The sequence below is a fragment of the Pelobates fuscus genome, chromosome 5, assembly GCF_036172605.1.
Source record: "Pelobates fuscus isolate aPelFus1 chromosome 5, aPelFus1.pri, whole genome shotgun sequence".
Lineage (NCBI taxonomy): Eukaryota > Metazoa > Chordata > Amphibia > Anura > Pelobatidae > Pelobates > Pelobates fuscus.
In genome coordinates, this window is record NC_086321.1 from 38,703,804 (window position 1) to 38,847,982 (window position 144,179).

General features: G+C 42.3%; 2 protein-coding genes across 2 annotated transcripts; both read left to right on the forward strand.

Moving 5' to 3' along the window:
* The first annotated feature begins 9,613 nt into the window (after nucleotides 1-9,613).
* ACOT12 (acyl-CoA thioesterase 12) lies at nucleotides 9,614-50,288 on the forward strand. The gene is made up of 16 exons (XM_063453714.1): nucleotides 9,614-9,906; nucleotides 9,992-10,292; nucleotides 16,737-16,806; nucleotides 24,630-24,690; nucleotides 25,575-25,676; nucleotides 26,345-26,480; nucleotides 27,121-27,277; nucleotides 34,167-34,286; nucleotides 34,418-34,568; nucleotides 36,185-36,240; nucleotides 38,487-38,550; nucleotides 40,784-40,867; nucleotides 41,846-41,979; nucleotides 42,831-42,959; nucleotides 46,688-46,814; nucleotides 48,628-50,288. The coding sequence occupies exons 1-16, from the start codon at nucleotides 9,892-9,894 to the stop codon at nucleotides 48,769-48,771; spliced, it is 1,851 nt and encodes a 616-aa protein (XP_063309784.1). The 5' UTR covers nucleotides 9,614-9,891; the 3' UTR covers nucleotides 48,772-50,288.
* Nucleotides 50,289-61,780: 11,492 nt separating this feature from the next.
* Nucleotides 61,781-69,585, forward strand: ZCCHC9 (zinc finger CCHC-type containing 9). The gene is made up of 5 exons (XM_063456764.1): nucleotides 61,781-62,186; nucleotides 64,495-64,645; nucleotides 66,039-66,131; nucleotides 68,477-68,545; nucleotides 69,423-69,585. Exons 1-5 carry the CDS (start codon nucleotides 61,851-61,853, stop codon nucleotides 69,536-69,538), a joined length of 765 nt encoding a protein of 254 aa, XP_063312834.1. The 5' UTR covers nucleotides 61,781-61,850; the 3' UTR covers nucleotides 69,539-69,585.
* Nucleotides 69,586-144,179: the final 74,594 nt, after the last annotated feature.

Below are 144,179 nucleotides of genomic sequence, written 5' to 3' on the forward strand. Positions count from 1 at the left end.
TTAAGCTATTGTAAAAACAGATATGAGTGGTGAGTGGTGGCACTGGGCAAGTGGGCACAGTATCCAATGTGAACCTCACACAGAAGCTGGCAGGCAGGCAACTGCTCTTCTATTACAGTGAAAAAAAAATATTTATTTTAAATCTAAAACTTAAGCTATTGTAAAAACAGATATGAGTGGTGGCACTGACTGTGCAAATGGGCAAGGCATCCAGCCTGACGCAGAAGCTGGCAGGCAGGCAGGCAACTGCTCTTCTATTACAGTGAAAAAATAATATTTCTTTTAAATCTAAAGCTTAACCTATTGTAAAAACAGATATGAGTGGTGGCACTGACTGTGCAAAGGGGCAAGGCATCCAGCCTGACACAGAAGCTGGCAGGCAGGCAACTGCTCTTCTATTACAGTGAAAAAAAATTATTTCTTTTAAATCTAAAGCTTAACCTATTGTAAAAACAGATATGAGTGGTGGCACTGGGCAAGTGGGCACAGTATCCAATGTGAACCTCACACAGAAGCTGGCAGGCAGGCACCTGCAATTACATTACACAGGAAAAAAAAAAAAAAGCAGCCTGATGTTCTAGCCCTAAAAAGGGCTTTTTGGGGTGCTGTCCTTACAACAGAGATCAGATGAGTCCTTCAGGATTGTAGTGGACACTGAATACCCTAGCCTAGCTATCAATTTCCCTATCTAATCAGCAGCAGCTAAACTTTCCCTCCTCTCACTAAGCATGCAGCTTCAGAATGAATCGAAAATGGATGCTGGGAGGGAGGTTGGAGGGTGTGGAAGGGAGGGAGTGCTGCTGATTGGCTGGAATGTGTCTGCTGACCGAGAGGCACAGGGTCAAAGTTTGCCCAATGATGACGAATAGGGGGCGGATCGAACTGCGCATGTGTCCGCCCGCCGCGGCGAACGCGAACACGCTAAGTTCGCCGGGAACTGTTCGCCGGCAGACAGTTCGGTACATCACTAGTTGTAACCAGACAAGTTGGACACACAGGAACAGAGGGGTTGAGGGCCCTGCTCAATGAGCTTACATGCTAGAGGGAGTGGGGTAAAATTACACAAAAGGTAAGGATAGTATTAGACTAGTGACAGTTGCAGAAGAGGAATCAGTTATTAAGAGTTTAATTGATACGCTTTTACGAAGAAGTGGGTTTTGAATGATTTTTTTGAAGGAGTGGAGACTGGGTGAGCATCTAACGGAGGAGGGAAGCGAGTTCCACAGGAACGGTGCAGCCCTCGAGAAGTCTTGAAGGCGAGCATCAGAGGTGGGAGTACAGACAGAAGATAGTCGTAAGTCTTCAGCAGATCGTAAGGGCCTAGACGGGACATACTTGTGTATAAGGGAGGATAGATAGGTGGGAGCAGCGTTATGTAGAGATTTGAAAGCAAGAACCAGAATTTAAAATTGAGCTCTATATTTTATAGGAAGCCAATGTAGGGACTGACAGAAGGGTGAGGCATGGGAGGTGCGGGCGGACAGGAAGATGAGCCTCGCCGTCGCATTCATTATGGACTGTAACGGTCGCATCTGGCGTTAAGTAGGGGCGGATGCGCGCAATGTTTTTGAGATGGAAATGACAGGATTTGGCGATAGAGTGAACATGAGGCTTGAAGGAGAGGTCGGAGTCAAAGAGAACACCTAGGCAATGAGGCTGCGTGGTGGAGCTGATGGTAGCACCATTGACTTGGAGGGAGACAGACACAGGAATAACAACACTTGAGGGAGGAAAGACCAGAATTTCAGTTTTGGTCAAGTTTAGTTTAAGGAAGTGGGCAGCCATCCAGTTAGAAACAGCAGAGAGGCAGTCAGAGACACTAGTCAAGAGGGACGGGGAGAGATCAGGAGAGGACAGGTAGATTTGCGTGTCATCTGCATAGAAATGATATTGGAAGCTAAGGAGCTAATGAGTTTACCAAGGGAGGCAGTATAGATGGAGAACAGTAGGGGACCAAGGACTGAACCTTGAGGGACACCAACAGAGAGGAGTTGGGGAGAAGAAGCAGAGCCAGAGAAAGAAACACTGAAAGCTGGGAGAGGTAGGAGGAGCACCAGGAGAGAGCAATATCTTGTAGACCAATATTGCTATGGATGAGAAGAAGCTGTTGATGATCAACAGTGTCAAAAGCCGCAGACAGGTCAAGGAGAATTAGGATAGAGTAGTGACCATGAGATTTTGCAGCGAGTAGATCATTGGATACTTTGGTCAGTGCCGTTTCCACAGAGTGCTTAGCGCGGAAACCAAACTGAAGCGGGTTTAGCAGAGAGTTTGATTCGAGGAAGTCTGTCAATCTCGCATACACAATTCTTTCAAGGATCTTGGATGCAAAAGGCAGTAGCGAGATAGGACGATAGTTGGATGGGGAGTTAGGGTCAAGATTGGGCTTTTTTAGAATTGGGGTTACAGTTGCATGTTTGAAGGGCGATGGAAATATACCAGAGGAGAGAGAGAGATTGAGAATTTTAGTGAGAGGTGGAGAAAGAGAAGAAGACAGAGTACGGATGAGATGCGAGGGAATTGGATCTAGGGAGCAGGTGGTGGGGCGGGAGGACTGGAGCAGAGCAGAAACCTCTTCCAGTGTAGCGGGTGCGAATGAACAGAACAGCAGAGGGAGTGAAGTTAGGGGAAGTATTGCAAAGGGGAGGAGAAAGATGAGAGATTTCTTCTCTGATTGTAGAGATCTTGTCAGTGAAGTGAGTTGCAAAGTCTGAGGCTGTCAAGTTAGTAGGTGGAGGTACAGCAGGGCGAAGAAGAGAGTTAAATGTGTGAAATAGTCGTTTGGGTTCGCGGGAGAGTGTGGTTATGAGGGTATTGAAGTAATTAACTTTTGCAGACGAAAGAGCCAAGCTGTATGAGCTCAGCATAAATTTATAGTGGAGAAAGTCAGATGCACAGTGAGAGCGAAAGAGGAGGATCAGTATTAGGAGGAGGAAAAACAAGGAGCTCCGTTTTAGAGAGATTGAGTTTCAGAAAGCGGGACGACATCCAGTCATATATGGAAGAAAGGCAATGTCACGATTCGGGGAACCCAACACGCTAACACACACACAGACACACACACAGAAAGTGTGCAGTACCGGACCTTAGAGTGGCCGGGCTAAGCACACACAGAATAGTCAGGAGATAAGCCGAGTAAGGGGAACCAGAAAACAGAATAACGAGAAACAAGCCGAGGTCAAAGGGTAGGAGAAAGTCACAAAGTCAGTATAACAAGCCAGAGAGTACGTAACCAGAAAGCACACGTTCAGTATCAATACATAAAGCAAAGACCACAACAGGGCACTGAGAGGCAGGAAAGGTAAGTATAAATATCCTAGCCTTAATGCTGATTGGATAACTTCCAATCAGAATTAACAAACACACGTGGGGGGTATCTATACCCCCCACTGTGATTTTTGTACTGTCGCTTTAACGTCGGGTCATGTGAGTGACCCCGGCGTACTGATATGGGTGCCGGCTCCCAGCGTGCAGCGTTAGACATGCTGCCGCTGGGGGGAGGAGAAGGAGAGGACGCGAGCGGCGTGTCAAGAGGAGAGGACGCCGCTCGCCGAACGGTAAGAGGAGGGGGGACCGCGGGCAGCGACGGACCGAGGGTGAGTGCTGCGAGCGGATTGCAGCCTCCCCTCACCGCTGCCCACGGAGCCCTGACAGGCAAGCAGTGACACGTTGCAGGATGGCAGGGGAGAGGTCCGGGGAGGAGAGATATAACTGGGTGTCATCAGCGTACAGGTGGTAGCGGAATCCAAAAGAGGTAATAAGTTTGCCAAGAGAGGCAGTATAGAGAGAAAATAGAAGGGGACCAAGGACAGAGCCTTGGGGGACTCCAACCGAGACAGGACGAGGGGAGGAGGTATCATTAGAAAAAGAGACACATATACCTGGCAAAGGTACATACGGGGTTATTGCTGTACTCAGACGACATAGCTGAGCAACATATGTAGTATTATACCGTCGTAGCACACATAAGGTTTGCAAAATATACTGTGCAAACTCACTTTGTGTGTCAAAAAGGCAGAAAAATTATTATTACCACTACACTTGGTACAAGCTAGTGGAAAAATGATCCCACGCTAAGGTTCAAAATATGCAGTTTGAAATACCCTGGGATGTCTTCTTTGAGAAATGGTATGGCTTTATGGGGTATTTGGATTATATAGCCTGTAAAATACTCTAAAATGGGACATGGGCACAGCGTAAAAATGTAAAGTTTGAAAAAAAATGGAATGGCTGTGTCCCAAATGTGCCCCTCCGATGTCCACATATGCCTGGCAAAGGTACATACGGGGGTATTGCTGTACTCAACCGACATAGCTCAGCAACATATGAAGTATTGTACAGTCGTAGCACACATACGATTTGCAAAATATACTGTGCAAACTTACTTTGTGTGTCAAAAAGGAAGAAAAAAAATGCTTATTACCACAACACTTGGTACAAGTTAGCGGAAACATTATCCCACGCTAAGGTTCAAAATATGCCTTTTAAAATACCCTGGGATGTCTTCTTTAAGAAATGGTATAGTTGTAGTATGTAGCCTGGTCAAGTGCTCCAAAATGGGACACGGACGCATCAAAACCCTCCATAAAAATTCACACTTAAAAACCTGAACTTGTCACGTCTCTTTTACAGATCTGTAACTTCACAAAATAGTGTCTAGGTCATACATTGGGCATATTGTTTTACTCAGAAGGTATAACTGAGTATAATTTGGGGATTTTTATGACAGTGGTATATATTAAGTGTAAGAAATACTCAGCAAAAATGCAACATATATGTAAAAATGCAATTCCCCCCTCACCACAAACATTGACATAAATTGGTGAAAAAATGGTGACAAGTTAAGGCACAATATACACCATATAAGATACCCTAAGGGGTCTGCTTTATCAAATGAAAGCCCTTTGTGGGGTTATTTGAACATTCACACTGCTATAATACCATAAAATGAGACATAGGCCCGTCAAATCCATCTACTAAAAATTATAACTATAGAAACTGAAATAGCCTTGTCTCTTATATGGCACTGTAGCTTTACAGAAAAGTGCCAGAGGCATACAATGGGGGTATCGTTATACTCAGCAGATGTAGCTGAACACAATATGGGGAATATTGTGGAATAGCACACACCAGCTTTACGAAATACACATTACAAAAACCTTTTTATATGTGTATATGCCAAAATAAAGAAAAAAACACAATTTTACTCCAATATTTAGCAGAGATTGGCGATGAAATGGCTAAGTAAAAAGTGTCAAACTAACCATAGGTAAATAGCCTGTGATGTCTACTTTATATAAATATATACTTTTGTGTGGCAATTTTGTTTTCTGTGATGGCTACTAAACCTACAAGACAAACATACCAAATTCTAAAATTGTTGCAAATTGAAATTTTATTTTAGTCCTTGTATTTTGAGACCTTTAGTTTTCAAAACAAGCTAAAATCCTATACATATGACGTACTCTATAAATCAAGACACATAAATGAATTTATTTAGAATTAGTTTTTGCAACTGGCATTAGTATTTAATAATGCGGTTCAAATAGGAAGTTTCCCTGAAGAGATGACTAGAGCGAACATGCTCCCCATCTTGAAACCGGGAAAAGATCCAACTTCCGTTGCTAGTTATCGCCCCAAATCATTAATCAATTCAGATGTAAAGATCTTTTCATCCATCTTGGCAGACCGTCTTAAGAGCAGTATTAGAACGTTAATTCATAACGATCAAATTGGTTTTATACCAGATAGATGGGTAGGCTCTAATTCAAGAAGAATTATAGATATAATTGATAACGCTAACAAGAAACATATCCCCCTTATGACTTTAGCAGTCGATGCGGAAAAAGCGTTTGATAGGTTGAACTGGAAGTTTTTAGAATTAACTCTAGAAGCATATGGAATAAGTGGATGGATCTTAAGAGGAATTATGTCCCTATATAAAAATCCTTCTACTAGAATAGTAGGTCCAAATGTTTGTTCAGATTGGGTATCAATAAATAATGGGGTGAGACAAGGCTGCCCTTTATCGCCATTATTATATATCCTTTCAATAGAACCCTTGGCTGAAAATATCAGGAAAAATATAGACATAAAAGGGTATAGAACAAGAGATAAAGAATTCAAAATCAATCTTTATGCAGACGATATTCTCTTATCAATTATTGACCCAATCAGTTCTTTGAAATATCTGATGGAAGAAGTTAGAACGTACAGTCAATTAGCCAATTATAAGTTAAACAACGAAAAAACAGTGGTGATGGGTATTGAATTAGATAAGAACTTAAGAGAAGAAATTAGCAATAAATACGCATTCACATGGGCACCCCAGAAGTTTGACTGTTTAGGCGTAACCATCACTAAGAATATAGAGAGAATGATGGAGGAAAATTTTCTAAAGTTACTAAAAAGTACAAACCTACTACTTAAAGATTGGAGAAATATGCAGATTACTTGGTGGGGCCGTATAAATGTTATTAACTCATATTATTCCTAAATGGAATTATTTATTTCAAATGATTCCTCTTAGGATCCCAGATGCCTGGCTGACGTTACTACAAAACAATTTAGAAAACTTTATCAATAAGGGGAAGAAAAACAGAATTAATAGAAATATTCTCTCTCTGAAGACTAAGGATGGAGGACTAAATTTCCCCAATATAAGAGTCATGTATTGGGCAAATGTAATTACCCATATGTATAGGTCCCAGACGGTGATGGCTAAAGAAGAAAGCTGGTTTATTATAGAAATGGAAGATCTAGGATTAATAAACTCAGAGGGTTTATTATGGAATACGAAACCTGTAGAAAAAATGGGGATCGATATTAAAAACAATAGGATTTGGGCTCAAATGCTGCCCGCCTGGGAGGAAATTAAAAATAAATTAAATCTTAAGTACGTAATTATGGACACGGCAAACTTGAGGATAATAGAAGCCAATATGATAGACTTGTCCTTAGATAACTGGAGGATACAAGGAATAAATAAGGTGTCACAGATATTGTCTTCAGATAACGTAATGCCTTTTGGCACTATTGTAGAAAGGTACCAACTCCCTCAACGAGAGCGGTTTAATTACCTGAGGCTTAAACATTTCCTGCAGAAACATCTTATTGGGGAGCCTAGAAAATCAGCTTTACTGATAAAGCTCATATTTTCAAATCAGATTATACCTAAAGTCTTAGCTAAAGCTATAGAGGTAATTAGGAATATTAAGGAGGTATCTAACTTCCCTCAGAAGAATAAATGGGAAAAAGATTTAAAGTGCTCTTTGGATCATCATGAATGGTGTAAGGCTATAAACAATACTCGCAGACAGGTCCAATGTTTAAACCTATTAGAGACCCACTATAAAGTTGCTTATAGATGGTATTTAGTCCCTAGTAAGCTATCTCAGATGTACAAAGGAGTCACGTCTAAATGCTGGAGATGCGATAAAGAGGACGGAACCTTTCTACATATTTGGTGGAGTTGCTCAAATATTCAGATCTCAATTAGGAGAATGCCAAGTTTTATTAAAGATACAACTGGAATAGAACTAGTTAAGAAACCAGAGGTAGTTCTGTTGCATATGCATTGGCCAAATATGACAAATACAACCAGAGGATTTATAATTCACTGTTTTATTGCATTTAAAATTGTTCTGGCACGGAATTGGAAATCTAATCAAGCATTGCTTTGGGAAACGATTAAAAATCAAATAAATCTTCAGGTGAAGATGGAAAGAGATTTGAGTATCCCGTATCTGAACTCCCCAAAAAGAAGGGACCTATGGCAAAGTTGGGTTAACAAACTAGAAATTACTATATAAATTAAACTGGTATATAATAGACCTGTAACCACTGAAATAGCAAGAGCCCTGAGCTTAGACAGATCTCTCTCCTGAGCTATCCTCGCAGATAAGGGTGTAATATGTAATATGTTTGTCTATTGTGTAATGTGAATGGAATGAATAAGTTAAGATGCAATTAGACTTGTGACGTTATGTAGGGATATGTATATTTGTTAAAAATGGAATAAAAGAATTTATACAAATAAAAAAAAAAAAAGAATTAGTTTTTGTAAGCTGGACATATTATGCACACGCTATTATTGCCAAAACTGAAAAAAAAATAATTTTGGGGGGTGTTTTTTTCACTTTTTTGGCATTTTTATATAAATAATGAGAATGTATCTATGTATGTGTGACATCAAATTAAAGCCCTGTTTGCCCTCTAAAAAAAAGATGTATAATCTGTGTTGGTGCAATAAATGACAGAGATGCAAATTGCGTTTGAATACAAACAGCAGAAAAATGCAGAAATGGCCTTTGTCCTTAAGCGTAAGACAAGCTTCTGAAGCTGTGTCCTTAAGGGGTTAAAGGAGCACTTCAACGTTAGGAAAACTCTTACTGTACTTACCCAATTCCAGCAGAGTTGTTCATTGGTGTTGGGTCAGCACTCTGCCTCCTCCGACGTCACCTGATGGTGACTGCAAGCGCGTTAGGCCCTCCCAATAAAAAAAAAAAAAAAAAAAGCATTGCTTTAGTGCTTTCCTATACTGATTTAACTGATGCTGGATGACTTCATGAGTCCTCTACTGCAGGGATGCCCAAAAGGTATATACCCATTTGTTGTAGAACTACAATTCCCATGAGGCTTTGCATGCCTTTAGAATGACAAAGCATCATGGAAGCTGTATTTAAAAAAAAAAAAAAGGGAGGAGATTTCCCCGGCGCTGGAGAGCAGTAAGTGTTTAACCCCTTAACCCCTCTTAAGCCGGCAGGAGGGGGACCCTGAGGGTGGGGTGGACTCAAAGACCATATAGTGCCAGGAAAACAAGTTTGTTTTCCTGGCACTATAGTGGTCCTTTAAGTTTATATAATACTCATGGCAATAAAATGTAGACCTACAGAGAAAATTATAAGTTTGTAGGAGCGCATTAAATAATGATGTTAACAGTGTGGGTCTGGACCCTAGCAATATACAGTCAGATATTCCTCCAGCAGATGGCACTGTTGTACAATATAGACCCCAAGCAAAGTCTGCATTGTGTTTGTATTCCCTGAATGTATTGTATCAGGGTACACTTCTTCACTGTAGGAAATGTAACATTTATACTTCAGATACTGTGTTTTGGTTGTGACTTTGGCCACCAGGTATTCTAGTGATGGATTAAGACCTGCTTAGCATGATTAGCCCCACTACCATTTATTTATTATTTATTATATTATATTTTATTATATTTAGCCCCAAACACCCCTGATTTCCCTGTTAGTAAATAGCCCTGTAATTACAAAGTCTCTGTGGACAATGGTCCTGAGCAATTTCTGAATTAGCCATCCAAGGTTAGGGGTCCTTCAGGGGGATTACAAACCGTTTCAGATTATTTAAATTGTAAATATAATTATATATTAAATATTTCTCATCTGAAAATTGCTAGCATCCTACCTTTCAAATAAATGTACTGCTTGTGTGTGCACTTGCTCTCTGTAATTGCAGAGTTAAAGATACAAATGAATTGTTCTGTGCATTATAATAAATCCGGTAAAAGGAGGTCAGAGATGCCATTATTTACATTGTTACACTGAGCAGCTCCTCCCAAAAAACACAATATACCAGAACCATTGCTTGACACACCAGCACCAATCCTGCCCTGTGTATTGAGATCACATGGAGTTCTGTAACTGCATCTCTGGGATTAATAGGAACAATGTATATTAAGCAATGTTTCCCATAGCAGTCAGCTGGGTGAGTGATGGCTATGGGGGATAAGGTGTGTCCAGCCACTCACTACCTGGGAGCACAGCCAGACACTCAGTCACCGCCTGCTGGAACTACACGTGACCTTCACTCAGCTGAGAGCAGGCTGCACTTGGGATCAGCTGAGTGCTGGGAGGTTGATCACACCTGATGCTGACCCAGGCTGTGAGTACTCATTGCTGTGATCTGCACTAACACAGTGTAGTCTCTGCCTAACTCACTGAGTGTCCCCTCTGCTTTGTGTCCCCAGCACCCACCCATTGCTGCTCCCAGGTCCCATTCCTCCCTCCCCGACTGTCTCATGCTGCCCACAGGGGAGACATCAGAAGTGCTCCCAGAGAGTGCAGGGAGAAGAGAGAGCTCAGTAATGTCCTCTGGCTATGAGAGTTCAGGGAGAACTCCCTGGAGAGAGAGCTCAGCCATGTCCTCTGGCTATGAGAGTGGTGAGGTGCAGATGTGCCACACGGTGTATCCCTGGCACTCTAACCACCTGGGGGAGCTGAGTGCTGGACAGCTCCTGACATGGATTGATATCACTGCCTGCCTTGCTGGTAAGAACCCTGATCTGTTACTTGTAGCAAGTTCATATGATTTTAGAGTTCTATAATGGGGGAATGTACTTATTCAAGCTCTGCATTAACATCCACTAAACTGTTAATACAAAAATATCACTAAATGCTAATTAGGCTTGAAACGTCTATTGTTTGTTTTGGTTCCCCCATAGTCTGCAGCATTGATATGCTGCAGGAGGCAAACCAATCAATGCAGGTATTTAGGGATTCCCCCATGATTGATCTATTTCTCTCTTGTAGCATATTGGTGCTGCATTCTACAAAGCAGGACTCTTCCTGTACACTATATATGCCCAAGAAATCATTTAAGCATAATACTGTTTCATGTCCTATAGACTGTAAGCTGGTTTGAGCAGGGTCCTCTTCAACCTATCGTTCCTGTAAGTTTTCTTGTAATTGTCCTATTTATAGTTACATCCCCCTCTCATAATATTGTAAAGCGCTATGGAATTTGTTGGCGCTATATAAATGGCAATAATAATAATTAAAGGGACACTCTAGGCACCCAGACCACTTCTGCCCACTACCCTTAACCCTGCAAGTGTAATTATTGCAGTTTTTTTATAAACTGCAATAATTACCTTGCAGGGTTAACTCCACCTCTAGTGGCTGTCTATTAGACAGCCACTAGAGGTCACTTCCTGGGTTCTAGCACAGGAAACCTGTGCTAGAGCGTCGCTGGACGTCCTCACGCTGTGTGAGGACCTCCAGCGTCGCTCAAAACCCCATACGAAAGCATTGAAATGATTTTTCAATGCTTTCCTATGGGAAGACGTAATGCGCATGTGCGGCAATGCCGCGCATGCGAATCAGGTCTCCTCGGCTGGTGAGCGAGATCAGTCTCGCCCACTGGCCGACGCAATGAAGAGGAGGAGTGTTGCGGAGGCGGAGACAGCTATGAGGGACATCGCCGCTGCCTCAGGTAAGTCACTGAAGGGGTTTTCACCCCTTCAGTAACCGGGGATTGGGGGGTGGGAGGGAGAGGGACCCTCCAGTGCCAGGAAAACGGATCGTTTTCCTGGCACTGGAGTTTCCCTTTAATGTAAAATTAAATTAGTGTTTTTTTTTGTTTCTCTCTTGAAAACCCATGGAATTAACCTCTCAGTTGCTGCATTCTTGGGACTTTGTGCCTGAATACTTTGTATACAACATAACCTCCTCAGATTCTAAGCTATCTGCTGATGCCTCCTGTCCCTTTAAGGCGTGTGAACCTGACGTAAATAGCTAAATGTAATTGTTCCATGGTTATTAAACTAAAATGTCCTGCAGTCAGAGCTCTCACTCACTTCTACAAACTGTAGGGTGTGACATGAAAAGTTCTTAGTTTTATTTATATGTTGCAAGAGTTATCCATTAGCTAATCAAACCATTTACTGGGAAAGATTTATTTCCTACAGCATATGAATAATGCATATTACAGGGCAGTTCTAGTTAATGAACAGACCGTAAAAGGTCCATTGTTCTGACTGTTCTCCAACTTAATCAGCCATTAACGTTATACTTCAAGTAACCGCTACCATGCTACATTCAGCCATAGCAATCGCTTAGCAAATGGAATCTAATCAACTGTGACATATATATATATATATATATATATATATAAAAACACTGCAGCACGCTCTCAATGGAATAGATTATCGGTGCCTGGTGAGTCCCAGGTAAGTTGTCAAACCATTATGAACGGTTTGACTGCTTACATTAGGGGGGTGTCATGACACTCCTGGTACCATATCCACTACAGGGCTTTGGAGCAAATATTGCACTTGGAATCTTTTATTTTTAAAAATTCTTTATGTATTTCATTAAATCATACCATAACAATCAACAGGAGAAATTGTGGCCCAAGTTTATAACCGTGAAAAAAAATGAGATGATGCCACTGGTTTCTGTAGTGATTGCTCTTCCCTGTTTTGAATTTTAGCTTTGCATTGATATTAAAACACAACACCCAATTAATTAGTTTCTGTGTATATTTACCGGATGAAGGTAATTTTAAAAAATGTATAACTTTATGCAAAATGTAATATTCATGAACATTTATTAATTAAAATAGTTAAATGCTAAATGTGTTGCTTCTTAAGTAACTGGTTACACCTTCCCAATCAGGTTCTCTGTTCCACTTGAATCAGTCTGTGAGTAATTCATCCTATCTTCACCGTCACAAGAAACTCCTGTACTGATTGAGAAACCACGAGAGTTTAATTCAATAAGAAAATTAATTAACCCCTTAAGAACCAATGACAACATAATTCCATCATAAACCATGGAAGATCCCTCTCAACTAATGATTACATGGCTAAACAGAGCAGCAAATGCCAAATAAGCAGGACATCCCATAATAAGAGCTTTGGAGACCAGGTTGTGACCTTTTTAAGGAGTTATGAATGTTGCGTTTAAGCTGTTGGTGTTATGGTGCATATCTGTGTGGTGAATGGCCATCTAAGTTATGGCAAATTAGTTGCATGTTTTAGATAGTTAAGTGCCTCCATGCAGAGTGTAGAGATGCTGAACATGGGTGCTACATATAGTGCAGCACTAAAATAGGAAGAACCTCTTGTGGCTGTCTGAGTGACTGCCACTAGAGGTGTTACTAGGCAGTAATGTAAACACTGCCTTTTCTCTGAGACACCAGAACAACTTCATTAAGCTGTAGTGGTTCTGGTGACCATGCCTGGACTGGCCATCGGGCACAACGGGCAAATGTCCGGTGGGCTGCGATGGCCATGGTCCGAGACCGGCAGGGGAGATCACAGGATCTCCCCTGCTGTATTCCATGACTGGCCAGTAAGAAGATCAAAGTAGGACCACCAGGGATTGCAGCAAGGTCCCCCCTACCTGGAAAAAGGTAAGAAGGGAGCGGGGATACACTGCTTGTTTTTTTTTTTTTTAACTTCAACAAATCTACAAATATAATATATTTACATTAATCTGCCTCCCCCCCCCCTCACACACACACACACACACACACACACACAATTCCTCCAAACATATTTATCCACACTACACTCCTCACACAGCACCCCTCAACACACTGCACCACTCACACACACAACTTTCTAATAAATAAATAAAAATAAAACAAAAATAAAAACATTATTATTATTATTATTATTATTTTATATATATATGTATATATATATATTCCAGACACACACTAGATCCCTTACCCAACTCTGGATCAACACACTAGAGCCCTATATACACTTTATATCATATAAAATAGAATGGGGAAAAAAAAAAAAAAATATATATATATATATATATATATATATATATATATATACATAATTACTTTGGGTCCTTCGAGCACACTAGATTCCTTGTAAGCAAACGCATGCTACATTCCCTGAACATACACTCTCTACAACCGCAACACACACTACATCACAACATCACATATGCATGCACACACTCTCACTCTCTACAGCCCCTAGTCACACACACATCACATAACATCACAAACACAACAAAACCAACCTATTTACACAATACCACACCACAATCAGCTCACTTTACACACACGCATTCCCACAAGCAGGCTCCAAACACATGCACAATACCCTTTCCAGGCCATTTTGTCTCCTGGTATCTGTATCCAATTTATAGAGACACCAGAGACAAGTTGCAAGCAAACAAAGCGCAAGCATGTTATTAAATTTGCTTGCGCTGTGCAGAACAAATACAGGGCATTTTTCGCATGGTCTGCCCTGGAAGAGCATTGAACCAACATGCTCACTTGGAGAGGGGCGTGCTTGTAATTGGTGATTTTAAAACAAACCCTATCTGGCCTCACCCCCTTCTCATTGGGTCGATGTGATTAAAAAAAAATGCCCGGGCCAAATTTATTCATGACAGAGTATCCCTTTAACTCAGATGTCCCACCAGACACCTTGACCACAGGTTTTGCATTTTGTTACCTCTTTATATATTAAGGATTAATGGTGAGCAGTAATGTATAATCAGCATCGATGACTTTAGTCTTTCCAAGATGTTAATCCTAACCAGGTTGTACACTGAGCTGAGCTTCGGATTATTTTGAATTTAATGTGCATTCCATATTTTAGTCTAAAATAGTAAAATTGGAAACTTTTTAAAATCAACTATATTTTCAGTTTGGCTATTATTATTATTATTATTATTATTATTATTATTATTATTATTATTATTATTATTATTATTATTATTATTATTATTATTATTATTATTATTATTATTATTATTATTATAATAATTATATATATATATATATATATATATATATATATATATATATATATATAGTGCCATCAAATTCCGCAGCGCTTTACAATGGGTGGACGAACAGACATGTAGTTGTAACCAGACAAGTTGGACACACAGGAACAGAGGGGTTGAGGGCCCTACTCAATGAGCTTACATGCTAGAGGGAGTGGGGTAAAGTGACACAAAAGGTAAGGATAGTATTAGACTAATGACAGTTGCAGAAGAGGAATCAGTAGGGAGCTATTAACAGTTTAATTGATACGCTTTTATTGAAGAACGATTTTTTTGAAGGAGTGGAGACTGGGTGAGCATCTAACGCAGGAGGGAAGAGTTCCACAGGAACGGTGCAGCCCTAGAGAAATCTTGAAGGCAAGCATCAGAGGTGGGAGTACGGACAGAAGATAGACGTAAGTCTTCAGCAGATCGTAAGGGCTTAGACGGGACATACTTGTGTATAAGGGAGGATAGATAGGTGGGAGCAGCATTGTGTAGAGATTTGAAAGCAAGAACCAGAACTCTATATTTTATTGGAAGCCAATGTAGTGACTGACAGTAGGGTGAGGCGTGGGAGGTGCGGGCGGACAGGAAGATGAGCCTCGCTGCCCCATTCATTCTGGACTGTAACGGTGCAAGTTGGGAGCACGTAAGACCACTGAGAAGCGGATTACAGTAGGCGAGAAAGGACAGTGGAATGGACCAGCACCATAGTCTCATCTGGCGTTATGTAGGGGTGGATGCGCGCAATGTTTTTGAGATAGACTGAACATGAGGCTTGAAGGAGAGGTCTGAGTCAAAGAGAACACCTAGGCAGTGAGCCTGCGTGGTGGAGCTGATGGTAGCCTTGGAGGGAGAAAGACACAGGAGTAGCAAGTAGGGAGGAGAGACCAGAATTTTGGTCAAGTTTAGTTTAAGGAACTGGGCAGCCATCCAGTTAAAAACAGCAGAGAGCCAGTCAGAGGTAGTCAAGAGGGACGGGAGAGATCCGGAGAGGACAGGTAGATTTGCGTGTCATCTGCATAGAAATGATATTGGAAGCCAAAGGAGCTATTGAGTTTTCCAAGGGAGGCAGTATAGATGGAGAATAACCCTGCATGTAGAGGTCCCCCAGCCCCCAAAATTGATCATATTGTTACTGACAAACAATAAACCAGCCAGAAAATGACACATGTGGGTGTGTATCGCTGTATCCTTATGCAGATGTATAGTATTGTTTAACACTTTTATTTATTCATTTATTTTTTGGACTTTCAGAATGTTGAAATGCCAAACTTTCAGGAGATGTCACGATACTGAAAGCATAGTGCCGCCACCAGAAGTTTTGGGGCCCCTAACTCAGCTCAGGGTCTGGGGCCCGCCTCTAATCCCACCCACAGGGTCCGCCTCCAAATCCCGCCCACAGGAATACACACACACACACACACACACTGATACAAAAGGACACAGATACACACATACTGAAACAGACATAGACGCATATAGGCATACATACTGACACATACACACATATACAGACACACAGGCATACATAGTGACAGACAGACACATACTAACTTACATACAGATACCGACCTACATACATACACACTGACGTGTATGTGTGTATGTGTGTATATATATATATATATTTATTACACATACTGGCATGCATACATGCAGACATGCATTGATACATTCATACAGACACACACACACCGCTCATTTTTCAGCCACTCTCCTGTTTCTTACCTTTTCTTTGCAGGAGGGTGGCTGGGGCTGATGGGATTTGTGTGTCCCTCCTCACGGCCTGGCTGGCGCTCCTCCCGCGCAGAGTGAGCTGGAAGGAAGTGACCACTTCCTCCCAGCAGCACTTGCGCTGTTTTTTTTTTGTTTTTTTTTTAAAGGGGCCTGGTCACGCTATTACACACCACCCGATAGGCCCCATCAGCATGCGTGGCAGTTCCGCCACTACACGTGGGGCCTGGTTGGCCTGGGCCCGTGACAACCATCATGGTTGTCATCCCCTGATGGCGGCCCTGCGCATGCAATAATGTATTCATTTGTCATCTGAATCACTGGACTAAAACAGCTGCTTAAAAACTATTTTATATTGATCCGCACCTGAGCGAAAACAATGCTGTCTTAGAGTACTGATTGAAAACATCAGTCTTTGATCTAATACATATTTTTTTCTTTACCCCCTAGCTGAGAGACATGCTGGCGTGGCCTGTGTCACAGCGTCTGTGGATGACATACAGATTGAAGAGACCGCCAGGTATTGCACATTTTATTATTTTGGCTTTTTACCTGCAAAGCCCAGCGACCTCTTAAATCGTCTTCAATAGCAATTGATGCCGTAGATAACACGTTGCATATACCCACTCGCTGTGAGGGTCAAAGCTCACTGGAACCATTATTGCCAGCCAAGAAAGCTCTTTAATCTTGTAGATTTTATCACTTCTATTTAATGTTTAAATGTAATAAACCTGATTCTTTCATTAAAGTGTATGACGTGGATAACACCGGTAACAATACATGTTTTGGTAATGTTGTATGCACTTTTAGCTCCTGTATAATATTGTTGGTTTTAAAATACATTGACTTCTTAGAGGACCAATGGCTGTTTGTCGTGTTTACAATCTGTTCTTAAAGGAACATTCCAACCACGATAACCACTACAGCATGCTGCTTATGAGCTTCCGTTAGCCCTCCTGAGTTAAGCCCTGAAATACATGGCTAGCTCATCGGCTGGGTACATCACTGCCAAGCTCATTTCAGACCGACAGATTCTGGCACTCTGTCGAAAGTAGTAGCGGTAAGGAGCAGCCTCAGTGGAACCCTGGTAAGAAGTCAAACCTTTCTAAAACAGTTTGACCATTTACACTGTGGTGGGGGGGACCAGGGCACCCCTTGCACTATAATCACTACAGTGTGTTTGGATTCTTTTCCAAAATAAAAAATGACCTGCATCCCTTTAGAATGTAAGCTGCTTGCGCAGGGCCCTCAACCCCTCTGTTCATGTGAGTCCGACTTGTCTGTTAGTCCACCCAATGTACAGCGCTGCGGAATTTGTAAATGTGAATAATAAATATTAATAATAATGTGTTTTTTTTTGTTTGTGTTTTTCATGAACTGGAGCGCTAAGTGCTTAAAACTTGGTAACTTTGCATTTTAACATCCATCTAAGGAACCATCTTTTCTAAAAAGGGTACTTTTTTTTTTTTTTATTTTTTTATTCAGTTAGCCAGTTTGGCAAAATAACAGTAGTGTTAAATGTTATAATCGAATCTAAACTGCTGTTGATTTACGCTTAGTGATCCAAAAAGTTCAATTTAGTTAGAACTGTAACAGATATAAAATTAAAACGGACCACTAACATCAGATCAATTAATTTAGTTTCTGGAACGCTGCAGATTTTGTTTTCTTTACACGCCGCCTTCTCTCCAATACTTATTACAGCAATAACCAATTATGTGAGGAACGCTGCCCCTTTTACTCTTAAAGTTATTCATTAAACTTCTATTTACAGTATAGTTACATAGCTGAAAAGAGACTTGCGTCCATCAAGTTCAGCCTTCCTCACATATGTTTTTTGCTGTTGATCCAAAAGAAGGCAAAAAAAACCCCAGTTTGAAGCACTTCCAATTTTGCAACAAGCTAGGAAAAAAATTCCTTATTGACCCCAGAATGGCAGTCAGATTTATCCTTGGATCAAGCAGTTATTACCCTACATTGAAAGAATATATCCTTGAATATTCTGTTTTTGCAAGTATGTATCTAGTAGCTGTTTGAACATCTGTATGGACTCTGATAAAACCACCTCTTCAGGCAGAGAAATACACATCCTTATTGTTCTTGCAGTAAAAAAAACCTTTCCTTTGCGTCAGACAAAATCTTCTTTCTTCCAGTCTAAATGCATGGCCTCGTGTCCTATGTAAAGTCCAGTTTGTGTAAAGTCCACATAATGGTTTGTATTGGCCCGAATATATTTGTATAATGTTATCATATCCCCTCTCAGGTGACGTTTTTCTAAACTAAATAGGTTTAAATTTGTTAACCTTTCTTCATAGCTGATATGTTCCATTCCTTTTATTAATTTTGTAGCCCGCCTCTGCACTTTGTCTAGTGCCATATTATCCTTCTTTAGAACAGGTGCCCAAAATTGCACAGCATATTCAATATGTGATCTTACCAGTGATTTATAAAGAGGCAAAATGATATTCTCATCCCGAGGTTGAATGCCCTTTTTCATGCATGACAATACCTTACTGGCCTTAGCCACTGTTGATTGACATTGCACATTGTTGCATAGTTTGTTGTCTATAACAATTCCCAAGTCCTTTTCGTGTGTTGTTATCCCTAATTCGCTTCCACTAAGGGTATACGTTGCTTGTGTATTCTTTACGCCGAAGTGCATAACTTTGCATTTTTCAGCATTAAATTTCATCTGACATTTGAGTGCCCAGTCCACCAGTCTAATTAAATCCGAATGGAAAAGCTCAAATAGTCAAGATGTCAATATATGTGAATTAGAAATTATTTCTAAATTTACTACTTCTGCCTAAATTTTGCTATTCCCTACAATTCGTCTTTTAGTTCTCTCAAGAGGACTGCACTTACCTTAACATGCAAACTTTATAAGGTGCTGCTGGGGACAATTAATACAACTTAGAAGTAAGTTCACTAAACTAAACACCTACTCTAGGGCACACAAAATGTAATAAAAAAAAAAAAAAGCTAAAATTTAAACTCCTAACTTGGCTAGAAATAAATGGGGCTTTAGTTAGAGTATATGATCAGACATTGTCAACCACCTCAACAATGTACCTCATTTTTTTGCAGTTCCTATCCTAACACATCCTGTAGTTTTTGCTCCCTTTCCGTCATAGGTGCCTCATTCCCCATTTATTATTATTGCCATTTATATAGCGCCAACAGATTCCTTAGCACTTTACAATCTGATGAGAGGGGGGGGATTTAACTTTAAATAGGACAATTACAAGAAAACTTGCAGGAACGATAGGTTGAAGAGGACCCTGCTCAAATGAGCTTACAGTCTATAGGAGGTGGGGTATAAAACACATTAGGACAGGAGATGGCAATCGAATAAGGTAGGAGTGAAGCTGAGCTGGAGGAGAGAGTCGAGTGCTGCCCTTTAGGAGAGAGCAAGAGACAGGTATGTGAGGTAGAGTTTACTCTGGGAGGCCATAAGCTTTCCTAAAGAAATGGGTTTTAAGGCACTTCTTAAACAATTGGAGACTTGGGGAGAGTCTGATTTTATAGGTATGGGTTAGCACTTTGAATTGACTCTTATAGGATAAAGGAAGCCAATGTAAGGACTGACCTGTATTTAACCTTGACCTGCAGAGAGTCCCACGAAGAAGCATTTCCCAAGTAAATGGATTAATCTCATCAGAGCAGACATTAGGTTGCTAGGATAGAACCTGCCAAGAATGGTGTGCATTGACATTGTGGCAGGCTTATGCAATATATGATCATACTGTAACTAAACCCCCATTATGTCTAAGTCAGGTGTGTATTTTATTTTGTGAGCTTTGTAGTTGTTTTTTAGTGAGTGCTGGATCTTGTATGGTCTTGTAGATCTCCCTAATATTTTTTTTTTATTTTATAGCATCCACATTAGCCCATTGATGTCACAATGACATCAATAAGTATTTGTGATGTTTGTATCAACCAAACACTGTTTCAGGTTCACTTTCCATCGTGGTGATCAGGTGAAATTAAAGCCATTACTTTCCCATACTCCAGCTATTATTTATTTTTAACTGACGGAATATGGAGCAGCGGTGTGAAGAATTTAAATAGATCAAATGAAGTCACCACCCCTCCTGCGATTGGTTCGTTCTCTCCAGGATTAGAGGGCTTTGGCAAGGCTGAATGGAAAGACATTTGTTCTGGCCTCCGATGCTGTGCACAGATTTCAGATCAAGTGGCTCTTTGTGCAATGATTGTTCCGAGTTAGAAGTAAAATACATTTCCACAACTGAAAGTACAGAGAACGGAACAAATTCATACTTGGCACAAGGGAAACTGAAAATGTTTTTTTAAAGTTTTTTTTTTTGTTTGTTTGTTTGTTTGTTTTTTATGATGCTTTTGTGACATTTCATCATTTTTCACATTCTGTTTATCTGCAAGAACTGCATTGACCTGACACATCCACGGAATATTGTATACTTTGTTATATTTGTGTTTTGGATTCACATTCCGATCGAGTTTGTCTTCCTCACAAGATAAAATATTTTCACTGTATTATAAACCAAATGGCTTTATTCCGCACTGTAAAGTGGCTCTGTCACCTTCTGAGGTTTTTACAAAATATGACCTCCCCACTTGGTGTGCAGGGGAAGGAAGGTTTTACGTGTCTGTCCCTTGCGGCTGCCACCATGCCCACCCCAGCGATTGTCTTCAGCTCCTGTTGCTTTATCTGCCAGGTGCCTCTGTCAGTGGTATATTCTTGTGCATACGCAAGAATGCAGGAGCCTTCATAGACCATGCCTTTTCCCTCACCCACCCTCTCACTAGTGGCAGCTGGGGTAATTGATAATAATCTGCAATCAGTAGCTGTGCTTTTTTGCTTGTACTTTCTTATCTTTTGACTATGTTGAATTTTCTGTGAAGTTCCAACACTGTCAATGTGAGTATTTCATAAACATTGTATCTTTATAAAATATTCCTTTTTTTTTTTTTTTTTTTTACATTTTGGTTTGGGGGAATGGGGGTGTGACCGTTGCTGTTAAGGTATATCAAACAATATTTTTAAAACAAGCTGTTAGAAACAGAATAAATAATCGTGTAATACGTCAAAACCAATTTCCAATGACACTCATACTGGTAACACTCACAATAATATGGAGTTAATGTCAACTCATGGGTGCCTCCCCTGATGGTGCCGGGGGGCTGGTACTTCCTCTCCCTATATGAATGTCTCTCTGCCGGAACCCACAGTCAGGAATTCAAGGAAGGGTAAGTAATTGCTTTATTTGGCAATTAGTATAAGTACCAAATAATATCAAATAGTAAATAATAATGGTCCTACGTATTTTGTCCAGTATTTGGACTTTCTCAGAGACCCAATCGTATCAGTGGTAACATATATTATAAAAACAAATGAATAAGCAATCAAACAAATTCCCAAATTGGGGGAAAAAAGCTACCTAAATCCTCCACCCTCCCATCCCAAAGTCCTGGTTTATATAGGGCTAAACCCTCAGTCTTATTGGTGTTCCTGTAGGCATTGTTATCCTCCTCAGCTGTTCCAACTCTTGTGAATCAATTTCCCTGGTATTTGTTTTCTCGATGGTGGCGCTACGTCATTTCAGTAGAGCCACTTCTGGTTTCGGCTCCTTGATGATGTACGAGTTCCACGCGGCGGCTATTTGCATTCCACTGATAGTTCACAATGTCGGCTGCATAGTGTGCTTTCCAAGATCGTTCCACATGCTATATTCCATGACTGGAGTCTTTCAGACTACAAGGCAATAGGCGATAGTAACCAAAGAAAAAAGCATTATAATCACAAACATTTAAATTGGTAAAACCTTTATTGGATATATTAATTAAAAAAAAAATTAAGTGGGAAAATATGCCTTATCTTTTTGAATGATTATTGGTTTCACAGAAATTGTTAATGTCAAACAATTATCCAATAAAGTGAAATTATATGTCAAGTTTACAATAAAATGTTTTTTGGGTTTTTTTTTTTTTATCCACACCTATAAAGCACTGAACGATTCTAGTCCCTCCTATATCTCTTCACAGATCCATAGGCATGCCCCTTCTCTCTGCCTTGCCCGTTACCTTCTCTTGTCCGCACCCGTACGGCCAACTCACGCTTGCAGGACTTCTTGCCGGTGGCTCCCTTCCTATGGAATAGCCTGCCTACCACCATCAGACTCTCCCCTAGTCTTCAATCGTTTCAGAAGTGCATTAAAACCCATCTCTTTAGGAAAGCTTATGGCCTCCCAGAGTAACCTCTACCTCACTCCCACCTTATTTGATTGCTATTTCCTGTCCTAATGTGTTTTATACCCCACCTCCTCTAGACTGTAAGCTCTTTGAGCAGGGTCCTCTTCATCATATTCCTGTAAGTTTTTATAATTGTCTCATTTATTGTAATATCTCATCCTCTAATAATATTGTAAAGCACTATGGAATTGGAATTTGTTGGTGCTATATAATTGCCAATAATAATAGTGTCGTCTTCACGAGGAGGTTTTCTCACAGTGTTGCAATGTTTCATTGAGATAATTTATTCAGACCTTGCTGCCCCCTGGTGGTAGTGCTGGAAATATACAGCCTCTTACTTGACTTGATCACTCTCTTTTAATGTGCAGATATCCTTTTTTTTATATATATATATATATATATATATATATATATATATATATATATATAGAACGATTGATTTAGGTTACTGTGTGCACATTCATTGTTACTTTAAAGTTTTGGAATAACAAGCCGTGATATTAGCAGGTGTTCTAATCTGTTATTTAAAACCTTTTTATTGATAAAGAACTACAAAATGTAATGGCCATAGGGAGGGACTGACAAGGTTAAACACCTGTGGGGTGATTGATGGGTGGTGTGAATGCAGTGCATAATGTAAGTGTTAAGGGTGATGACCCTATTCTAAAAGGGAACAGATAATAATATATATGCCATGGTTATTGGAACTGTTTGTGTCTTGACATGTATCTTATTCAGGAACGCAAGGTGCACGGTTATGGCCACATGAGATTAAATATCCTCTATCTATTCTCCAGAAGTAAGTAGAACATAAACACATAATAAATAATCTTTGTTAATATTCTAACCTTTTAATAGTGCAACTGCCCCTTCAGACGCTATAAGGGCCCTTCATATTCTGGAAGTTAGTCATTATCCGTAGCGCTGTACAATGGGTGGACTAGCAGACACGTAATTGTAACCAGACAAATGGACGCAGAGGAACTGAGTGGTTGAGGGCCCTGCTCAATGAGCTTACCATGCTCAATCAAAACATGGGTGCAGGTATCTGGGTCACCTCCAAAGACCATACGAATTACTATCCAAAATTACCAAATGATCCCGCACTCCAGACAAAAATAATTCTGAAAATGCAAAAAAGTATAATGGTATTTATTAATAAAACACTGCCACTATTGGTTAAGGCTCATGATCAACCCATTAATCATAAGAAACAAAAATAGCTGAATATCCTGTCCACCAAAGTGAAAGTGCATAGAAGATTATAACGTGCTCAGTGCCAAAAATACATGGAATACCTATAAACCTATATATCCAATAAATATAAAGTGCATAAACAAGTGCATGTACAAAAAATATACTGCCTGTCCATTTTCCTGTTGGCCAAAATGAATATATTCAATCTCCTGAGGGCATTAGGCAAATAATGGAGTTTCTACCCAGCTCTGTTGTTATCCTGCAATCCGCCAACCTTCAGTATATACTCCAAAAGAAAATGGAAAAAGGAAAATAAAATAGAAAGAAATCAAAAGATGGGAAAAAAAGGAGAAAAGTTTGAATGATGTGTGTGTGTGTGGGTATTGGTCTCGTCTCACCCGTATTGTAAGTGGCCTCCTGATGAATTGTAAGTGTAACACTATATTGGACAATACTTGATAGTGAGGCTTCCCTTCGTTGGTGCTGTGTGCAGATCTCTCCAGACGCAGATCTTTTGTCATGCAGGGAAAAGAGGCAGGCGGCTCCAGGGCTGTGCGTTTGGGCAGTCCCTTATGATTGATCATAAGTTGATGATTGGTCTTGACCAATAGTGCCAATGCTATATTAATAAATACCATTTATACTTTTTGCATTTTCGACATTATTTTTGTCTGGAATGCGGTATCATTTGTTAAATTTATTCAAACGCTGGTCAATATATTTTCTGACTTTACATCCTTCACATTGGATGTACTATATCCATTAGAATCATTCTGGTCATAGATGTTTTGCTTCTATAACCAGACTGGTAGTGGTTATAGTACTACATGGAGAAGAAAATGTTATTTTGTCTGTCTTTTTATTTAACTATGCTTTACTTTCAGAGTATTCATTGTACTTAATGTTTGTTTTCAGGGTTGGACAACAAATCTGCCTAAAAGCAAAAGTCAACAGAGCTTTCAATACAAGCATGGAGGTAAGGTTCGCTGGTCCCTCGCTGCATTAACAAATGTTACACTGCTTTAATAATGTACCCGGAGGAGTACCCTGCAAAGAAAATCCAGGCGTTTACACGACAGCACTGCCTCTGTATATTCTTCAATGAATGCCGTATTGAGCCATAAATACCAGACAGGAGGACTGGGGATGTGAAATTGAAAAATATGTAACTTTCATTGTTAACAGAATTCTGCCAAATGAATGATCTAAACCGATAAGGCAAATTCTGGTTAATGGGCTCCCAATTGTACTTGGGCTCATACTTTACAAAATCCCAATATGAATGTTCCCGTTATATAATTCACCGTATTCTCCTTTTGCAGTTCATATCTAGGTTATTGATATGTGTATGCCTGCTGATTGTTTTTTGGATTTCTGTGAGAACAGCTAGAGCTTGTAGGAAGAGAACAATGCCATGTCCCTGTAATGTTTCCACAAAGGTAAATCCCAATTTAAGGAGCTTGTTGGTTTGTGTGCTAATCCGTTTTCTCATATAATGAGAAATGTGGGACTGTGTGAGCTTTCGAGACAGTTGAAATATTTTTTACTTTTTGCCTAACTTAATGATACCGCTTTGAAGGATCAAAGTCTCAAATTAACCATGTCCTGTAGAACTTGCAACCCTGACATTTGGATACATGGTGAGAATGACCCTTCCTTGATCAACGCTGTTTCTATGTAGCTGCAACTGGGTGGCATACATTGTCCTACCTTGTGAAACAAATGATTATTTAAGAACCAATTGTTTATTTAACTGGCCTGAGGACTTAAATAAACAAAAAGGAACAACATGCAAACAAAGCACTGGGGAATTATTGAAAACCCTGCTTAAACAATTTCTATTTTGTATTCTATTTTTAGGTTGGAATTAAAGTTTCAGTAGAGGACCCTTTAATGAATATCACAAGACACGTTTGCACAGCTTTTTCTACCTATGTGGCAAAACCTGCTGGTGGGAAGAAGGTATGATTCTACGTTACCGAATCTTGACTCTCTATGTGTATAGATAATGCATGATAACACTGCAGTGTTTGTAGGCCATTGTTGAGCATATTTCAGTTGCAAGTTGTGAGCTACCATTTTTATTGAACCATCAGAGATGTTTTAATCGCTTCCATATATTTTCTGCTCCCTTTTTGGTTGAACCCTCATTCTGTGATTCACGACTGATGGCATTCTTACCGTTAAAACTAGAACACTATTGACCTCTTTGTAATAATGTTCCTTGGACTGTAGTCGTTTTTTTTTGTTTTTTTTTCTGTTACAAAGTCTGTTTGTTGTGACTGAGTGCCATTTCTTGAATCCAAAGTATGTTAAAGATCACACAACCTATTTGACTATCTGCTGGCCATCTTTATTTTATCGTTTTGTGTTCAAAGTTGCATAGGGTTACTGAGGGGTAAGAACTGTAATGATTAACAGTGGCTTTCTGAATACAAGGTTATTCTTATTTCAAAATCTACAAATCTCCCCGGTTATTTAATTACTAATGCTGCAATGTTGGAAATACTGTTGTACTGGACTTGTTCTAAATGCAATGCAATATGTAGATGCTCCCCCTTCTCTTTTAGTGGAGAAGGGGGAAAAGTACCAGAATATAGCCCCATTACAGTATTTTAATATTCATACAGGTTATTCTAAGACCAGTTCGACTTCAGTCTGCTCAGGACCATCTAGAATACAGTCTAGCTGCGGAACGGAGGCGAATTAGACTGTATCATGAGGACGCCTATAACAATCTAATGGAAGATGGATGTGCATTTTATGGTTGGCATCCCAGACGTCTTTTCCGGGGATTTAGGGACCAATACATACCACAGGTCATACAACAAACATTTGAGTGGTGGGATGATGGGTGGCACAAATAAAGGTCCATAATTGCTAAACTGGAGAGGATAATATTCCTTGGATGTGAAGTATCCAAAAATGTTACTTTTTTGCTCTAGTGGTAGTCATCGACATGGTATGTGAACAAAAAATTAAATGTGAGAATTGAACTTTTTGACTCAGTATGTAGAGGGAAAAGATTGCGAATATATTTATTTCTGATCATTTTGTTACAATTCTACCGTTTTTATTAATAGCTTAGTCGACTGAGCAAACCAGTCATATGGACTACAAACACAGAAGTAATTGTCTTTGGTGTGTGTGTGTGGGGAGGGGAGGGGAGGGGGGGATGGCTAATTTAGCTGTTTAACCCTTTTAGGACCAAACTTCTCGAATAAAAGGGAATCCTGACATGTCACGCATGTCGTGTGTCCTTAAGGGGTTAAAGGAAATGTAGTATAGTTGTAAAGTGGAATGTATGTAGGATTGACCACGTAGTTGTCTTTACATCTTTATATGAACTGTATGCGGCATTTATGCCCTTCACTTAACACTCCCTTTTTTTTTGTATGTGCCTTAGACCTAGATTGGGAGAACGACAGTAATAAAATCTCAACAGACCGCACCTGTGTGGAAAGCATTGAACTGGTTTTACCTCCTCATGCAAACCATCAGGGGAACACATTTGGAGGGCAGATCATGGCGTGGATGGAATCTGTAGCTCACATTTCTGCAAGGTTACATAATCTATCTTTTTACATGTGACATTGGGACGGGAGTATCTTATCTGTTTCTATAGGGTTTTCTAACTAGCGATTTACTTAAATTCTTTGGGGGAAAAAACAAAAAGAAACAACAAAATGAACAAAAGTCAATTTACACTTCGAGGTTACTGGAAAATTAAAACTATTTCCAAATAAAGTTGGTTTAGTGAACAAACCCATTGTTTCCAAATATTGCATGTATCGTTCGAGTTTAGCAAAAAAGTGTTCCCTCAGGGAACCAAAGTATTGGAGTGACACTTCTGTATAGAGCTAAAGCATAATAACGTAAAACAAAGTGAGTCCCAATGAAAAAATAGTGCAAAGGAAAGGGTAAAGAGCTTACAATGAATTACTAAATTAGACTATACCAACGCATACCAATGCTGGGATACTGAGAATTACCTTTATTATAATGCTTGGAGTACAAATACATGGTATGTCTACTAAATGCAAAAAAATGCCAAAATTACAAGAAGGGGAGGGATGTCAGAAATGGAGGGGAAAAAAAGATTGGTAAAAAGGGATACCAAAAAGATCCTCAGAAACACCTATGAAGGCTTAAAGTTATAGCTCTTCACAGGATATTTACGAATGATCTCCACTAGGGGGGACTAATAAGATCTGTGCTAATGAATACCCAAAAACGGGCTTGATCCTGCAATTCAAATCGCAGTTAATAACACAGAAAAATATAGAAGGCAACCAAAAAAGGTTCCAAATCTACCCCTGATGAACAGTGTGTGATTATATCCGGAAAAAGCCTGTATCGTGGTACAGTGATGTAGAGGTTAACGCAAATATACCAGCAGGCTGGAAGTGTAAATTGAAACGGATTCTAAGTTGCAATAAAGTATCAGACTCCTGTTTGTATAAATATACCATTCATTCAATCTGAAGTAATCTGACTGATACTAAGTAGATATTTTTTTCCTAGTTGAAACCAGTATCACCCCACATTTATCGTAAACCTGTGAAGCTTGTACAAATAGTAATTGTCATGAATAGTAAGCTTGAGCGTACCCAGGTATATATTCTGAAACCAAAAAGGCTGATATTCTAAGGTATGCTCACAATGGAGGTATCTGACTCACGTAAAGCCTTATCGTCAGATATATATCAGACTCATCTAGGTAGGAGCTGTCGGAGGTAAAAAAAAAGCCACTATGTCAGTATACCAGTAAGCAGACTCCTAACCGGACTCCCTTAGGTTCCCTTGAGAGAAGCGATCGTGCACCTCACCAAGTAGGTGTGCAGTGTGCCGTGAATTCCCTCAAGCTCCCTCGGTAATTACAAAGTATGTAAGAATATAGAGTTATGATACCAATCTAATAAAGAACCTGAGGGAGTCAGACCGAAGTTCATGTAAGGACGGAAAGCTTGCTATCTAAAGTCACCCAAACGCAAACTCCCCTTTCTAGTAAATAATAAAAACTAAAAACCCATCACCAAAAAGCCCAAATTAACAAAAAGAAAGAGTGTTAAAAGAATGCCAGACGCGCGTTTCGGCGCTATAGTATTGCGCCTTTGTCTGGGGCTAAAAAAATCATCTCGCTGACTTCCATTTTTAAAGGTTCCCGCCAGAACCTTAGACACGCCCCCTGTAGGTAAAATACCCAATCTCAATGAGTGGGGCGTGTTTGAGGTAATTACCTCTTTAGATCACATTAATGAACGTGTATATCTGGTATAACCATATGTTAGATGCCACTGGTAACCATCCCTTGAACTTTTCCCAAAAGGGGTCACTTCATGGGTATATCGAAATAATCTAAAAAGGGTCAGATATATTCATAAGGGACTTTTGGTCCAACATGAAGTATTATTACCAGTATAATAATTTTATTACTCCTGTGGTTAAGCATACACTTACTATCTCTCAACAAGAGATGTTTTTTCAGAAGATGTTTATTCTTCTAATATAAGATTAATATAAATTGCTTTAGAAGGTGCTATTGTAGTGATCCAAATGTGAAAAGTCCCTCAAAGTTCAAGAGGGGAGAATTAGGGAAGGGAGATGACTTAATATATGATAATAAATAAAGATAGGAACTAAATTAATAAGTAAAGTAATTGTTCTATACATATAAGAGTATATAATGATATACTAGACTAATTGGATAAATAAATGTACTAAATGGATTACAAATTGCAGGTATTACTATAAGAATGGGGTACATGTAAAGCCTTCATTTAGACTCAAAGGTGCCAATGTCTTGATTTTATAGATCTAGAAGGACTCTCCTTGTTTAAGGAGTCGATCCAGATTGCCCCCACGTTGGTCCAGTTTTATGTGTTCAATCCCCGCAAAACGTAGGTCATGAGAGCGACCTGCATGGTTTTCCCATAAGTGTCTTGATATTGTTGTCATTTCTGTCCCTAACTGCACGGACGTGTTCAAGAATACATAGTTTGAATAGTTTAAAGGTTTACCCACGTATTTCTTGCCGCATGAGCAGGTATAAGGATACACCACTCCCGTGGTTTTACAATTAAAGAAATCTCTTGCAGGCATAATGATATTCTTTGCAGTATCCTCAATCACTTTGGAGTTTCGTGAGATAAATCTGCAAGCCATTTGCCACATTGATAGGTTCCCGTCAGTGTATTTTTAACCATGTATGTGAGGGTTTTATACCAGGGAGATGACTGGGTACCAAAAGGTCACATACATTTTTACCCCTCCTAGCTGTTAGTGCTGCATAATGGTTAATACATGATGGAGATGTGTGTCCTGTGTAAGTGTAGGCCAGAATCAATTAAGAATAGATTTGGCCGGTTCCCACCCTTGGTCAAACTCCGCAATACATCTGACCTGTTTACTTTCTAGGTCTGGACATTTTTAAGCATAGTCTCCCTATCCATGTCCAGAGCTCTTTTATATGCTGATTTTAACCCCTTAAGGACCAAACTTCTGGAATAAAAGGGAAACATGACATGTCACACATGTCATGTGTCCTTAAGGGGTTAAGCAGCGATTCGGGTAACCTCGTTCTTTAAAATGCAGTCGCAATTCTTTTGCCTTTATCTTAAAATCCTCCAGAGTGGAACAGTTCCTCCGTACTCTGAGGTACTGTCCTAGTGGTATCCCCTTCCTAAGGGGTTTAGGATGATGACTATCCCATTGCAACAAGCTGTTAGTCGCCGAAGGTTTTCTAAAGAGTGTAGTTTGGAGGGAGTTACTCTTATCCACTGTTATAGTGAGATCAAGAAAATTCAGAGAGGGTTTTCCCACCTCTTTGGTGAATTTAAGATTCATTTTGTTGTTGTTGAGCAGGTCCACAAATGTATCAAATGTATTTAAGGGGCCTGTCCATATCCAAACTACACAGATATGCCCCCTCTGGTAACTGTGTAGTGGATAGATGGCTTAGGGTCTCTTTCGTATCCTTCAAATAAGAATGTAACGTCACAACAAATTTTCTCAGAATCTCATCTATATATTGGCTCCCATTTTGCATCATGTTGTCTACCCCCGAAACAATAGGTATTCCTGTGAGTTGTGCATATTGTTTATGTATTTTGGGTAGCCAATAGAAGGTTGCGATTTTAGGTGAACTATTGAAGATAAAGTTATACTCTTCTTTAGACAGTATCCCATTGTCAAAAGCTTAATCTAATTGTACTTTATATTCTGTCAAGTACTGGATTGTCTGATTCTTTTTCAAAATCTATACGTTGATTCATCTTTCAGAATCTTTTCAACCATTAGAGTGTAATCATCTCTATTTATCAATACCTCATTGGCACCCTTATCAGCAGGTTTAATTATGAGAGATTAATTCTTCTTGAGATCATTCAAGGCAAACCATTCCTGTTTAGATCGATTCCCATTAGGGGTTAATTCCAGTGTATCTTCCTGGATTTGTTCGATGGCATTTGTTGTCATTTTCACGAAAATATCGATACTCTGATATTCTTTAAAATTCAGGGTAAAGTTACTTTGTCTTCAGAGAGGTATATGGTGGAGTTACTATAGATCCCTCATTGTCTTCCAAGAGGGATACTAAATTAGACACACATTTCCAATCTTTAAGTGTCAATTCCAAATTTTTTGCTTTTTTTTTTCTCTTTTTGAATAGAGCTAGAGTAGAGCTAGCTATGATATTTGAATAGAGCTAGCCATCTTGCAAATAAATGGATATCTTTTTGTCCAATTAAACTTATTAAACAATGGTATTGGGACAAAAGATAAACCCCTTTCCAAGATTTTTTTTTTTTTCTTGATTGCTAGTCAGCTTAGCATTTGACAGATTGACTATTTTGGATCTGTGTTCTATCTGCCTCTCTTGCCCCGTGATCTCCACTGTCTTGTCTGATAAGGGTGGTTTACCTTTGGTGGGCTTACCCCTAAAAAATTAACTCCCTTTTTCAATATGCCTTTCTGATTCGGTTGTGTTTGTACGGGATTTGGCTGTGCGTGGGATGCTTCAGTGTCTGTATCCGATTATTCATAATCTGAAGTCATGTAATGATCTGAATCGTATTGGACTACTCTTTTGAATTTTCTGTAGACACTACCTGATCTATAATCTCTAGTATCTCTCACACATTTTATGATGTTTTCTTATCTTGATAGTGTTTTTGAATTGGTCAAGATTTGGAACTTTTCATTCACTGTTCCTCACTTTGAAATTTCTTAATTTTAGTGACCTCCTGATCGACTTGCTCATTAACTTTTTGGAGTCTCTTAGACTCATATTTACTTATAATCTCCATAAAAGTTTTTGAGCATTTGTTTGCCCTTCCTCCCACTCTTTAGTGACTTCTTCCTCATCTATGTTGTTAGTTGCTGTTATTTGAATTCTTAAACCCTGTGGTATTGTTTCTTTTTGTAAGTAATTTTGTAAAGAGCCTCAGATGAAGGCGCAGTACTATAGCACCGAGACGCGCGTCAGGCGTTCTTTTTAACGCTTATTTCCTTTTATTTTTGTTAATTTGGGCTTTTTTGGTGACGGGTTTCTAGTGTTTATTATTTACTAGAAAGGGGAGTTTGTCTTTGGGTGACTTTAGATAGCAAGCTTTCCGTCCTTACACGGACTTTGGTCTGACTCCCACAGGTACTTTATTAGATTGGTATCATTATAACTCTATATTCTTACATACTTTGTAATTACCGAGGGAGTTTGAGGAAATTCACGGCACACTGCACACCTACTTGGTGAGGTGCACGATTGCTCCTCTCAAGGGAACCTAAGGGAGTCCGGTTAGGAGTCTGCTTACTGGTATACTGACATAGCGGCTTTTTTTACCTCCGACAGCTCCTACCTAGATGAGTCTGATATGTATCTGACGATAAGGCTTTACGTGAGTCAGATACCTCCATTGTGAGCATACCTTAGAATATCAGCCTTTTTGGTTTCAGAATATATACCTGGGTACGCTCATACTTACTATTCATGACAATTACTATTTGTACAAGCTTCACAGGTTTACGATAAATGTGGGGTGATACTGGTTTCCACTAGGAAAAAAATATCTACTTAATATCAGTCAGATTACTTCAGATTGAATGAATGGTATATTTATACAAACAGGAGTCTGATACTTTATTGCGACTTTAGAATCCGTTTCAATTTACACTTCCAGCCTGCTCGTATATTTGCGTTGACCTCTACATCACTGTACCACGATACAGGCTTTTTTCCGGATATAATCACACACTGTTCATCAGGGGTAGATTTGGAACTTTTTTTTTTCATTGGAGGACCTTTCCTTACCTATAATCTGATTGTTCGAGTTTAACCTGTACACTTTGCCCTGGATGTTGTATTGGGACACACGCAATATACAGTAACAATTTCTGGCCAAGTTTTAAAGGTTGTGCTGTTTTGTTTTTTCTTTCAATCCCCTTTGACCTAATTTACTTCCAGCGTTTGACTGACATTTACCTGACCTGCCTGGACGCACTTCAATTTCACCTTTAGCATATATTCACATAGACTGTTATTGAAATGTTCTTGTCCCACTTTTACAGAAATAGTTCATTATTATTCTTATTGTCATTTTGTTGCTCCAATGTTTGTTTGTTTTTTTTCTTTCTGCAAATGTTTTGATGTGCAGTGTGTAATTAACAGATACAAAAATGTTGACTGCCAAAGGAAGTGATGTGTGCCCTGCTCAAGTTTGCGATCTCGATCTTTCATGTCCAAACAATCTGGGTCACACAGTCTGGAGAATATAAAGTTGGCAATTATGGGGATTGCAAATACACAAAATAAGTCCTGTGCTCAAACTCCCACTACTCTTGGGCGGCAGCAGCAACGACCATAGTACACATCAGCCCCAATATGTACAGTAAACACCAAAGAAAAAAAAACTACCTGTGCGCTTCCAAAATCCCTATGCATATGTCAATAAATTAAGGTCATTTAGTATCACTCCAGTGACCATTAGATGGATGCCCACCTGCCACGTCAAGGCAAACCTTGTAGGTGGGTCCTACACTAACCATTCACCTTGCTTCCTTGAGCTTATTATGGTGATTGCCTCTATTGCCACTTTTTTGTTGGGTAGAGTTGCCAGATTGTTCAAATGCATATTGATTGTTTAATGAGAATGAACAGCCCATGAAAAGTTCTGCCCCATGGTATGTCTCATTCCTATGCTGAAGGAGGGAAATCTCTGAATTAATCATTGCAGTTGCTTCTCCTTCGTTCGATTTTCCTTCATGCAGCTTCCCTCTTGTAAGGTAGCCTATTCCATGTACCATCCAATTGCATTAAGAAGAGCAATGCATTTTTTTTTTTTTTTTTTTTTAAGTGTGAAAGGGGAGACTGCAGCCATGAACTCAACCCGCTTTGCTTTTTTGTTTTGTTTATTATTCTAGAACAAGCTGTGATATTCTTTCTCATTTTCATTATAGCCGGCTATGTCATGCGCACGCCATTCTGAAATCTGTGGATATGTTCAAGTTCAGAGGGCCCTCCACTGTGGGTGACCGGCTGGTATTTCGCGCCATCGTAAATAATACTTTTCAGAAAAGGTATCTCACAACCATTGATTTATTTTATTTATTTGTAATTTTGCATAGTTGGTTATACAAAAGCTGTTTGTTTCTTGCTTAGTCAACTTTTTTATAACTTCCTTTTTGCAATGGTTTTCTGTGTGTTCCAGTGTTGAGGTTGGTGTCCGTGTTGAAGCCTATAACTGTGAGGAGTGGACAGCAGGCCGAGCTAGGCACATTAATAGTGCCTTCTTGATCTACCAAGCACTGGACAACAAAGGAGAGCAAATATTGTTTCCCCGGGTCAAAGCCAATAGTAAGGTTAGTCCATTGCCCTTGCAACCAAAAACCTGCTGCAGGTGTGGATGAATTGTTAGCCATTATGTGTGACCATGGCAGGGAATTGTAAGATGGTTAATATTAACTTGGTTTTTGTTTTGAAATGGCACAATCAAATATTGACATTGGATATAGGTGTGAAGTCCAGGAATTTATTTATTTTTGTATTTATTTTTTCTTCTTCAAGGATGGGGATCTATTTAGCAATGCCCACTGACAAATTCTGAAGTAAACTTAGCATTTACTCGTCTATAGATGTTTCCCCATTCCATATACTATTATGAATGATTCTGAGTAAAGGGTTTGGTTTGAACCTAAAAATAGAAATAAATGTCATAGAAACATATTGGTCTTTGATGAAAATCTGTATTGTAAGTCGATTTCTCCTGGCATCTATGGACTTAAACTATAGTACAATGTTTCCATATGGGTGAAGGTATTTAAACGTTGGTAAGTCCGATCACCCCTCCAGCATTCTTTTTTTAGGTCCGATAGATGGATGATGTATACAACAATTCCCAGAAAGAACAGTCAGTCCTTTCTTTGTCCTCTATGCAATAACATGGCAAGGCAGGTTAGACCAGACATGACTTTGTAAAAAGAATATCTTGCCACAATTATGGTTTTGCAATCTGTGGACTGCAAGTTTTCAGACCAGATGTCAAAAGGCACTGATGGGATTTTTATTCCATTAAATGGAGGAGGGTCAGTAGGACATGACATTGAAGGCTGATGCAGGGGACCTTATCACCTTTAGATTTCAACGCAGCCTTTCCTGTGGATACAAGGCATGGCAGCTTTGCCTTGGCTATGAAGAGAAATACGAGGACTTCAAGGAAAGCGTTTGTATGTTAGTAAGCAAACTGCGACTGGAATAGATCATTAATGCTGGGAGATTGTAGGTTTAGTTTCTACAATGGAGAAGAGCAGTGACCACTTATTATTTAAACACAACATGTGAAACGAAGACTTATCATTTTTATTAACTATAGGACAAACCGGTGACTTAAAAAACAAAAACAAAAAAAATTGTGATTTTTACTAAAGTGATAATTCAAAGTAAATTGCAAGTTAAAGGCCAGAATAGCCAAACTGAACATACAGCTTTGAGAATTTTTCCAGTTCAGCTATTTTAACCCTAAATTTAAGTGTTTTGTGTTTGTTTTTTTATTTAAAAAGAACATATTGACATACAAAATGAAAAAGTTATGTGAACTTTGCATAGAAGTAAGAAAGTTTTTAAAAGAAAAGGTTGGATAACTGACAAGTAGACCATCGTGTGTGTGATATCAGCCAGTTTTCGCAACCTCCAGGGATTTGACCTAAATTGTAGTTTGTTCCACTTTTATGTTTTGTATAAAATATATCTGTGAATCTGTAGTGCAACAGGATGTTTTCATCTGATTTGCTGCGCTATGCAAGTAAAGATTCCTTCTAGTCAAGTTTATAGAAATGTAACCAAACTGGTAGAGAAATGGGTAGACTTGGTATCATGGTTGGTTATCAAAATATTACATTTTAAAACATAACTTTTATTCTCCCCCCCCCCCCAAGATTCTATTTTAAAATAAATCTAATCTTTGCTTATCTTTTGGCAGGACCACATCAGGCGTTTCTGTGGTGCTATTGCTCGGAGGAAGATTCGTGTAGCACGGTAATTTATTTTTCATTTATAAAATAATGGTTTATGTATTTCAAAATGCTTTACTTGGATCAGATGACTAAACTCATAAGGAAAACTGTCAGTTACACGACTCATGAAATGGCTGTAATCCATCACTCAGCCAAAACATGAGAAAAAAATATTATCTATCTCTCTCTTTGAATATTACTTGAGATACATGTAGATCCTTCAATAAAACTCCTGTCTGTAGTATTGTGGATTTTATTTTGCGTTTTTAACATTCAGTTTGTTAAGGTGGTAGTAAAGAAAATTACAGAAACCTTATCCTCTGTGTATGGACCAGATTATGGTCTGCTTTTACCAGTGTGTTTTGTTTTATTCTATTGAGATGACAGATTTGCAGAGGAACATACCATACACCAGGGGTAGGCACCCTCACTGTACATTGGTCAGCCACAATGGTCAGTAATGGTAAGAGAAGTGCCTTTAGAATCAAATGTATTTTATCTGTGATTTTTAGGTATTAAAAAAAATATATTTTTTCGAATTTTTTATTTTTTTGAGGCATAGTTATTTATTTCTAAACATATATACATTTGTTTGAGCTATAACGAAAGACTGATGCCTATTACAATTATAAAGAAGGAGCAGTACACTGAACTAAACTTCATTACAGTGCTGCTGAAATAGGAAAATTGTACACACAGAGTAATCGATGTACACCGTTATATAAACTATAATTCATTCAAGGCTATATGAAGACACCTGCGAGAGATATATATATATATCATACATACAGACACTATATGATATGCTGCTACAACTTTTTTTTTTTTTTTTAATTCCCTTTATTGAGGAGTTTCATAATTTGATATCCATGGTAGGATGAATTTGTACATCATGTAGATGTGTAATATTCACCTTATATGAACAGATGCAGAATGGCTGAATGGAGGCTCGAGGGAGGGTCACCGTTTTTTTTGTAAATTGATGATGATAAAAAAAAATTGGAAAAAACTCAAAACACCATAATAGCTACAGTGAGGTGAAGTGTTTCTGGTACAGAGACCTAATTCATACCAGCAATTAATTCAATCATAAGAGAGGCTATGTTTTTAATATAATGTTCTATTAAGACCCCATTGTACGATGTGAGTTGAAACTCGGGGCATCAATGCCCACCATTTAAATTATGGCAAGGTTTGGTTCCTCTCTGTCTTTTAAAACTAAGCAAAATTTATTTAATATAAAGAAAGCAACTTTATATTTTATGACAGCAATCTCTGATTGAGTGGCTATAAAGATGATGGGTTTTCTACGTAAGTGAACACCTTGAAACAAAGTGGTTATTAGAATTTGATGATAAAAATAATCAAGGAACAGTTACGCCATCTATTGGTCAAATTCTCTCATTCATTCTATCTAAATTGGATTAGCCGTATTAGTCCAGTAGACAAGATGCCAAAATACCAGAGTATTGCAGTATGCAATGATACCTTTTTTTTATTGGACTAACATAATATTTCAAAGACAAGTTTTCAAGAGTTTTTACCTCTCTTCCTCAGGTCTGAAGCAATACTGTTCTATCTGATAGAGTTAAACACTTAAACCAAATGATGTTAGAGAAGGGGAGGGAAGGTGGTGAATGGGGTGTCATGAATAGCAGATGATTTTCCTGAAAGTGAAATGTCCAGGTTGGTTGAGAATAGCCAGAAATAAGCTAGTTAAACAGCAGAGCATGGCATGCAAGTATATAGCTGCATATATGTATGTTTTTAAATTGATCCAGTAAAGGTGGAACGAGAATATTGAAAAAGAACTATGTAAGACATTAAGATGTGTGTTTATATAAAGTTTTGGTAGTGTGTGAGAAAGCCAGAGTCTACATTAAGTCCTTCATTTCTGGTGTTGAAATGTGTGATCATTTACCATCTGCTGTTGAACATCCATTATCCTTCAACATTCTTTGTTGTTTTATTATGTATCAGTAACTGTAAGAATTCGTTTTTTGGTTAATCTAGACATATACTAACCTGGCGAGCCTTTTACCAAATAAGAAATATACATAAAATACTTATTTCAATCAACCGGGAAAAACCACAGGAAGAACGATTTTATTGCACCCTCCCAGGGTCAATTTGTACACAAATGGTTTGACAATATACCTGGACTCCACGTGCTGTGGTGGCTATGGTGCTGGAAGTGCTCATTTTAAGAAAGATGTAATTCATAGTATATACATTTCAATGATTGTTTTTTGTCTTTTCTTATTTTAGGAAGTACATCCTCTCAAGCAAGCCCGAGAAACCAATTTCCCATCCATGGGATAAAGGCAATCAGGTAAACGCATGCACCTTACCCCGGTGTTCACAGCCGGTCGTTGCTGTCTAAGGCTAGACCGCTTTGGAAGGATAGTGTAGAAGTGATTATCCGCACAAGTGCAGAGGAACTGCTCCAAAACTGTTTGGCAGAAAATGGCATTTTTTATTATTATTATTATTTATTCCTAAAATGGACACATTGCAGATCAGTTGTGTATACTCTCACCTTAAAGGGACACTCCAGGCCAGGGCCGCAACTAGAAATTTTGGGGCCCCTAACTGAGCTCAGGGTCGGGGCCTGAAAAACCGCCCACAGAGACCATCTCCAAATCCTGCCCACAGCAGTACACACACACAGACACAAACACATTCACTGATACAAAAGGACACTGATACATACTAACAGACACACATACTGATACACATATAGGCATACATACTGACACACACATACTGAGACATACACACATATACAGACACACAGGCGTACATAGTGACACACATACTAACATACATACAGACATTCATAATGACAGACAGACATACAGACATTCATACATTCAGACAGACCAACATAGACACATTCATAATGACATGCAGACATACATACACTGACATTCATACACACATAATGACATACAGACACTGACATTCATACACACATAATGACAGACATACACACATTCATACACACATAATGACAGACATACACACATTCATACAGACACTGACATCCATACATACACACATTCATACAGACACTGACATCCATACATACACACATTCATACAGACACTGACATCCATACATACACACATTCATACAGACACTGACATCCATACATACACACATTCATACTGGCATACATACATTCAGACAGACAGGCAGACATACATGCACTGACATTCATACACACATAATGACATGCATACAGACATACATTCATACTGGCATACAGACACTGACATACATACATACATACATACATACATACATACATACATTCATACAGACAGACATACATACACTGACATTCATACACACATAATGACATGCATACAGATAGACATACATACATACAGACATACATTCATACTGGCATACATATATTCATACAGACACTGACATCCATACATGCAGACATACAGACAGACAGACAGAGACACACACACACACACACAGCTCATTTTCCAGCCACCCTCCTGTTTCTTACCTTGTCTTTGCAGGAGGGTGGCTGGCTGGGGCTCCCTCTTAATTGCCGGGCGCGCGCTACTCCCCCGCGGAGTGAGCTGGGAGGAAGTGACCACTTCCTCCCAGCAGCACTTGCGCTGCAGCGGCATTTTTTTTTTTTTTAAAGGGGCCCGGTCGCGCTATACCATGGCCACAGCGCTGACCGGGCCCCTAAAGATATGGGGCCCTTCGGGTTGCCCTAAGTGCATGGGCCACCCGATGGGCCCCATCAGCGTGCGGGCCCCGGTGCAAGTGCACCGGCGGCAGTTCCGCCGCTACACGTGAGGCCCGGGCGGCGGGGGCCCCCAGGGCCGCAGGGCCCGTGACAACCGTTATGGTTTTCACCCCCTGATGGTGGCCCTGATCCAGGAACCCAGACAACTTCTGCCCATTGGAGTGTTCTGGGTGCCAACTCCCACTACTCTTAACCCTGCAAGTGTAATTATTGCAGTTTTTTTTATACTGCAATAATTGCCTTGCATGGTTAACTCCACCTCAAGTGGCTGTCTACTAGACAGCCACTAGAGGGCACTTCCGGGGTCATAGCACAGAAAACCTGTGCTAGAGCGTCGCTGGACTTCCTCACGCTGTGTGAGGACCTCCAGCGTCGCTCAAATCCCCATAGGAAAGCATTGAAAAGCATTTTCAAAGCTTTCCTATGGGGAGACATAATGCGCATGCGCGGCACTGCCGCGCATGCGCACTAGGTCTCCTCGGCCGGTGGGCGGGATCAGTAGGAGGAGCGGCGCAGAGGAGGAGGAGGCAGCAGCGAGGGACAGCGTCGCTGCCTCAGGTAAGTCACTGAAGGGGTTTTCACCCCTTCAGCAACTGGGGATTGGGGGGTGGGAGGGAGAGGGAACCTTCAGTGCCAGGAAAACCTATTGTTTTCCTGGCACTGGAGTTTCCCTTTAATAGTAAAATGTGTTTAAAACCTTTTGTGTAGTATTTTAAATAAATAAAATCTTGTTTATTTATTTTTTTTTTTTTTAAACACTCTCCCCCTCTCAATTTAATGTTTATAGACCTACCTAAGCTATAATAATATCGCTGCACTGACTGTCCTTGCTGCAAAGAGTGGATGGGAGCTGAGCAGCACAATACAGAACGTAAGTGAGTTACTTACTAAATTTCAGTCTATAAAATTATGATTTTAATAGTGCAGTCAGAAATACAGCTCGGATGAGGAAAGGCGGAGGTTGTGAAAAGATTAAAATGTGCACATTGCGGTTTATTTACTAAACACTGAATTGTACTAAACTCACTCGCAGAATTCAAACTAAAATAACTAAAATAGTAACTTAAAGGAACACTATAGTCACCTAAATTACTTTAGCTAAATAAAGCAGTTTTAGTGTATAGATCATTCCCTTGCAAATTCACTGCTCAATTCACTGTCATTTAGGAGTTAAATAACTTTGTTTCTGTTTATGCAGCCCTAGCCACACCTCCCCTGGCTATGATTGACAGAGCCTGCATGAAAACTAAAACTGGTTTCACTTTCAAACAGATGTAATTTACCTTAAATAATTGTATCTCAATCTCTAAATTGAACTTTAATCACATACAGGAGGCTCTTGCAGGGTCTAGCAAGCTATTAACATAGTAGGGGATAAGAAAATCTTAATTAAACAGAACTTGCAATAAAGAAAGCCTAAATAGGGCCCTCTTTACAGGAAGTGTTTATGGAAGGCTGTGCAAGTCACATGCAGGGAGGTGTGACTAGGGTTCATAAACAAAGGGATTTAACTCCTAAATGGCACAGGATTGAGCAGTGAGGCTGCAGGGGCATGTTCTATACACTAAAAATGCTTCATTAAGCTAAAGTTGTTCAGGTGACTATAGGGTCCCTTTAATTTTGCAGTTTGGTTTTGACTTGAGTACAATTACTACACATCTATTGTGCAACAAGCCCCAAATCTGCCGAATGCCTCAATTTAATTCTGATGGCAGAAAACCATCAATCTTTTTATCGAATTTCTACTCGCTGAAATTCTAGCTGGGTCCAGGAGAATATTTATCTGTGGTTTATGGAAATAACTGTTCTGGTAAGAATCACTATAACTATTACCTGCTTTGCTTTTCAGATCAAAATATTTACTCATGATGAAAATGATGTATTATCTATTAAAGTGGAAATGCATGTGAAAGTACACCCAAGACAAGCATATCTTCTCCTGTCTGACCTTGGATTAAGGCCAAACTGGGACATACACTACTTGTAAGAATGTCTATTGCATAATTTTAATGTTTAATTATACTTTTGTATGGTTTCATATTTAAAAAAACTTTTTTTTATTTTATTTTTAAGAACAGTTTCACAGTACATTTGCCTATGAATGTTCATGTTGGTTTTTGAATGAATTTAAAATTGGCAAAGCACACCTGCAGCTGATTACTACCTCGTCAGTTGCCCCACTCAGGTTATCTACATTAAAAGTCCATAAGTACACTACTTAACTAGGATAGAGTGCCAGACAAGGTTCTTCCATACCCCATCCAATGTCATGCTGCATCACTCACTTTCTCTACATGGTCCAATCAAATGCTTATAGCCAGAAAGGGGAAGGAGGGAGTAGGGGGTGGACCGGAAGTATTTTTTTTTTTTTTTTAAATGTATTAATTTATTTATTTATTTTTTGTACGGGGGAAAAAACAGACCTACTATTATGATTGGGAATGCAGGCTAGCAGGGAGGCCTCAAATAAGAGAGGGGACATTCAAGCTTCCCCTTGCAGGCGCGCTCCTAGCTGGCCTGCAGCGATTGAAGCTCATGACTTCTGTTGCCAGCATGCAGTATGTGCCAACAACAGACATAATTTTTGGACAGGACTAATATTAGGCAGGTTCCGTGTGCTAGGAGTGTAACTAGCCCCCAGCACACAAGTAAAGATATCTCTGTATGTGCAGCGGATAAGCAGGGATGCTGCACATACAGATGACTCCCACCATAATCCCTTTTAAAAGCCGAAGTGGTCATGGTCATTGGAGTAACCCTTTAACTTCAGATTTGATCCTATAGTGTGACCCTGCTTTTAGAAATTTCTGATTTTACTTGCTTGTTCTGAACAGGAGCTGTGAAGTTATAGAGACAGCTGGTGAAGATGACAAAATATTTTACATTACCTGTCCACCAGTAAAGCAGAGCAAGTCCAGTGATTTTATAACTCTGATGTCTCGTAGAATTCCGTACAAGACTGGGTAAGTTATTTTTGTTATAAATAATTTCCTAAAAACAAATTCATAATGGAATCATTCATCTTCTACTTATACGATAACTGAAATATAAATTGGCATGTAATATGTGAAACTGCAAGGTTTTTAATTTGGGGTCTTTAATATTCTTGTAGATTTATCCATCAGCAAATTTCAATTTGGTTTTAGTCGCAGTCTTCTGGCTAAAAAGCCATTTTAGTTTTTAGTCGTGTTTTAGTCTAGCTTTAGTAAACTAAATCTACAGTAGATTTTAATCAACACAACTAAAATCTAATGGGTTTAGTTAAACATTCTGTCTGTCTATATTTTGCCCCTTCCCCAGCCCCTCTGTGTCTTTATGACCCCCCAGCCACTCTGGTCTCTCTCCCAAGCCCCAGTATCTCTTTTTCCCCTTCCTCAGCCCCTCTGTGTTTTGTTTTTTTTGCCAGCCCCTATATGTCGCTTTGTGTCACCCCCCCATGCATCTCATCTCCACCATGTATCTCATTCCCACAGCCCCCTATTTGTCTAAATTCCTCTCTCAGTCCTTCCTTGTGTCTCATTCCTTCCCCCAGCCCCTCCATGCTCTCATTCCTTCCCCCAGCCCCTCCATGCTCTCATTCCTTCCCCCAGCCCCTCCATGCTCTCATTCCTTCCCCCAGCCCCTCCATGCTCTCATTCCTTCCCCCAGCCCCTCCATGCTCTCATTCCTTCCCTCAGCCCCTCCATGCTCTCATTCCTTCCCCCAGCCCCTCCATGCTCTCATTCCTTCCCCCAGCCCCTCCATGCTCTCATTCCTTCCCCCAGCCCCTCCATGCTCTCATTCCTTCCCCCAGCCCCTCCATGCTCTCATTCCTTCCCCCAGCCCCTCCATGCTCTCATTCCTTCCCCCAGCCCCTCCATGCTCTCATTCCTTCCCCCAGCCCCTCCATGCTCTCATTCCTTCCCCCAGCCCCTCCATGCTCTCATTCCTTCCCCCAGCCCCTCCATGCTCTCATTCCTTCCCCCTCCCCCCCAGCCCCTCCATGCTCTCATTCCTCCTCCCTCCCCCCAGCCCCTCCATGCTCTCATTTCTCCTCCCTCCCCCCCAGCCCCTCCATGCTCTCATTTCTCCTCCCTCCCCCCCAGCCCCTCCATGCTCTCATTTCTCCTCCCTCCCCCCCAGCCCCTCCATGCTCTCATTTCTCCTCCCTCCCCCCAGCCCCTCCATGCTCTCATTTCTCCTCCCTCCCCCCAGCCCCTCCATGCTCTCATTTCTCCTCCCTCCCCCCAGCCCCTCCATGCTCTCATTTCTCCTCCCTCCCCCCCAGCCCCTCCATGCTCTCATTTCTCCTCCCTCCCCCCCAGCCCCTCCATGCTCTCATTTCTCCTCCCTCCCCCCCAGCCCCTCCATGCTCTCATTTCTCCTCCCTCCCCCCCCAGCCCCTCCATGCTCTCATTTCTCCTCCCTCCCCCCCAGCCCCTCCATGCTCTCATTTCTCCTCCCTCCCCCCCAGCCCCTCCATGCTCTCATTTCTCCTCCCTCCCCCTCAGCCCCTCCATGCTCTCATTTCTCCTCCCTCAGCCTCTCCATGCTCTCATTTCTCCTCCCTCCCCCTCAGCCCCTCCATGCTCTCATTTCTCCTCCCTCCCCCTCAGCCCCTCCATGCTCTCATTTCTCCTCCCTCCCCCTCAGCCCCTCCATGCTCTCATTTCTCCTCCCTCCCCCTCAGCCCATCCATGCTCTCATTTCTCCTCCCTCCCCCTCAGCCCCTCCATGCTCTCATTCCTCCACTCAGCCTTCCATGCGCTCATTTCTCCTCCTAGCCTTCCATGCGCTCATTTCTCCTCCTCTCCCCCCCCCCCCCCCTCAGCCCCTCCATGCACTTATTTCTCCTCTCCTCTGAGTCCACAGTCCAAGTCCTTGGGGGTCCAATGTAACTGGACATGTAGGTGGGCATGATACTCTGTGACAGCATTCCGTCACACATTTATTCTTATAAGACACGCATGGCCGATTTGCAATTCAAACTAAATTAATGAATAACAAATTGCTTGCAGGACAAAATGTGTACATCCAATTAATAAAAATAAAGCAGCGATGACGGTCTCAACCCATGACCAACTGATGTGGGCTAATATATAAACTGAACGGGGGATGGGAACCTATTGTCCATCCCCTGCCCCACCAATTTGCGGCAGGTGGGGCTGTTAAAATATGAACCCAGAGGGAACCAATGCACCCAACTCTAGCCCCCATCCATGATGTGGGCGTGGGTTCTCCTATAATAACACAAGGGGTAGATGGACATACAACCTCTGTGGCTAGGGGGTCGCACACATTTTTGTTTAAAATTATTATTGAAATAAAACTTTGTCTGCAGGTGTTTAATGCCATTGACTTATTCGTTCTGTTCAGAACTATGATTGTCGTCAAGAAGCTTGTTCTGTTGACTTGTGAATTAAAAACTAAAATTTTAATGAATTTTTTTATGTATTTTTGAGTTTTCAAGGGGAGTACAAACATTTGGTGTGGGTGTGTGTACCATAACAGGGGAAAGGTAAAAAAAAGGTAACAATTTGTCATATGAAGTGGAGTAAATATACAGAGGAGATGTATATCGAACAGTCTATAGTGTAACTTTATACCATGGCGTGGTCTGCATACAGTTGAATTGCCTGTGAACCACTTTTGTACGGGGTTGGGGTTGGGTGAATGCGAGCTGCCCCAAATACCGGGCAGTGCGGGTTGGTTTGTCTGCATTCGGTTAGTGCGTATCGAATATATCCATTAATGGTGACTGCTTTGAGAGCTTGGCGTCCCCTTGTAGGAGTTTGCATGACTGTTTCCATTCGCCTGGTGTCACGAACGCACCCTACTCCAAGAGTGTGCGTGACATAGTTGTGATGGTGAAAAGGCTATTTGTCTTCACTAGACCGGAAATAATGACAAAATCCCTCTTTTTAACGCCACCCACACTTAAACATAATAATATAACTATTACTATCCCACCAAGTATTACTTAGTACAATATTTAAGGAATTATAAAAAATACTAACTAGCTAACTAACTAGACGTGATTCTTAACCAGACAAAGGCAGTACTTAATAAATTAATGTTTATTATGAACAAAGAATAGTCACAGTGCATATAACAATATATGATAAACAAGTTATTTACACCAACAACAGATAAAAACAAAAAGGATAAAATACAGAAGTCCTAATTACTCACTGTAGCAGAATAGCGGTATAATCACGGTATATCCGCTGGTAGTCAGGAAAGAAAACAAGAAAACACAGGCAGCGTAATAATAATCCCCCTTCCCCCAAGGAAGATCACACCCAGTCTGGGAGCCAACTGTCAGCTGACCTCTGTGGGGGGTCCCAGCTTCAAATGATGTAACCCCTGTTGACCTCCGCAATAACATCTCTGCAACCTGTGCCATTTACTACACAAATTACATTAAAAAGATAATATTCCAAGGGTGCAAAAATAAATTATACACCCTTGCCGTGACACCTGGTATAGTAGTTTTGTTACTTGGTGTGCAGTGTTTGGGTGGAGTAACTGGTCTTGCATGTCACTTTGTGCGTAGTTCTTTGTTCTGGGTTTGTTCGCTAGCGCAAGGCCGGTGGTAAGGTGGGCAGCATATAAATTGAATATTTTTGAAGCTAAATATTTCAGAAATAAAACCAATGTTTTAATCTGATGCTCTGGAAATAATTCACGTTTTTATATTTTTCTTTCCCAGAGATCCCTATGTTATAGCCATGAGGAGTGTGACCTTGGCATCGTATCCCCCATCTGCCGAGTATTTGAGGGGCGAGGTCCAGTGCGCAGGTTTTCTAATCTACAGCCTGGGAAAGGATTCCTGCCAGGTGAGTGTCTAAAATGGGTTAAACTAGGAAATCCGAGTGACAGCAAATCAAAGCACTAATTAACCAATACAGCAAATGTCACACATCACCCACATGTATTATCTTATTGTCCGCACTAATAATGAATTCACCAAAGATACAATGATCCAATACAATCTCTGTCCACTTTAACGGTAACCGCGTTCTAACAGAGAACCTGACTATTTGTAAATACTTGTAAGATATTTTAAACATGTTACATGCTTAGAAGTATTCATGTTTATTAATACCCACAGTTATAGGGACACTCCAGGCACCCAGACAATTTCTGCCCATTGGAGTGGTCTGGGTGCCAACTCCCACTACCCTTAACCCTCCAAGTGTAATTATTGCAGGTTTTTATAAACTGCAATAATTACCCTGCAGGATTAACTCCACCTCTAGTGGCTGTCTACTAGACAGCCACTAGAGTGCACTTTTCTGCTCTATAGCACAGAAAATCTGTGCTAGAGCGTCGCTGGATGTCCTTGCGCTGTGTGAGGACCTCCAGCGTCGCTCAATTCCCCATAGGAAAGCATTGAAATGCATTTTCAATGCTTTCCTATGGGGAGCTCTAATGCGCATGTGCGGCATTGCCACGCATGCGCATTAGGTCTCCCCGGCCGGTGGGCGGGATCAGTCTCGCCCACCGGCCGACGTAATGACTGGGAGGAGCGGCGGCGAGAAGAAACCACCGCCGAGGGACATCGGCGGGGTCTCAGGTAAGTGACCAGAAGGGGTTTTCACCCCTTCAGCAACCGGAGATTGGGAGGTGGGAGGGAGAGGGGACCTGCAGTTTCCCTTTAAGAATCTTCATGTGAAAATAAGACTAGTTAAAAAAAACATTTGATGTCCATTATATAGATATAATGATAGAAATTTGTCCTCCCCAACAAAAAGTCCACTGCATTACTTGACTTATTTTCTGGAAACACTGACATATGAGACTGGTCCTGGTATGGCATTAAACAGACATAGAAACATTGTTTCATCTTCTATTCTCTGTATGTTCTCGGGGCTTAAAAAAGAGGCATTAGTAACCATAATATTGGGAATTATTACAAGGGAAGTGAGGGTTCTGCTTTAAATCTCCATCGCAAAATTCAGGCTAAAATACCCAAGCTGTGATTATAGCCAGGTTGGAGAATACTTTTCCAAATCTGTTGTATTAAGCTTCAGTTTTGACATGTCTTTTTCGAGAGTTTTGCAAAAAAAAACTTAAACCTACCAAAATACACTAGAGAACATATGAATAAACTTAGAAGATTAGTACAGTGTCTACAAATGAGGGAAAAAAGCTACTCTCTAGATTTGTAGAGGATGAAAATAACAGATTTCTAAGCAAATGACAACACAACTGAAACCTGCCATTTCTCTTCTTTATATCAACATATTTTAGTACAAGAATATGACTGAGTGACATTACTAGCTGTCCAAGTCTGGACATGTTCTCTCCAATCCAGTCAAGCAAACCTATAGTGGCCCATTAAAGCCGTGGTAACTCCCTTACAACCTAGAAACCCAGGTTTGAATCCCAGAATCCCAGTCAGACCATCTCAACTGTATTTGCCTTTCGGCAAGATACCCAACATCATGTACTGTTGAAGCAGGGAAACCATCTCCTTTCTATAATTGGAAGGCATTGTGGAATATGTTTTTGCTATATAACTAATAATGAATCAAGTGCATTTATACATGTGCTCACTGTCTTTTTTTTGTTCACACTTTGACAAAAGAATAGCAATGTATACCGTACACCTTTCCACAACCATAACATTACTTTTTCTTTCAACAGGTGTGTTACTTAAACCAGCTGACCTCTGGGATAATACCTTATGTGGAAGAGAATCTCACTGGATGGTCCAATTCCATTGAAGACACTGCCTGTGCATGTATCCGATTCCTAGAAACGGCCAAGGTTTACACAACGTTACTCTAGATAAATAATGCACCTTCCCAGAATACATTCTGCACTTTACGGTTTGAAACCTGAGCAAATGGAGCTGAGGGGTTACGTTCATCCAAAGGTGGAATACAGTGGTTAATATTTATAGCTCAGTGACACAGATAACCTAAACTGTCTGTACATAGATACATTGTCTTTTGTAATCATTAAATCCATTAACTTGCTCACGAGGAAGACACTAGTGGCATTTTAAGTTTTACTGCCATGCTAACCTGTAGAAAGTTGTTGGACATTTTTGTTTTGTATGGATGACGTGTATGTTGCTGTTGTAAATAGTAATGCTCTATGGTCTCTGTTTAAGTGAACCTGTCTGTTCTTCTGCATTACTCTCTAGAGAACTTAAAATATATTTTGTGTGGCAGCCAAACTTAGTACCAAATACATGCATCTTCTATCTTGGTTCACTGAAGGTGTTTGATCTCCAGTCCTCAATTGTCCGGAATCAGATTACATGTGGTTCTGACTTAAACATCGCAGGATTAATCAAAACGGTTTAAAAGAAACACAACATTAAATACTGGATTGTTTTCAGTCATTGTGGTCTGTGGTTTAACAAAACTGACCTAAACTGTGTTTTGACTTGTACTGTAGATCCAGACTGTGCCCATCACATTTACAGAATCCCATAACTTTAATCTCACTGCCCACCCCTTATTTTATTTTCTTCTGAGATTTTCTGGAAGTTTAACTTGTGCAGTATAGAGATTATCCCCTCCCTTTCTACTGTACCTTAGTTCAGTCAGTGCCATAGATACGCAATTTCTTCTTTTTTTCTTTTTTTCTCAAAGTTGAGGAAAACTGTAGTTCACTAAAATAATCTCTTATTTGAGAATAAAGGTCTGAAATGGATTTTAAGAATTCATTCATAATCTGTTGCTCTAGTAACCCTTCGTAACTGAGCTCAAAAGCACTTGCCTTTTTGTATTAACGTAATGTTATTTATAGCATGAGATACAAATACAAATCTTTTTGACAGAAAGAGCACAATTCTCTGACAATATTAAATTGTACTGCTTAATTAAGGAAGCCAAAGAATCGTCCACGTCTAATATAACTCTTGTGAGTAAAAAGACAAATATCCCTTTATTAACTGCCAGTGATTCCAGTACTGTCCCACTCCCAACCATTCTTAGCAATTGACCAGGTAATTGTACATTTGTTGCAGATTCTGAAAATGGTGACATTCTCCCCAAATCACCATTGTGCTTCTAATCTAAGCATTGTTTGTTTCAATGCATTTTCTGTCTGTTAGAGGATCGCGCATTACATCACTAATTCCACTGAAATGCCACTGGTTAAAGAGAAAATTTCACCAACTTGACACATTTTGAAGCAGGCAAAACAGGATTGTTAGATTGTCTTAATATGAACAATTCAATAAAAGAAATGAGACCTTTCGGAAATAATATTGAAGTATTTCTACATGTCTTTCTTAATGTTTTTGAATGTATCCTGTAGTGCAAATATTGTCGGCTTTCTGTTCAGATATAATGTAAAAAAAAAAAAAAACTTTCATTAAAAAAAAAACACGTACTGTACAATGTTGTCATGTTATATATAGGTTTACTTCAATATATTGTCAAGTATTCCTGTCCTTTCTGAATTGAACACCAATTGGAGACAGATGTGGTTTAAAAGTAAATCCTCTATATCAGGCTGTACAAAGTATATTCTGGACATGCAATATTATCAATCAGACGGTGCCATTTATTATAGTATTTTGCCCATCGCCATGTGAAGCAAAAATAAAAGCTTATAGAATACAAATCTTCTCGTCACGAATTGGCCCAGGGTTGCTAAACACTGATTGAACATTTATCTAGAAAGCATATTTGAAATGTATTGACTATGGCACTAGATGCACTACGTGATTCCGATTTCACTTTATATTCAGTATCAATATTCAATAAAGTCAGAATTCAAATAAAATTTCCCAAAATAGCCGAACTATGAATAACTGAATAACCCTGTTAAAAATCGTAACCCTTTAGCAACTTCACTACCAAGTAATTGTTCTTTAAAAATAGCATAACATGTATTTGAAACCACACCTTCAGTGGCCATTACTCACACAGCCACTAGAGATACTTCCTGACACAACTGAGATTAGGCATAGAAAATTAACTTTCCCCATATAGATGCATTGAGTCAGTACATCTCTTTGAGGAGATGCTGACTGGCACAGTGAGGTGTTTTGTTGTGCATCCGTGGTGGCCTCAAAATGCTTTTCTATGGATTGGCTGAGATCATAAAGTTACAGGTTTGTATTCCTGACACTATTGTGTTCCTATACGTTCTTTAGGGGGTCTGCAGTGTCCCTTTAATCTGGATGTCCCTTTAAATTTATTTAGCTTTGATAAGCTTATCCCATATAAAACGTACATTTAAAGCACCAACATATCTTTTATGCATTTAATAGCTTTTGCTAAAAAATCTTTTTTTTTTTTTTTTTTTATGACCAGTTTTATATTGTTTTTGCAACAAGAAAAATCATTATTTTCCATCTTAATACTGCCTTCAATGGGGTATTGTTGATTTTAAGCCAACGGCTTTTTGCAAGTTGAATGTTGGCAAAGGAATTTATTATCTCAAACTCATACTCTGAATGGAATGGAGACTGTGTGCAGAGAGAGCTTTGACTTCTGTTGATCAGCCCTTCCTGTCAACACTTGGAAACATGCAGTGCCAGATTACACACGCTTAAAGGATCACTATAGTGCCAGGAAAACATACTCCTTTTCCTGGCACTATAGTGCCCTGAGGGTGCCCCCACCCTCAGGGTCCCCCTCCCGCTGGGTTTCTCTGAAACTGCTATGTTTATTAAAAAAAGGGTTAAACCTAGCTGGACCTGGCACCCAGACCACTTCATTAAGCTGAAGTGGTCTGGGTGCCTATAATGGTCCTTTAATAGCTCAGACTCCATAAACCAGAATTTATTTATTTATAAAATATTTTACCAGGAAAGATACATTGAGATTTCTCTGGATTTCATTTATGTCCTGGGTCCACAAATCATTGCATTGTTACAATAAAATACAAAAACATTATTAATACACAATATATACAAAATTTAGCATAGAACAGGTAGGAAATATATAATCAGCCATGACAGGTGCTTTCTGTTTTGAGATATGTAGAGAGGGATCTCTTATAGGACTTTAGGCTTAGGGAAGATTTTAAATTGTGCGGGAGGTCGTTCCACAATTGCGGTGCTCTGTAGGAAAAGGAGGATCGAGACGCTTTCTTTTTGTATTGAGGTAGACTAACTAAAGTGCTGGTACTGGATCGGAGGTTATAGAAGGAACAGCCGGAGAGAGCATTCTGCTCAGGTAGTGGGGGAGCTTCCCAGAAAAGCTCTTAAACACAAGGCTGGAAAGATAAAGGGTGCGTCTGGATTCCAGCGACAGCCAGTTTAGTTCTTTTAGCATGTCACAATGGTGAGTCCTGTAATTACATTGTAGCACAAATCGGCAGAACGAGTAATACAATGTATTGAGTTTATTAATGTGGGATTGCGATGCAGATGCATATACTGCATCCCCATAATGATTGAATAAGATGTAAGGTATGGAGATATGCCCAAAATTAAAGGAAAAACATAGGGTCAGGAACACAAACATTCCTGACCTTTATGGTATTAAAACCACCATTTAGGTTTCTTGCCTTCTCTTAGCCCCCTTAAAAGGTAAGAAAACGTACCTCATTTCCACTCTGCCTGCGCTGGGTCTGCCCCGATCTGCTTCCTTGGCTGACATTGGAATTGATGATTTTCACCAATCTAATGCTTTCCCTTAGGAAATGCATTGGATTGTCTGAGGTCAAGGATGCAGGGTGGGGGCGGCCTCTCCTCATAGGGATGCATTTAATCAATGCATTTCTACAAGGAAAGTTCAGTGTCTCTGTGCAGAGGGTGGTGACTAAGAATGCCAGTCACACTGTGAAGCATTGCTCCAGGAAGCACCTCTAGTAGCCATCTGTGGAGTGCTGTTGGAGGTGTCCCTAGGGAGCAATGTAAACCCTGCCTTTTCTCAGAGGTTGGAACAGTGTGTAGGGACTAATTACATAGTGTCACATTGGTGTAGTGATGTAATATATTCCTAGCATCAGGTGTTCATACACTTTGAGCTATCGCATGTAAGTTGTGAGCATGCTAACAAAGAACCCTTGCATGTACAGATCACTGTATAAGTGTGCTGAAATGCTGTAACCGAAACCTAAACGCAAAGATTAAAGGGACACTGTAGGCACCCAGACCACTTCAGCACATTTAAGTTGTCTTGGTGCAATGTTCCATGTCCCTTAACCCTGCTATAGTAATTATTGCAGTTATTGAGAAACTGCTATAGGTTACTATCCAGTCTAACAGACGGCCACTAGAGGGCTTCCTGGTTTGAAGCGGACCTTAGGTCTGTTATCTGACGCTGGAGATCCTCACGATCTGCATGAGGATCTCCAGCGTCAGATTTTTTCCCCATAGGAAAGCATTATTCAATGCCATGGTGGGGGCCATGGGGAGCAGTGTGGGCGGAGCCTGACCCAGTGCCGAGGGACATGGGCGCTGGATTCAGGTGAGTGACTGAAGGTTTTTTTTTTCTTTCCTGGCACTATAGAATCCCTTTAAACCCATATCTCCATATTGTACCTATTTTTAGGATGCACAGTCCCTATTTTGGGAACAAATCCAGGTTTTATTTTTTTCTCTTTCTCTATCTTAAAGAGACACTCCAGGCACCCAGACCACTTCTGCCCATTGGAGTGGTCTGGGTGCCAACTCCCACTGCCCTTAACCCTGCAACTGTAAATATTGCAGTTTTCATAATCATCGGGGGGGATTTTAACTGCATCATAGATGATAAAATAGATAGGAATAGAACCAAGTCCGTTCACACAGACGGCAAGCAAAGAACAGGTCTATCAATGATGCAGACTATTTTGGCAAAAAACTGTTTATACGATGCCTGGAGAACGTCTAATCCAGAAGCGAGAGATTACACGTTTTTTTCAAATGTTCATCAGACATACACTAGAATTGATTACTTTTTGGTAAAATCTGAAATTTTGGAGCGAGTTAAGAAGGTGACAATTGGACCTATAACATGGTCCGACCATGCACCTGTAAGTTTAGTCATAAAAAAATAATCCTGAATATAAATGTAGAGACGAATGGAGACTAAATGAAAATTTACTAAAATCAGAAACTAATGTAGAAGAACTGCGCACTCAGACTAGAGAATTTTTTGAAATTAACGATACAGGGGATGTCTCCAATGCCATGCTATGGTGTACTTTTAAATCATATATGAGAGGATGCCTCATAAAAATGGGCGCTATTATAAAAAAAAAAGAAAGGAAAAGAGCTCAACGAGCTTTATATTGATCTGGCAAAACAAGAACGCTTACATAAACTTACCATAGATTATAAAATTTTGGAGGCTATTAAAGAGATCAGGGGAAAAATATTAGTAAGAACTCAAGAAAAGATTAACAAAGCTATGTTAACTCTAAAACAGAGATGGTATTATGGAAACAATAAAACAGGGAAAAGTCTTTCAAATAAATAAAAAAATAAAAATAAACTTCAATCTATAAACTATATAACAGTTGGAAGTAAAAAAATGTTTTCTCCAACTCAAATAGCCAAAGCATTTGAAGACTATTCTAAAAGCCTATACAATATAAAATTTAATGAGTTATCTGAGGGCGAAACAAAACAGTTTCTGGATAAATTGAGCTTACCAACAATATCTTTGGAGAAATTGAGCCAACTAAATGCCCCCTTTTCTATTCAGGAGATTAGTAATACCATCAAAGCACTAACAGCAGGTAAAGCACCAGGCCCAGATGGCTTCTCTTCAATCTTTTATAAAAAATTAAGTGATATAATTTCTCCATATATATTAAGAACATTTGAAGATTTTGCTAATCATAAAGCCATTCCAACGGAATTACTTCAGGCCTCTATAATACCAATCCCTAAGATAGACAAGGACCCTACGTACACTTCGAATTATAGACCAATTTCTCTTATCAATTTGGATATCAAAGTTTACTCTAGAATTTTGGCCGATAGACTAAAACAAATCATACCTAACATTGTACATTTAGATCAGAGCGGGTTTGTAGAGGGTAGGGGCACATCTGATAACATTAGGAAATTACTGAATGTCCTATATCATGCAGACCAAAGTTTGTCTCCTTTTGCTGTGGTTACCCTCGATGCCGAGAAGGCCTTCGACCGGGTTAACTGGAAGTACATGGAAGAAGTACTGAGGGCCTTCGGCATCGAGGGTTTCTTTAAGGAGTGCACAATGGCGCTATATAAGGATCCTCAAGCCAAAGTATCAGGATACATGTTTCAATCAAACTGGTTCCCTATTAGAAATGGGACGCGACAGGGATGCCCATTGGCACCCCTGTTATATATCCTTTCCATAGAACCGTTGGCAGCCGCGATTAGACAGAACGAAGACATCAGCGGGCTAAAAGTGAATAAGATGGAGAACAAAATTGCATTATATGCAGATGATGTTTTATTGACCCTTGCAGATCCTATTAGATCTATCCCAGCCGTATTTCGGCTTATTAACGTGTTTGGTAAACACTCAGGTTATAAAATAAATATAAAGAAAACACAAATCCTGATAAAAGGCCTAAGTGGACCAGGCGTAGACAAACTCAAAAAATATTTTAAATGCGACTGGGAAGTAAGGAACATAAAATATTTAGGGGTAAAACTAGCTCTAGATTATAGAGAAACTGGAGAACTTAATTATACTGATATTGCCATCCACTTTAGGAACATCTTAAAAAATTGGAAGGGATTGGAACTTTCTTGGTTGGGTAGGATTGAAGCAGTAAACTTCTATCTCCTTCCCAAGTTGACATTTTTATTTAGTAATCTCCCGTTGAGGGTGTCATGCCAGACGATACGCGGTCTTCAAAGGCAATTATCAAATTATATTTGGCAAGATAGGAGACCTAGAGTCTCATTGGAAATATTACAGAGAGACTGGAAAGAAGCGGGGATTTGTTTCCCAGACATACAGAAACTATATATGAACAATATGGTAGCACACCTAATTAAGTGCGACAATTTTACAATGGCTAGACCAAATTGGTTAGATATTGAAAAATCAGATCTCGGTGATATTGAACCTCTATCGCTCTGGTGGTGCGACAGTGAATTTCTTTTTTGTTAATCTTTCTTTTATTGAGGCATGAATTATGGGGGGTACAGAATGAAGAAAAAGGGGTTTACGTTCTTATACAGGTTGGGAACATAGTGAAACAACATCTCCTTCGCATAACAGCCTCGGTTTTTTATATTTTTTAAATTAAGCGTTACAGAAGATTAGCAACAAGTTTAATGTAATAATAGTCATACTGGTGTTCCTGTTCAATATGCCTTAACAAGTTAAATGTAATAATACTCATGCTTGTGTTCAAGTTTAATATGCCTGAACAAGTTTAACGTAATAGTAATCGTGCTTGTGATCATGTTTAATAAGCCTTAACAAGTTAAACGTGTTAATAGTCATGCTCGTGTTCATGGTTAATACGCCTCTTAGCTAGGATAGTTATGAGTTAGTATCGATCAGAGAGGCTAGGCAGTCACTGCTAGCAGTAAACCAGCTGGAGTGTACACCCGTTTGTTGTAGTTAATATCAATGCCTATTCTGGTAGACTATAAGAGGGTATACAAGGTTTATGCACTTTGGTTTGCAGTTTTGGCTATATGCAATTAGCTGACATTACGTACCCTGAACCATTAGGCAGGAGCTATATGTGCTAGGTAGCGGGAGACAGGTTAAAATGAAAATAATAATGTTACAGTCCAGTTTGAGACATGTATGCTTATGAAAGCTTTCAGTCAGTCCGGCAACAGCAGTAAGTAGGGAGATATGGTTGGTAGCGAGCTGCAGCTGTTCATCCCTTTCGTTTTCCGGCAGACCAGTGTGTGGGTTGAAGATTGTCCTTGCCGCATTACGGGTGATGGTGTGAGAGGCTTCCCGGCTCTAGGCTGCTGTGCATCGTCTTGCCCCAAGGTCGGTCGTTGCTGGGGTCTGGTGCTGTTGCACTCGGTTCCTCTGGCAGTCTCTGTGGGCGGGTGGTGCTGTGCCATGCTCCCTGTAGTGGCGTCTCAGCTTTCGAGGGCCGCTTGTCTTCGGCCTGAGGCCTGTGTGGGTGCTCGCGCCCTCCGCCATTGGACCCATCTACAGGTCCGTGGGCCCAGGGTTCCACCAGGTTCCAGGCTTCTCCCTGGGTGTATGGCCGGCTGTGGGGGGAATTCCCCAATGTGAGCGCCCGGCTCAGATGAAGAGTGAGCGGGCCTCCCGATTGCTATGTCCACATGGGTGGCAGTTGGTTCGTATCTTTAGTATAGGAGTGAGTGGCTGCTCGTATGCCAGTGGCAAGGTTGCCTGTTCCGTGCACCTGGACGTCGCCATTTTGTGTGCGGGTCCCGGGCTACATGTCGGCGGTTGCATGGAGAGCTGTACGGTCAGGTTCAGGGTAGTGTAGTTTAGTTTGGACCGGGATCACCCCCCCGGTCCAGTGGGGGGGGAAACAGGGCCGGGTCCGCAGATTATCGTTTTGTGTCAGGCTCCGTCGGGCGGGATAGCGTTGCGGCGGCCGTCCGCTTCACTCACCGCCAGCATGGGATCCGCCTGTTACAGCAGGCCTCATCCTCCGAGGGACTAAAACCCCGAGGGCAAGCCTCTCCTCAGCTCGGGCAGCCCGATTCCGTTGAGGGTCACAGTTAGTCTCGGATATTTCTCCCCAAAATTCTCGTTTTATAGGCTATTTGTGGATCATCTTGCAGGAGCCGAGCTGTCCTGCGACCGCTCAGCTCGGCGGCCCGGCCCCGCCCCCGACAGTGAATTTCTAAAAAATATAAGATCTAGCAATCCGATGAATAATACAATCATTTATATCGTTAAGCACTTGAAAAAGAAATACGGAACAAAACACATATCACTAAATGCCCCATTAACAAGCCTAAAACTTTATATAAAGTATATAAATATCCAAGAATTGGAAAATTGTGGAGTAGTAAGAATAGCGGAACTTTTAAATAATAATAAAATGTTGCCATTTCCAATATTACAATCCAAATATAACCTCCCTTCGAAGGAAATTTTTAACTATTTAAGAATAAAATCCTTCACTATGGGAAAAGATTTTTCGGAAATTTCTCTAATTGACCAGTTTGTAGAATTTCATTATAAAAAAAAAATTGCTTCCAGATATAATCAATTCGTAAGAAGTCAAAGGCAAATAGACAAAGCGCCAGCAATGAATAAATGGGAGCAAGAACTTCATTTTTCATCCTCGGTTGAGGACTGGTTGTTGGGTTTACAAGCAGTAAAAAGATATATACATGGGGTGAATATACAGGAAGTGTACTTCAAACTAGTATACCGTTGGTACCTGGTGCCTACTCGCCTTCATAGATTTCAACCCACACTCCTACCAGATTGTTGGAGATGTGGTAGGGAGTTAGGTTCATTCTCCCACATCTGGTGGGACTGTGAGGAGCTGAAACCTATGAAATGAATCCTAGCGGAATTGGTAGACTTTATGTTCGAGGTTCGGACTGTGATCACGCCTCAAATGTTTTTGTTTCATTTAGATTTACCAAAAAGCAACATAAGACTAAAAATTCTTATGATTCATATCTGTATGGCAATAAAAATAGTTATGGCCAGAAATTGGAGAAATATGGGCGCGTTAAATTGGCAGGATATATGTACACAGATTGATTACCAACACAGCATGGAAGCTGGGATAGCCCTAAACAAGATATCTAGAGAAAAATATAACGAAGTCTGGGTCCCTTGGGTTAGATTTATTAATCATAAAACTCAAACCCCCCCCACCCCCCCATATAGATAGCTACCCGCAGACAGTAGAGAAAATGGGATGTATGGATAAGATGTAATGCACGGTATGTTTGTACGGCTGTAGATACAGCAGAATACTGGTAGATGTTTATTAGAAGCACGGCCCTACTGTTCTTTATAATTATTATCCTATTGTAAAGTAACTTTTTGTACTGTGTTTAAAATTTATAGTTGAAAGCTGTATCTGTACTTGAATGAATTTTTTTAAAAATGAAAATAAAGATTTATATATATAAAAAACAAAACAAAACACAAGGCTGGAAAGATAAAGGGTGCGTCTGGATTCCAGCGACAGCCAGTTTAGTTCTTTTAGCATGTCACAATGGTGAGTCCTGTAATTACATTGTAGCACAAATCGGCAGAACGAGTAATACAATGTATTGAGTTTATTAATGTGGGATTGCGATGCAGATGCATATACTGCATCCCCATAATGATTGAATAAGATGTAAGGTATGGAGATATGCCCAAAATTAAAGGAAAAACATAGGGTCAGGAACACAAACATTCCTGACCTTTATGGTATTAAAACCACCATTTAGGTTTCTTGCCTTCTCTTAGCCCCCTTAAAAGGTAAGAAAACGTACCTCATTTCCACTCTGTCTGCGCTGGGTCTGCCCCGATCTGCTTCCTTGGCTGACATTGGAATTGATGATTTTCACCAATCTAATGCTTTCCCTTAGGAAATGCATTGGATTGTCTGAGGTCAAGGATGCAGGGTGGGGGCGGCCTCTCCTCATAGGGATGCATTTAATCAATGCATTTCTACAAGGAAAGTTCAGTGTCTCTGTGCAGAGGGTGGTGACTAAGAATGCCAGTCACACTGTGAAGCATTGCTCCAGGAAGCACCTCTAGTAGCCATCTGTGGAGTGGCTGTTGGAGGTGTCCCTAGGGAGCAATGTAAACCCTGCCTTTTCTCAGAGGTTGGAACAGTGTGTAGGGACTAATTACATAGTGTCACATTGGTGTAGTGATGTAATATATTCCTAGCATCAGGTGTTCATACACTTTGAGCTATCGCATGTAAGTTGTGAGCATGCTAACAAAGAACCCTTGCATGTACAGATCACTGTATAAGTGTGCTGAAATGCTGTAACCGAAACCTAAACGCAAAGATTAAAGGGACACTGTAGGCACCCAGACCACTTCAGCACATTTAAGTTGTCTTGGTGCAATGTTCCATGTCCCTTAACCCTGCTATAGTAATTATTGCAGTTATTGAGAAACTGCTATAGGTTACTATCCAGTCTAACAGACGGCCACTAGAGGGCTTCCTGGTTTGAAGCGGACCTTAGGTCTGTTATCTGACGCTGGAGATCCTCACGATCTGCATGAGGATCTCCAGCGTCAGATTTTTTCCCCATAGGAAAGCATTATTCAATGCCATGGTGGGGGCCATGGGGAGCAGTGTGGGCGGAGCCTGACCCAGTGCCGAGGGACATGGGCGCTGGATTCAGGTGAGTGACTGAAGGTTTTTTTTTTCTTTCCTGGCACTATAGAATCCCTTTAAACCCATATCTCCATATTGTACCTATTTAGGATGCACAGTCCCTATTTTGGGAACAAATCCAGGTTTTATTTTTTTCTCTTTCTCTATCTTAAAGAGACACTCCAGGCACCCAGACCACTTCTGCCCATTGGAGTGGTCTGGGTGCCAACTCCCACTGCCCTTAACCCTGCAACTGTAAATATTGCAGTTTTCATAAACTGCAATATTTACCTTGCAGGGTTAACTCCTCCTCTAGTGGCTGTCTACTCGATTTTCTGTGCTATAGCATCGCTGGACGTCCTCACGCAATTTTCAATGCTTTCCTATGGGGAGGTCTAATGCGCGCATTAGGTCCGCACATGCGCATTAGGTCTCCCCCGTCACCCGCCGCGCATGTACAATAGGTCTCCCCCACCGGATGACGTCGGCGGGGGAGGAGTGTGGACGGACCCTGAACTAGCGCCAAGGGACATCGACGCTGGATACAGGTAAGTCACTAAAGGGGTTTTAACCCCTTCAGCAACTTGGGGTGGGAGGGAGAGGGGACCTGCAGTGCCAGGAAAACGGTTTGTTTTCCTGGCACTCGAAAGTCCCTTTAATAAAGAGTTCCATATTGATAGTGTGTCAGAGTGTATAACTGAGTGCCACTGCAATAATAATAATAATAATGTGTCTCTAAACTACAAGAAATGTGTTTAGAAATCAGTCTGTAGTAAATACACCGTTTATGTTCTAAATTACATTTTAGTTGTAGAAATTGTTAGTAAGTCCCCTAACATTTTTTTGATCCGTCCACCTGGCTACATCCCTAAAATTAAAGTGTCCCTCTTTGTCCATTTGAAGTGTTGCATGGTATGAAAACCCGAGTCAGTGGGACAGAGGTGACCAATTCAGATTGTCAGATGCTGAACGCTTGGGAGTCATAGCAGCATGATTGGCTGAGTTACTTCATGGCCTGGGCAGAGTTCACTGCAATAGAAACAAAGATTGTATATTAGCAGCAAATTCAGGAACTTGCTATATCTTTGAAATGTTTTAAAATCTGTTTTACATTTATTTTAGGATATCTAAATAATGCAGAAATCTCCCAAATATGGGCAATTGAATAAAACCTTGACCCATCTCTTTCCTTGTGCAAGCCAACTCTGTGTCTGCGTGGAGTGTGTGTTTTGGTCATAAAGGAACAGTGGCATCAAAACTCCTATGCAGCAACAACAAAAAAACAAAACACATTTTGTTGATTTTTTTTTTTTTAATTATTATTATTCATTCCAATAAAAAAAAAAAAAAAAAAAGCAGCATGTTAATGTGGAACTTTGCCAAAACTTGCGCTTGTGGTCAGGGAATTAATCTTCCACCGGGCCGGTCAGTGACGTCACTTCCGTATTTCGTTCGGCGCACGAACGACCTTCCATCCACTTAGAATAATTTCCGAATGCCTGTACAATTTTTCACATAATCCGTTTACTTTGCCACTGGTGGCTTCTTAAAGAGCGGAACCCGCCAACCCGTGGAATCCACATAATGACCGCAATGATATTCCCTGACCCACACTTGCCAATAACAAACATGGCCGCTGGAAGCTCGCCTGCCTTCCACTTCCGGAAATCTGCGACGTCGCTTTAGACTGCACGTTCCGTACAGCAGGCAGAGCACGCAACATGACCCGCTGGGCCAGGCATGGTAAGAACAGCATCGCGGACCCGAATCGGAAAGTCTGCCCAGCTTCATCCTGGCAGGAGCTGCAGGGGGGAGCTGATAGGAAGAACAACAACAATGGGGGCTCTGGGCCGGCTAAAAGGGGGGCTCCCGAGCCATGGAATGGGCCCCAGGGAAAGAGGAGGAAAATCAAACCCAGTAAGGATTCCTACCTGAACCAGGATGTGAATGGATTCAGGGAGTACCAGGAGGCCCAGGACAGCAGCTCCTTCCACAGGAAGGATGAGAGGAGGGAGAACAGGAGGCTGAAAAGACAAACTAACAAGAAGGACAGGATGGTGAGGGGAAACCAACAATGGGGTGATATATAAAACTTGTATAAATAATATATTTTGTAAAAAGTGTCTTATGAGAACATTGTGTATCACGTTCTAGCGAAAGCGTTTGAGTTGTATTCTTTAGCCCATGGGTCCTCAAACTCCGGCCCCCCAGATGTTGTTAAACTACAACTCCCATGATTCTCTGGCTATCTATGTAATTCAAAGAATCATGGGAGTTGTAGTTCAGCAACATCTGGGGGCCGGAGTTTAAAGGACCCATGCTCTAGCGTAATGTCGCTGCTTTGGCTATCAGTAAGAGAAAAGAGAGCGAAAAAAATATATGTAAAAATAGTTTATGTACGTAAAGATTGCAGAGATCAGAAAAGCTCCTAATGTAAAGCAGTCAGTGGTCTTGTGCAGTCATTCCAGAAGAATTAAGCTTTTAAGGGAATCATGACATGTCCCACATGTCATGTGTCCTTAAGGGGTTAATGGGCCACTAGGAGGTTGCTATGGTCCATGCTAAGCAATGGTAGCAGTTCATTCATGTAGCGATCTGTGTGTCAAAAGCAAAGTAAAATGTGCTCAGTAGTATAAACCATCCAGTAGAGGTCTCCCGTATACACAAACCCCCACGTTCCTAACTCGGATACAAGTTAAAAAAACAAAAACTTGGTTTAAAAGTTTCTAGTAAAAAGAAATTGAATGAGGAGGAAAAGGTATCCTAAATAGGATGAATAGTCTGCTCTCTGGTATTCCTAGTCTGAAAGAGTATCTGTCGTATCCGTACGTATTTCACTGCCTGTCAACCTTACCAAATAGAATATAACAAATTAAATCATGGAGGAAAACCAGTAAATTAATTGTCTGTCAAGCGCACACGGTATTGTCATATCACTCAACGTGCGCTTCACCCTTAGCACTGGAATCATTAAAAATGCAAACCATCATTGAAAATGCCGGGTTTAAATTACCCCTCCTAAAGTGCCAACTGGTTGACCCCATTTGATCATGTGGCCAGTCTTAAATTTCGTTTTTGTTTCATTTTCACACCGAATGATAATCCATTAGGATATATTTTAAGCGTGCAAGTTTCAAAATGCGTAAATGCATCGGAAAATCATATAGTATATGGTGGATGGAGTTATTGATTGTAACCGCTTGTATTGGTCAAAGGAGGCAGCGCTATACACTAGTTCCCCCAATCACGTTTAGGTGGTAGATGAGGACTCATTACTTCATGCAAATAATCAGTGACATGCCTTCTTGGTTGGCATGAAAACATAAACAAAAGGGGCACGTGTTCCCTGTAATTGAAGAATGATTGAGTACCTTAGCGAGAGGACGCCAAGTTCCTGAACGGGATAAATATGGTAAGTATATATGAATAACAAATACCGGGTTGTCAGATGGTGACAGACCCTGATTATTCAAACCTATATGTTGCACTGGTGAATATGGACAATTGAGACACAGAAGATCTCCGAGGTATAAGGTGATCGGCATGTATTAAAATTCACCTGGAAACCGCCAGTGTATTAGAGCTAGTGTAGGCTAAACAGGGAACTGCCTAGAAGAGTCATTCACCAAAATAAATGTCTGGGATAGATTAGAATAGTACCTGTCAGTAGCTGAAACGCCTCTATGTTGTAAACATCCATCCTTTTATCGAGGAACAATGTTAAAATAGTGCTAGCAGTAAAACAATGTGGATCCTGTCTAAATTTTTACAATGACTGCTGTTTCTAAGCACAGCCTTGTAAGGATACCACAGAGCCCCTGACACGTGGGTTTCGCCACTAGGTTCATCAGATCGTTCCTCGATAAAAGGATGGACATTTACTACAGAGTCATTTCATCTACTGACATGCCCTCGAAGGCACAGACAGGGAACCAGCAATAGCTTTACTAGTGGAGTTACATTTATCACTGCAGGACCTATAACTCTGCAATTTATGAGTTAGTTTATTTTTTCTGCTTTATTTTGTAACACTATTTATGTGATAGTTCCCCACTGACTCTCTTCTAGCACATTCAGCAGCTCTGTCTCCTGGGAGGAGAATGCGTTGTGACCATGATGTGCACTCAATGTGTGTCCACCAAACACAAAACGTGGGTGAGATTGATCTAGCCAGACACTAGTTTCAGGCAAGACCTGGTGGCATGCCCAAGACCGCAAAATGTGACTGATTTTAAGATCTTAATTAGTTATTTACAGAAGTTCAAAAAAGTAACCATTTGCATTGTTTCATTTTATTATATTGGGTCTGGTTAAATATCCATCACTTTTACACTAAATAAATGCATGTACTGTTCTTTCCTTTAGATCTGTTTTCATTGTCGGAAGCCTGGGCATGGCATGGCAGATTGTGCAGCAGTGTTGAGATGTCAAGAAGCTGGAACAGGAATCTGTTTTCGCTGCGGGTCTACAGAGCATGAAGTCACTAAATGCAGAGCTAAAGTGGATCCAGGCCTTGGTACATGTGAGATATATGATATGCTTTGGGAATAATCGTATGAAAGTATGTGTTGTAGAAGTTGCAAATTCATAATGGCTCATGTAGGTTAAGGGATACTGAATTCTTACCATAAATATTCTTAGACTCCCATAACCCTCTGGAGTTCTGTGCTTGGATAACAATTACAGGATTGTGGCATGGTTCACCATCTGCTGTGGGTAGTTCCCCATGTCCTTAAAAGGACAATAGTGTGAACTGAGAGCAAATCTCTTGTTTGATGTTTGAGCCATCTATCTAAAGTATGAAGAACTGTGCCCATTGATGTTTGTGGGGTAGAGTTGATTGTGCAGTTAAATCTTGCATAACTACGATTGACAGATGGTGTTTTATAATCTGCAAGTGCTCCTGATACAATAAGTGTGGAATGAGTGCAGACCTTTTACATAGTAGGACATTAGTTAATTTGGTTCTCTGATATTAAATTAATATAAATTCTTAATATACAATTTGATGATTACAGGTTGACATTTTTTAAGAGAAAAGCTTTCAGGAAATGTTAGTTGTCTTTTCTTAGTTTTGCAAAGAGTTGATGTAAATGCAAGCATAGGGGAATGTTTTCAAGTTATTATTTTATAAAAATCACCCAGGAAACCAATGTGATCATGAGCACCTATTCTATAATCATTTACTTGCTATAGTCTAATTATATCAGCTGACAGGAGCATGGGCTGTGAATAAGCAATTGTAATTTACATTCATTCTCCCGACTCATTCCTTATTATTGGAACACTATAGGGTCAGGACTACAAACATATATTCCTGACCCTAAAGTGTTAAAAACACACGTTGGGTCCCTGGATCCCCCTTAACCCTTTAAATCATAAAAAAGAAAAAAGTTTTTAAAAACGTACCTTTTCTCCAGCGCCGCGTGCTCCTTCCGCCTCTCTGGTTGACATCGTCAGAACTGATGATCTTAGCCAATCACAGTACTTTCCCATATGAATGATCTCAGCCAAAGAGGCATGTCTGGGAGGGGTTTCAAATGCCGCTCTAGCCAATCCATGCATCTCTGCATATATGTTAAATATAGAAAAACGCTCTCGTAATATTAAAAAGTCACCGTTCCCCTTTAAAATATCTTCATAAGTCATCCACTTTTTACTCAAGATGGTAGGGTGTTCATTAGCTGAATTTAATATAAGTAATAAATATGCAGTCTAGCCATCGTGATTTAAAAAATATATTGTACAGATTGTGTTATGTCCTTTTGCTAATTTGATTAATATTCTTATGCAACTAAGTCACCTGGCTTATAGCTTTGTGTCTGTTCCATGTCATTTATATCTCTGAAACATCCAGAACATCAATCATTTTATATGTAATTGTGCAAATATGGTTTTGTCTCTTTTAGGAGAGTTTCCATATGCCAAGTGTTTCATATGTGGAGAGATGGGGCATTTATCACGTTCATGTCCAGACAATCCTAAAGGACTCTATGGTGCAGGTAAAGAATTTGTAATATATATATATATTTTTTCTCTGTTATTTCCTTTTCAAGGTGATGCTGAAATAAGTGTTATGAAAAATTGTTAACCATACCAATTTTGGTCATCAGTACATGGTGATCTGAACAAATCACCCTAAAATAAATTTTCTTCCCCCAGCACTGTGCAAAGCTTGATTGGTCTAAAAATACTTTCTGAACCTTGTCTGTTTAGTTGCATAATTTATGAACAAACTTAAATTGTGTTGCTGAGACCTTTCAGGTAAATCTGCTTAAACCGCCCTAGTCACACCCCCTTTTATGTGACCTGCACAGCAAGTACTTCCTGAAAAAGAACCTAGATATTTTGTTTCTGTATCGCACAGTCTATTTAATCTAGAATTCTTCTCTTCGCACCTGTTAATAGTCTCCTCAGGTGAATCCTGTGTATGATCAATTTACAGAACAGGAGATAACAACTTCTAAAGAAAGTTATCTGAAAAAAAATAAATGTTTTTTTTAATGCAGGGTGGTGTGACTAGGGCCTCATGGACTGAAACAAATATGATTTAACTCCTAAATGGCAGATAATTGCACGGGCATGATCTATGCACCCAAACTGCTTCATTAAGCTAAAGGTTTTTTTGGTGACTATAGTATCCTTTAAAAAAAATTATCATTTTTTAAAATATATATTTATGTCTACACACACAGCATAGACAACATGCACCAAGCAAACTAACTCCATACAACGTGTTTTGTATACTATCATGCCTTAAGAAACACCTAAAGGGTGCCTGTCGTGGTGCCTAAAGCATAAAATGTAATCTATACATTGTGCTAGCAAATTAATTGTTTGGGAGAGTAACCTATTTAAAAACGTTGATGCCCAAGAACTCACTGACCAGGGAGAGCAGTAGAGACCTCCCATAGATAGTCCTTCTGCTCTCCACACATAGCAACATTAGTGCATGCACTATGGTCACTCTGCTTGCACTGGCTAGGAAGTATAAGAATGGTGTCACTCCGGTCAGACGCTGACATCACAGATGAGGTTTGCTCTTCTTGGGGACATATCCCGAAGCAGGGCAAATCAAATAAGACTGCGGGAGTAGTAAAGGCAAACTGGAGGTAGGTGTTAGAGAAGAGTAACACTGACGTTGCTGAAGACATGGTGGCATGGGTCAGAGGTAAGGTGAATTTATATCTCTAAACGTTACATTAAATGCATCCTTTTTTGGCGATATGTGACTTTTTTAGTGATTTATGTCAGGGCTTGACAAATCTGTTTGGAATCTAGGAGCCAGCTAAAAAAAATTAGGAGCCAGTTTTTTTAAAACTAGCGAAGTTAATTTTACGAGAAATATACCATTCTTAAAGGGACACTAAAGTCACAGGAACCACTACAGCTTAATGTAGTTGTTCTGGTGCCTGTAGCCTGTCTATGCAGACTTTTCAATGTAAACACTGCCTTTTCAGGGAAAAGGCAGTGTTTACATTGCTGCCAAGTAACACCTCTGGCGTGGGAAAGAAGGTGAGTAAAAACACCTCTCTCGTAATCGGAGGGGTGCAGGTACCTAAACAGACACAAGAAGGCACACTCTGTGACAGTGACGCACACGCACACACACTGACGGAGAGAGACACGCTCATCCTGTGTGTGAGGGAGCAGTGATGTTTAAGCGGCTCCTCTCTGCTCCCATGCCGGGGCCGGAATGACGTCATATTCCGTCTCCCCCGAATCACTATACAGTGCCAGGGAGCAGAGAGGAGCCAATGGAAGATCACTGCTCCCTTGTGTTCTACCTCAGCCGACCACAGCGATGTTCCGCAGGCTGGCCACCTGCACGCTGCTTCAGTCGGCCACCTCCACGCTCCTCAGGTTGACCAGCCGGCTCCATTGTTCGCTTATCCTTCCTAGCTAAAGGGCTTCAAATCCCAGTCGCCAGGGTAACATTTCTAATCGCCATGGCGACCTGGCGCCTGGGATTTGTCGAGCCCTGATTTATGTTAAGGTGAACCTATCACTTTAATAAGTCTTGTTAATTTGATTAGTGAACACTATTTCTATGTATAATATTGATTAAACAATGATACATCCAACAGCTGAGTGCAGCATTAACACTTTGTGTATTATGCAGATTGTCAAGTCATTAAGAAATCTTCCATGTTTAGATTGTAGTTGATGTGGAAAACCTGTCTGATTATCTGTTCACAGATTTAGAGATGTCTGATATTTAAAAAAAGTATGTATTTGTGCACTCTGATTAATATTTTCTGGCACCTTGTTACAAAAAGAAATGTAGATGTTTCCCTTTGTGATGCATGCGCACTAGTTTTATTAAGTGGATATGTCTTTCCCGCAGGTGGCAGCTGTAGGATTTGTGGTTCAGTGGAACATTTTCAGAGAGACTGCCCGGAGCATCATAACTCAGGTGAGGATTAGTTACAAAATAATTTTTAAAGGGCCAGTACAGGTTACCCTCTACAAATTCATTGCAAGCAGAAATCGCAGACGAGTACCTCCCAGACCAAGAAAGCAGCCTTACTATAGCTGTCTGTCTGCTGAGTGTTTTCCTCCATGTGACGTTCTCAGTTGGGTCCTGTAGCAGTTTAGATTTGTGTATTTGTGCTGTACAAATAATGGTGCTGTCGTCACCTAGACAAACAGAACCCTATCCCGATGTGCAAACCTCCTCTTCTCTGCTCACGGAAGCTTCTCTAGTGACTGCTGCAAAACACTAAAGCCTGGTTTTGGGCGAACCAGGGCTTCTATGAGTTACAACTATCGAATAGTGGATCATTTAAAATGTTCAATTTGTTGTGCTGTAACAGATTATTTTCTGTCAACTTGAATCAGTCTAGCAATCCTCATGTTAACTGTAAACCTTGGCCAGCTAATATCTCTCGGTGCTGCCCTTGCAGTAAGCCCCCCTATTAACTCCTAACCAACATTACACGATTACTAAACATTAGCCCCACACCACCTTGACACTAATACTTAACACTTACCTTTATATAATTTAATGTAAAAGATGTATAACATCATACCGTGCATTGTGGGTAAATAATGCCATTTCTTAATCATTTGACTCGTGGTTTATTATGTTCCAAGAAACCATCAATGGCATTATTTTCCTTTGATACATGGTTCATATGTCATATCTATCTATCTACCGATCGATCTCTCTGAATTGTTAGCATTCCAGTTTTCTAACTCTTATCTGCCAAGCAGTTCATCAGTAGTACATTTTTGAGGTGAGAGCTTTGTGGGGTTTTTTTGTTTTTCCAATAAATTTTGTTCTCTTGCAGCACAAATGACAGTTGGCAGATGGTCATATGGAATGAGCGCAGATCATGAAGAAATCCCAGTGGTTCCAAAAATCCAGAATGTCACCAAGAAGACACCTAAGATTGTCACTTTCTGACATCATATTGCAAAATATAACTGACAGTGACTTTTCTGCTGTTTTTTTTTTTTTTGCACTTGTTAAGATAAAAAAAATAATTTCTCTGACAGAGTTAAAACAACAAAAGAAATTTGAAGTTGAATTTCATCTGAAGCTTATAATTGTACAGTTACTTCTGTTATATTGTGGATATCTGCTGGATTATTGAAGAAAGTAATTTTATATATATTACATTATCAGAAATGCACCACTCTTCTGATTTTTTTAAGGGCTGTTGCAATATAAAAATTGTTTTCCAACTACTGAAATCATTTAACTTGTTTTATTGAATTACTTGTTAAATGTATTCATGGTCTTTGGAGTACAAGATTATATGCACTTCTCTTGTAATACATGTTTGTAAATGTGTGATACATTTCCTATATTAAGGCGTCTGGAGGAAGCAGGGAAGGATATGAAGGTTTAACAATTTTAAAATGATAAATATAAGCCTTTCAAACCTTGTCAGTTTCTGTTACTAGAGTACAGGTGCAATTGAAAACAGTAATGTAATTTATGCCAAATATGTGTGATTTAAAGTGCACTTAAAGGGAAACTCCAGTGCCAGAAAAACGATCCGTTTTTCTGGCACTGGAGGGTCCCTCTCCCTCCCACCCACCAATCCCCGGTTACTGAAGGGGTGAAAACCCCTTCAGTCACTTACCAGGGGCAGCGACAGGTCCCACGTCGCTGCTTCCTCCTCCCCCGCCGCTCCTCCTTCTGGTTACGTCGGCCGGTGGGCGAGACTGATCTCGCCCGCCGGCCGAGGAGACCTAATGCGCATGCGCGGCAATGCCGCGCATGCGCATTAGCGCACCCCATAGGAAAGCATTGAAAATGAATTTCAATGCTTCCCTATGGGGAATAGAGCGACGCTGGAGGTCCTCACACAGCGTGAGGACGTCCAGCGACGCTCTAGCACAGAAAACCTGTGCTATGAAGCAGGAAGTGTCCTCTAGTGGCTGTCTAATAGACAGCCACTAGGGGAGGACTTAACCCTGCAAGGTAAATATTGCAGTTTTAAAAAAACTGCAATAATTACACTTGCAGGGTTAAGGGTAGTGGGAGTTGGCACCCAGACCACTCCAATGAGCTGAAGTGGTCTGGGTGCCTGGAGTGTCCCTTTAACAGAGCAGGAGGTAAGAACATCTAAAGTAAACACATTGAGCTCTTCAATTAATACACAAAGAGACTTAACTCCTAAATACATTGAGATATATTTGAGAAGTGATACTGTGTGGGCAGAATCTATAGACCAGACCTGCCTTATTAAGCTAAAGAGATTTTGGTAGAGTATCCCTTTAATTAAAAAAAATAAATAAAAAAAATACTTGCCAAGTTTTATACCAGGCCTGTCCAACCTGCAGCCCCCCAGATGTTGCTGAACTACAACTCTCATGATTCTTTCAATGAAACAGCCAGGGAGTCATGGGAGTTTTAGTTCAGCAACATCTGGCGGGCCGCAGGTTGGACAGGCCTGTTTTATGAAAGAAATGTGGTAGATGTTTCAGTAAAACATTAAGAATGAGGTTTTAGGACAGGACAAGTCTGTGCTGGTAGACTATAAAGGAGGGGATGAAACTGGGCACCATCTTGGCTAGTCTCCTCTGTGTCCCTAATCCATTCTTCCCCGGCACTCCCTAAACACTGCTTGCATGTCCAGGTGGTGGAGCCCGGAGGACATCAAAGCAAAGAAGAGGAGAGGAAAGAGCAAGAGTCTGAGCCACCGGGAGCTGCCTCCAGGATGCCATAACAGTTGTAGCTAGGAAATTAAACCAATTGCTAACTTGGATCCATACCCTTGAGAATTTGACCTCATGGTCGAGCTAAATTATTTAGAAACTAGTAGTTGAGTGATTTTTAGGATATCTTGTAACTCTGCTGTGATGTCCTGTGTTTTCTTTATTTGATGTATGTAATATCTGCTAAAGAGACAGTCAACACTTGTTTATGGTTTACTTCAATGCTAAAATTCGCTCTTTGTGTATATGTCATGCCTTTTCCTTTTTTCTTATTCAAAAAAGAGGTAATAGACAAAAGTCCCACCAACTTCACTGAAATTAAAGGGAATCTCCAGTGCCAGGAAAACGATCCGTTTTCCTGGCACTGGAGGGTCCCTCTCCCTCCCTCCCTCCCACCTATCAATCCCCAGTTACTGAAGGGGTGAAAACTCCTTCAGTCACTTACCTGAGGCAGCGGCGATGTTCCTCGCCGCTGTCTCCCCCTCTGTATTGCGTCGGCCGGTGGGCGAGACTGATCCCGCCCACCAGCCGAGGAGACCTAATGCGCATGCACGGCAATGCCGCGCATGTGCATTAGCGCTCCCCATAGGAAAGCATTGAAAAATAATTTCAATGCTTTCTTATGGGGATTTGAGCGACACAGCGTGAGGACATCCAGTGACGCTCTAGCACAGGTTTCCTGTGCTATAGAGCAGGAAGTGACCTCTAGTGGCTGTCTAGCAGACAGCCACTAGAGGTGGAGTTAACCCTGCAAGGTAATTATTGCAGGTTTATAAAAAACTGCAATAATTACACTTGCAGGGTTAGGAGTAGTGGGAGTTGGCACCCAGACCACTCCAATGGGCAGAAGTGGTCTGGGTGCCTGGAGTGTCCCTTTAAGTGAATGATTAACTATTATGCAGCTAACCATAGGATTTGCACATGTCAAATGCCTTTTTGTTTTACTATATATTTTTAAAGAATCTTCTGTAGTATATTCATATTTTCATACCTTCCAATATGCCCGGATGTGGTGTCATGCATGTGGGGACACGAAGGAAATGTCTGCAATCAGCCCAGTGAGAGCACTTTAAACAATGCTTTTTATAATGACCGGGCATTAAACCCATGCCCAGAGCACTTCAGTGGTACGCTGCTTATTTGCTGTTTTAAGTCAGGTCATCAAGACAGGCTGTCAGTCTGACATGCATTCACTGACAGACACTCTGGACAGCCCCACTCATGTGCAACAGTGAATTTCTCTGAGCGTGGGCTTAATTCACTGTTTATGCGAGCTATCTTGAAGTCCTGTAAAATCAAGCCAACAAATTAAAGGGAGACACCAGGCACCCAGACCACTTCTGCCCATTGCAGTGGTCTGGATACCAACCCCCACTACTCTTAACCCTGCCAGGTAATTATTGCAGTTTTTATAAACTGCAATAATTACCTGGCAGGGTTAAGTCCTCCTCTGGTGGCTGTCTATTAGACAGCCACTAGAGGGACCTCCGTGTTCTTAGAACACGAAAAAAAAATTTGAACGATGATGGACGTTCTCACGCTGTTCATGAGGACCTCCAGCGTCGCCAAAATTCCCATAGGAAAGCATTGAATAATGATTTCCTATGGGGAGGTCTAATGCCTTTTCCTGGCACTGGAGAGTCCCTTTAACCCCTTAAGGAAACATGACATGTGTCACATGTCATGCTACCCTTTTATTCCAGAAGTTTGGTCCTTAAGTGGTTAAGGGATCCTGACCAATAGGAATCCTGTGGAATGGGAAATGTGCAGCGGAACTAGCCGACTGCTTGCCATTGATGTAGTGATAAGACTGACCCAAGGAAAATAAGTGGGATAGAAAATTAAGAACTATGGGAACAGAAGCAGTTAAGGGATCGAGGTCTCTCTCCAAACACCAGCTATTCCATTTCCACCCCAATGGGTGCAAGGTAGCATCTTCTAGTGCCAGGAGTCCAGGAGTTTCATAACAGGTCCTTAGATCTCTGTGATTGACCATCAAACTGTTATAGGAAACAAACAATTCCATATATCATAAGTCTCTGAGAAGTGTCAAAACTGTGTATGATGCGAAGCAAGACAACTTAACCAAAGTTTGGGTGATGTGTGTGTGGGTGGCGTTGTGGTGTCACCAATGAGTTGTCGTAGCAGTGAACTGTGTGTATATATAGGTGATAGTAGGGTCAGAGGTGTGGCCTCCGCTTCCAGCCTCCCTGTCCGCCCCCTAGACACCGGTATTTCCGGCCCATTTGGTTCTGTGTTTGCCCTCATCCCCGCCTCTATCTCCTGTCCTCTGGGCGTAAGTGTTGTGCCGGGGTTGAGGAGTGTCTTTCCCTAGCTTAATTTTAAAATTGTTGAAGTAAGTCCTGGAGTTGTTGCTCGTCTTACCTGACCATTAGTATTGGTAATGATGGACAGCAGCACAAGAACAAGCACTTAGTACAGCTTCATCGTTAGATCTCTTCTAAAAAAAAAATGGGATTGGTTATACCTTCTATCTCTTCTCAGAAATCGTGAGGAACAATTTGACACATAGTGTATTCAGCTCCTATTATATTCCCTTATTTTATAATAGTGGAGCCTATACTGCAAAGAGATTTCTGTGTAATTGGCACAAACATTAATTGGATGGCCTCCAGTTCTGAATGTTTTCCAAACCCAGAGGATGGAGGAAGAAGACTTACTGTAAAGAGACAATCTAAATTATAGGTAAATAATTACTTTAGGAACTGTGAGTTAATCCCTTAAGGACAGAGGCAATTGTCCAAGTGCTAAACCAAAACAAAACCTATAATTTGAGCTATATGTCTATATGTTTGAGCTATTAAGTGCACCCACACATATTATAAATAATTTTGTTCAGGAGAAATAGGGCTTTAATTTCACATCAAATATTTATATAGGGCATGCCATTTAAAATGAATAAAATATAAAAAAAGTGAGAGAAAGTAAAAAAAATATATATTTTCCAAGTTCTGCGTTGCATTTTAACTGTGAATGTCCTGATACTGTTAGCTTTTGCTACAATGAAATACACATATTTTTAAAAATACTCTTTATTTTGATTTTCTCATCACATAAAAAAGAAGTACGAAATACTGTAAAGACACAAAACATTCAACAAGACAAAATACATAACACTTTCTCATATATAATACATTCTTCCTGAGAGGAAATAATGACTGATATGGGAGAGAGAAGTACTTATCTGTTCCTTATATACCTTATATAAAAAATTCTAAAGTGCATATTTTACTCAGCCTTTACAGAAGTGCCAACATTTTACCAAGACATTTTTCTCTTAACATTTTGTTCCTGACCGAGGAATTACTGTATTTATCGGCGTATAACACGCACCTCATTTTAAGAAGGAAATTTCCCCCCTCCCATAGTATTCTCCCCCCCCTCCCATAGTGTTCCCCCACCCTCATCCCATAGTGTTCCCCCCCTTTCCATAGTATTCTCCCCCCCATAGTATTTTCCACCCCCTCCCATAGTGTCCCCCCCTCATCCCATAGTGTTCTCCCCCCCCTCCCATAGTGTCCCCCCCTCCCCTTGTCCCATAATTACTTACCTGTCTTGAAGCGTGGGCCGGCTTCACAGCGCGCACCGCGGTACAGGAACTTCAATTTCAGGTTCCGGTTTCCGGCGGGACTGAAAGGAAGTGTGCACACTATGTGCGCACTTCCTTTCAGTCCCGCTGGAAACCGGAACCTGAAATTGAAGTTCCAGTACCGCGGTGCGCGCTGAACACCGGCCCACGCTTCAAGACAGGTAAGTAAACCTTCACATTTGCTCCATAAGATGCACAGACATTTCCCCTCACTTTTGAGGGGGGAAAAAGTGCGTCTTATGGAGCGTAAAATATGTATATCGGCGTATAACACGCACACATCATTTGCCCCCTATTTTCAGGGAGAAAAAGTGCGTGTTATACGCCAATAAATACGGTATTTGTCCAGGTTATGCCAAGTTCCATCTTTAATTGGAACCTTAGTTGTCTTACCCATTGAGTACAATTAATTTCTGTAGGTTGTTTCCAATTTCTTGCTATCAGAAGAGCCAAAAAACCATGTGTTGCCATGTAATATTCAGATGCTTCCATATCCTGCCCAAATGTTATATTGCTGTCAACGGAGTTTTATCAATTTTAATCTTATCTATATTATATAAAGTTTTGTGGACCTGTTCCCATAGTATTTCCATTTTTGGGCAACTCCACCATATATGTAGATAGCTTCCCACCGCTTTCCAGCATCTCCAACACATATTTGAAGCATTAGGGTCAATTTTATTGTCTAGTTGGCACTAAGTACCACCTATTACATATGTTATGATATGTTATGGACATTTTCTATTTTATTCTAACTAATGTCTCACCCCAAACGCAAACATCAATATTGATATTACACTCCGTTTCCCATTTTTTGAACGATTTTGTTAAAGTGGTTTGAGACATTGTTCGAATCGACATATACAATTTTGATAAAAGCTTTGAAGTTTTCCTCGGCTCAAAAACGTGCTTCATATAAATGCCGGTTTTACTACTGCCCTCTTCAAAATTTCTAGAGACAAGTGATTTAACTCTTAGATAATTAAATATTTGGAAGGTTATATTCTAACACTAAAGATGCAAAGGTTTTAATACTTCCCTCCTTCATTATGCTGTTTACATCTTTAATTTTTCACTGATCTAATTTTAAGTTATTCATAAGAGATTCTAATAGCTCTAGTTCCATGAAGCCGTATATTTTTCTGATATTTTTCATCTTTTTTTCTTTTCTTTTTCCTAATTTAAACTACTTCTGGAAAAATATTTAATAACATTTTATTGTTCACTTCTTTCAGTACCAGATGTCCTTTTTCCTGCCAAACGAGTTTAGCTAAATCACTCTAATTCAATAATTGGGTTTCCAATGTAAACCATCCTGTTTCTCTCACTTTCTTTTCAGTAAAAATTTGCATGTGATGAATTATACAATCCTCATAATGTTTTTTGATGTAGGGGAAATTCATGCCACCTTGATTCTGGCTTTTTGTCAACTGATCCAGACTAATACAGGATCTCTACCCTCTCCAAACAAAGTTTCTAAAGCTTCTTTGAATAATCCCTAACCAGCTATCTGGTATATTTAGTGGAATCATTTTTAAAAAATAAGTCCACTTGGGAAGTATGTAAGCGTTAATAATATTAATTCTTCCCAACCAGCTCAGTAACAAAGTATTCCACTTTTTAGAATTAGATTTGTTGTCAATCTCAAAACATTGCCTTCTACAGTTCTATTTGTTTTGTCCAAAAGCATAACACCTAAGTATTTAAAACTCCCCTTGGCCTCTCTAAAACCATATATATCCAAAATTTGTTTTTTTTTTTTACATCACCATCACAATTTTTAAACATAACCACAGATTTATCTATGTTTATCTTATAATTAGATATCTCACTGTACTGGAATATCTCCTTCATTAAATGAACAATAGAAGCAATTTGATCGGTCAGGATCACTATGGTGCCATCAGCATACACAGGGCCACCATCAGGGAGTGACAACCATGATGGTTGTCCCGGGCCCACCGGTCCTGGGGAGCCCGGCCGTCCGGCCCCATGTGGAGCAGTGAAACTGCCGCAGGTGCATCTGCACCGTGCCCATCAGGTTGCCCAAGCATTTAGGGCCACCCGATGAGCCCTATATCTTCAGGGGCCTGGTCAGCGCTGTAATAGCGCATCCAGGCTCCTTTAAAAAAAATGCGGCTGCACCTGCAAATGCTGCTGGGAGGAAGTGACGGCCAGTCACTTCCTCCCAGCTTACCACGCGCAGGGGGAGAGACAGTTGAGCCGAGCAGAGGAGAGCAGAGGCATCCATCATCCCCAGCCACCCTCCTGCAACTTAAAGGTAAGGAATAGGAGGGTGGCTGAAAAATTAGGTGTATGTCTGTATGTTTGTATGTATATCAGAATGTATGTATGTTTGTCAGTATGTATGTGTTTATATATCTATGTATGTATGTATGTGTGTATGTATATATATATGTCAGTATGTATGTATGTATGCCTGTGTGTGTGTATGTGTCATGGTTCTCACCAGTTAGACAGACAGACAGACGTGGTCGCTCCTGGAGTTCCCAACAGGGGACTTGAACCGGGGAACTTCTCAGTCCTACTTTCTGCCTCTGAGCCACAGCAGCTTTATACAGTGACTACTGATTCCGGTCCTGTTCATCCTGGCACGTCCAGCCCCGGAACCGGCTTATCCTGAACCGTTTGTCATCATGCCTGACCGTTTTGATGGTAGCCGCACGTCCTTTCAGTCCTTCAAGATGGATTGCGAGGTGTTGTTTTCTTTAAAGCCTCGAACATATGCCACAGAATTCATCCAGGTCAGAGCGGCTATCAACCTGTTGTCTGGTCACATCAAAGTTTGGGCTCACCAAATGTTGCAGACGAAGAGTCCTGTCCTTGTCAGTTGGGAATCCTTTTGTACTGCTATGGACTCACAATGCAAGACCACTATGCCCAAGCCAGCTCCACATACTAAAAAATCGCGGAGTCTTCGTAACCAAGGAACCGAGTACCATCACTACACCCCAGTGATGCCCCCTTATGATCCAGTTCCCAGGAAAACTCCAGAGGTATCCTGTGTTCCACTTGACCCTGAGGAACCTATGCAATTAGGACTTGTCCACTGCAAAGTGACACCTGAGGAAAGTGACTGAAGGAGAAGCTATGGCCTATGTTACTACTGTGGAGAAAAAGGGCATTTTATCACGCTTTGTCCTATTCGTCCTCCTAGACCTCCTGCTCTCCGACTGGGTACTACTTTCCTTCGTCCTGTGTACACCGCATACCAGCCTAAAAAGCTACATGGGAGCCGTTATTCTTGCCCATGCTTGGCTTCCATGGGAAAAACTACACCCCCTGCTCCAGAGCCGCCTGCATCTACTGCCGAAGTTACTTCCTGTGGTACCACCACTACTTCCTGCCCACCTGAAAAGGATTTACCTGTGGATTGTGCCATTGCTTCTAATGGCACTACGGTCCGTAAAGAAGACCTTGAAATGTTCGAAAAAGCATTGTTAGCTATGAACACTGCTCCTGCCGAAGTTGTGGAAGTGCTTGCCACCTGTACCCGGAATCTAAAAAACCTGGACAGTTCTTCAGCCGTACCAGATGCTGGTACTGGGAAATCCCAAGCAATTAAGGGATTTCACACTGAGGACTTTGACTATGGGGACTCACTGGATTCTGATAGTGACCCTGGAGAGGTGTATTATTACAATGGAGAACCTACTTACGCCCGGAGGTCGTTTTTAAAGGGGGGGTACTGTCACGGTTCTCACCAGTTAGACAGACAGTCAGACGTGGTCGCTCCTGGAGTTCCCAACAGGGGACTTGAACCGGGGAACTTCTCAGTCCTAGTCCTGCTTTCTGCCTCTGAGCCACAGCAACTTTATACAGTGACTACTGATTCCGGTCCTGTTCATCCTGGCATGGCTACTACACCGGGGGCTGCACCTTGACTTGGCTGTGTCTCACTGACTCTGATCGGTCATCAGCAGGGTATTTAAACCCAGCCTCGCCCTGTGCTCAGGGTCAAGTCTTTGATCCTGTTTTGTACCAGTGTTCCTGTTTCATCTGCTTCGTGTTATTGACCCCGGCTTCTGACTCGTTTATTCTGACCTCTGGCATCCTTTGACCTCGGCTATTCCCTGACGATCCTGCTGGTTCAGTCCTTGCCTGTCCTGCGTATTGGTACTGCATCCTGCACAGCCCCCGTGCACAGACCCAAAGGCCGGGTGAATTCTTACCTGACCACCTTGGCCTGTGGCTATCTGCAAGGGTGAGCAACATATCTGCGCTACAGACTCCCAACTCAGGTAAGATCCTGACAAAAGACTTGACCCTGAGCACAGGGTGAGGCTGGGTTTAAATACCCTGCTGATGACCGATCATAGTCAGGTGAGACACAGCCAAGTCAAGGTGCAGCCCCCGGTGTAGTAGCCATGCCAGGATGAACAGGACCGGAATCAGTAGTCACTGTATATGGCGAACATATGCGATGTTCGGTCCGCCCCTATTCATCATCATTGAGTAAACTTTGACCCTGTACCTCACAGTCGGCAGACACATTCCAGCCAATCAGCAGCAGACCCTCCTACCTCCTAGACAGCATACAATTTAGATTAATTCTGAAGCTGCATACATTTATTTTTAAAAAAAAAGTTTTATTATTATTATTTGTATTTTTTTGTGTGTTTTGTTTTTATTATACATTATCCTCCATAGCCAGTAACCTGTGTTTATTATACATTATCCCCCATAGCCAGTAACCTGTGTTTATTATACATTATCCCTCCCATAGCTAGTAACCTGTGTTTATTATACATTATCCCTCCCATAGCTAGTAACCTGTGTTTAATTTACATTATCTGGTGTAAAAGTAGTGTACATTTAAAAAAAAAAAATACAGGGGGCTTGTTGTCACCTTTCGGGGACCCTTGGTGTTGTACGTGGCTGGGTGGAGGAAGAGACCTTCAATGACATCAGTGAGGACAAGGAACAGGACATTGCTATCTTGGTATCCAACCTTGTGCAAATGGGGAGTTTGCGGTTGTGCAAATGGACTGTTTGCGGTTGTTTGCGGTGCGTTAAACGGGGAGTTTGGTCTGTCACTGTGAAGCAGGCGTAACCCTTACACTACCTGATCGATACAACATCATACCTGATGTTTTAAAGCACGTTATTCCAAATAATTTAGGAATGTTAGGTGATTTATGCCCTTTATGGATTAAAACCAGACTATGCATCAACTATGTAATTTTCCATGGGAGTTTTGCCATGATCCCCCTCCGGCATGCCACAGTCCAGGTGTTAGTCCCCTTGAAACAACGTTTCCATCACTATTGTGGCCAGAAAGAGCCCCTGTGGGTTTTAAAATTCGCCTGCCTATTGAAGTCTATGGCGGTTCGCCAGGTTCGCCCGTTCGCGAACATCTACGGAAGTTCGCGTTCGCCATTCGCGAACGGAAAATGTCATGTTCGCAACATCACTAATGCCTGTATGTATGCATATATCTATCAGTATGTATGTGTGTATGTGTGTATGTATATATCTATCTGTATGTGTGTGGATATCAATATGTATGTGTGTCTGTATGTATATCAGTATGTATGTAAAAAGGGCAATTAAAGTGGCTAAACTAGAAAATTTGAAATTTATAGCCAAAGAATGCAAAACCAACCCCAAATTATTTTTCAAGTACATCAATTCTAAAAAAACAAAAAATGAAAGTGTAGGTACACTGGAAACAGAGTTGGGTTTTGAAAAGGCACCCCAAGGCATAAAAGAACTTTCTTTTATGACAGTTTCCCTTAGGTAGGACCACCCACAGGGTGTTACAAAACAACCAATCATACACGTACATTACAGAAGACACTCCCAGCATTTACACACAAAATCCTCCCCTCTAACTGTGATACAATTATGTTACACAATGGTTTAACATAATTATCACAGACCGTAAAAATACAGTTTTTACACATACCCTGTAACTTTAAAACCATACATCCAATCTCCATAAAAATTACATATTTGAACTCAGCATACTTTAAACATAAACACTTTCAAAAATCATACCAATCCCTCCAGTGGATAAAAAGATAGATGGAAGTCCTTTATGACCGACCGCAAGCACATTTTCCTGCCCAAAACAGTTCCATAGATTTGGGCTGTGCGGTCGGTCAATTTCCTGCAGAAAAACGGCTAAGTCCCCTTCGAAGGCACGAACAAGTCCGTTCGTGCAAATAGCACATTGCAACAGGATGTTCGAATTGTCGAACGTACTTCGACTTTAACCGAAGTGTTGAAGTGGAGGCGCCGGTAAGGGTCGGTGTTCGTGTATTTGCGCAGCCGATTTTAGCCGAATGTAAAGGTGGTGGTGTTGGGTTTCTCCTCTCCCCTCACTGCTCTTTTAAACCTCTTCCCATCCCCCCTTCCCTCTCTTTCCCATCATTTGAAATTCGCTCAATCACTCAATTCGCCTTTTCAAACCCTTCTCTGCTAACATTGCTGTTATTTACCGTCCCCCTGGTTCCCCTCTTCTCTTCCTTGACCACTTTGCTTCCTGGCTACCCTATTTCCTCTCTTCTAACATTCCATCCCTAATTCTCGGGGACTTCAATATTCCTATAAACCCACCTTTGACCTCTGCAGCCACTAAACTACTTTCAATTACTTCCTCCCTCGGGCTATCGCAGTGGGCAGATTCTCCCACCCATGTAGCTGGCAATACCCTTGACCTAATCTTCACTTATGCATGTACAGTAACTAATATCTGCAACACTCCATATCCACTCTCTGATCACCACCTCTTATCATTTGCTCTTGCGTACCCCCTCACCCAACAACCTCAGCCTAACCCCCCTCAACTCAGGAGGGACCTTAATTCTCTTGATCTCCAACAGTTGTCAGCTGACATTGATTCACAACTGCTGTCCATCCCTTCCCTCTCCTGTCCTTCACTGGCCATCTCCATATATAACTCTACTCTTACATCTGCCTTGAACACTGCAGCGCCACTCCAAACCAGCACCTCGAGGAGGACCCACCCCCAACCGTGGCATACTAAATCAACGCGCTACCTGCAAAGATGCTCCCGTTGTGCTGAACGCTCCTGGAGGAAGTCTCGTACCCAATCAGACTTTCTCCATTATAGATTCATATTGTGTTCATACAGTGCAGCCCTTGCCCTTGCCAAACAGTCCTATTTTTCCTCTCTCATTAGTTCATGTTCCCGCAACCCCAGGCGTCTCTTTGACACCTTTAATTCTCTTCTTCGCCCTGCTGTGGCCACCCCCAAAACTAACCTTACTTCTGATAACTTTGCATGTTACTTCACTGACAAGATTGAACAGCTAAGGAAAGAATTCTCCCCTCCTTGCCTTTCTGTTTCTCAATCACACATAAATCATGCCTTTCCTACCCTTCAGACATTCTCCCCAGCTACTGACCAAGAGGTGGCTGCTCTTCTTTGCTCCTCTCGCCCCACCACTTGCCCGCTCGATCCTGTCCCATCTCACCTTATCAGATCTCTCTCCACTTGTCTCGTGCCTTCTCTAACACACATCTTCAACTGCTCGCTCTCTTCTGGCATCGTCCCTGCTGACCTTAAACATGCCACTGTAGTACCTATACTAAAAAAAACATCACTCGACCCATCCACCCTTTCTAACTACCGTCCCATATCCCTGCTCCCTTTTTCCTCAAAGCTTCTGGAAAGACTTGTCTTTACCCGTTTGTCTCATTTCCTCAATTCCAACTCTCTCCTTGACCCCCTTCAATCTGGCTTCCGCCCTCCACTCTACAGAGACTGCCCTTATCAAAGTCACTAACGACCTAATCGCAGCTAAATCCAAAGGCCACTACTCCATACTAATTCTTCTTGACCTCTCAGCGGCCTTTGACACCGTTGATCATGCTCTCCTTCTTCAAACTCTTCAATCGCTCGGTCTCTGTGGCTTTGTCCTCTCGTGGCTTTCCTCTTATCTCTCCCAACGCTCATTCAGTGTCTCCTTTTCTAATGATACCTCCTCCCCTCGCCCTGTCTCGGTTGGAGTCCCCCAAGGCTCCGTCCTTGGTCCCCTTCTATTTTCTCTTTATACTGCCTCTCTTGGCAAACTTATTACCTCTTTTGGATTCCACTACCACCTGTACGCTGATGACACCCAGCTATATCTCTCCTCCCCGGACCTCTCCCCTGCTGTCCTGCAACGTGTCACTGCTTGCCTTTCTTCCATCTCTGACTGGATGTCCTCCCGCTTTCTGAAACTCAATCTCTCAAAAACTGAGCTCCTTGTCTTTCCTCCTCCTAATACTGATCCTCCTCTTTCGCTCTCCCTTCAAGTTTGTGGTACCAACATCAGTCCATCCTTGCAAGCGCGATGTCTTGGCGTCATACTTGACTCTGGTCTCACCTTTGAGCCTCACATCCAGCATGTTGCCAAATCCTGTAGATTCCATCTTAAAAACATAGCCCGCATCCGCCCCTTTCTTGCACCAGATACTACCAAGGAGCTTGTCCATGCTCTAGTAATTTCCCGCATGGATTACTGTAACCCTCTCCTGATTGGTCTTCCCAAAAGCCGTACTGCACCCCTACAGTCCGTAATGAATGCTGCTGCTAGACTGATTTTCCTCTCTAGTCGTTTCTCTCACACCTCACCCCTCTGCCAGTCCTTACATTGGCTTCCTGTATGCTATAGGAGTCAATTCAAGGTACTAACTCACACCTATAAAGCACTGAACAACTCTAGCCCCTCTTATATCTCCTCATAGATCCATAGGTATGTCCCTTCTCGGTCTCTCCGCTCTGCCCGTGACCACCTCCTGTCCGTTGTCCGCACTCGTACGGCCAACTCGCGCTTGCAGGACTTTTCGCGGGCGGCTCCCTTCCTATGGAATAGCCTGCCTACCGCCATCAGACTCTCCCCTAGTCTTGCATCTTTTAAGAAGTGCCTTAAAACCCATCTCTTTAGGAAAGCTTATGGCCTCCAAGACTAACCAATACCTCACATACCTGTCTCTTGCCCTCTCCTAAAGGGCAGTCCACCTTATTTGATTGCAAATTCCTGTCCTAATGTGTTTTACACCCCACCTCCTATAGAATGTAAGTTCGATCGAGCAGGGTCCTGTTCAACCTATTGTTTCCTGTAAGTTTATTTGTAATTGTCCTATTTATAGTTAAATCCCCCCTCTCATAATATTGTAAAGCGCTACGGAATCTGTTGGCGCTATATAAATTGCAATAATAATAATAATAATAATAGTTCCACGGATTCTTTAGCATACACCGCTGACCACGTTCGACTAAATTAAAATGGCCACCACCACATGTTCCTTTGTCGAATGGCGCCCACTTCGACGACTTCGGCAACTTTGGCACTTCGACTGCATCCGAAGTGCCATATAAAAAGTGTCAATCCTTCCCCACAGTATTTAAAGGGCCAGAATGAGTGACATACACTCTGGTATGGCCGAATACTGTTTTTAAAGGGCCCAATCTCCCAGGGCCATAGTCCAGAGGCAACAGGCGGGCAACCAGGCTCCTCCAATGCAATGTGGCGAGATTGGTCTCCTCACAGGTTTGTTATCTAATGAAGAACGGGAAAAAGCAGAAATTTTAAATAACTATTTTTCTTTAGAGTATATATTAATGAGGATCTTATGGCAAGTGATATGCAAATGATTGCTGCAAAAACCTTGCAGATAACTTGTGATTGGATAACTCGAGACAAGGTGCTACAGCTATTAAAGAAAATTTATGTAAATAGAGCTCAGGGGCCTGACGGTATTCACCCATGAGTACTTAAGGAACTAAGTGGGGAAATAAGTGAACCTCTGTATTTAATTTTTCAAGATTCTTTTTTTTCAGGTGTTGTACCGGAGGATTGGAGGAAGGCAGATGTTGTTCCTATATTTAAAAAGGGTTCAAAATCCTTGCCTGGAAATTATAGACCTGTGAGCTTAACTTCTGTAACTGGGAAATTATTTGAAGGGCTATTAAGGGATAATATTCAGGAATTCATTAGGAAGAACTTTGTTATTAGCAATAATCTGCATGGTTCTATGAAACATAGGTCATGTCAAACTAACCTAATTGCATTCTACCAAGAAGTAAGTAGAAGTATAGATCAGGGTGTTGCAGTGGTTACTAGCTGTTTAGTTTTGAAAAACGGTGCCTGAGAGGGGTTATGATAACATTATACAAATATATTCGGGGCCAGTACAAACCTTTATCTGGAAATCTATTCATTAACAGGGCTATACATAGGAGACGAGGTCACACATTTATCCTGGAAGAAAGGAGATTTAATATAAGGCAAAGAAAAAGTTTTACAGTAAGAGCAATACCAATACCACCTGAAGAGGTGGTTTTGTCAGAGTCATTACAGATGTTTAAACTGCAATTGGATAAATGCTTGCAAAAACATAACATACATGGATATAATTCTTAATTAGTGGGGTAATAGCTGCTTGATCCAAGGCGACATCTGACCGCTATTTTGGGGCCAAGAAGGAATTTTTTCCTAGTTTGTTTCAAAATTGGAAGCGCTTCAGACTAGGTTTTATGCCTTCTTTTGGAATAACAGAATGCTTTCTTATGGGGGAAAAAATTATGCTGGAAGTCCTCATGCAGAGGTCTGTATCAATTCAGGAAGTCCCTCTAGTGGCTGTCTTACTAGTAGACAGCCACTAGAGGTGGAGTTAACCCTCAGAGGTAATTTTTCTCAGAAACTGCAATAATTACCACTGTAGGGTTAAGGGACATGGCACATTGCACCCAGACCACTTCAATTGATGAATACTACACTAATGTTCTTCCTTTCTATCTTTTACTTGTACCCACTGACATCATTTCATGTTTTGCATACAAATATGGGTCAATCCAACTATAGGGAAATAGAAAATAACATAATGCAACTCCGTTTGGTATTTTTATAGTAGTGGTATGTGCCAAATGAATCACTCACACTTTAACTGTAAAAACAGGGCGGATCAAAATTCCTTGTAGCTCTCAGGTAATTTTCTGATTCTAATATGTGGTCTTTCAAATCTCATTTATATGGAAAAATGAAACAAAAATACATCCAGAATGAAAAATAGAAAGATGTGCACAAAGTATAAAAAGCATTTATTACTTACACATAGGTAAGGATCAATCAGCATAAGATTAAAAATTAAACTGTCCACAATGTGTCCAACGCGTTTCTTCCCACTTAAGGGACTTCCTCAGGGATCTTGCAACAGTGTGGCAGGTACAACAATGGATAAAAAACATTCCCCCTCCCTCCCTCTTAAATACACCCCACAATCAATTCATAGTGTCCACTCCTGTGTTTCTCCGATGAAATTCAGCTGATCACGGTTAAATTACGATCACTTCCTGGTTCCGGGTATGTGACGTCATCACGTTCTGGACGTTCGACTTGCGTTCCATTTGCGTTCCACAGGGTTTCTTTCAATGATGCTCTATTTCTCATGTTTCACATCCGGTCCACCATAACGGGACCATTTAAAATTGATGTGTTGTGCATAATATAAGCATGGGGGGAATAAAAACACGTTAAAAATATGTTTAAGCACACTTTCTCTTTCTATCAATTATATATCTCTGTATATTCATATAATTTTATAAGTGCATCCTTCATACAAAATATATGTATATGTATAAATATATAATAGAGTCTCTACAAGCAACCACACATAGACTGTGGGGAACAATTTCCTTATTATTTAAAAGAATGTTTTATACATTATATTTCAAATATGACATAAGAAACGTATAAGACAGAACTGGAGCGTAGAGCGGTCACCTAATTATATGCTATTTAACATACTTAAATTCCTATGTAAATACATTCGCTATGGCTTTAAGGAAAATCTGCAGGGTTTAGCCAAACAGGTAAAACAAAGTACTTTAGAGATTTGGATGAACGTAACAGCCATTAGCAAATATGCAGTCTGTTTAGGGATAAATTGTAACATTGGAAGTTTAAATGAAAAACTAGGGGGACCAGACAGATTTTTAACCCAAAATTCATTAATCATGAATGCAAAGCTGTGACCGGCTAAACAAACGAATGGAACTACCATTGCATTGTACAGGTGAATTTTAAGCGTGGTAATATACATGAAAGTTTGCACAAAAAGCAGGTTTTACATGAAAGGCAGCCGTGTATGAATGAATGGTTATCATGACATTTTAAACGAACGGACTTAACAGTTATACGAATTGGAACTGTGTGAGGAAAGATACGAAAGATTTCACGAAATGCTATTTAACAGGAAAGGCAGTAACAAACGAACGAAGGATATGCATGGCATTTTAGTCGAATGGACTAACAGATACTGTACGAATTAGAAATGTGAGGAAAGAAACTAAAGTTTACATGAATGCCAGATTACATGAAGTGCCATGGTGTTTTAACAAAGGTTTTTAGAATGAAAGTTACAGCTGAACGGAAAGTTTAAATGAACATATGGTGTAACGAGACGTACAGGGGTGCGTTCGAATGTAATGAGTATAACTTACAGTTAGCCGTTCGTGAGCTGGCTTTCTTTGTTATACTCACAAACTTAGAAAGGAAAGAAAGTTTGCAACAGACTGCCGGCGGGCGGGATAATGACGTAAGGGTCCTGTGAACCGGAAGTAAATAGGAGAACTTCCGAGATCGTTGACGACAGGTAAGCAGGGGCTCACTGGGTTTAAATAGGGGTCATAGTCCCTCCCACAATTACAGGCCAAGCCTTCCATATATATATCATATATATATATATATATATATATATATATATATATATATAAAAAAAAAAAAAACAACGAATCTTGCACTCCACCTGTCCAGTAGTTCAATGCCCGGTGCTTGTCAGCCAAAATATACAGCAACTTCCAAAGATAGCACTCCAACGTTTCAGCCTGATCCCCTCAGGCTTTCGTCAGGACATCTGTCCTGACGAAAGCCTGAGGGGATCAGGCTGAAACGTTGACACTTTGTCGTTTTAGTAAGGAAAATAAAAGTTAACTTTTATCAAGACCCTGGAGTGCTATCTTTGGAAGTTGCTATATATATATATTCATATGTGTATTTTTATATTAATATATATGTACACTTATAATTAAATTACACAATTATATAATATATATATATATATAATAACAATATATATTGTGTATATATATATATATATATATATATATCCAGGAACAGAGTAGAGCACTCCAGAGGACTTGTTTCAAGCAATTTATTCCGTGAAGAAAAATACAAATAATAAGAAATTAAATTAAAAACGTAAAAATTATGATTTTTTTTAAATTATATATATATATCAAATTGTATTCTAACTGTATGTTGATATTAATATATATTTATATCAATATACACTTAGAATGAAATTATATATACATCTATGTATATATAAGTAAATCAAAATATTACCAAATATAAATATATATCATATACAAAATTATATAAATAATTTCATAAATATACATGTAGACTTCAAATATATAAACATGCATATATATTTAAATTCTACGTGCGTATTTATGTAATATTTTTACATAATCAAGTAATTTTATTGATTGCAATTTGAGGGACCTGTCTGAAAACCCAGGCAGAAAGTCCAGGGAATTTAATTTGCTAGGACTGTATTTAACCCTGTAACTTTCTATGACACCCTAAAACCTGTACATGGGAAGTACTGTTTTACCCAGAAGACTTTTGCTGAACACAAATATTAGTGTTTCAAAACAGTAAAACATATCACAGTGATGATATTGTCAGTGAAAGAGATATTTTTTGCATTTTTCACACACAAACTGCACTTTCACTGAAGATATCATTTTTGTAATACATTTTACTGTTTTGAAACACTAATATTTGTGTTCAGCAAAGTCTCCTGAGTATAACTGTACCCCTATGTACAGGTTTTATAGTGATTTTGAAAGTTACAGGGTCAAATGTAAGGGTAAAATATTTTTACATTGAAAAACTGCCAGGTTGGTTACTTGAGAATTACCCCATGATGGCATACCATTTTCAAAAGAAGACAACCCAAGGTATTGCAAATGGGGTATGTTCAGTCTTTTTTAGTAGCCACTTTGCAATTTTTTTTTAGGGCCTCCACCCGCCTCTCAGGGGTGGGGGGAGGACAGTAGGTCCCCCCCATTGTTGTTTAGGGACCCCACCTGCCGCTCAGGGGTTGGGGCCGGGGGGGGGGGGGAGGACGGTAGGTCCCCCCTCCACATTCTTATTTAGGGCCCCCACCTTTCGCACAGGGGTGGGGGCAATAGGTTTATTTTTTTTTATTTTTTTTTACACTGAGCAGCCACAGGCTTCTCACTGATTACTAGACATGCCCCTACTCGCGGTAAAGCGAGTAGGGGCTGAATTTACTAATACTAAGTAATCTTTACTTAGTATTAGTAAATTTGGCTGAAAGACCAGTTTAGGTCTTTAAGCCTTTTGATAGATAGTTCCCTGATACCGTGGGAATTAGGGAGCTATCTACTAAGCGGCTGAAAGATGCAGCCGCGGCAATGAATAGGATCAGATTATTTTTATGTTATTATAAATGATTTCCCTATCCACATTTGTTTGCAGGGCACTTATCCTACTCTTACCCCCATTTTACTTCCTTTTGCAACCGTCTAGCCCTTTCCAGGACTTTTTTAGAGCTATTTTTGTGCCCAAAAGTTCGGGTCCCCATTGACTAAAATGGGGTTTGGGTCCGGGGTCAAGTTCGATCCAGAATCCGGACTTTTTTCCGAAGTTTTGAACCCACCGAACCCGAACATCCAGGTGTCTGCTCAACTCTAGTGTAGATAAATCAGTGGCTACTATGAACGAAGTCTTAAATAATCTGTGATTGCTAATAATAGGCCAGACAAAATTTGAGTTTAACAAAGGATTAACTTTAATGAACAAGTGAATTCCCTGCTGTCCTTTTCTGCATCACTTCTTAGAGAATTTAATTTTCACACTAAAAAAAACAAAGCAGACAAAGAAAGCATAATGTTTACAAAACACGAAAAAGTGATATGGGAAAAAAAAAGTGCAAATAATAAGAGATAAAGACATCAATTACAATCCCGTGCTAGTTTTCATTTGATAGTTTCTGGAATTAGTATTTTGTTGCTTTTTTTTTTTTTTTTTTTATAAATTCTTTATTTTTGTTGTGCTCAAGTAACAATCAGTCTTGCGCTGCCACAACAGCAGGAGCAAGAGCATAAACACATGTAGTATAACAGTGGCATTAGATAGTACTGCACATTTTAAATATATATGCAAAAGGTAACATTGGTAAGCATCTACACAAGCATAAATGTTATATTCGGGTTATCAGACGGTGTGCAATTCGTTGCATATGTACTGAGGGTATATCTGTTTGATAAGAGATTAAAGCAATATAATCGCGTGGGTGTATGTCAGGAGAATAAAGCTTTTTCTCAAAATGGTAGATTATGTTAATAAACTTGCTTTAAGTAAATGTTGAGTAACAGCAGGCCTATATATATATATATGTTAGACGATATAATATGCTGATAGGTTTAAGCACTGTGTTAACAAATTATATTCTGCTTAGTCAAACAGTTGCACATTTTATAATTATGAGATAAAACAGGTTAACAGTAGTCAAATCAGCTATAAAAAGAGGTACACATGTTGGAGCAAAGTGTCGGTAATAGCAGTAGAGTGACTGGTGTGTACTTATGTAGTGACATGTTTTGCTTTACAGTAGTAACTAGTTAATATGTGGTGCATAAACGGGTCATACTGCGTGTGCAAAGGTTAGATTACGGTGGGTAGTAGAAAACATCGCTAAAGGTTGCGTATTTTGTGGGGTATGAAGTACCCATTACATTCCAAGTAGCAGTATTTGAAGAGGAACAATAAAAGAAACCATAAAAGGAAAGGAAACACGCAAATTACTTATATTCAGCCAGGTTAGAGTAATGGCCTGTCTGCCCATGGGTGTTCAGGAGAGTGGCTGGTCTTCGGTGCCTTTTGTTTCAATCAGCCAATGCCGGCTCTGTATGCTGGGCTTGTGGGCCGGGGTTCTGTCCTGTGGATATTATGGAGACTAGGTAGCATATGAATATGATTGTTTATATAACAATTAAATGTGGGATGACCCGCTAGGCAGTACTTGCGATTAAGCTAATATATGGTTGGCATCACGCTGGATCTTCGAGGTAGTCGTACATTTTATTTTAAAACATGAGGGCATAGGAGTGTGCTGCGCGTAATATGGTTGCTTAGGCATTTGTGAGCCTCATTAGTGCAAAGTGATTTAAACATAAATTGTAGACTCTGCCAGAAGAAAAATAAGCTAAAATTAGGCTAATATATTAGGCCAATATATGGTTGGCAACACGCTGGGTCTTCAAGGTAGTCGTACATTTTGTTTTAAAACATGAAGGCGCGGGAGTGTGCTGCGCTTAAAATGGTTGCTTAGGCATTTGTGAGACACACAAGTATAAAGTGAGTTAAACATAAATTGTAGACTCTGCTATAAGAAAAATAAAAGCAAACAAAAAGAAAAACCAATAAGCTGCTCGGGAACATAGGCCGGACATAATTCGGACATATATATAGCGCACAACATTCCCAGTAGTAACCTGACTAAGCAATATAACTGTTTACAAAAAGGAACGAAAAGTAAAAACAAGATAAGAAGTCAGTAGGCAATAGTAGGGTCTATGGTAGGCGGTCTGCTTATCCATGTGGTAGCAGTCATTGCGTCCCGGTTGGGGAAATATCTTCCAGTCATCGTTCATGTGGTAACTGTAACATAGGGGTCGGGTGTTAGTACCTGTGGCACAAAGGGGGTTATTCGAGACGGATCCCAGGAGTGGTGTGGGGGCGATGCGTTCTTCTGGTTCAACGGTGGAAGAGATTCTCGTGGTAAGCCCAAGGCCTGCAGCAGCTGTGTTGCTTCGCTTATGTCTCGGATCTGGTGGGAGTTCGTCCCCTGGTGAACAGCCAGTGTGTGGTTGGGCCGCCAGCGATATCGGAGGTCGTGTTGTCGTAGGAGTGTGGTGAGCGGTCTAAGGGATCGCCGCCACGCCAGGGTGTCGCTAGAGAGGTCCGCAAAAAAGTGCAGTGACATGTCCTCAAATTGGAGCGGCGTTTTCCCCCGCAGGGCAGTGAGGGTTGCCGTCTTGTCTTGTCTGGTACGGAAGGTTACAATCACATCCCTGGTGGCTGTGTTTGGCGCTTTGGGCGGGATGGGGACCCTAAAGAGGTGCTCAGGGCTAATCTTGTCGGCTTGGGTAGGCGGCAATATACTCGTGAGTAGGCGTTTGATGAGCTGTGGTAATGCCGCATCAGGTATCGCCTCAGATATCCCCCTCAGCTTAAGGTTGTTGCGCCTCCTGGCGTCCTCCTGTTCCGCCATGCGGTGTGCCGTGTTCCTTTGTTGTAGCTGCAGGTCACTCACGGTCTTTTGGAGCTCCCAAATATCTCGGGAGTTATTTGTGGAGGTGTTTTCGAGGGTGTCTATGCGAGTTGTCAGACCCCTCAGGTCTCCTCTCAGCGCCATGATGTCTTTCTGCAGGCTAGTCTGTAGGTCTGCAAGTAGTTGTTTCAGGATTAGCTGTCACGTTTAAACATTTGTTATGAAGGAACACAACTGCAGATTTCATATAGTTTGGGTATTTATTATAAAAAGTAAAAGGTATTGACTTTAAGTCCAATTTACAGGTACTGTAGCTTTAATTAGTAAACGATAACTGAAGTTTCACAATTACAGGCACTGTAGCTTTAAGTAGTAAACGATAACTGAAGTCCACAATTACAGGCACTGTAGCTTTAAGTAGTAAACGATAACTGAAGTCCACAATTATAGGCACTGTAGCTTTAAGTAGTAAACGATAACTGAAGTCCACAATTATAGGCAGTGTAGTTTTAAGTAGTAAACGATAACTGAAGTCCACAATTACAGGCACTGTAGCTTTAAGTAGTAAACGGTAGTAATTAGCAGACACTGAATCAGAAAGAGTCTCTTAGTAGTATTAATGAATTAGGTGATAAGAAGTTACAATAGCTGTTCCATAGACTTTAACTGAAGCAAGACAGATGCAGCTAACTGAGATAAAGTATGAGTTGAAGTTAGCTGTAACGGGTTTGTTTTATCGAAAGACTTTGGAGACAGGAAATAACAGCTTTGAGATGCAACGCTTATCACAGAGGTTTTACTTAGCTTCCGGCACATAGAACACTGGTTCCCGAGATCTCCTCAGAGGCGGTTATCCTGGAAGGAGAGAGTTCAGCTTTAGTCGTGGATGAGGAGAGGTGAAGGGAACTTGAAGTCTTCCAGTCCGGTCCGGTAACAGAGGGCTTTCACAACGATGTTGCAGCCTGTTCGTGAGTACGGAACGTAGTTCAATAATCCAGCGCCGATCAGCTGGTGCGGTCAGATTAAATAGGGAGACCGTGTCATAAAGGGGTGTGGCTAAGCTCCGTGGAACCAGGAAGTAAGAGGATACCATAGTTAAGGCATGACAGTACCCCCTCCTTAATGATCAACCTCAGGGTGCTATTGACTTGGTTTAGAAGGGTAACACTTGTGAAATTTGGAAATCAATTTGTCAGCATGAACGACAGAGGAGTTTTCCCATGTATCTTCATCAATTCCATATCCTTTCCATCTGATGAGGTATTGTAAAGAGCCACGATGGATCCTTGAATCCAGTATACTTTGAATTTCGTATTCTTCTTCGCCCTGGACCAATATGGGATCAGGAGAAGTAGTGACATTTCTTTGGAAAGGGTCAGGATGATGAGGCTTCAGTAAGGACACATGAAAAACAGGATGTAGCTTTAAAGTAGGTGGAAGTTTCAATTTAACAACATCACGGTTGATAACCGATAGTATTGGAAAAGGACCAAGAAAAAGGGAACTTAACTTCTTTGATGGACGGTTTGTAGAGATGTTCTTTGAGGAAAGCCAGACAAGATCACCGATTTCATAAGAGGGTGAAGGTTGTCTTTTTGTATCAAAAAACTTCTTTTGATTGGAGGAGGCCGATTCTAGATTTTCATGTAATTTCTTGAATAAAGAGGACTTATGAGAGTTTTGATTCGAATCGGAGAGATTAGATGAAGAAACTGTCTGAGCAGGAAATGAGGAAGGATGAAATCCATAATTGGATAGAGATGGAGTCATTTTGCTGCTGGTATGATGATGAGAAGGAGGTAATTCCACCATGAAGTCCGTAGAAATGGATTGCCAAGGTCGTTCAGGAATCGGTAAATTCAATAATTGACCGAATGGTTGTTGATGGACATGTTTGGATCTTTGGCATACAGAACAGGATTTGACATAAGATTCAATAGTTTGGTCTTGACGAGGCCACCAATAGTATCTCTTAGACAATTCAAGGGTCTTTTTTATACCTGGATGACCTGCCAGAGGAGAATCATGAATAAACTCGGGTACTTTAATTCTGAAAGAGGGAGGTACGTAAATCCGGTCTTTAAAATAGTAGAGACCGTTTTTCTTGGATAATTTAATTGATTTAGGGAGTTCAAGAGCATCTTCACTGAGATCTTTAATGTCGTCAATAAGAGAAGATAAGAGTCCAATGACTGTAGACGGAGGAGGTTCAATTTTAGTGTCTTTATGGATCCTGGAAAGGGCATCAGCCTTTTTGTTTCTAGACCCAGGTCTGAAGACTATTTGGAAGTTGAACCGGGAAAAGAAGAGATTCCATCTTACTTGTCGAGCAGACAGTGTTTTATTGGAGTGAAGATATTCGAGATTTTTATGGTCAGTATATACGATTAAAGAGTTCTGAGCACCTTCAAGAAGGTGTCTCCAGGTTTCTAAAGCCACTTTAATACTTAATAAGTCTTTTTCCCCTGTAGGATAATTCTTTTCTGCAGGAGCTAATGATCGTGAGAAGAAGGCGACAGGATGAAGAGGTTCTTGAGGAGTTTTGTGTTGAGAAAGGACAGCTCCAATTGCAAATTCCGAAGCATCCGTTTCAAGGACATAAAGATATGAAGGATTTGGAAGTTGAAGAACAGGAGCTGTTGTGAACTTTCTATTTAATTCATTGAAGGCAGTTTGAGCCTTCTCGTTCCAATTGAAGGGATGTTTTTTACTGTTAAGTTGATTGAGTGGGTGAACTATCTCAGAGTAGTTTTTAATAAATTTTCTGTAGAAGTTGGCGAACCCTAGAAATCGCTGTAATTCTTTTACTGTAGAGGGAACAGGCCAGTTGATGATACAATCGACTTTTGAATTATCCATAGGGGCACCAGTTATGAGGTCTATAGGACAATCGTAGGAACGATGAGGTGGGAGCGTTTCAGCTTCTTTTTTACTGAATACGTCTGAAAAGTCTGAATAACAAGAAGGTATAGTTGGTTCTTTGGAGATCTGAAGAATAGGAATTTGCTGTAAACATGTTTCTTTACAATAATGTGAGTTAAAGGTGATAGAGAAAGGAGACCATGAAATTTGAGGGTTGTGGTTCCTTAACCAATTGATCCCTATTATAACGGGATAGAGAGGTGATGGAATAACATCAAATACTAGAAATTCAGTATGAATATGATTGGTGGTTACCTTTAGAGGGATGGTTTCATGAAGTATCGGTCCCGAGGATATAAGGGAGCCGTCAATCACTTTAATAGGAACAGAAATGTTTTTTCGAACACAAGGAATTTTATTCTTTGTTACAAAGGTTGAATCGATGAATACTCCATGTGCACCAGAATCGATGATAGCTTCAGTCACAATTCTCACCTTGTCCCACTGTAGTATAAGAGATATAGGAGTGAACGGAGTGGTTGGTGTAGAAGGGAGTGCACTGAAGATCGCAGAGGTATAGGCTTGCCTACCGGCCTTTGTCCGTTTTAATAAGGGACAATCAGAAACCAAATGATCTTGAGAGGCACAATACATGCATAGGTTTAATTGACGTCTTCGGTTCTTTTCTTCAGGAGTGAGAGGACTTCTTATTACCCCTATTTCCATAGGTTCACTTGGTAAGGAAGTCTTTTCTGGAGCTTTTGAGGGAGTAAAAGGTTTGTGGTCTTTAGAATGTAAAAGGGCTTTTTCGGCCTTTCTTTCTCTTAATCTTCTGTCAATGCTGATTGATAGGCGAATTAGAGCGTTCAAATTAGTAGGGAGTTCTGTTCTAGATAGTTCATCCTTCACAGCTTCAGATAAACCAAATCGAAACTGGTTGTGCAATGTGATGTCATTCCATTGCGTTTCTATAGCCCATCTTTTGAATTCAGCAATGTAATCTTCAACGGGTCTCTTTCTTTGCTGTAGTGTTCTGATTGTTAAATCAGCTGTAGCTTGTTTGTTAGGATCTTCATAGAGAAGAGACATGGCTTCAAAAAAGTCATCCAGTGAGCCTAAGATGGGGTCATCATTATCCAAGAAGGTATGGGCCCAGTTCATAGGTTCACCTCTTAGAAAGGAAATAACTAAGAAAACCTTAGATCTTTCTGTTGGATAAGATCCAGGTTTTAAAGCAAACAATAATTTGCAGGAATAAAAAAACTCCTTATATTTGGAACGATCACCATAGAATTTTTCAGGGTTACATACAGCAGGATCGCTAGCTGAGTGCAGAATGGTTTGAGGTGTATGAGTTTTTAAGTCTCTGACATGAGTGAGAATTCTTTCATTAGTAACTTGTAATTCTTGCACACCTTGGGCTAGTGTATCAACTCTTTGATTCAGCGTAGTTATCGTGGAATCGAAATCTGCTGGATCCATTACAATGGCTGGATTATTCTGTCTCGTTTAAACATTTGTTATGAAGGAACACAACTGCAGATTTCATATAGTTTGGGTATTTATTATAAAAAGTAAAAGGTATTGACTTTAAGTCCAATTTACAGGTACTGTAGCTTTAATTAGTAAACGATAACTGAAGTTTCACAATTACAGGCACTGTAGCTTTAAGTAGTAAACGATAACTGAAGTCCACAATTACAGGCACTGTAGCTTTAAGTAGTAAACGATAACTGAAGTCCACAATTATAGGCACTGTAGCTTTAAGTAGTAAACGATAACTGAAGTCCACAATTATAGGCAGTGTAGTTTTAAGTAGTAAACGATAACTGAAGTCCACAATTACAGGCACTGTAGCTTTAAGTAGTAAACGGTAGTAATTAGCAGACACTGAATCAGAAAGAGTCTCTTAGTAGTATTAATGAATTAGGTGATAAGAAGTTACAATAGCTGTTCCATAGACTTTAACTGAAGCAAGACAGATGCAGCTAACTGAGATAAAGTATGAGTTGAAGTTAGCTGTAACGGGTTTGTTTTATCGAAAGACTTTGGAGACAGGAAATAACAGCTTTGAGATGCAACGCTTATCACAGAGGTTTTACTTAGCTTCCGGCACATAGAACACTGGTTCCCGAGATCTCCTCAGAGGCGGTTATCCTGGAAGGAGAGAGTTCAGCTTTAGTCGTGGATGAGGAGAGGTGAAGGGAACTTGAAGTCTTCCAGTCCGGTCCGGTAACAGAGGGCTTTCACAACGATGTTGCAGCCGGTTCGTGAGTACGGAACGTAGTTCAATAATCCAGCGTCGATCAGCTGGTGCGGTCAGATTAAATAGGGAGACCGTGTCATAAAGGGGTGTGGCTAAGCTCAGTGGAACCAGGAAGTAAGAGGATACCATAGTTAAGGCATGACATTAGCGTAGTTACCGGGGTGGAGTCCGGTGTGGGTTTATCGGGCTGTGAGGGTATTCTCGGTGCTGGAGCAGATGAGTAGTCTTCTCCCGACATGTCATCGGAGAAGTCCGAGCAGCCTCTGTGGAGAGCCGCCATGTTGGACCCGCTGGCGCCATGCGCTTGCCTCCACATGTCTCCTATTGTAAGTCTGGTGGTGGGTTTTTCTGCGGTAATTTTCTTCGTTTTTCGTCCCATATCGTTGGGGACACGTAGGGGGTCTTAGTTTTGTTTTGGGGGGTATGCCGTTTTGGGTGTTTTCTTCGTTTTTCCCTTGTGGGTCTCGGAGCTCCAGTTTGGTGCGACTGCTTCCCTCTGCCGCTTTTTGACATAATCTAAATCCATGAATATCTTTATGTTTTGCACTGGGGATGCCACTGAATTTAGAAATCTTTTCAACTGAGATTGTGGGGTTATCGACAAACAAAATAATGATTTTGCGAGCTTTGTGATTACATTACAATAGTAATGATAAGACTTTATATGTGTGGCATTAAACACGTATTCTTACATTGAAATCTGTAAGTTTAATTCTGGAACCCTTGTTTTAAACCCGCCTCATATTCACCCATCTCACTCTTTCGCTGTATGTCTCTGTGTGTGTCTGTATGTCTCTGTGTGTGTCTGTATGGTTGGAAAAAAGAAAGAGACAAACAAAGAGGCTGGGGTAAGTAAGAGATACACAAGGGGTTAAGAGACACACAATGGGGTATAAGACACACTAAAGGGAGGATAAAATACACTAAAGGGGGTTATGAGATACACAGGTGAAGATGCATTTTTTCTTTTAAGGGGGGGAGGGGGTGCAGTAAAATGCATCCTGGGGACAGGGCTGGGAAAGGATACTGGAGTATGGTAACACCAAATATTGCATTGGATTTTAGCTGCCCAAAATTGCAAACAAGGATGAGAAATGAAATTCATGTTACTTTTTGAATAAAGCATGCAAGTGAAAAGGGAAGTGAAGTTCTTTGTGATGGGATTACAAACCATATATCAATCTACAAGTTGATGTTCCCTGAGATGCAATAAGAGCTGTTTACAGATAGGGCTAAGATTCTTCATCTGGAAGGAAGTTACATAGTTACATAGCTGAAAAGAGACTTGCGTCCATCAAGTTCAGCCTTCCTCACATTTGTTGTTGCTGTTGATCCAAAAGAAGGCAAAAAACCTAGTCTAAAGCGCTTCCAATTTGGCCACAAACTAGGAAAATAATTATTTTTGACCCCAAAATAGCAGTTAGATGTCTCCTTGGATCAAGCAGCTACTACCCCACTAATTAGAAATTATATCCCTGTATGTTATGTTTTTGTAAGTATTTATCCAATTGCAGTTTAAACATCTGTAGTGACTCTGACAAAACCACCTCTTCAGGCAGAGAATTCCATATACTTATTGCTCTTACTGTAAAACAACCTTTTCTTTGCCTTAGATGAAATCTCCTTTCTTCCAGCCTAAAGGTGTGACCTTGTGTCCTATGTATAGCCCTGTTTATGAATAGATTTCCAGGTAAAGGTTTGTACTGGCCCCAAATATATTTGTATAAAGTTATCATATCCCCTCTCAGGTGCCGTTTTTCCAAACTAAACAGATTTCATTTTTTTAACATTTCTTCATAACTAAAATGCTCAATTCCTTTTATCAATTTTGTAGCTCGTCTCTGGACTTTTTCTTGTGCCATGATATCTTTCTTTAGAACAGTCGCCCAAAATTGCACAGCATATTCAAGGTGTGGTCTTGCCAGCGATTTATAAAGAGGCAAAATTATATTTTCATCCCGAGATTTTATGCCCCTATTTATACATGACAAAACCTTACTGGCCTTAGCAACTGCAGATTGACATTGCATATTGCTGCCTAATTTGTTGTCTATAACAATTCCCAAATCCTTCTCGAGTGTGGTTATCCCTAATTCACTACCATTTAGTGTGTAAGTTGCTTGTGCATTCTTAACCCCGAAGTGCATAACTTTTTTTTTTTTTTTAATTCTTTATTTTAGTCACTCAGCAGATTATATAAGGCAATCGTTACAATACAAAATGCGGGCTAGTGCCCGTAACGTTCTTATGCAAGTACACAAGCAGTGATATTAGGTTTGATGCAGTGATCTGCCGAGTGGGTTTTTTTTTTTTTTATACGAGATAACATGGTAAATGACATAATAAGCAAACAATAATACAAAGGAGACCTCTTGGCACATATATATAAACAATCGAGAAGCTTAAGGTGACTTCAGTTCAAACAAGTGAGGTGCATATTGCTAGTACTACGTTTGTTTAAGTACACATATGAGATTAGTATGCCGCTAAGGTCTATGCTGTAAAAACATTTAAGGAGTGCAGTCGCTTATAGTGCTTAGCCTAATAATTTAAATAGTTTATACAAGCTGATAACATGCCGCAATATGAACCGCTAAAATGCTATTCTAAGGACTCACTGCTGCATATTGATCAATAGTTGTACGAGAGGTTGTAGGTCACCGTTTGACACATATCATATGTTAGTTGAACAGTTATTAATCAGGATTAAATAGCAGGAGCCTGGCTTGGCATCTGGGCAATACGGTAGAGCTACCAGGTGTCAGACTTGTGTGCTAGCCGCAAGGCGAGTGTCCGGGCTTTAGGGTGTTGCTAGCTGTAGCCCCATCCCATGAGGTGGGTGAGGCAGCGGCTATAGTCCAGCACTGTGCGGCTGTAGGGATTCCTCCTTCAGCCTATTCCCACCGGTATGGTGTTGTCCCCCAGAGCGGCGCTGTGTGGGTCTTCCTGCCAAGGTGAGAGTTGGCCACTCGGTGGTAGGTTGGGGCCTTTGGGTCTACCGTGTAGGCCTGCGGGACGTTCATCACGTTCTCCCGTGTGTTCTCTTGGCTCGTCGCTGCTGTCTGGGAGCTTGGGTCTGAGCTGCGTTGGGCTCGAGTGTGCGGGTCAGGTGGGTTGCTTGTTTGTGGTAGTGGCTTGGCGTGAGGGACAGTGTGTGTACCCGGGTCGCATGGGTCTCTGGGCCCTAGCCCGGCTCCGGCCCTGTTCTGCGGCATTACCTTCTGCGTGCAGGCATGGCGTGCCGCTGCGACTCTGGCGTGTCGCTTGGAGTCTTGCTGGTTCTGTGTTTTATGCTCTGGTGGAGTGCTGAGGCTTGGGGCCTGCCTGGCTGTCTTGCTCTTCTGTGGACAAGAACGGGTATGTGGATCCGGGTTTGTTGCTCGAATCGCCGGCTTTCGGTGGCCGCGTGGCCGGGCGGCCGTCTGAAAAGCCCGGGATGGGAGGTTGTAGTAGCGTCGGCGTGTTACAGGTCGAAGCCATGCGGCTACCAGGTAGGCTGCTTGCCGATAGGGTACTCCCTTGCTCCGCAGTGTCATGCAGAGGCCCAGGCACAGCCGGTCCAGGGCTTCCAGTGGGTGGGAGGGCATATAACCGCCCGCGTTCTTTATCTTCCTCCCTTGCTGGGAGGCCATCTTTAGGTATGCTTCACGTGTCCCGTGTGCTTGCGGGTTGTGTAGTCTGAGTAGCTCGTTTGTGGTCATGCTGTTCCTGTCAGATAGGAGACCGGGATATCCCCCACCGGTCTGGGGGGGGGGATAGGAAGTCTGCAGCAGTTTCTGGGGGATCTGGTGCCGTAGAGAGCGACCGTTTCTCCACTCTTCCAACTCCAGCAGGCCTCAGTCAGTGTTTACCTTGTGTACCTCCGACAGGCTCCGGCCAGGTATCACCTGATACCGGAGTGCACCCCCGACGTGGATGGTGCTCCCTAGGAGGTTTTTGGGCTTTGTAGCCACCGTTTGTGCCGTATTTATTGCTCGCCTAGCCGGAGCTCCGTTCCCCTGCATCCGTGCAGCTTGGCGGTCAGACTCCGCCCCCCGAAGTGCATAACTTTCCATTTCTCTACGTTAAATTTCATCTGCCATTTTAGTGCCCAGGCCCCTAATCTATCCATATCCCTCTGCAGCAAAGCAATATCCTGCTCACATTTTATTACTTTAAAAAGTTTTGTGTCATCTGCAAACACTGATACATGGATTTCAATGCCTGTTTCAAGATCATTTATAAATATGTTAAATAGAAGTGGTCCCAAAACAGAACCCTGAGGGACACCACTTACCACTTTAATCCAGCCTGAAAATTTACCATTAATTACAACTCGTTGTACTCTATCCTTAAGCCAATGTTCTACCCAAGAACAAGAATATTCATCTAGACCAATTTCTTTTAGTTTGAAGACTAACCTATTGTGAGGAACCATATCAAATGCCTTGGCAAAATCCTAGTAGATCACATCCACTGCAACACCCTGATCTATACTTCTACTTACTTCTTCGTAGAATGCAATTAGGTTAGTTTGACATGACCTAAGTTTCCTAAAACCATGCTGATTATTGCTAATAACAAAGTTCTTCCCAATGAATTCCTAAATATTATCCCTTAATAGCCGTTCAAATATTTTCCCAGTTACAGAAGTTAAGCTCACAGGTCTATAATTTCCAGGCAAGGATTTTGAACTCTTCTTAAACATAGGAACAACATCTGCCTTCCTCCAATCCTCCGGTACAACACCTGAAACAAAAGAATCTTGAAAAATTAAATACAGAGGTTCACTTGTTTCCCCACTTAGCTCCTTAAGTACTCGTGGGTGAATACCGTCAGGCCCCGGAGCTTTATTTACATAAATTTTCTTTAAAAGCTGTAGCACCTTGTCTTGAGTTATCCCATCACAATGTCAGGATCCCGCGGGCGGCTGCGAGGGGAGGCTGCAGTCCGCTCGCGGCACTCACCCTCCAGCCGTCTGCGTGTCAGGATCCCGCGGGCGGCTGTGAGGGGAGGCTGCAGTCCGCTCGCGGCACTCACCCTCCAGCCGTCCGCGGTCCCCTTCCTGGTGTGCGCTCGGTGGGCGGCATCCTCCCAGCCACGGATGCCACCCGCATCTTCCTCTACGTCCCCCAGAGGCAGCATACATGACGCTGCACCCGGCGAGACCGCCCATTTTATTAAACGCCGGGGTCAGCCACCTGACCCGGCATTAAAGGCACAGTGCCTCAATCACAGTGGGAGGTGTAGAAATATTTGTGTTCAGCGAAGTCTCCCGAGTAAAACAGTACCCCCCATGTACAGGTTTTATGGTGTCTTGGAAAGTTATAGGGTCAGATATAGTGCTAGCAAATTCAATTCCCTATACTTTCGGCATGGGTTGTCAGGCAGGTCCCGCAAATTGTAATTAATTAAAATACCTAATTTTGTAAAAATATTACATAAATATAAATGTAGAATTAATATATGTGTATATATATATATATCATTGGAGGGATGCCCGCCTGCCAACGTCAAGGCAGACCCCCCTAAGCGGGTCCTAACACTGACCCTTCAGCCTGCTTCCTTGAGCTTCTGGCAAAGATATCTCTAATGAGACAGAAAGGGGTATTTTTTATATACACCCCTTTACTTATTAACCCTTAATAGGGAACACATGGGATGGGTAGCAGCATTGTAACCAGGCTGTGTGATACAAAGTAAATACAAATACAAAAAGAGAAGTCCTGCGCTTAAGCTGCAAGGACTACAACACACATCAGCCCCAATATATAGTAAAAACCAAAGAAAAGAAAATGTTACTTGCGCTTTTTCCTTAATCCCTATGTATATTTAGACAAATGGAGGTCATTTAGTTGCTCCAATGGCCATTGGAGGGATGCCCGCCTGCCAACGTCAAGGCAGACCCCCCTAAGCGGGTCCTAACACTGACCCTTCAGCCTGCTTCCTTGAGCTTCTGGCAAAGATATCTCTAATGAGACAGAAAGGGGTATTTTTTATATACACCCCTTTACTTATTAACCCTTAATAGGGAACACATGGGATGGGTAGCAGCATTGTAACCAGGCTGTGTGATACAAAGTAAATACAAATACAAAAAGAGAAGTCCTGCGCTTAAGCTGCAAGGACTACAACACACATCAGCCCCAATATATAGTAAAAACCAAAGAAAAGAAAATGTTACTTGCGCTTTTTCCTTAATCCCTATGTATATTTAGACAAATGGAGGTCATTTAGTTGCTCCAATGGCCATTGGAGGGATGCCCGCCTGCCAACGTCAAGGCAGACCCCCCTAAGCGGGTCCTAACACTGACCCTTCAGCCTGCTTCCTTGAGCTTCTGGCAAAGATATCTCTAATGAGACAGAAAGGGGTATTTTTTATATACACCCCTTTACTTATTAACCCTTAATAGGGAACACATGGGATGGGTAGCAGCATTGTAACCAGGCTGTGTGATACAAAGTAAATACAAATACAAAAAGAGAAGTCCTGCGCTTAAGCTGCAAGGACTACAACACACATCAGCCCCAATATATAGTAAAAACCAAAGAAAAGAAAATGTTACTTGCGCTTTTTCCTTAATCCCTATGTATATTTAGACAAATGGAGGTCATTTAGTTGCTCCAATGGCCATTGGAGGGATGCCCGCCTGCCAACGTCAAGGCAGACCCCCCTAAGCGGGTCCTAACACTGACCCTTCAGCCTGCTTCCTTGAGCTTCTGGCAAAGATATCTCTAATGAGACAGAAAGGGGTATTTTTTATATACACCCCTTTACTTATTAACCCTTAATAGGGAACACATGGGATGGGTAGCAGCATTGTAACCAGGCTGTGTGATACAAAGTAAATACAAATACAAAAAGAGAAGTCCTGCGCTTAAGCTGCAAGGACTACAACACACATCAGCCCCAATATATAGTAAAAACCAAAGAAAAGAAAATGTTACTTGCGCTTTTTCCTTAATCCCTATGTATATTTAGACAAATGGAGGTCATTTAGTTGCTCCAATGGCCATTGGAGGGATGCCCGCCTGCCAACGTCAAGGCAGACCCCCCTAAGCGGGTCCTAACACTGACCCTTCAGCCTGCTTCCTTGAGCTTCTGGCAAAGATATCTCTAATGAGACAGAAAGGGGTATTTTTTATATACACCCCTTTACTTATTAACCCTTAATAGGGAACACATGGGATGGGTAGCAGCATTGTAACCAGGCTGTGTGATACAAAGTAAATACAAATACAAAAAGAGAAGTCCTGCGCTTAAGCTGCAAGGACTACAACACACATCAGCCCCAATATATAGTAAAAACCAAAGAAAAGAAAATGTTACTTGCGCTTTTTCCTTAATCCCTATGTATATTTAGACAAATGGAGGTCATTTAGTTGCTCCAATGGCCATTGGAGGGATGCCCGCCTGCCAACGTCAAGGCAGACCCCCCTAAGCGGGTCCTAACACTGACCCTTCAGCCTGCTTCCTTGAGCTTCTGGCAAAGATATCTCTAATGAGACAGAAAGGGGTATTTTTTATATACACCCCTTTACTTATTAACCCTTAATAGGGAACACATGGGATGGGTAGCAGCATTGTAACCAGGCTGTGTGATACAAAGTAAATACAAATACAAAAAGAGAAGTCCTGCGCTTAAGCTGCAAGGACTACAACACACTAAGTAAAGGGGTGTATATAAAAAATACCCCTTTCTGTCTCATTAGAGATATCTTTGCCAGAAGCTCAAGGAAGCAGGCTGAAGGGTCAGTGTTAGGACCCGCTTAGGGGGGTCTGCCTTGACGTTGGCAGGCGGGCATCCCTCCAATGGCCATTGGAGCAACTAAATGACCTCCATTTGTCTAAATATACATAGGGATTAAGGAAAAAGCGCAAGTAACATTTTCTTTTCTTTGGTTTTTACTATATATTGGGGCTGATGTGTGTTGTAGTCCTTGCAGCTTAAGCGCAGGACTTCTCTTTTTGTATTTGTATTTACTTTGTATCACACAGCCTGGTTACAATGCTGCTACCCATCCCATGTGTTCCCTATTAAGGGTTAATAAGTAAAGGGGTGTATATAAAAAATACCCCTTTCTGTCTCATTAGAGATATCTTTGCCAGAAGCTCAAGGAAGCAGGCTGAAGGGTCAGTGTTAGGACCCGCTTAGGGGGGTCTGCCTTGACGTTGGCAGGCGGGCATCCCTCCAATGGCCATTGGAGCAACTAAATGACCTCCATTTGTCTAAATATACATAGGGATTAAGGAAAAAGCGCAAGTAACATTTTCTTTTCTTTGGTTTTTACTATATATTGGGGCTGATGTGTGTTGTAGTCCTTGCAGCTTAAGCGCAGGACTTCTCTTTTTGTATTTGTATTTACTTTGTATCACACAGCCTGGTTACAATGCTGCTACCCATCCCATGTGTTCCCTATTAAGGGTTAATAAGTAAAGGGGTGTATATAAAAAATACCCCTTTCTGTCTCATTAGAGATATCTTTGCCAGAAGCTCAAGGAAGCAGGCTGAAGGGTCAGTGTTAGGACCCGCTTAGGGGGGTCTGCCTTGACGTTGGCAGGCGGGCATCCCTCCAATGGCCATTGGAGCAACTAAATGACCTCCATTTGTCTAAATATACATAGGGATTAAGGAAAAAGCGCAAGTAACATTTTCTTTTCTTTGGTTTTTACTATATATTGGGGCTGATGTGTGTTGTAGTCCTTGCAGCTTAAGCGCAGGACTTCTCTTTTTGTATTTGTATTTACTTTGTATCACACAGCCTGGTTACAATGCTGCTACCCATCCCATGTGTTCCCTATTAAGGGTTAATAAGTAAAGGGGTGTATATAAAAAATACCCCTTTCTGTCTCATTAGAGATATCTTTGCCAGAAGCTCAAGGAAGCAGGCTGAAGGGTCAGTGTTAGGACCCGCTTAGGGGGGTCTGCCTTGACGTTGGCAGGCGGGCATCCCTCCAATGGCCATTGGAGCAACTAAATGACCTCCATTTGTCTAAATATACATAGGGATTAAGGAAAAAGCGCAAGTAACATTTTCTTTTCTTTGGTTTTTACTATATATTGGGGCTGATGTGTGTTGTAGTCCTTGCAGCTTAAGCGCAGGACTTCTCTTTTTGTATTTGTATTTACTTTGTATCACACAGCCTGGTTACAATGCTGCTACCCATCCCATGTGTTCCCTATTAAGGGTTAATAAGTAAAGGGGTGTATATAAAAAATACCCCTTTCTGTCTCATTAGAGATATCTTTGCCAGAAGCTCAAGGAAGCAGGCTGAAGGGTCAGTGTTAGGACCCGCTTAGGGGGGTCTGCCTTGACGTTGGCAGGCGGGCATCCCTCCAATGGCCATTGGAGCAACTAAATGACCTCCATTTGTCTAAATATACATAGGGATTAAGGAAAAAGCGCAAGTAACATTTTCTTTTCTTTGGTTTTTACTATATATTGGGGCTGATGTGTGTTGTAGTCCTTGCAGCTTAAGCGCAGGACTTCTCTTTTTGTATTTGTATTTACTTTGTATCACACAGCCTGGTTACAATGCTGCTACCCATCCCATGTGTTCCCTATTAAGGGTTAATAAGTAAAGGGGTGTATATAAAAAATACCCCTTTCTGTCTCATTAGAGATATCTTTGCCAGAAGCTCAAGGAAGCAGGCTGAAGGGTCAGTGTTAGGACCCGCTTAGGGGGGTCTGCCTTGACGTTGGCAGGCGGGCATCCCTCCAATGGCCATTGGAGCAACTAAATGACCTCCATTTGTCTAAATATACATAGGGATTAAGGAAAAAGCGCAAGTAACATTTTCTTTTCTTTGGTTTTTACTATATATTGGGGCTGATGTGTGTTGTAGTCCTTGCAGCTTAAGCGCAGGACTTCTCTTTTTGTATTTGTATTTACTTTGTATCACACAGCCTGGTTACAATGCTGCTACCCATCCCATGTGTTCCCTATTAAGGGTTAATAAGTAAAGGGGTGTATATAAAAAATACCCCTTTCTGTCTCATTAGAGATATCTTTGCCAGAAGCTCAAGGAAGCAGGCTGAAGGGTCAGTGTTAGGACCCGCTTAGGGGGGTCTGCCTTGACGTTGGCAGGCGGGCATCCCTCCAATGGCCATTGGAGCAACTAAATGACCTCCATTTGTCTAAATATACATAGGGATTAAGGAAAAAGCGCAAGTAACATTTTCTTTTCTTTGGTTTTTACTATATATTGGGGCTGATGTGTGTTGTAGTCCTTGCAGCTTAAGCGCAGGACTTCTCTTTTTGTATTTGTATTTACTTTGTATCACACAGCCTGGTTACAATGCTGCTACCCATCCCATGTGTTCCCTATTAAGGGTTAATAAGTAAAGGGGTGTATATAAAAAATACCCCTTTCTGTCTCATTAGAGATATCTTTGCCAGAAGCTCAAGGAAGCAGGCTGAAGGGTCAGTGTTAGGACCCGCTTAGGGGGGTCTGCCTTGACGTTGGCAGGCGGGCATCCCTCCAATGGCCATTGGAGCAACTAAATGACCTCCATTTGTCTAAATATACATAGGGATTAAGGAAAAAGCGCAAGTAACATTTTCTTTTCTTTGGTTTTTACTATATATTGGGGCTGATGTGTGTTGTAGTCCTTGCAGCTTAAGCGCAGGACTTCTCTTTTTGTATTTGTATTTACTTTGTATCACACAGCCTGGTTACAATGCTGCTACCCATCCCATGTGTTCCCTATTAAGGGTTAATAAGTAAAGGGGTGTATATAAAAAATACCCCTTTCTGTCTCATTAGAGATATCTTTGCCAGAAGCTCAAGGAAGCAGGCTGAAGGGTCAGTGTTAGGACCCGCTTAGGGGGGTCTGCCTTGACGTTGGCAGGCGGGCATCCCTCCAATGGCCATTGGAGCAACTAAATGACCTCCATTTGTCTAAATATACATAGGGATTAAGGAAAAAGCGCAAGTAACATTTTCTTTTCTTTGGTTTTTACTATATATTGGGGCTGATGTGTGTTGTAGTCCTTGCAGCTTAAGCGCAGGACTTCTCTTTTTGTATTTGTATTTACTTTGTATCACACAGCCTGGTTACAATGCTGCTACCCATCCCATGTGTTCCCTATTAAGGGTTAATAAGTAAAGGGGTGTATATAAAAAATACCCCTTTCTGTCTCATTAGAGATATCTTTGCCAGAAGCTCAAGGAAGCAGGCTGAAGGGTCAGTGTTAGGACCCGCTTAGGGGGGTCTGCCTTGACGTTGGCAGGCGGGCATCCCTCCAATGGCCATTGGAGCAACTAAATGACCTCCATTTGTCTAAATATACATAGGGATTAAGGAAAAAGCGCAAGTAACATTTTCTTTTCTTTGGTTTTTACTATATATTGGGGCTGATGTGTGTTGTAGTCCTTGCAGCTTAAGCGCAGGACTTCTCTTTTTGTATTTGTATTTACTTTGTATCACACAGCCTGGTTACAATGCTGCTACCCATCCCATGTGTTCCCTATTAAGGGTTAATAAGTAAAGGGGTGTATATAAAAAATACCCCTTTCTGTCTCATTAGAGATATCTTTGCCAGAAGCTCAAGGAAGCAGGCTGAAGGGTCAGTGTTAGGACCCGCTTAGGGGGGTCTGCCTTGACGTTGGCAGGCGGGCATCCCTCCAATGGCCATTGGAGCAACTAAATGACCTCCATTTGTCTAAATATACATAGGGATTAAGGAAAAAGCGCAAGTAACATTTTCTTTTCTTTGGTTTTTACTATATATTGGGGCTGATGTGTGTTGTAGTCCTTGCAGCTTAAGCGCAGGACTTCTCTTTTTGTATTTGTATTTACTTTGTATCACACAGCCTGGTTACAATGCTGCTACCCATCCCATGTGTTCCCTATTAAGGGTTAATAAGTAAAGGGGTGTATATAAAAAATACCCCTTTCTGTCTCATTAGAGATATCTTTGCCAGAAGCTCAAGGAAGCAGGCTGAAGGGTCAGTGTTAGGACCCGCTTAGGGGGGTCTGCCTTGACGTTGGCAGGCGGGCATCCCTCCAATGGCCATTGGAGCAACTAAATGACCTCCATTTGTCTAAATATACATAGGGATTAAGGAAAAAGCGCAAGTAACATTTTCTTTTCTTTGGTTTTTACTATATATTGGGGCTGATGTGTGTTGTAGTCCTTGCAGCTTAAGCGCAGGACTTCTCTTTTTGTATTTGTATTTACTTTGTATCACACAGCCTGGTTACAATGCTGCTACCCATCCCATGTGTTCCCTATTAAGGGTTAATAAGTAAAGGGGTGTATATAAAAAATACCCCTTTCTGTCTCATTAGAGATATCTTTGCCAGAAGCTCAAGGAAGCAGGCTGAAGGGTCAGTGTTAGGACCCGCTTAGGGGGGTCTGCCTTGACGTTGGCAGGCGGGCATCCCTCCAATGGCCATTGGAGCAACTAAATGACCTCCATTTGTCTAAATATACATAGGGATTAAGGAAAAAGCGCAAGTAACATTTTCTTTTCTTTGGTTTTTATATATATATATATATATATATATATATATATATATATATATATTAATAGTAAAATACACCTAGACAGTGTATGTGTGTGTATGTATATGTGTATATATGTACTTAGATCACATATATATATATAATATATAATTTTTTTTTACACTAATTTTAACTTTATTTTATTTAATTTCCAGCCAGCATGGGGACTAACTGTCATTACAGGCAGTCCCCCTGCTGGCAATGCAGCAGCCAGCTAACCCGGCCATGTGATTGTGAGGTCCTCGCAAGGACCTCACTCTCACATGGCCGGAGGAGGCAGGATCCGCCGCGGTGGACTCCCTGGGATCCCAGGTGAGTCCGCCGACCGCGATTGCCGGCGTGGGATCGCCAGCGACCGGGTAAGTAAGAAAAACCGTGAGGGCATACTAATACGCCCTGCGGCATTTAGAGACGCTTAGAATAGGGTGTAATAGTACGCCCTCCGGTTTTAAGGGGTTAAAGGGAAACTCAGTTTTCCTGGCACTGAAGGTTCCCTCTCCCTCCCACCCCCCAATCCCCAGTTGCTGAAGGGGTGAAAACCCCTTCAGTCACTTACCTGAGGCAGCGACGACGTCCCTTGCCGCTGCCTCCTCTTCTGCGCCGCTCCTCCTATTGATTCCGTCGGCAGGTGGGCGAGACTGATCCCACCCACCGGCCGTGGAGACCTAATGTGCATGCGCATTAGGTCTCCCCATAGTAAAGCATTGAAAACGATTTTCAATGCTTTCCTATGGGGATTTGAGTGACGTTGGAGGTCCTCACACAGCGTGAGGACGTCCAGCGATGCTCTAGCACAGATAGGTGCTATAACCCCGGAAGTGCCCTCTAGTGGCTGTCTAGTAGACAGCCACTAGAGGTGGAGTTAACCCTGCAAGGTAATTATTGCAGTTTATAAAAAACTGCAATAATTACACTTGCAGGGTTAAAAGTAGTGGGAGTTGGCACCCAGACCACTCCAATGGGCAGAAGTGGTCTGGGTGCCTGGAGTGTCCCTTTAAGTAAGGTAAGTGAGGTATTCATTCTAAAGTGAGATTCCTGCACAAAGATAAAATGTGCTTTATGTCTATAAAAATCCATCAATAACCTTTATTCCAAATGAGGAGTCCCTGAAAAAGTGTTTACAGCATAAAGCCTGCAGGGAATGACTATAGAAACCATAACAACCACAATAAGCTTTAGTTTATCTTGTGACTATAGTGTCCTTTTAAGGTTTCAAATGAATCAGAAGAGAATAATGTAACGTAATACTTCTGAGTTATGAAGAGAAGAAACATATAACAAAGTTACTAATGTATTGTTTTATAATTTTTCTCCTCTAATACCACACCTATAATCCTCCACTCTATAACAAAATATATATACGTCTTGATAATTTAGTGCTTTAAGATAATGTCCTTTAAAGTTGTTTAAATATTTTACTTTTACAGATACCTTTTTCCAATGATGATCCAAATTGACCAAATTGTTGAGTTGTGACCCGTTTGTGATTCATTTTCTTGGTCACAGTAGCCCTCCATGAATGAAGAACCTGCAGTAAGAACTATGTTAGCAGTGAAGAAATTTTGCATCAAGCAGCGCTTTATAAAGTGATTGTTTGCTTATAGCGGCTTGCATGGATAGTAACATCAGCTGTTTGGTTGGTTCTGATAGAGAAAATAAACACGTTATAATTTGTGCTGGGGTCTGTGAGACTACAGCATGTAAAAATGAGTGCCAGTCAATTATCTCCCATTTAGAGACGGCTCTCTAATTAGGTGGTTTAGGCGGCCGCCTAAGGCCTGGCGCTGGCTGGGGCCTCGCGGGCAGACTGTGTTGGGTCCTCGGTTATTGACCGAGGACCGGACACCAGGAGGGGACCTGGCGGCTTACCCAGAATGCCGCTAGGTGCGAGGCCCCTTCTGGCTGCCCGGCCAGCCATCAGACACTGATCTGCAGCTCCGCAGTGAACAGAGCTGCAGACCATGTGTCTCGCGAAAACTGGCCAATCAGAGCATTGCTGCAGGTTACCACGGCAACGCTTTGATGGTCTCGCGAGACTACATGGTCTGCAGCTCTATGGAGCTGCAGACCGGAAGCAATGGCCACCGGGCCACCAGGGAGCCCACTGGACCACCAGGCAGCCCACACTGGACCACCAGGGAGCCCACTGGATCACCAGGGAAGAAAGGGTATGTTGTGACCCCCTCATTCTCAAATCACCCCCCCGTAACCATCACCCCCCCTCACCACCCTCAGCCTCACCCCCTCTCACACCCTCAGCATTACCCCCCCTCCCTCAGCATCACCCCCCACTATCACCCCCCTCACCACCCTCAACATTACCCCCCCACCATCACCCCCTCTCACACCCTCAGCATTACCCCCCTCCCTCAGCATCACCCCCCTTCCAAATTCCAAAGAACTTTCCCACGCTGTCTAAAATGACACAGAACACTCTGATTGAGCCACCCAATCAGAGTGCTGTGACAGGTAAATGTAGAGACTTACCTGTCAGTCTCTTCATTTACCTGTCAGAGCACTCTGATGGATGGCTTAAACCCACCAATCAGAGTGCTATAAGCCTTCCCCCGCCCTGCTGAGCTCAGTCTGCGCGGAGCCCTCCATGGGTGAAGAAGGATTTTTTTTGGGGGGAGGGCTTAAAAAAGAAGATTTTAGAAGAAAGAAGACATCAAATGGTTTCTTTTTTTACAGGTATTTAGACACGGGTCCCCCCTTATTATTTTTAGGATGAGGGGGGTAGGTGGGGGTAATTTTTTGGGGGGGAGGGGGTGACTAGGGGTTTGGGGACCCCTAGTCACCTGGGGGGGATTTTTATTTATGGCCCCCACCCGCCGCACAGGGGTGGGGGCCAGGGGGAGGACATTAGGTGTCCCCCTTATTGTTATTTAGGGCCCCCACCCACCACGAAGGGGTGGGGGGAGGAGGGAGGACATTAGGTCCCTCAGCCCAATTTTTATTTATGGCCCCCTCCCACCGCCACGGGCTGCTCACTGTTTAATAGACACGTGCCGAAGTGTCGAAGTGCTGAAGTGCCGAATTTCGGAATGCCGAACCGAAAGTTTTCCCCATGCACATGTCTAGTTCTCATGCTCCTGGCCTTCATCTGCAACTAGATTTTGCAGCTAAAAGTGTTTTTTTTCTGCTAGTGAAAATACAAAGCCATTTATTAACTAGGTAACGTTATGCAGTTTCTATGCTTTCCAGTCAGAATCCATTTGTTTTGGCATCATGACAGGAATATCGCAGCTAGTAAATATAATTCATTGGCTCTAATATATAGACTTGAATGTTAGCTCTCTGTCTAAAGGACAGACCTGCCTAGCTGATTATCAGTATCTCTCAGTTTCTGGTCTCCTCATTGGTCACTCTGTGCATTGTGTTAATTATGTTCCCATTTTCCATGATACACATTGTTTGTTATAGCTAATTAAGTGATGGTGACTAGAGTTGAGCGAACCCGAACTGAAAAGTTGGGGTTCGTACCGAACATTAGGATTTTTGGACCCCGGACCCGAACACGGACATATCACTGTATGTTCGAGTTCGGTGTTTGGCGATTTAAAGACGCGTTTTGAAAGGCTGCAGGGCAGCCAATCAACAAGCGTTTGACTCGTGTGCCATTAGAAGCCATCACAGCCATGCCTACTAATGGCATGGATGTGATTGGCCAGTGCAGCATAGGACCCAGCCTCTATAGAAGCTGGTCACTTAGTATTAGTAAATTATGCCCCTACTCGCGGTATAGCGGAATTTCGGGACTTCGGCACTTCGGGACCTCTTTTGCAGCCGCTTAGTAGATAACTCCCTAATTCCCACAGTATTACTATGATTGGTGAATTAAGTAACCAATCAGAGAGTTATGAGTCAAATTACACAGCGTGGGAAAATTCCAAAGAACTTTCCCACGCTGTGTAAAATGACACAGAGCACTCTGATTGGTGAATTTCAAACCAACCAATCAGAGTGCTGTGACAGGTAAATGTAGAGACTTACCTGTCAGTCTCTTCATTTACCTGTCAGAGCACTCTGATTGGATGGCTTAAACTCACCAATCAGAGTGCTCTGAGCCTAATTGCAGGGCGTGTCAAGGCTTTATAAGCCTTCCCCCGCTCTGCAGAGCTCAGTCTGCGCGGAGCCCTCCATGGGTGAAGATGGATTATTTTTTTTAGCGCTCGTTTTTTTATTTGTTTTTTATTGCGTCGGTTCTTATGGATTTTTATTTGCCCTTTTTTGGGGGCTGAAAAAAGAAGATTTAGAAGAAAGAAAACATCGAATGGTAAGTTGTTTTTTTTTCACAGGTACTTAGTTAAAAGCCCCCCCCCCACATTATTTTTTTAGGGGGGGGGGTGACTAGGGTTTGGGGACCCCTAGTCAACTGGGGGGTAATTTTTTTTAGGGCCCCCACCCGCCGCTCAGGGGTGGGGGCTGGGGGGAGGACGACAATAGGTCCCCCCCACCCATTAGTATTTAGGGCCCCCACCCGCCGCTCAGGGGTGGGGGCCAGGGGGAGGACCTTAGGTCCCCCCATTAGTATTTAGGGCCCCCACCCACCGCTCAGGGGGGGGAGGACATTAGGTCCCCCCCTTATTATTTAGGGCCCCCACCTCATTATAATTTAGGGCCCCCACCCACCGATCAGGGGAGGGGTTCAGGGGGAGGAGATAAGGTCCCCCTTATTATAATTTAGGGCCCCCACCCACCGATCAGGGGTGGGGTCCAGGGGGAGGAGATAAGGTCCCCCCTTATTATAATTTAGGGCCCCCACCCACCGCTCAGGGGTGGGGGCCAGGGGGAAGGACATTAGGTCCCCCCCATTCCAATTTTTAGGGCCCCCACCCACCGCTCAGGGGTGGGTGCCAGGGGGGAGGACATTAGGTCCCCCCCCTATATTTGTATTTAGGGCCCCCACCCACCGCTCAGGGGTGGGGGCCAGGGGGGAGGACATTAGGTCCCCCCCTTATTATAATTTAGGGCCCCCACCCACCGCTCAGAGGTGGGGGCCAGGGGGGAGGACATTAGGTCCCCCCCTTATTATAATTTAGGGCCCCCACCAACCGCTCAGGGGTGGGGGCCAGGGGGAGGACACTAGGTTCCCCCCTTATTTTACTGTAGGGCCCCCACCTGTTGCTCAGGGGTGGGGGCGGGGGGGCAATAGGTGGGGGCTCGGGAGGGGGACCTTTTTTTTTTCTAACAGTGAGCAGCCACGGGCTGCTCACTGTTTAATAGACATGCCCCTGCTCGCGGTATAGCGAGCAGGGGCATATTATTTACTAATACTAAGTATTTCTTACTTAGTATTAGTAAATTTGGCTGAAAGACCAATTTAGGTCTTTCAGCCTTTTAGTTGATAGCTCCCTAATACCGTGGGAATTAGGGAGTTATCTACTTATTCATCTCTGTCATTACATTGACAGGCTAAGTAACTTACATTTTATATGAATGTATGTTACTTGATGTAAGTGTTGCAAATGCTTACAGCTGAATCCTGGCTATGTTTGTATACTTTTTATTTAAAATTGTATACAATGTAACATTCTTCTTCTTTCGCTGGGTAAGTATATTAGTACTTAGGCAATACTGTGATTTGGAACTTCAGCACTTTGACACTTCGGAATTTCAGCACTTCGGAACTCCGGCACTTCGGCACTTCGAGACTTCGGAAATTCGGTAATTTCGGAACTTCGGGACGTCGGCAACTTCGGCACTTCGGCAATTCGGACATTCGGAAGTACCCGAATGTCCGAATTGCCCGAAATTCGTCCGAATTCATATTCGGACCGAAACAAATTGCACATGTCTAATGAGAACAGAAACACAAATTAAACATTTTTTACACAGTCTTAGTCTCAACGGGAAGTTCATGAAGCCCCAACCAACATTGGCTTTTATTCTCAAAAATAATTGTTTAATTACCATCTTTTCCAAGGTCCATGACACCCCTAAAAGTGTTACCACTGCTGTATCCTGTGAAAGGTAATCTTGGAGGGTTTGGATTTAGTAAAGAAGCAGCTGCTTGATAATCCCCCGTTATCACTCGATAATGGCTTAGAGTATTGATATTCATGGTAGAGCCTTTGTCATCCTTCCAGGTTCCAGGGAGTTCACACTGCAAAAGGATTAAAACAAATAAAAAGATATTATTGAGTGTACAGGCCATTTCCTAATGGGAGGTAAAATGTACCCTATTGGGGCCATTCACTAAAGTCCAAATCCAGTCATTGTTCACATTATTAAATAATATCAAGAGTTTGTAATACAGACGGACCGGGATTTCAGTCGGGCCAAATGCCACCGGAGGATTCAAATCTAAACCTAATGCTTCAGATACAGGCCCAGAGGATTCAAATCTTGGCTCAGATTTTAAAAACATCTGAACTATTTGGCCACTGGATGCTAGTGCTAGTGGAAATAGTTTTTAAAAAATTCAGTGCTGAAAGGGATAATTAAATCACAATAAGTAAGGTTTAACACCTCCCTATGCGCCCAACTGCCGTGAGTAACATAGAACCTTGGTAGCCAATATTGCCCAGACACTAAAAAATGGCCACATCCCGTGGGACCGATTAAAGAAAGGGGGGTTATATAATCCCCCTGCACCCCAACTGTGTACATTGGTCAGGGTATATTTATTAAAATACAAGGGGGAACATACTTATGTCCCTGCATGTGGTCAGCGGGTGGGGGCTATTATAATATAAGGGGGAAACCTAGTGTCCCGTATGGCCCTACCCATTGCACATGCATTGGGGCCCCATTTATAATATTCAAGAAAGAAGACCTAGTGTTTAATAAAAAAAAAATTGGTGGTGGATATGGCATTGTAATCACCCCAAATAGTGGCATGTTCCATCCTTGCTCTCCCCTGGGTGGCTAGGGGTCCCTAATACCCTAACCACCAGCCATTAAAAATGAAGAAACCTACTGACTCCCTAACCCTAATAAAAGTGAGTTAAATCGAATACCTGTTAAAAATAATTATACTTCCCATCAGAAGTCTTCTTTCTTTTAATTAGCATGCACACCCAATGTTATTTAATTAAGACATTGCCCTGGGAGGGGGCATGTGGTAATCACCTTTAAATATTAATATGAGTGCTCCCACCTGCCACCGTTCATGGTTAGGGATTAGTGATGTCGCGAACACAAAATTTTCAGTTTGCGAACGGCGGACGCGAACTTCCGTAAACGTTGGCGAACCGGGAAAACCGCCATAGACTTCAATGGGCAGGCGAATTTTAAAACCCACAGGGACTCTTTCTGGCCACAATAGTGATGGAAAAGTTGTTTCAAGGGGACTAACACCTGGACTGTGGCATGCGGGAGGGGATCCATGGCAAAACTCCCATGGAAAATTACACAGTTGATGCAGAGTCTGGTTTTAATCCATAAAGAGCATAAATCACCTAACATTCGTAAATCACAATGGATATGGATTGACACATGACATATTGACACCTTGACATATGGATTGACACCTGTCCTCAGAGACCGTGATACACACTGACACAGAGCAGAATAGGGACTGTCCCCCCTACATAGGGTCACTTGGCAGATATGGATTGACACCTATCCTAATGATCCCTGATACACACTGACACAGAGCAGAATAGGGACTGTTCCCCCTACATAGGGTCACTTGGCAGATATGGATTGACACCTATACTAAGGATCCCTGATACACACTGACACAGAGCAGAATAGGGACTGTTCCCCCTACATAGGGTCACCTGTCCTAAGGATCCCTGATACACACTGACACAGAGCAGAATAGGGACTGTTCCCCCTACATACACACCTATCCTAAGGATCCCTGATACACACTGACACAGAGCAGAATAGGGACTGTTCCCCCTACATAGGGTCCCTTGGCAGATATGGACTGACACCTATCCTAAGGATCCCTGATACACACTGACACAGAGCTGAATAGGGACTGTTCCCCCTACATAGGGTCACTTGGCAGATATGGATTGACACCTGTCCTCAGGGACCCTGATACACACTGGGGGAGGACCTACTGTCCTCCCCCCGCCCCCACCCCTGCGTAGTGGGTGGGGGCCATAAAAATAATGAGGGGGGACCTACTGTCCTCCTCCCGGCCCCCACCCCTGCACGGGGGTGGGGGCCATAAATCACAATGGGGGGCGGACCTACTGTCCTCCACCTGCCCCCAACCCTGCGCGGTGGGTGGGGGCCATAAAAATAATGAGGGGGGACCTATTGTCCTCCCCCCGGCCCCCACCCCTGCGCGGTGGGTGGGGGCCATAAATCACAATGGGGGGAGGACCTACTGTCCTCCCCCCGCCCCCACCCCTGCGCGGTGGGTGGGGGACCTACTGTCCTCCCCCCGGCCCTCACCCCTGCGCGGTGGGTGGGGGCCATAAAAATAATGAGGGGGGACATACTGTCCTCCCCCCTGGCCCCCACCCCTGAGCGGTGGGTGGGGGCCCTAAAAAAAACAATAAGGGGGGGACCTACTATCCCCCCCAGCCCCCACCCCTTAGTGGTGGGTGGGGGCCCTAAATAAAAATCCCCCCAATCAAAGGTGACTAAGGGTCCCCAAGCCCCTAGTCACTCACCCACCCACCCCCAAAAAGTTACCCCCTACCTACCCCCCTCAACCTAAAAAATAGTGAAGGGGGAATAAAATAACTAACCTGTAAAGAAAAAATCAACTTACCATTTGACGTCTTCTTTTTTCTAAAATCTTCTTTTTTCAGCCCCAAAAAAGGCCAAATAAAAAGCCATAAGAACCGACACAATTTAAAAAAAAAAAAAAAACGAGCGCAAAAAAATGTATCCATCTTCACCCATGGAGGGCTCCACGCAGACTGAGCTCTGCAGGGCGGGGGAAGGCTTATAAAGCCTTGCCATGCCCTGCAATTAGGCTAAGAACACTCTGATTGGCTGGTTTAAGCCAATCAGAGTGCTCTTTGTCATTTTACACAGCATGGGAAAATTCCAAAGAACTTTCCCACGCTGTGTAAAATGACACAGAGCACTCTGATTGGTTAGATTCCAAGCCCACCAATCACAGTGCTCTGTGTCATTTTACACAGCGTGGGAACGTTCTTTGGAATTTTCCCACACTGTGTAAAATGACAAAGAGCACTCTGATTGGTGGGCTTGGAATCTAACCAATCAGAGTGTTCTGTGTCATTTTACACAGCGTGGGAGAGTTCTTTGGAATTTTCCCACGCTGTGTAAAATGACAAAGAGCACTCTGATTGGTGGGCTTGAAATCTAAGCAATCAGAGTGTTCTGTGTCATTTTACACAGCGTGGGAGAGTTCTTTGGAATTTTCCCACGCTGTGTAAAATGACAAAGAGCACTCTGGTTGGTGGTCTTGGAATCTAAAATGACAAAGAGCACTCTGATTGGCTTAAACCAGCCAATCAGAGTGTTCTTAGCCTAATTGCAGGGCGTGGCAAGGCTTTATAAGCCTTCCCCCGCCCTGCAGAGCTCAGTCTGGGCGGAGCCCTCCATGGGTGAAGATGGATAATTTTTTTTGCGCTCGTTTTTTTTTTTTTTTTAAATTGCGTCGGTTCTTATGGCTTTTTTGGGGCTGAAAAAAGAAGATTTTAGAAAAAAGAAGACGTCAAATGGTAAGTTGAATTTTTCTTTACAGGTTAGTTATTTTATTCCCCCTTCACAATTTTTTAGGGTGAGGGGGGTAGGTAGGGGGTAACTTTTCTTGGGGTGGGGGGGTGGGTGACTAGGGGCTTGGGGACCCCTAGTCACCTTTGATTGGGGGGATTATTATTTAGGGCCCCCACCACTCAGGGGTGGGGGCTAGGGGGAGATAGTAGGTCACCCCTTATTGTTTTTTTTAGGGCCCCCACCCACCATTCAGAGGTGGGGGAAAGAGGGGAGGACAGTAGGTCCCCCCCTCATTATTTTTATGGCCCCCACCCACCGCAAACGGGTGGGGGCCAGGGGGGAGGACAGTAGGTCCCCCCCTCATTATTTTTATGGCCCCCACCCACCACGCAGGGGTGGGGGCGGGGGGAGGACAGTAGGTCCTCCCCCATTGTGATTTATGGCCCCCACCCACCGCGCAGGGGTGGGGGCGGGGGAGGACAGTAGGTCCTCCCCCATTGTGATTTATGGCCCCCACCCACCACGCAGGGGTGGGGGCGGGGGAGGACAGTAGGTCCTCCCCCATTGTGATTTATGGCCCCCCCACAGTGCAAGGGTGGGGGCCGGGGGGGAGGACAGTAGGTCCCCCCCTCATTAATTTTATGGCCCCCACCCACCACGCAGAGGTGGGGGCGGGCGGAGGACAGTAGGTCCCCCCCCAGTTTGTATCAGGGTCCCTGAGGACAGGTGTCAATCCATATCTGCCAAGTGACCCTATGTAGGGGGAACAGTCCCTATTCAGCTCTGTGTCAGTGTGTATCAGGGATCCTTAGGATAGGTGTCAGTCCATATCTGCCAAGGGACCCTATGTAGGGGGGACAGTCCCTATTCTGCTCTGTGTCAGTGTGTATCAGGGATCCAGGGCCGGTTCTAAGATTTTTAGTTACACAGGCGAAGATGCATTTTGGCGCCCCCAACCCTCATTAAAAAAAAAATGCATCTTCACCTGTGTGTCATTCCTCCCAAGCCACAGGTACACAGGCATCATTTTTCAGTCACACAGTCAAAGTCATACAGGTACACTGTCATACAAAGACAGAAATAATCATACAGAGACATACAGACACATACAGTCAGAGACATACAAACAGAGATATACATGCATACAGAGACATGCAGGCATATAAAGACATACATGCATACAGAGGCATACCGTCATACAGACACATACATACAGACAGGCATACAGAAACATACATACAAAGACATTCAGGCACATACATACAGACATACAGGCATAAAGAAAAATACATACAGAGACATACAGGCATGCAGACACATACATACATACAGAGGCATACCGTCATACAGACACATACATACATACAAAGACATACAGACATACAGAGACACACATACGTACATACAGAGACATAAAGGCATACAGTTACATACATGCATACAGAGACATATATACAGACATTCAGAGACAAACATACATCCAGTTACATACATGCATACAGAGACATACAGAAACATACGTACAAGACATACAGACACATACATACATACAGAGGCATACCGTCATACAGATACATACATACAGACAGGCTTACAGAAAAATACATACTCACACACACACACAAACTCACAGACACATACTCGAACACACACACACACACACACTGACAGACACACGCACACACTCACTGACAGACACACGCACACACTCACTGACAGACACACACACACACACTGACAGACACACACACACTGACAGACACACACACACACACACACTGACAGACACACACACACACACTGACAGACACACACACACACACTGACAGACACACACACACACACACACACACACTGACAGACACACACACACACACACACTGACAGACACACACTGACAGACACACACACACACACACACTCACTGACAGACACACACTCACTCACACACACACACTGACAGACACACACAAACTCACAGACACATACTCAAACACACACACACTGACAGACACACACATACACACACAGTAATTAATTATCTAAATTAAATGTAAATTTCCCACCCAGCCTCCCTACCTGGAGTGCTGGCGTGGGTCTTTCATTGGTGGTCCAGTGGGGCTGCTGGGAGGCGTGCGGCTGCAGTTGATTAGGAGGCGGCGAGGGAGCTCTCTGATCTCTCTGACCGGCTCCCTCGCAGGCTGTTTTCTGATGCCGCGGGAGCCGGAATATGACGTCATATTCCGGCTCCCGCGGCATCAGCAAAAGGCGCGCGAGGGAGCCGGTCATAGAGATCAGAGAGCTCCCTCGCCGCCTCCTAATCAACTTCAGCCGCACGCCTCCCAGCAGCTCCGGGGATCCAGGAGGTGGCCAGGCAGGAGGGAGCACTTCCCTCCTGCCGGTCACTGGAATTTTGCGCCCCCAGAGCCGGTGCGCCCTAAGGCGGCCGCCTGTGCCGCCTTATGGACGCGCCGGCCCTGCAGGGATCCTTAGGATAGCTGTCAATCCATATCTGCCAAGTGACCCTATGTAGGGGGAACAGTCCCTATTCTGCTCTGTGTCAGTGTGTATCAGGGATCCTTAGGATAGGTGTCAATCCATATCTGCCAAGTGACCCTATGTAGGGGGAACAGTCCCTATTCTGCTCTGTGTCAGTGTGTATCAGGTATCCTTAGGATAGGTGTCAATCCATATCTGCCAAGTGACCCTATGTAGGAGGAACAGTCCCTATTCTGCTCTGTGTCAGTGTGTATCAGGGATCCTTAGGATAGGTGTCAGTCCATATCTGCCAAGGGACCCTATGTAGGGGGAATAGTCCCTATTCTGCTCTGTGTCAGTGTCTGGGGAGGAGTATCTGCAGTAATACAGAGTGTCTGGAGGGCAGGGGCTGGCTGGGCCGGGGGGCAGGGAGGCAATTGCCCCTCAGGCCGCCCGAAATTCTTTTAGGACCGGCCGCGGCGGGCCGGCCCTTTAAATGCTGCAGCCGCCGAGCGCTCTGTAAAGAGCGCTCAGACGGCTGCAGCTGCTTTTCCCTCCCTCCCCTGTAGGTGGCCTAGCTGCACTCCGGTCCGCGGTCCCGGCCGGAGTGATAGGAAAGTGCACACTGAGTGTGCACTTCCTGTCAGTCCGGCCGGGTACAGGAAACAGAAACTCCTGTTCCGCGCGGAACAGGAGTTTCTGTTTCCTGTACCCGGCCGGACTGACAGGAAGGTGCACACTGAGCACCTTCCTATCACTCCGGCCGGGACCGCGGACCGGAGTGCTGCTCGGCCACCTACAGGGGAGGGGGTAAGAAGAAGGGGGGAGGGGGGAGTAAGAAGAGGGGAAGGGGGGGGGAGAGTAAAAAGAGGGGAGGGGGAGGGAAAGTAAAAAGAGGGGAGGGGGAGGGAGAGTAAAAAGAGGGGAGGGGGGTAGTAAAAAGAGGGGAGGGGGGAGAGTAAGAAGGGGGGAGAGTAAAAAGAGGGGAGGGGGGAGAGTAAGAAGGGGGGAGAGTAAAAAGACGGGAGGGGGAGAGTAAGAAGAGGGGAGGGGGAGAGTAAAAAGAGGGGAGGGGGAGAGTAAAAAGAGGGGAGGGGGGAGAGTAAAAAAAGGGGAGGGGGAGAGTAAAAAGAGGGGAGGGGGGAGAGTAAGAAGGGGGAGAGTAAAAAGAGGGGAGGGGAGAGTAAAAAGAGGGGAGGGGGGGAGAGTAAAAAGAGGGGGGGAGTAAAAAGAGGGGAGGGGGGAGAGTAAGAAGGGGGAGAGTAAAAAGAGGGGAGGGGGGAGAGTAAGAAGAGGGGAGGGGGGAGAGTAAGAAGAGGGGAGGGGGGAGAGTAAGAAGAGGGGAGGGGGAGAGAGTAAGAAGAGGGGAGGGGGGAGAGTAAGAAGAGGGGAGGGGGGAGAGTAAGAAGAGGGGAGGGGGGAGAGTAAAAAGAGGGGGGAGTAAAAAGAGGGGAGGGGGGATAGTAAGAAGAGGGGAGGGGGGAGAGTAAGAAGAGGGGAGGGGGGAGAGTAAGAAGAGGGGGGAGTAAGAGGGGAGGGGGGAGTAAGAAGAGGGAAGAGAGGGAGTAAGAAGAGGGAAGAGAGGGAGTAAGAAGAGGGGAGGGGGGATAATAAGAGGGGGGAGTAAGAAGAAGGGGGAAGTAAGAAGGAGGGGAGATAAGAAAAAGAGGGGGGTACGAAGAAGAAGGGGGGGGTAAGAACAAGAGTGGGGAGTAATTAGAAGAAGGGGGTAAGAAGAAGAAGGGGGTAAGAAGAAGGGGGTAAGAAGAAGAGGGGGGTAAGAAGAAGAGGGGGGTAAGAAGAAGAGGGGGGAGTAAGAAGAAGAGGGGGGAGTAAGACGAAGAAGGGGGGTAAGAAGAAGGGGGGTAAGAAGAAGAAGAAGAATGGGGTAAGAAGAAGAAGAATGGGGTAAGAAGAAGAAGGAAGGGGTAAGAAGAAGAAGGAAGGGGTAAGAAGAAGAAGAAGGAGGGGTAAGAAGAAGAAGAGGGGGTAAGAAGAAGTAGGAGGGTTAAGAAGAAGAAGGGGGTAATAAGAACAAGGGGGTAAGAAGAACAAGGGGGGAGTAAGAAGAACACAGGGAGGAGGGGGGTAAGAAGAACACAGGGGGGTGAGAACACACAGAGGGAGGAGTGAGAAGAACACAGGGAGGGTGGAGGGGGATGAGAAGAGCACAGGGAGGGTGGGTGAGTGTGAGAAGAGACCGCTAGGGGAGGGTGGGGGAGAGGAGAGACCACTAAGGGGCAGGGGAGAGCTCTAAGGGACAGAAGGGACAGCTCTATAGGACAGGGGGCAAGACAGGGAGCTCTTTAACACTACGCGCACACACACACACAATGCATCCCTATACATACACAGAAACACACAATGCACCCCTATACATACACAGAAACACACAATGCATCCCTATACATACACAGAAACACACAATGCATCACTATACATACACAGAAACAGAACATGATTCCCTTACACACAGAGAAACACACAATGCATCCATTACACACACACACAATGCAACCCTTACACACAAAGACAATGCATCATTTGCACACATACACAGAAACATACAATGCAAACCCTTACACACACATGCAAACACACACACTGTTTTTCTTACATACACACAGAAACACAATGCATCTCTTACACTCAATGCACACACATACAGACACACACCTTGCATCCCTTATGCATACAAACACAGATTCACACAATGCATCCCTCACACACAACCAGAAACACATAATACATCCCTTATACACAAATACACACTGCTTCCACTACACACAAACACACTGCATCACCTGCACAAACTGGTATCCCTATACACTACATACCATAAGCACACATATTAGATAACACATAACACATCCCCTACACACTCCACTCCCTGTGAGCGAGCTCATGGGTGGGTGGAACATATAAGTGGACTTATGAGTGGGCCTTATGGGCATACTCACCGTCAGGCACTGGGGCCCAGACCTTGAGCTGTGTAAGAGGCCCCCCAAAAATGGAGCTGCTTCCAATCCTCCCAGAACGTTGAATTTTGTGACCACAGTTGCAAACAGCCTCCAGAGATCCTGTTCTACACCAGACCAGTGGAGCCAAACTGCAGCCCATCATCATCCTCATCTAATTGTAAGTAGGCAATCTAGTATATTATTAGTGACACTAATCTATAATTTACCTCACATTAAAGGGACACTGTAGCTTAATGAAGTGGTTCTGGTGTGTATAGCTGGTCCCTGCAGGCTTTTTAATGTAAACACACACTGTATGCAGCACTGGCGTTCATATGGCAGATCATATGGGTGGGGCATTGTGATGTCACATGGGGGGGGGCGGCAAATTTATATTTTGTCTAGGGCGGCAAAAATCCTTGCACCGGCTCTGATCCTGGGCAGGTGCACCAGTACTCTCCTCCTGCCCAGACCCGTCTTGACCGCAGTGCAAGTGCCCTCTGCCCCTAATTTACAGTGGCTCACACTCACAACAAGCAGTGCCTGGAGCCCTTTGCAGAGACGGAAACAAAGAGGTTCTGCGGCAGCTGGCCGTCCTGCAAGCATTACATTAAACAGCTGTTCCCCATGCAGCCACAGGTGGCGTTGTGCTGGGAGACTGTGATTACTCTTCACTTCCTCCCAGCCTACAGAGCAGCGCATGGGGGAGAGAGGAGGAGGCATGATTTAATCTTGAATAAATCCTCTAAGCAAATCTTTATAAATTTGGGGGGATCAGCTCTGTTTCCACAGTTTATTGGTGTTTACTCTCATCTCTGTATTAATATTGAGGGATGTCTAAGTAGTAACATCAGTGTGTGTCAGCAGGGCCAGCCGTTGGGGTGGGCAAGCTGTGCGGTCACGCAGGGTGCCATGACAACAGAGGCGCCCGGCGGCCAACACAGCTCACAAGTTGGGTACACCAGCATATTTAATTGAAACGATTCGCTGGTGGTCCACTGGTGCGCACCAGCAGTAGGTGCAGTCAGATCATATCCTCTCCCTCGTGGTTCCGGCGCTCAGTTAGTGAGTCAGAGCACAGGCTCAGAGATTCTCAGCCTGTGCTCTGACAACATTGAAAGTCAGAGCCGTGAAGGAGCGGGTATGGCAAAGAGCTACTGATTAGCATAACATCAATATCCGTTATAAAACCAGAAAAAGGTGGGCATGGATGGTGAACTGATTTGGTGGCGCAATGGGCCACTTGACTGGTTTTGCCCCCCAGGCCTAAGGCTGCCAGCCCTCCCCTGCTGGAGGGAGTATCTGCAGTAACACAAGGTGTCTGGAGTTAGTATCTGCAGTAACACAGGGTGTCTGGAGGGAGTATCTGCAGTAACACAGGGTGTCTGGAGGGAGTATCTGCAGTAACACAGGGTGTCTGGAGGGAGTATCTGCAGTAACACAGGGTGTCTGGAGGGAGTATCTGCAGTAACACAGGGTGTCTGGAGGGAGTATCTGCAGTAACACAGAGTGTCTGGAGGGAGTATCTGTAGTAACACAGGGTGTCTGGGGGGAGTATCTGCAGTAACACAGGGTGTCTGTAGGGAGTATCTGCAGTAACACAGGGTGTCTGGAGGGAGTATCTGAAGTCATACAGAGTGTCTGGAGGGAGTATATGCAGTAACACAGGGTGTCTGGAGGGAGTATCTGCAGTAACACAGAGTGTCTGGAGGGAGTATCTGCAGTAACACAGAGTATCAGGGGGGAGTATCTGCAGTAATACAGGGTGTCTGGGGGAGTATCTGCAGTAACACAGGGTGTCTGGAGGGAGTATCTGCAGTAATACAGAGTGTCTGGGGGGAGTATCTGCAGTAACACAGAGTGTCTGGGGGGAGTATCTGCAGTAATACAGAGTGTCTGGAGGGAGTATCTGCAGTAACACAGAGTGTCTGGAGGGAGTATCTGCAGTAACACAGTGTGTCTGGAGGGAATATCTGCAGTAACACAGTGTGTCTGGAGGGAGTATCTGCAGTAACACAGAGTGTCTGGAGGGAGTATCTGCAGTAACACAGAGTGTCTGGGGGGAGTATCTGCAGTAATACAGAGTGTCTGGGGGGTATATGCTTGTAACATTTATATGCACTAAAAAAAATAAATTTGAAAATAAATAAATAAATGGTTGCAGCTTCCGGATGAATCTAAAATGGATGCTGTCCAGTAGGTGGGAGGGTCTGATAGGGAGGGTGTGCTGCTGATTGGCTGGAATATGTCTTCTGACTGTGAGGTACAGGGTCAAAGTTTACTCAATGATAAAGAATAGGGGGCGGACCGAACATCGCATGTGTTCGCCCGCGGTGGCGAACGCGAATATGCTATGTTCGCCAGGAACTATTCGCCAGCGAACCGTTCGGGACATCACTATTAGGGATCAGGGGGACATTATATCCTCCCCTTTAATATTAAAGCCCCCACCCATCGCCTATTGTTAGAAGTATTCTTACATTTAATACTTATTTTCTCATGCATCAAAAAAGGCCTATAATTAGCAGAAAGGGCCCAGGAGACTGAGCATCGCATGGGCCTAAAAAAAGTGCCCTTCATCCCAATAGGATGAAAGATGGAGTAGAGGCCTTTCTGACCACATTTTTTTAATAATATAATTGTATATTTTTTAAACTTGACTATAGGGTGTTGAGCAGTTGATTTGCACTCTCTTATCTAATGCTGGGCATGTACATTTACTCTATCAGTGCCAAAGGATAAAGCAACACATTAAGGGTTAAATTTACTATTTGAGCTTTCCTAGTGAGACCTTACACATGGTCTCACTGTACATAACAGTTAGACAAGAGAAATGTCTTTTTTGATCCCTTACACACAGCACACTAACATTTTTATGGTTTCCTACAGATACACAAACTGCTCAGAAACCTTTACTAATAGCTATGCCAGCTAGTAACTAGCAGTTTTGGTGTAACTTTGCAGCCACGCCAATAAAAACTCCATCAGGTACTAATAAATAACTATGTTTTTAGCTAACCCCTTGTGTGCAAAACCTACACTACTCAAAAATACGAGATACTTAAAATGTTTTGCAGAAAGTGATTAAAGACCAAGAACAAAAAACCCCATAAATATATAAATATTTAAGACATTAAAAAAAATAAAAATTATCGCCATAGAACATAAGCCATTCTAAATGCATCAATCCTTTTTGATTGATAAAATACTCTTGTAGAATATTTCCTCAAATGATTAAAATAATTACTTAGAAAATTTAGTTTTAGGTTTTTCCTAAAAAAAAAAAACAGCACACTTTTAGATGTTATATTTTATCATTGGCTAAATATTAACAAACTAGGCAAGAGAGATAGGAAAGGGCACATGCTATAGTTTTAAGAAGCAGATTACTTTGGGGCACAAACTGTGTGGACACCGGCATTGCTATCCTAAGGCTATATTTCCTACTTATTCCCAGACTTTGGTGCTGTAAAAAAAATTATTTAGCATTTTCCCACTAATTCAAATATAATTTAAAACCAAGCATTATTATAATTTGTATTTGTTTATAAAACCCTGTTGAGCAAAAGGTACCACATTGCTTTCTAATGACCATAACAAACTAAGCAAGGAAATGGGAAAGGTAAAGTATATGTTTATATAACTAATCAACATTGAAATAAATTGTGTGACCAGTTCAATCTAAATATCACACCTTTACAAATCCTGTGGCCTAAAGGCTATTTTTGTGTATTTCCATTAATTAAAAAATCATACATCTCTTTTAGAAGTTGCCAATGCTGACTCCTTCAGGTTCATAATTATTTGAATTGTTAAAGTAGGTCCTGGAGTTGTTGCTCAGCTTACCTGACCATTAACATTGGTAATGATGGACAGCAGCACAGGAACAAGCACTTGGTACAGCTTCATCTTTAGATCGCTTCTCTAAAAATGTGGGGAATGGTTATACCTTCTGTCTCTTCTCTGAAATAGTGTGGAACAGTTTGACACGTAGTGTATTCAGCCCCTATTATATTACCCTATTTACTAATAGTGGAGTCTATACTGCAAAGAGATTCCTGTGTAATTGGCACAAACGTCAATGGGATGGCCTCAATTTCTGAATATTTTCCAAACCCAAAGGATGGGGGGAAGAAGACTTACTCTAAATTATAGGTAAATAATTACTTTAGAACAGGAAGTTCATAGAAGAGATTTAAACATGCATTTCTTTATGATAATTAATGATAAATGGCAGAGAGAAAGGATGTTGATCCAAAGGTTATGGTTAAAACTTCCAAGTTTATTTAAGAATTAAAATGGAATGACATACATCAGTTCACATGAAAACAGATGTACGGTGGGGGATATCTTAAGAGGTAATAAACTGTTTTGAAAACCATTTAATTCCTCATTTAAAGGGACACCAAAACACCTAAACAACTTTAGCTTAATGGCGCAGTTTTGGTGTATATATAATGTTATGCAGTCTTATAGCTCAATTCTCTGATATTTAGGAGTTAAATCACTTTTGTTTTTGTTCCTGCATCCTTGGCCACACTTTCCCCGGCTGTGACTTGCACATGAACAGAGCTAGATTGCCCATTACGTGGCAGCTAAGAATTGGTCGCAGACAGGGGCACACACCGCACCCTCACTCACAGCACACTAACAGCATCCTCATTCACACACAAACAGCACCCTCACACACAGCACACTAACAGCACCCTCACAAATACACGACACCCACACACATCCTGCACCCTCACACAGCACACTAACAGGACACTAACAAACACACACACACACAAACACCTTCACACACCGCACACTACCAGCACCCTCACACACAGCACACTAACAGCACCCTCACCCACATAGCACACTACCAGCACCCTCACACACACACATCACACTACCAGCACCCTCACACGCACACATCACACTACAGCACCCTCACACACACATCACACTAACAGCACCCTCACTCACACACACACACAGCACCCTTACACACATAGCTCCCTCACACCACCCTCACACAGCAGTGTATGTATCTGTGTGTGTGTGTGTATATATATACGGCATGTGTTTGTGCTTTAGGGTGCACATCCTAATGCAATAGGCTGCGCACGCCTATGGTGCTGGTTATATTGGGTCACACAGGCAGATGTGTTGGCTACTGACAATCACAACACATTATAGTTTTTCAATGCTTTATTAAAATACTATGATTTAATATGTGTAGATAAATCAGTGGCTACTATGAACGAAGCCTTAAATAATCTGTGATTGCTAATAATAGGTCAGACAAAATTTGAGTTTAACAAAGAATTAGCTTTAATGAATAATTGAATTCTCTGCTGTCCTTTTCTGTATCACACCTTAAGGAATTTACTTTCAATCACACTAAAAAAACAAAGCAGACAAAGAAAGCATAATGTTTACAAAACACGAAAAAGTGATATGGGGAAAAAAAAGTGCAAATAATAAGAGATAAAGACATCAATTACAATCCCGTGCAAGTTTTCATTTGATAGTTTATGGAATTAGTATTCTGTTGCTTTTTGACATCATCTAAATCCATGAATATCTGTCCATTTTGCACTGGGAATGCCACTGAATTTAGATACTTTTATCAACTGAGATTGTGGGGTTATCGACAAACAAAATAATGATTTTGCGAGCTTTGTGATTACATTACAATAGTAATGATAAGACTTTATATGTGTGGCATTAAACACCTGTATTCTGAGTTGACATTGAAATATGTAAGTTTAATAAGCATTCTGGAACCTTTGTTTTAAACCCGCCTCATATTCACCCATCTCACTAATTTAGCTGTATGTCTGTATGTCTGTATGTCTCTGTGTGTGTCTGTATGGTTGGAAAAAAGAAAAGGTCAAACAAAGAGGCTGGGGTAAGTAAGAGATGCACAAGGGGTTAAGAGACACACAATGGGGTATAAGACACGCTAAAGGTAGGATAAAATACACTAAAGGGGGTTATGAGATACACAGGTGAAGATACATTTTTTCTTTAAAGAGGGGGGTGCAGTAAAATGCATCCTGGGGACAGGGCTGGGAAAGGATGCTGGGGTATGGTAAGACCAAGTATTGCATTGGATTTTAGCTGCCCAAAATTGCAAACAAGGATGAGAAATGAAATTCATGTTACTTTTTGAATACATCTTTAAAGCATGTAAGTGAAAAGCGAAGTGAAGTTCTTTGTGATGGGATTACGAACCATATATCAATCTACAAGTTGCTGTTCCCTGAGATGCAATAAGAGCTGTTTACAGATAGGGCTAGGATTCTTCATCTGGAAGGAAGTTGAAATCAAAAGAAATAGTAAAATCCCCTACCAATTCTAGTTCTCTCCTCAAATATCCCAATCAGATATAGAATTTTTGTTAGGGTGGAGCACTGACGTCTATTGGGTAAATACATATTGACAAACATGAGTGTATGTGAGCCAATGGAAGTCTTTAACAGGAGGTAGTGATCTCCAGGATCCTCAAGGTGGGCTTTATAAGTGACAGCAACGTGAGTAGCTGACAGGATTGCAATACCCCTTGTTTTGGAGAGAGCATAATTAAAAACCCAAAAAAAACAAAAAACAAAGACACGCATCTATTTTTAAGTAAGGTAGGTGAGGTATTCATTCTAAAGTGGGATTCCTGCACAAAGATAAAATGTGCTTTATGTCTATAAAAATCCATCAATAACCTTTATTCCAAATGAGGAGTCCCTGAAAAGACACTCTTAACAGCATAAAGCCTGCAGGGAATGACTATAGACACCATAACAACCACAATAAGCTTTAGTTTATCCTGTGACTATAGTGTCCTTTTAAGGTTTCAAATCAAACAGTATAGAAGAGAATAATGTAACATAATACTTCTGAGTTATGCAGAGAAGAAACATATAACAAAGTAACTAATGTATTGTTTTATTATTTTTCTCCTCTAATTCTACACCTATAATCCTCCACTCTATAACACTATATATATACGTCTTGATAATTTAGTGCTTTAAGACAATGTCCGTTAAAGTTATTTAAATATTTTACTTTTACAGATACCTTTCTCCAAATAAGGCAATGCTGGTCCAATATGACTTAAATGCTACAGAGTAGTGACCCGTATGTGATTTATTTTCTTGGTCACAGTAGCCCATCATGTATGTAGCTCCTGCAGTAAGAACAATGTTATCAGTGAAGCAATTTTACACCAAGCAGTGCTTTATAAAGTTATTGTTTGCTTATAGCGGCTTGCACGGATAGTAACATCGGCTGTTTGGTCTGGTTCTGATAGAGAAAATAAACACGTTATAATAATTTGTGCTGGGGTCTGTTAGACTACGGCATGTAAAAATGAGTGCCACTCAATTATCTCCCATTCTGTTGAAATAAAATTAAAAATGCTAGGTGATCAGAGCCAATAAATCACAGTATAATGCCAGGCAGAGTCTGACTACCACGAAACCTACTTTGTGATTTTAACCACATACCTCTCTCTAGAAACGTGCCACGGATATGCCATGAAAACGACACTTACTGATTGTATCTGGTTTATTTATAAATGTTTTGTTTACAGTGTTAGAATTCAAATCTTACATCTAGTTGTTGAAGTAAATATGATTATTTACTCCACACTCATTTGTGATAAATATTTAGCTTAAACGAGTGTGGTATACTGCTAAAACTACTAAAATCAGAAGGCACATTTGTTCTTTAATATTAATTTCTTTTAGCGTCTGCTAAATATTTGGAACTTAGTTGTACAAAATCTGAGAGCAGTCAATTGGACAACCTGTAAATAGAAACATAGAAACATAGAAACATAGAATGTGACGGCAGATAACAACCATTCGGCCCATCTAGTCTGCCCAGTTTTCTAAATACTTTCATTAGTCCCTGGCATTATCTTATAGTTAGGATAGCCTTATGCCTATCCCACGTATGTTTAAACTCCCTCACTGTGTTAACCTCTACCACTTCAGCTGGAAGGCTATTCCATGCATCCACTACCCTCTCAGTAAAGTAATACTTCCTGATATTATTTTTAAACCTTTGTCCCTCTAATTTAAGACTATGTCCTCTTGTTGTGGTAGTTTTTCTTCTTTTAAATTTAGTATCCTCCTTTACTGTGTTGGCTATCCAATTGTAGCACTTTATACCTCAATACTTCAGTACATTCAGGGGGGCTATTCTCAAAGCAATATCACAGATCATGTTATCAGTCACCATCACATAATTAACAATAACAAACAATGTGTGTCATGGAGAAAGGGAATATAATGAACACAATGCACAGAGTGACTAATGGACAGACCAGAAACTGCGAGATACTGATAATCAGCTAGACAGGTCTGTCCTTTAGACAGAGAGCTAACATTCAGTTTTATATATTAGAATGTTACCTAGTTACTAGACGGCTTTGTATTTTTCACTAGCAGAGTCTAGTTGCAGATGAAGGCCAGGAGCATGAGAACAGAAACACAAATTTAACATTTTTTACACAGTCGTAGTCTAAGTTTCCACTGGAAGTTCATGAAGCCCCAACCAACATTGACTTTTATTCTCAAAAATAATTGTCTGATTACCATCTTTTCCAAGGTCCATGACACCCATAAAAGTGTTACCACTGCTGTATCCTGTGAAAGGTAATCTAGGAGGGTTTGGATTTAGTAAAGAAGCAGCTGCTTGATAGTCCCCCGTTATCACTCGATAACGGCTTACAGTATAGAAAGTAATGGAGTAAAACAAATAAAGAGATATTATTGAGTGTACAGGCCATTTCCTAATGGGAGGTAAAATTTACCCTATTATGGCTATTCACTAAAGTCTAAATCCAGTCATTGCTCACAGAATCAAATAATATCAAGATTTTGTAATACAGACGGACCTGAATTTAGTCTGGATTTCAGTCGGGCCAAATGCCACCGGAGGATTCAAATCTAAACCCAATGCTTCAAATACAGGCCCAGAGGATTCAAATCTTGGCTCAGACTTTAAAAACATCTGAACTATTTGCCCACTGGATGCTAGTGCTAGTTTAAATAGTTTTTTAAAAATTCAGCGGCGAGAGGGATAATTACATCACAATAAGTAAGGTTTAACACCTCCCCATGCGCCCAACTGCCGTGAGTAACATAGAACCTTGGTAGCCAATACTGCCCAGACACTAAAAGATGGCCACATCCTGTGGGACCTATTAAAGAAAGGGGGGTTTATATAAACCCCCTGCACCTCAACCGTGTACATCGGTCAGGGTGTATTTATTAAATTCAAGGGGGAACATACTTATGTCCCTGCATGTGGTCAGCGGGTGGGGGCTATTATAATATAAGGGGGAAACCTAGTGTCCCATAAGGCCCTACCCATTGCTCATGCATTGGGGCCCCATTTATAATATTCAAGAAAGAAGATCTAGTGTGGGATTTATAATTAATTAAAAAAAAATTGGGGGTGGATATGGCATTGTAATCACCCCAAATAGTGGCATGTTCCATCCTTCCTCTCCCCTGGGTGGCTAGGGGTCCCTAATACCCTAGCCACCACCCATTAAAAATGAAGAAACCTACTGACTCCCTCACCCTAATAAAAGTGAGTTAAATCCAATACCTGTTAAAAATAATTATACTTACCATCAGAAGTCTTCTCTCTTTTTACTTTAGCCTTCATTTTCTATTTTTTTTATTTTGTATTTTTATGAAAGTTACAGCAAGCTTGAGGTACCCCAACGGCATTCCTCAGGCGCATTGTCGCTTTATACAGAGGGGTAAATGAAGATAAATGCACAATGTTTTAAGTTAAGCAGGCTAGTGGAAAGGAACAAGGTAGTGTATTGTTTGACCGTGCTCGCCAGCATTACTCTGTACTAGTGCCAGGGCATGCAAGGTTACAGGCTAAAATTGAGAATCTAGGTACCGGGTGCGTAACCAGCAATACTAGAGGCACTGTGCCCATGAGCGGCAATGTGGTATGCTAGTCCTTATAGGATGCGTGAGTGTTTCAGTGCTGTATCAGTTATGGTAAATGCAAGGTGGTTATAGTGCTATGCATATGTGGTTACCTTGATGGGTGCGATTGCATTGCTATAATATATCTATTAAGGGTAATAAGCCTGTGACGAGACCAATCTCGCCACATTGCATTGGAGCAGCCTGGTTGCCCGCCTGCTGCCTTTGGATTATGGACCGGCAGTTAAAGGGTTAATTTTACTGTGCAGAAAGATTTATTTCTTCCTTTCTGCACAGCCGTTCGGTAGATTCTATCAGCCTCCCCAGAGCCGTGGGAAGCCAGCCGGCGCCGTCAATTGGCCACCCAGAAGCTGGCGTGTGCCCTTCATTTACCTCCCTGAAGCCGCGGTTAACCGCGGCTTAACGAGCGTGTGCCGGCAAATGACCACCCAATAGCTGCGGTTAACCGCAGCTTAATTGATTGTTACTGGGTGGTCGCGGTTACACCTAACCGCCACACGATGGTGGTGTTCTGGAGCTCCCTGGGCAGCCAGCGCTTTTCTGCCCGGCTTTCATGCACCAAACCCGGACACTGTGTCAGCCAAGCACCGCTGACCTACCAACCTACGGGTTTTCAGCTCCGTTCATGAACCGAACGGCGGAGCGTTCGGGACTTTGAATGTATATCCCAATCTATGTGGAAATACCCAGATAGCCTGCCATGGAGCCTTTTCGTGGAATTAAAGACTTTGGCTCCATGGCGATTAAACTGTATTCGTATGGTCTGAGTGCCATTCACCTAATAATGTGCACTCAGACCTGAGCTATCTGGGAATATGTTAAATGTATATATCTACTGTACCATTTGTCCCATTATATATTTTAAAGTGATAGTCTGTCTTTGTGTCCCCACGTGCATAATGGCGATTTGCCTTTGTCCTGGGAGATAATTGAATTACTTCAATTAGGAGAGGAAACCAGGATGCATTGTGGGGATGTTTTACTGCTGTATGTCTGTAATTGGTACTTGTCTGTCCGTTGTTACAGTCTTCCATCTGGTCCCCTAGGGGAGTGTCCACCAGATGGGAGACCTGCATAAATACAGGGGCAGGTAGCCCTCAATAAACAGACCACTGCTTGACCCTCAACACGGAGCCTTGTCTCGTTATTGGAGGGATTCACTGTATGCTGATAGGGACTGATTGCCAGGAGTGTAAGCCGCTTGGGAGCTTTTCCTGTTCGTCTGCTAGCAGCTATTCGTGAGGTTCCAGTTCGGGAGTTTGGAGTGCTACCTTATTCCCTTGTATGCAGTTCGGGAGTTTGGTGCATTCACTTATATCCAATTCGTGAGTTTTGGTGTTCTGCAGTAGCTGTGCCTGTCTTTGAAAAGGGGATTATCGCCTAAACGATTTTAACCCCTTGTCTGCTGAAACGGTCCGTTACAAAGCCCTTGAGTGGAATCATGCATTTCAGTTACAACGTAGAAGAAATAAACTAAAAGGAAAGAATAACCGATAACAAACGAAGATAACTGTAGTCGGCAGGTAGACTGTACCACTGAATATAGAGTCACAAAAGGGTTATGAGTGCAGTTCTGTGGCATGTCTGAGAGAGACTTCGCCTGGTGTTGGCACCCTATGCTGCACATGGGTCCCTGCAGAGCGTCCATGACAGTGGGTTATTTCAGTGTTTGGGAACTTAGTCAGGCGATGCCCGCCATGGGAACCTTATTGTCCTGCGATGCATCACGGCATTGTTCCAGACTGCTACGTGAGCACAGTTCATGAGGGTGGGTAATCGTGTACAGGCGATATGAGGCAACATTCTTGCTCCTGTCTGTGGGACCAGTACCTCGCTGTCTTGCGTTCAGTGACCGCTGGAGGCCAATGTCAGTCCAAGCTGGTGTCTCTCACTGGGGATCCGTTTCATTAGGGGAGTTGCATGGCGTCATTTAGGCGGGGTTTCCACTCTGCCCCGGCACTATATTAGAGCTGGTGCCCTCTTGCCACATGCCTGGGAACCACATGGTCCATGGTGGTCCCTTTCGGGATAGTGTGGGGAGCCTTGCTGACCGGTGCAGGCCGTTGTTTTGTCTCTCTCCGTCGGTGTGGCGGGCACCCATGGGGTATGCCCCCTGCTGCTCTCAGCCCGGGAGGGCCCTTAATGAGGGAGTTAGTAGCATGGGACTGCTTTGTGCCCTGAGGTGGAGTCCCAGATTTCCATACACCATTCCATTGACTTTGTCTCGAGTGAGCGGTTTGTGGTCAGTCTTCTCTGATTGCAAGCTCGTCATCAATTTGGTCCAGAAGCAGTCAAATATTTCTGCGATAAAGTCTCTAGCGTGGTCGCTGACAGGGCCGGTGCAAGGATTTTTGCCACCCTAGGCAAAAGAAAGATTTGCCGCCCACCCCCCAGTGACATCGCAATGCCCCACCCATATGATCTGTCATATGAACTAATGCCAGTGCTGCACACAGTGTGTGTTTACATTAAAAAGCCTGCAGGGACAAACTATAGACACCAGAACCACTTTATCAAGCTGCAGTGGTTCTGGGGACTATAGTGTCCCTTTAATGTGAGGTAAATTAGAGATTACTGTCACTAATAATATACTAGATTGCCTACTTACAATCAGATGAGGATGGTGATGGGCTCTGGCTGCAGTATGGCTCCACTGGTCTGGTGTAGAACAGGATATCTGGAGGCTGTGGTCACAAAATTCAATGTTCTGGGAGAACGGGAAGCAGCTCCATTTTTTGGGTCCCCTTACATAGCTCAAGGTCTGGGCCCCAGGGCCTGATGGTGAGTATGCCCATAAGGCCCACCCATAAGTCCACCTACATGTTCCACCCATGAGTTCGCTCACAGGGAGTGGAGTGTGTAGGGGATGTGTTATGTGTTATTGTAGAGGATCTAATGTGTGTGCTTATGGAATGTAGTGCATATGGATACCAGTTTGTGTAGGTGATGCAGTGTGTTTGTGTGTAGTGGAAGCAGTGTGTTTTTGTGTAAGGGATAGAAAGCAGTGTGTGTTTGCGTATAAGGGATGCATTGTGTGTTTCTTGTTGTGTGTAAGGGATGCATTGTGTGAATCTGTGTTTGTATGCATAAGGGATGCAAAGTTTGTTTCTGTGTATGTAAGGGATGCAGTGTGTGTGTCTGTAAGGGGTGCGTTGAGTGTGTGTAAGAGATGCATTGTGTTTCTGTGTGTGTGTGTTTGCATGTGTGTGTAAGTGATGCATTGTGTGTTTCTGTGTATATGTGCAAAGGATGCATTGTCTTTATGTGTAAGGGTTGCATTGTGTGTGTGTGTAATGGATGCATTGTGTGTTTCTCTGTGTATAAGGGAAGCATGTTGTGTTTATGTGTGTATAGGGATGCATTGTGTGTGTGTGTGTAGTGTGAAAGAGCTCCCTGTCCCGCCCCCTGTCCTATAGAGCTCTCCCTTCCATCCCTTAGAGATCTCCCCTGCCCCTTAGTGGTTTCTCCTCTCCCCCCGACCTCCCTTAGTGGTCTCTTTTTTTCCCCGACTTTCCATTAGTGGTCTCTCCTCTCCCACCACCATCACCCAGTGGTCTATCCTCCACCCCCTTTCCCTTAGCGGTCTCTCCTTATCCCCCTCCCATAGTGGTCTCTCCACCAACCCCTCCCTCCTTTAGTGGTCTCTCCCTCCCCCACGTTTTCCTCAACCCCCCTCCCTGTGTTCTCATCTCCCCCCTGTGTTCTCCTCTTCTTCTCCCCCGTGTTCTCCTCTTCTTCCCCCTCCCTATGTTCTCCTCTTCTTCTCCCCCATCCCTGAATCTCTTCTTCTCCCCCTGTAATCTTCTCTTCTTCTACCCCCTCCCTCCCTGTAATCTTCTCTTCTTCTACCTCCTCCCTGTAATCTTCTCCCCTCCCCCCTGTAATTTTCTCTTCTTCTCCCCCCTTCCCTCCATGTAATTTCTTCTTCTCCCTGTAATCTTCTCTTCTACCCCCCTGTAATCTTCCCCCCCCCGTAATCTTCTCTTCTTCTCCCCACTCCCTCCAATCTTCTCCACTCTCACCGTAATCTTCTCCTCCCTCCTTCCCTGTAAGCTTCTCCCCCCCTGTAATCTTCTCCACTCCCCCTGTAATCTTCTCCCCCCTCCTTCCCTGTAATCTTCTCCCCCCTGTAATCTTCTCCACTCCCCCGTAATCTTCTCTGCCCCCTCCTTCCCTGTAATCTTCTCCACCCGTAATCTTCTCCACTCCCCCCTGTAATCTTCTCCACTCCCCCCTGTAATCTTCTCCCCCCCCTCCCTCCCTGTAATCTTCTCCAATCCCCCCCCCCGTAATCTTCTTCCCCTCCCTCCCTGTAATCATCTTCTCCTCACCTCCCTTTCCTGTAGTGTGGCCGAGCTCCTCTCCGGTCCACGGTACAGGAGTTTCTGTTTCCTGTACCTGGCCAGACTGACAGGAAGTGCACACTCAGTGCAGGTTCGCAGACCGGAGAGGAGCTCGGCCACGCTACAGGGAAGGGGAGGTGAGGCATTGCGGCAGGCGCCTGAGAGCTCTCTATAGAGCGCACAGGCAGCTGCAGCCTTTAAAGGACCGGCGATGGAGGCGCAGGGTGCCCCCTCCTATATGGCGCCTTAGGCGGCTGCCTAGTTCGCCTTATAGGAAGCGCCGGCCCTGGTCGCTGGTGCCTGGTAAGATATGTTGGTGCTGTCGCGTGTCGTGTGGCTGAGTCAGGCAATACTGCCATCTTTGAGGCCCCCGCTTCCCAGTTGCTTGGATGGACTACGGGAACTGTTGTGTGGTATGGGGTATCTTCTTTCTTTTAATTAGCATGCACACCCAATGTTATTTAATTAAGTAGAGACATTGCCCCGGGAGCCGGAGGGGGCCTGGGGGACATGTGGTCCTCACCTTTAAATATTAATATGAGGGCTACCACCCGCCACTGTTCATGGTTAGTGATCAGGGGGACATTACATCATCCTCTTCAATATCAAGGCCCCCACCCACTGTTAGAAGTTTTCTTACTTTTAATTCTTATTTTCTTACGTATCAAAAAAGGCCTATAATTATCAGAAAGGGCCCAGGAGACTGAGCATCGCATGGGCCTAAAAAAAAGGACCCTTCATCCCAATAGGGTAGGGGCCTTTAATCTGCCCACATTTATTTAAATAATATAATTGTATATTTTTTAAACATGACTATAGGGTGCTAAGCAGTTGATTTGCACTATCTTATCTTGTATATTTACTATATCAGTGTCAACGGAGACAACAACACATTAAGGGTTAAATTTACTATTTTAGCTTTCCTAGTGAGACTTACACATGGTCTCACTAGACATAACAGTTACCCAAGAGAAATGGCTTTTTGATCCCTTGAAACCAAACAATTTTTACGGTTTCCTACAGATACACAAACTGCTCAGAAACCTTTACTAATAGTTATGCCAGCTAGTAACTAGCAGTTTTGGTGTAACTTTGCAGCAACGCCAATAAAAACGCCATCAGGTTCTCATAAATAACTATGTTGTTCGCTAACTCCTTGTGTGTAAAACCTACACTACTCAAAAATACGAGATACTTAAAATGTTTTGCAGAAAGTGATTAAAGACCAAGAACAAAAAAAACCCATAAATATATAAATATTTAAGACATTAAAAAAAACAAAATTATCGCCATAGAACATAAGCCATTCTAAATGCATCAATCCTTTTTGATTGATAAAATACTTTTGTAGAGTATTTCCTCAAATGATTAAAATAATTACTTAGAAAATTTAGTTTTAGGTTTTTCCTAAAAAAACAGCACACTTTTAAATGTCATTTTTTATCATTGGTTAAATATTTGCAATAAAATAACTATAACAAACTAGGTAAGGAAGATAGAAAGGGCACATGCTATAGTTTTAAGAAGCAGATTACTTTGGGGCACAAACTGTGTGGACACCGTCATTGCTAACCTAAGGCTATATTTCCTACATATTCCCAGACTTTGGAGCTGTAGTAAAAAAATGATTTAGCATTTTCCCACTAATTCAAATATAATTTAAAACCAAGCATTATTATAATTTGTATTTGTTTATAAAACCCTGTTGAGCAAAAGGTACCACATTGCTTTCGAATGACCACAACAAACTAAGCAAGGAAAATGGGAAAGGTAAAGTATATGTTTATATAACTAATCAACATTGAAATAAATTGTGTGACCAGTTCAATCTAAATATCACCCATTTACAAATCCTGTGGCATAAAGGCTATTTTTTGTGTATTTCCATTAATTAAAAATTCATACATCTCTTTTAGAAGTTGCCAATGCTAACTCCTTCAGGTTCATAATTATTTGAATTGTTAAAGTAGGTCCTGGAGTTGTTGCTCAGCTTACCTGACCATTAACATTGGCAATGATGGACAGCAGCACAGGAACAAGCACTTGGTACAGCTTCATCTTTAGATCGCTTCTCTAAAAATGTGGGGAATGGTTATACCTTCAAACTCTTCTGTGAAATCGTGTGGAACAGTTTGACACGTAGTGTTTTCAGCTCCTATTATATTACCCTATTTACTAATAGTGGAGTCTATACTGCAAAGAGATTCCTGTGTAATTGGCACAAACGTCAATGGGATGGCCTCAATTTCTGAATATTTTCCAAACCCAAAGGATGGGGGGAAGACGACTTACTCTAAATTATAGGTAAATAATTACTTTAGAACAGGAATTTCATAGATGAGATTTAAACATGCATTTCTTTATGATAATTAATTATAAATGGCAGAGAGAAAGGATGTTGATCCAAAGGTTATGGTTAAAACTTCCAAGTTTATTTAAGAATTAAAATGGAATGACATACATCAGTTCACATGAAAACAGATGTACAGTGGGGGATATCTTAAGAGGTAATAAACTGTTTTGAAAACCATTTAATTCCTCATTTAAAGGGACACTAAAGCACCTAAACAACTTTAGCTTAATGGAGCAGTTTTGGTGTACATATAATGTTATGCAGTCTTATAGCTCAATTCTCTGATATTTAGGAGTTAAATCACTTTTGTTTTTGTTCCTGCATCCTTGGCCACACTTTCCCTGGCTGTGACTTGCACATGAACAGAGCTAGATTGCCCATTACGTGGCTGCTAAGAATTGGTCACAGACAGGGGCTCGGTAGGCCAGTGGCTATTGTAGAGAGGGCCCTGGTTCAAGAAAGTTTTTTGGGCCCCTCTCTAGTGCAACTGTGGCCAAAAGATAAATCTCCATCTGTCTTACAACTCTAATTATGCTATGTCAGCTGGGGTTGCACCATTTGTCCGTCCTTGCAGGGTTGTATTTGTGAGCAATGTGTGTGCTCTTGAATGCAAGTATGTTTTTGTATAGAGCATATGTGTGCATGTAGGGGTGTATGTGTACATACCATTGCCATTAAAATGCAGTGGTGTATTTGTGCGTAACGTTTGCATTTGAATGCAGGGATATGTTTGTAAGCAGTTTTGGCTTTTAAATGCGGGTGTGCTTTTGTGTGTAGTGTTGGTGTTTGATTGAAGGGGTTCTTGTTTATAATTTTAGCAGGGCATTTGATTGCAGGGGTGGCTTTTAAATGGTAATGTACCTTTGTGTGTAGTAATGGTGAGTAAATGGGTGTGCTTGCTTGTAATATTTGTGTTAGATCGCAGAAATGTGTTTACATGTTTTGTTGGTGTTTGATTGCTTGGAAGCAAGCATGTACACACATACAAGCCAAGGACATGTTGAGGCCCTGCTGTGTGAATCCATAGTTGACAACTGTCCCGCTTTTGCTGGGACAGTCCCGGCAAGCTGGAGTCTGTCCGGGTAAATCACCCTCCCTGGACAGTCACGGCAGCTTGCTGGCCATGTGCTTTTATTATGTTCCCTCAGCAGAGGCGGCTCTCTAATTAGGCGGTTTAGGCGGCCGCCTAAGGCCTCGCGCTGGCGGGGGCCTCGCGGCCGCCTAAACCACCTGTGAGCAGAGTGTGTCAGGTCCTCGGTCAGTGACCGAGGACCTGACACCAGGAGGGGGCCCGGCGGCTTGCCCGGTATGCCTCACCCTCAGCCTCACCCCCCACCACCATCACCCCCACCACCCTCAGCCTCACCCCCACCACCACCCTCAGCCTCACCCCCACCACCCTCAGCCCCACCCCCCCACCCTCAGCCTCACCCTCCCCACCATCACCCCCCACCACTCTCACCATCACCCCCACCACCCTCAGCCTCACCCCCCACAACCATCAACCCCACCACCCTCAGCCTCACCCCCCACCACCATCAGCCTCACCGCCCACCACCATCAGCCTCACCCCCACCACCATTACCCCCCACCACCCTCAGCCTCACCCCCCACCACTCTCACCATCACCCCCCAGCACCCTCAGCCTCACCCCCTGCCACCCTCACCCCTCCCCACCCTCACCCCCCACCACCATCATCCCCACCACCCTCAGCCTCACCCCCACCACCCTCACCCCCACCACCCTCAGCCTCACCCCCACCACCCTCAGCCTCACCCCCACCACCCTCAGCTTCACCCCCACCACCCTCAGCCTCACCCCCCCCACCCTCAGCCTCACCCCCCCACCCTCAGCCTCACCCCCCCACCATCACCCCGCACCACTCTCACCATCACCCCCCACCACCCTCAGCCTCACCCCCACCACCATCACACACCACCCTCAGCCTCACCCCCCACCACCATCACCCCCACCACCCTCAGCCTCACCCCCCACCATCACACCTCCCAACCCTCACCATCACCCCCCACCACTCTCACCATCACCCCCAGCACCCTCAGCCTCACCCCCCACCACCATCACCCCACCCTCACCATCACCCCCCACCACCCTCAGCCTCAGCCCCCACCACCATCACCCCCGCCACCCTCAGCCTCACCCCCACCACCATCACCCCCACCACCCTCAGCATCACCCCTCCCCACCCTCACCATCACCCCCCACCACCCTCAGCCTCACCCCCCACAACCATCACCACCCTCAGCCTCACCCCCCACCACCCTCAGCTTTACCCCCCACCACCCTCAGCTTTACCCCCCACCACCCTCAGCCTCACCCCCCACCATCCTCGGCTTCATCCCCCACCACCCTCAGCCTCACCACCCCCCACCACCCTCATCATCACCACCCCCCCACCACCCTCATCATCACCACCATCCCCCACCACCCTCATCATCACCACCACCCTCAGCATCACTCCCCCCACCACCCTCAGCATCACCCCCCTCACCACCCTCAGCCTCACCCCCACCACCCTCAGCATAACCCTCCGTCACCACCCTCAGCCTCACCCCACTCACCATCACCCCCTCCTTCTCACATTAC

Excerpts from the sequence above, each read along its gene's own strand:
- ACOT12 (XM_063453714.1), top strand. Across the intron at positions 25,677-26,344 it reads AACCTGCTGGTGGGAAGAAG|GTTATTCTAAGACCAGTTCG; the intron begins GTATGATTCTAC and ends ATATTCATACAG. Across the intron at positions 41,980-42,830 it reads AACTGGGACATACACTACTT|GAGCTGTGAAGTTATAGAGA; the intron begins GTAAGAATGTCT and ends TGTTCTGAACAG.
- ZCCHC9 (XM_063456764.1), top strand. The coding sequence starts at position 61,851 with ATGACCCGCTGGGCCAGGCATGGTAAGAACAGCATCGCGGACCCGAAT. Across the intron at positions 62,187-64,494 it reads CTAACAAGAAGGACAGGATG|ATCTGTTTTCATTGTCGGAA; the intron begins GTGAGGGGAAAC and ends TCTTTCCTTTAG. Across the intron at positions 64,646-66,038 it reads TAAAGTGGATCCAGGCCTTG|GAGAGTTTCCATATGCCAAG; the intron begins GTACATGTGAGA and ends TGTCTCTTTTAG.